At 39.7% G+C, this 139,996-nt stretch overlaps 12 protein-coding genes, 2 long non-coding RNA genes, 7 other non-coding genes and 1 pseudogene across 27 annotated transcripts in view; 13 read left to right on the top strand and 9 right to left on the bottom strand.

Moving 5' to 3' along the window:
* The first annotated feature begins 763 nt into the window (after positions 1-763).
* Positions 764-963, top strand: LOC112563414. The gene has a single exon (XR_003099047.1). It is a non-coding gene; the product is annotated as a U2 spliceosomal RNA (small nuclear RNA).
* A 1,271-nt stretch (positions 964-2,234) lies between these two features.
* On the bottom strand, positions 2,235-2,353 carry LOC112563413. Its single transcript, XR_003099046.1, has one exon. It is a non-coding gene; the product is annotated as a 5S ribosomal RNA (ribosomal RNA).
* A 604-nt stretch (positions 2,354-2,957) lies between these two features.
* LOC112563402 lies at positions 2,958-3,076 on the bottom strand. The gene has a single exon (XR_003099036.1). It is a non-coding gene; the product is annotated as a 5S ribosomal RNA (ribosomal RNA).
* A 585-nt stretch (positions 3,077-3,661) lies between these two features.
* LOC112563410 lies at positions 3,662-3,854 on the top strand. Its single transcript, XR_003099043.1, has one exon. It is a non-coding gene; the product is annotated as a U2 spliceosomal RNA (small nuclear RNA).
* Positions 3,855-5,130: 1,276 nt separating this feature from the next.
* On the bottom strand, positions 5,131-5,249 carry LOC112563407. The gene has a single exon (XR_003099040.1). It is a non-coding gene; the product is annotated as a 5S ribosomal RNA (ribosomal RNA).
* Positions 5,250-5,852: 603 nt separating this feature from the next.
* LOC112563405 lies at positions 5,853-5,969 on the bottom strand. The gene has a single exon (XR_003099039.1). It is a non-coding gene; the product is annotated as a 5S ribosomal RNA (ribosomal RNA).
* A 583-nt stretch (positions 5,970-6,552) lies between these two features.
* Positions 6,553-6,745, top strand: LOC112563409. Its single transcript, XR_003099042.1, has one exon. It is a non-coding gene; the product is annotated as a U2 spliceosomal RNA (small nuclear RNA).
* Positions 6,746-8,014: 1,269 nt separating this feature from the next.
* Positions 8,015-8,125, bottom strand: LOC112563406 (annotated as a pseudogene).
* Positions 8,126-14,292: 6,167 nt separating this feature from the next.
* On the top strand, positions 14,293-19,010 carry LOC112562763 (60S ribosomal protein L7-like). Its single transcript, XM_025236235.1, has 7 exons — positions 14,293-14,345; positions 14,581-14,680; positions 15,145-15,311; positions 16,425-16,562; positions 16,830-16,939; positions 17,377-17,545; positions 18,912-19,010. Exons 1-7 carry the CDS (start codon positions 14,335-14,337, stop codon positions 18,949-18,951), a joined length of 735 nt encoding a protein of 244 aa, XP_025092020.1. The 5' UTR covers positions 14,293-14,334; the 3' UTR covers positions 18,952-19,010.
* Positions 19,011-19,783: 773 nt separating this feature from the next.
* LOC112562764 (fatty acid-binding protein, brain-like) lies at positions 19,784-25,791 on the bottom strand. 3 transcript variants are annotated; one of them, XM_025236236.1, is made up of 5 exons: positions 25,636-25,791; positions 23,393-23,534; positions 22,508-22,680; positions 20,799-20,909; positions 19,784-19,928 (listed from the first exon to the last, which is right to left on the bottom strand). In XM_025236236.1, the coding sequence occupies exons 2-5, from the start codon at positions 23,466-23,468 to the stop codon at positions 19,866-19,868; spliced, it is 423 nt and encodes a 140-aa protein (XP_025092021.1). In that variant the 5' UTR covers positions 23,469-23,534; positions 25,636-25,791; the 3' UTR covers positions 19,784-19,865. The 3 variants fall into 3 exon arrangements, with proteins under 3 accessions (XP_025092021.1, XP_025092023.1, XP_025092024.1); XM_025236238.1 differs by lacking the exon at positions 25,636-25,791 and adding an exon at positions 25,332-25,461; XM_025236239.1 differs by lacking the exon at positions 19,784-19,928 and having other exon boundaries at positions 20,790-20,909.
* A 677-nt stretch (positions 25,792-26,468) lies between these two features.
* Positions 26,469-41,676, bottom strand: LOC112562813 (mRNA-capping enzyme-like). Of its 2 annotated transcripts, none has more exons than XM_025236328.1 (19): positions 41,451-41,676; positions 40,889-40,994; positions 39,958-40,067; positions 38,772-38,878; positions 38,180-38,268; positions 37,797-37,872; positions 37,086-37,116; positions 36,549-36,657; positions 36,189-36,319; positions 35,402-35,505; positions 35,001-35,102; positions 31,777-31,912; positions 31,438-31,509; positions 31,109-31,273; positions 30,615-30,686; positions 30,225-30,325; positions 29,626-29,695; positions 29,039-29,162; positions 26,469-28,251 (listed from the first exon to the last, which is right to left on the bottom strand). In XM_025236328.1, exons 2-19 carry the CDS (start codon positions 40,956-40,958, stop codon positions 28,097-28,099), a joined length of 1,824 nt encoding a protein of 607 aa, XP_025092113.1. In that variant the 5' UTR covers positions 40,959-40,994; positions 41,451-41,676; the 3' UTR covers positions 26,469-28,096. The 2 variants fall into 2 exon arrangements, with proteins under 2 accessions (XP_025092113.1, XP_025092114.1); XM_025236329.1 differs by having other exon boundaries at positions 41,581-41,669.
* A 2,892-nt stretch (positions 41,677-44,568) lies between these two features.
* On the top strand, positions 44,569-56,816 carry LOC112561197 (cubilin-like). Of its 2 annotated transcripts, XM_025233526.1 has the most exons (17): positions 44,569-44,842; positions 47,860-47,950; positions 48,193-48,329; positions 48,744-48,896; positions 49,239-49,338; positions 49,651-49,760; positions 50,109-50,273; positions 50,452-50,536; positions 50,681-50,802; positions 51,014-51,154; positions 51,900-52,008; positions 52,145-52,266; positions 52,738-52,893; positions 53,233-53,323; positions 53,587-53,702; positions 54,150-54,311; positions 54,581-56,816. In XM_025233526.1, the coding sequence occupies exons 1-17, from the start codon at positions 44,782-44,784 to the stop codon at positions 54,763-54,765; spliced, it is 2,106 nt and encodes a 701-aa protein (XP_025089311.1). In that variant the 5' UTR covers positions 44,569-44,781; the 3' UTR covers positions 54,766-56,816. The 2 variants fall into 2 exon arrangements, with proteins under 2 accessions (XP_025089311.1, XP_025089312.1); XM_025233527.1 differs by lacking the exon at positions 44,569-44,842 and having other exon boundaries at positions 47,865-47,950; positions 48,178-48,329.
* A 264-nt stretch (positions 56,817-57,080) lies between these two features.
* On the top strand, positions 57,081-74,872 carry LOC112561206 (alpha-N-acetylgalactosamine-specific lectin-like). Of its 2 annotated transcripts, none has more exons than XM_025233548.1 (5): positions 57,081-57,651; positions 71,360-71,432; positions 72,101-72,199; positions 73,364-73,543; positions 74,483-74,872. In XM_025233548.1, the coding sequence occupies exons 1-5, from the start codon at positions 57,649-57,651 to the stop codon at positions 74,728-74,730; spliced, it is 603 nt and encodes a 200-aa protein (XP_025089333.1). In that variant the 5' UTR covers positions 57,081-57,648; the 3' UTR covers positions 74,731-74,872. The 2 variants fall into 2 exon arrangements, with proteins under 2 accessions (XP_025089333.1, XP_025089332.1); XM_025233547.1 differs by lacking the exon at positions 57,081-57,651 and adding an exon at positions 70,886-71,011.
* Positions 57,661-61,601, top strand: LOC112561215 (neurocan core protein-like). The gene is made up of 4 exons (XM_025233557.1): positions 57,661-57,817; positions 59,552-59,623; positions 60,037-60,213; positions 61,195-61,601. Exons 2-4 carry the CDS (start codon positions 59,581-59,583, stop codon positions 61,446-61,448), a joined length of 474 nt encoding a protein of 157 aa, XP_025089342.1. The 5' UTR covers positions 57,661-57,817; positions 59,552-59,580; the 3' UTR covers positions 61,449-61,601.
* LOC112561216 lies at positions 63,646-65,848 on the bottom strand. The gene is made up of 4 exons (XM_025233558.1): positions 65,499-65,848; positions 65,033-65,101; positions 64,629-64,717; positions 63,646-64,096 (listed from the first exon to the last, which is right to left on the bottom strand). Exons 1-3 carry the CDS (start codon positions 65,737-65,739, stop codon positions 64,665-64,667), a joined length of 363 nt encoding a protein of 120 aa, XP_025089343.1. The 5' UTR covers positions 65,740-65,848; the 3' UTR covers positions 63,646-64,096; positions 64,629-64,664.
* A 5,705-nt stretch (positions 74,873-80,577) lies between the features above and the next one.
* On the top strand, positions 80,578-85,440 carry LOC112561213 (brevican core protein-like). Its single transcript, XM_025233554.1, has 5 exons — positions 80,578-80,668; positions 81,884-81,944; positions 83,305-83,409; positions 84,434-84,613; positions 85,016-85,440. The coding sequence occupies exons 2-5, from the start codon at positions 81,914-81,916 to the stop codon at positions 85,270-85,272; spliced, it is 573 nt and encodes a 190-aa protein (XP_025089339.1). The 5' UTR covers positions 80,578-80,668; positions 81,884-81,913; the 3' UTR covers positions 85,273-85,440.
* Positions 85,441-90,039: 4,599 nt separating this feature from the next.
* LOC112561219 lies at positions 90,040-94,918 on the top strand. Its single transcript, XR_003098660.1, has 3 exons — positions 90,040-90,161; positions 90,535-90,603; positions 91,460-94,918. It is a non-coding gene; the product is annotated as an uncharacterized LOC112561219 (long non-coding RNA).
* A 4,208-nt stretch (positions 94,919-99,126) lies between these two features.
* Positions 99,127-108,618, top strand: LOC112561203 (C-type Lectin CRL-like). Of its 2 annotated transcripts, none has more exons than XM_025233541.1 (5): positions 99,127-99,434; positions 105,055-105,127; positions 105,840-105,935; positions 106,248-106,427; positions 107,323-108,618. In XM_025233541.1, exons 1-5 carry the CDS (start codon positions 99,279-99,281, stop codon positions 107,574-107,576), a joined length of 759 nt encoding a protein of 252 aa, XP_025089326.1. In that variant the 5' UTR covers positions 99,127-99,278; the 3' UTR covers positions 107,577-108,618. The 2 variants fall into 2 exon arrangements, with proteins under 2 accessions (XP_025089326.1, XP_025089325.1); XM_025233540.1 differs by lacking the exons at positions 105,055-105,127; positions 105,840-105,935; positions 106,248-106,427; positions 107,323-108,618 and adding exons at positions 99,783-99,855; positions 100,615-100,713; positions 101,134-101,313; positions 102,331-102,742 and having other exon boundaries at positions 99,196-99,434.
* Positions 108,526-110,940, bottom strand: LOC112561218. The gene is made up of 3 exons (XR_003098659.1): positions 110,884-110,940; positions 109,189-109,262; positions 108,526-108,634 (listed from the first exon to the last, which is right to left on the bottom strand). It is a non-coding gene; the product is annotated as an uncharacterized LOC112561218 (long non-coding RNA).
* A 3,746-nt stretch (positions 110,941-114,686) lies between these two features.
* LOC112561211 (C-type lectin mannose-binding isoform-like) lies at positions 114,687-120,845 on the top strand. Its single transcript, XM_025233552.1, has 5 exons — positions 114,687-114,794; positions 115,582-115,654; positions 116,281-116,376; positions 117,613-117,792; positions 120,445-120,845. Exons 1-5 carry the CDS (start codon positions 114,792-114,794, stop codon positions 120,678-120,680), a joined length of 588 nt encoding a protein of 195 aa, XP_025089337.1. The 5' UTR covers positions 114,687-114,791; the 3' UTR covers positions 120,681-120,845.
* Positions 120,846-122,601: 1,756 nt separating this feature from the next.
* On the top strand, positions 122,602-125,296 carry LOC112561202 (C-type lectin domain family 4 member F-like). The gene is made up of 3 exons (XM_025233539.1): positions 122,602-123,476; positions 124,130-124,309; positions 124,641-125,296. The coding sequence occupies exons 1-3, from the start codon at positions 122,774-122,776 to the stop codon at positions 124,889-124,891; spliced, it is 1,134 nt and encodes a 377-aa protein (XP_025089324.1). The 5' UTR covers positions 122,602-122,773; the 3' UTR covers positions 124,892-125,296.
* Positions 125,297-132,219: 6,923 nt separating this feature from the next.
* LOC112561208 (brevican core protein-like) overlaps positions 132,220-139,996 on the top strand; it is an 8,169-nt gene continuing 392 nt past the window's right edge. Inside the window, exons 1-5 of the mRNA XM_025233550.1 lie at positions 132,220-132,289; positions 133,081-133,153; positions 136,911-137,009; positions 138,061-138,240; positions 139,991-139,996. The exon at positions 139,991-139,996 is cut by the window's right edge and continues 392 nt beyond it. Coding sequence (XP_025089335.1) covers positions 132,287-132,289; positions 133,081-133,153; positions 136,911-137,009; positions 138,061-138,240; positions 139,991-139,996 — 361 coding nt within the window. The 5' untranslated portion in view covers positions 132,220-132,286. The remainder of the gene's footprint in view (positions 132,290-133,080; positions 133,154-136,910; positions 137,010-138,060; positions 138,241-139,990) is intronic.

The raw sequence follows: 139,996 nt of genomic DNA, 5'->3' as shown, positions 1-139,996 counted from the left end.
CCCTTGACCCCAAGCAAGACAAGCTACAGCCAGGAGAGCCCCACCGCACGCCCCCAAGAAGCGCCATCAACGCAGCTCCCGAGGGGCTCTGTGCCTAAAAGGACTTACATCGACAACGTAACGACAGACACAGAACCCAGCAAACGCAGCAAGGAGACGCGCCACCGCCCGGATGACGACGCCTTTTTGACCGACGACGACGACACTATGTGGCAATAACATGTGTTACCTGTGCCGAAAGTGCCCCTCTTTCAGCACGAAAACAACGATGGAGATTTCATAGGATGACCTGCGCACCTGAGTGTTCCTCACCTTGGATAATGCCGCCAACGCACCTGTGGACAATAACTCTTTTTGGCCTAGACGCCAACAACGACCCCTGCCTTCGATGACTGACGCTACAACCTGTGTGTTCCTCACCTTGGATAATGCCGCCAACGCACCTGTGGACAATAACTCTTTTTGGCCTAGACGCCAACTACGACCCCTGCCTTCGATGACTGATGCTACAACCTCCAACCTCGCAGTGAGTACCCTCCACACCCATTACCAGAACACCACGCACCTCGGAGCGACCTGATGGGAACGACAGCAGCAACAGTGCGAGAGGAGGAAATCCTCCCCTCCACACCCCACGCACCTCGAAAAAAGAAATAGTTGAAAGCAACGAATGAACAATGACTTTTCGTAACTCAGATTTCGAATAAGTGAAAAGAACTCTTGTTTTTAACACTTTTACATTCTTGTTAATACTTTGTTTACCCTTGTTTTTAATGTTTGAATAAACAAACATGGAAAAAAAAAAAAAATCTGTTCTTATCAGCTTAATATCTGATACGTCCTCCATTGGGGGACTTCGATATTAAACTGATTTTTGAAACATGACGGAGTGTTAGGGGCTTGCTCCACCTCTGTCACGGGTCGGCCTGGTATTGCAGTACCTCCAGGATCGGCCCACTCTCCTCCTGGAGAGTATTCATAATCAATGTCAAACTAGGAACCTCTTTGGTGAACGATGCAGGGTGACGACTGCTAACTAGCCTGTCACCACCCATACAGTCAGGCTTGACTTCCTTCCACGGAGAAAAAGTTCATTTTCTTGATGATCAACTTCGGCACTATATATACACTGTAACAACAGGAACTGGCAACTGATATTCCGTAAATCTATACATCTGCAATGTTCTTCCACACTCTTACAAATTCTCTTCAATCACAAACAAAACACAGCTCTAGTCTCCACTTCGGGACAGACGTTATACTACTCTAAATGACGCTGTCTGTGGGCACGAGCGACCTCAACTTTCCTGGGCCACACACATGCTCCAATCAAATACCAATAAAAACGGAACAACTCACAACAAAACAAAGCATAAACTCTTCAAATATTTCATGGCATCTGCCAGGCCCATTAGTACGTGACATTAGCCAGGCCCAAACACTCAACGGCGCAGCAGACTGCGCCTATAACCACAAACATTACGCATTAATTATCCATATATTATAAAGAAAAAGAAAAGGAAAAAGTCAGCATACAATCATCCACAGATGCACAAAAATACGAATACTACACCTTTCTAGGAAAACGTACCCTCCACTCCTCCTCTGCACGTAGTGTGTCGGCACAAAATAAATAAATAAATAAATAAGTAAATAAATAAATAATAAAAACTCTGTTAGACATTCATCAGGTGGGCTCAGCCACCATCGATGATCACACGAGTTGTTAGCCTATGATGACGTATAAAGAATATATCGTGTAAAAAAAAATGTTTGGAGAGAAGCACAATAGAGGCTGAACAGTGGTATGGTCATTTTAAGACAGTACTTGAAGCTAGCGAGATAGAGAACCCATCCATTCCAAACACACTACAAGAAGATGCGAACTTGGATTAACCTGTAACTAAAATTGAGGTAGTACAAGCCTAAAAGTCATATATTTAATACTAATAAAAAAAACCCAACCCACACACACACACACACACAAAACCAAAAAGCAAACCAAAAAACTAAAAAATGGTTTATGACAATAATTATGCTTACATACAGATGGTAATGAGGCCCGCGATAGGAGATTCTTGTGGTACGGTATGCATCCTACACTTAAGGCTCTCCCTCGCATAGGACCAAACAGCAGGGCACCGCGTACTGCTGCTAAGGCCGCCTCTGAAAATATACAGAAAACTATGAATAGATGAAATCAGTAGAAATCAACGGAAGAAAAGCAAAAAGTTTGCCTACAGCACCCGGTGTTCCCAGGCGGTCACCCATCCAAGTACTAACCGGGCCCGACGTTGCTTAACTTCGGTGATCGGACGAGAACCGGTGTGTTCAACGTGGTATGGCCGTAGGCGAGGATAGCAGCATTACAAAGCTTTATAAAACAGCCGCACACTCACTGACACAGACTACATATAATCATAAATTAAACGACACGTCCAACCTACAGTGCAAAATAATTTAAGTTTCCCCCACTCTCTCTCTCACACACAAATATACACCTGGTAGTGGCTGGTAGCGTATTTAGATTATTCTGGTGTGCCTTTTGATCAATGAAAGTCCACGTGTTCTCCATCGATGTGGGTCAAATCTGGCAACATTTTGGAAATATTGATCGAAATTGTCCAATATATTTGGTCTACTTTTATTGCTTTAAATAGACCAAGAAATAGATAGCACTATCACAAATTCACTTGAAATGAAAAAAAAAGCACCCCCTCCCCCCTTACAACTTTTTTTTTTCTTTACCGCCCACCTAAGAGTTGAGAAACTCTGTTAGTCCTATATGGGACTAAATATTACAGAAAGGAGGAAGATAATAAGAAAACGGTTTGCCTACAGCACCCGAAAAATGCTTGGAAATGAAGATGGGGGCAAGGTGTAAAAGTTCACGACACTTCACAAGAAAACTATGTAGTGTATGAAAAAAAAAAAAAAAAAAAAAGCAGCAAAAGGATTGTCTACAGCACCCGGTGTTCCCAGGCGGTCACCCATCCAAGTACTAACCGGGCCCGACGTTGCTTAACTTCGGTGATCGGACGAGAACCGGTGTGTTCAACGTGGTATGGCCGTAGGCGAGGAAAGCAGCATTGCAAAGCTTTATAAAACAGCCCACGCTCACTGACAGAGACTATAGCAGCGAAGGATCAAAATTTACAAGTATACAGGAGACAACCCCAACAGCTTAAGATGCTGATCAAGGTTAGGTGAGCCAGTACGACCAACGTAGTCGACAACAACTTCGCCAGACACCTGCTCTACTCCCCGACCAACACGTACGATGACGTAAGATCAATGGAGACAGCAACCGGCGCACTTTTTGTCACGAACTAATACTATCGCTATATCCGTTCATAGTTTTTTTTTTTTTGCAAAGCTAGCGAGGGACTCACTCACTCGTGTTGTTTCCCTTGTGTCGCTCGGAGAAGACAGCTGCAGTTTTAACCCCTGAACGTTGCTCCGCTATTTCATTGTGACAACGTAGCTGCAGAAATACGGTAAATCTTTGAAGATAGTATTTGCAGTCAGAATATCATGCAATTTCTTAAAAGCATGGCGACTTTCTACATTGAAAGCTACTTAAATGGCATGCTAGTTTGCCAAACCCGAATGTGACGGAAAGCCAGACGATGCTGTCTTGAAAGTCTGGCACGTTCTGGTTATCGCTTCTCGGCCTTTTGGCTAAGATCAAAGTGTAGTATCTGTTCTTATCAGCTTAATATCTGATACGTCCTCCATTGGGGGACTTCGATATTAAACTGATTTTTGAAACATGACGGAGTGTTAGGGGCTTGCTCCACCTCTGTCACGGGTCGGCCTGGTATTGCAGTACCTCCAGGATCGGCCCACTCTCCTCCTGGAGAGTATTCATAATCAATGTCAAACTAGGAACCTCTTTGGTGAACGATGCAGGGTGACGACTGCTAACTAGCCTGTCACCACCCATACAGTCAGGCTTGACTTCCTTCCACGGAGAAAAAGTTCATTTTCTTGATGATCAACTTCGGCACTATATATACACTGTAACAACAGGAACTGGCAACTGATATTCCGTAAATCTATACATCTGCAATGTTCTTCCACACTCTTACAAATTCTCTTCAATCACAAACAAAACACAGCTCTAGTCTCCACTTCGGGACAGACGTTATACTACTCTAAATGACGCTGTCTGTGGGCACGAGCGACCTCAACTTTCCTGGGCCACACACATGCTCCAATCAAATACCAATAAAAACGGAACAACTCACAACAAAACAAAGCATAAACTCTTCAAATATTTCATGGCATCTGCCAGGCCCATTAGTACGTGACATTAGCCAGGCCCAAACACTCAACGGCGCAGCAGACTGCGCCTATAACCACAAACATTACGCATTAATTATCCATATATTATAAAGAAAAAGAAAAGGAAAAAGTCAGCATACAATCATCCACAGATGCACAAAAATACGAATACTACACCTTTCTAGGAAAACGTACCCTCCACTCCTCCTCTGCACGTAGTGTGTCGGCACAAAATAAATAAATAAATAAATAAGTAAATAAATAAATAATAAAAACTCTGTTAGACATTCATCAGGTGGGCTCAGCCACCATCGATGATCACACGAGTTGTTAGCCTATGATGACGTATAAAGAATATATCGTGTAAAAAAAAATGTTTGGAGAGAAGCACAATAGAGGCTGAACAGTGGTATGGTCATTTTAAGACAGTACTTGAAGCTAGCGAGATAGAGAACCCATCCATTCCAAACACACTACAAGAAGATGCGAACTTGGATTAACCTGTAACTAAAATTGAGGTAGTACAAGCCTAAAAGTCATATATTTAATACTAATAAAAAAAACCCAACCCACACACACACACACACACAAAACCAAAAAGCAAACCAAAAAACTAAAAAATGGTTTATGACAATAATTATGCTTACATACAGATGGTAATGGAGGCCCGCGATAGGAGATTCTTGTGGTACGGTATGCATCCTACACTTAAGGCTCTCGGCCCTCGCATAGGACCAAACAGCAGGGCACCGCGTACTGCTGCTAAGGCCGCCTCTGAAAAATATACAGAAAACTATGAATAGATGAAATCAGTAGAAATCAACGGAAGAAAAGCAAAAAGTTTGCCTACAGCACCCGGTGTTCCCAGGCGGTCACCCATCCAAGTACTAACCGGGCCCGACGTTGCTTAACTTCGGTGATCGGACGAGAACCGGTGTGTTCAACGTGGTATGGCCGTAGGCGAGGATAGCAGCATTACAAAGCTTTATAAAACAGCCGCACACTCACTGACACAGACTACATATAATCATAAATTAAACGACACGTCCAACCTACAGTGCAAAATAATTTAAGTTTCCCCCACTCTCTCTCTCACACACAAATATACACCTGGTAGTGGCTGGTAGCGTATTTAGATTATTCTGGTGTGCCTTTTGATCAATGAAAGTCCACGTGTTCTCCATCGATGTGGGTCAAATCTGGCAACATTTTGGAAATATTGATCGAAATTGTCCAATATATTTGGTCTACTTTTTATTGCTTTAAATAGACCAAGAAATAGATAGCACTATCACAAATTCACTTGAAATGAAAAAAAAAGCACCCCCTCCCCCCTTACAACTTTTTTTTTTCTTTACCGCCCACCTAAGAGTTGAGAAACTCTGTTAGTCCTATATGGGACTAAATATTACAGAAAGGAGGAAGATAATAAGAAAACGGTTTGCCTACAGCACCCGAAAAATGCTTGGAAATGAAGATGGGGCAAGGTGTAAAAGTTCACGACACTTCACAAGAAAACTATGTAGTGTATGAAAAAAAAAAAAAAAAAAAAGCAGCAAAAGGATTGTCTACAGCACCCGGTGTTCCCAGGCGGTCACCCATCCAAGTACTAACGGGCCCGACGTTGCTTAACTTCGGTGATCGGACGAGAACCGGTGTGTTCAACGTGGTATGCCGTAGGCGAGGAAAGCAGCATTGCAAAGCTTTATAAAACAGCCCACGCTCACTGACAGAGACTATAGCAGCGAAGGATCAAAATTTACAAGTATACAGGAGACAACCCCAACAGCTTAAGATGCTGATCAAGGTTAGGTGAGCCAGTACGACCAACGTAGTCGACAACAACTTCGCCAGACACCTGCTCTACTCCCCGACCAACACGTACGATGACGTAAGATCAATGGAGACAGCAACCGGCGCACTTTTTGTCACGAACTAATACTATCGCTATATCCGTTCATAGTTTTTTTTTTTTGCAAAGCTAGCGAGGACTCACTCACTCGTGTTGTTTCCCTTGTGTCGCTCGGAGAAGACAGCTGCAGTTTTAACCCCTGAACGTTGCTCCGCTATTTCATTGTGACAACGTAGCTGCAGAAATACGGTAAATCTTTGAAGATAGTATTTGCAGTCAGAATATCATGCAATTTCTTAAAAGCATGGCGACTTTCTACATTGAAAGCTACTTAAATGACATGCTAGTTTGCCAAACCCGAATGTGACGGAAAGCCAGACGATGCTGTCTTGAAAGTCTGGCACGTTCTGGTTATCGCTTCTCGGCCTTTTGGCTAAGATCAAAGTGTAGTATCTGTTCTTATCAGCTTAATATCTGATACGTCCTCCATTGGGGGACTTCGATATTAAACTGATTTTTGAAACATGACGGAGTGTTAGGGGCTTGCTCCACCTCTGTCACGGGTCGGCCTGGTATTGCAGTACCTCCAGGATCGGCCCACTCTCCTCCTGGAGAGTAATCATACTCAATGTCAAACTAGGAACCTCTTTGGTGAACGATGCAGGGTGACGACTGCTAACTAGCCTGTCACCACCCATACAGTCAGGCTTGACTTCCTTCCACAGAGAAAAAGTTCATTTTCTTGATGATCAACTTCGGCACTATATATACACTGTAACAACAGGAACTGGCAACTGATATTCCGTAAATCTATACATCTGGAATGTTCTTCCACACTTACAAATTCTCTTCAATCACAAACAAAACACAGCTCAAGTCTCCACTTCGGGACAGACGTTATACTACTCTAAATGACGCTGTCTGTGGGCACGAGCGACCTCAACTTTCCTGGGCCACACACATGCTCCAATCAAATACCAATAAAAACGGAACAACTCACAACAAAACAAAGCATAAACTCTTCAAATATTTCATGGCATCTGCCAGGCCCATTAGTACGTGACATTAGCCAGGCCCAAACACTCAACGGCGCCGCAGACTGCGCCTATAACCACAAACATTACGCATTAATTATCCATATATTATAAAGAAAAAGAAAAGGAAAATGTCAGCATACAATCATCCTCAGATGCACAAAAATACGAATACTACACCTTTCTAGGAAAACGTACCCTCCACTCCTCCTCTGCACGTAGTGTGTCGGCACAAAATAAATAAATAAATAAGTAAATAAATAAATAATAAAAACTCTGTTAGACATTCATCAGGTGGGCTCAGCCACCATCGATGATCACACGAGTTGTTAGCCTATGATGACGTATAAAGAATATATCGTGTAAAAAAAATGTTTGGAGAGAAGCACAATAGAGGCTGAACAGTGGTATGGTCATTTTAAGACAGTACTTGAAGCTAGCGAGATAGAGAACCCATCCATTCCAAACACACTACAAGAAGATGCGAACTTGGATTAACCTGTAACTAAAATTGAGGTAGTACAAGCCTAAAAGTCATATATTTAATACTAATAAAAAAAACCCAACCCACACACACACACACACACAAAACCAAAAAGCAAACCAAAAAACTAAAAAATGGTTTATGACAATAATTATGCTTACATACAGATGGTAATGGAGGCCCGCGATAGGAGATTCTTGTGGTACGGTAGGCAGCCTACACTTACGGCTTTCGGCCCTCGCATAGGACCAAACAGCAGGGCACCGCGTACTGCTGCTAAGGCCGCCTGTTCAAAATATACAGAAAACTATGAATAGATGAAATTAGTAGAAATCAACGGAAGAAAAGCAAAAAGTTTGCCTACAGCACCCGGTGTTCCCAGGCGGTCACCCATCCAAGTACTAACCGGGCCCGACGTTGCGGTGATCGGACGAGAACCGGTGTGTTCAACGTGGTATGGCCGTAGGCGAGGATAGCAGCATTACAAAGCTTTATAAAACAGCCGCACACTCACTGAGGGAGACTGATCAGAATTTCACATGCACCAAATATACAGGAGACAACCCCCAGAGCTTAAGATGCTGATTAGGGTTAGGTGAGCCGGTACCACCAACGTTGTCGAAAACAACTTCTCCAGACACCCCGACGAACACGTACGATGACGTAAGCTGAATGGAGACAACAACCCGCACGTACACTTTTTCAGCTTTGTATGCGGCAGTACACTGTCTCGGCAGTGACTTCTCACTTTAAAGAAAAAGAACAAAAAAACAAAAAAACAAACAACACATATACCTCCTTCGCACAAGTATAAACATCCAATTTCACCTCCTTTCGTCCCCCAATCTCGCATCGCTGACTCATCTCTCCCTTTCCAGTCACTCCTCTCTTTCTTTTCTTTTTTTTTAACATCTAAAAGACACGCATTCAGGAAACGTCCATCATTCACACCCTTTCTCCCTCGCACGTACTCAGTCCTATGTACTCTGACTAGGTCCCTGACAGGTATACATTTCGTCCTAGGCAGTAGAGTGTAAATGTTGCCTATTTTTTGAAAAAGACTTTCAAGAAAATGAAGGAAACTTTAGCTGCAGTTGAGATTCTGCAGTGAAAGGTGAACCAGCTGGATATATCAACTTGTTTGCATTATATACGCTTGTACACTTTTTTAGGAGGCTTGTTGTATATATGTTAATATGAAAGGCTGAACCCACCCTTAGTGGTTCATTGAAAAATAAAATGTTTAATATTTATATTTATTGTGTTGTGCATGCAAGTGAATGATGCAAGAATAGTGTGGTTGTTAGTGTGAAAAAATGCATTCTAATAAAGTTTCTGCACATAAAGAGCAACCCAAAAGTGAACAGCTAATGTTAGTCTAGTAACTCTAGTTCCAACTTGTCAACTAAAGTACAGCTTTTTAGAGAGCACATTACATGCTTGATAGCCTTAAGCGCTACAGGAAGTATAGGGTTTGGGAAGAGGGATGATGGGGACCTAATACCAAAAAGAACATGGGCCGACATTGCTCAAACCTGGGGTGTCCTTGGAATCTTGGCAGTACATGCTTGGGCCAGGATTGGCCCAATATTATATACTTTGGGCCAAGCTAGGTGTTACATTTTCACTTATGGACTGCCAAGATTTGGCCAGACTTATGCCAATCTTGGGCCAGTTTTCACCAATATTGTAATCAAGGAAATACGAACATTGGAGCCAATGAAGCAGACAGCAAACATAGACGTTGGGCCAATCTTAGTGTGATTACTTGGTATATATTAATATATATATTTTCCCTGTAACATGTGGATGATAATCTGTTTGAATGGGCCCACAAAGGCCTAATAAAATAAACCATTCATATTTACACATGATACATTTAACTCAAAGGTCTGTTATCACCTGGCTCTTATTTTGCCCTTTTTTTTATAAAAAGTAAAACTACTTCCTCAGCAGTTTTCTAGTCCTCCAGTAAAACCTCTGTTCTAATGACATTAAATAAGAAACAGCTAGGCTGGAATTGTTCATTCTTTATCGGGTTTCCTCAATCCAAACTGTTTTTATGGCAAAGAAGTCATTTGATGTGCACACCATGAGTAAATAGTTTGTGTAGCAACCAAATAATAGTGAATATTGCCTCTAGCAATGATTATGTGCAATGACAGAGAAAGGATCTGGTTGTTGAAAGATACAGACATGAAAGAGTGTTACAAACTATAGGAATTTTTACGGTACAAATGTGTTTAGTTTAGTTTATTCCTTGTTGCTTCTTTGAGGAGCATAGGGCCCCAACAACACAACGCCAGCGGACCTGGTTTTGGGGTGCCCCCTTCAGTTGGGCACAGGTGGTTCTGATGTCTTTTGCCTCGCTCTCGACTGTTCCTTTCCAAGTCTGCTTTGGTCTCCCAACTCTCTTCTTTCCCTAAGGGTTCCAGTCAAGTGCCTGCTTGGCAATGATGTCAGTTGGTTTGTGCAGAGTGTGTCCTATCCAGCCCCATTTGCACGTTTTGATGTCTTGACTAGTGGCATTCTGGTTAGTTCTTTTCCACAGGCAGCTGTTGGAGATCTTTCAGGCCATCTTATTCCCACAATATGACGTAGCCATCGGAGTACAAATGTGTGACCTAACCATATTTGCACTGAGGGATTTGGCAGTATTAAATATAACATTTTTTAAAAACACACTTTTATTTAAAATGTACTAAAAAGAGTAAACTAATTTTTTCATAGGTCTCAGGACTGTCTTTAATACATATAATTTAAAGTATAAAGGTGCACTCTTTGAAATTGGAACACTCTAGGGCCCCTCACACATCTCATATTTTAAAATGTCTAGTCTTTATGAATTTAGTTATCAATTTTTTTCACTTTATTTTATAAATTTATTCCCTTCTTTAATTCAATATGCACTATATACAAATTATGAATATTAAATTTTTAAAATGATGACACTAAATCTGTCATCATTCTAATTCTCAATATAACCTTTATCATGAGAACGTCATTTTCAGAAATGTGAAAATCTGTTTGGCTGTCCAAGGAACTATTGCATGCAAAAGTGGAATCAAGTCTGCACAATAACATATGTCTTAACATTTTACATTCTGCAGAACATTAAATTTAAAAATAATTATTCTAGTATTTGTGGACTGCTGAAAATGATTTAATGTTGCATTGTCACTGGAAATAAGTAACTGGTGAAAATTTCAGATCTCTAGGACAATGGGAAGTGGGTGAAAAATTTATTATGAAATTCCCACTGGACAAACAAGCATACATCCATAGTGAGTTAAATAAAAGTGTATAACAAGGTGCACTCAGTTAAGTTACATTGATTGATTGACATTTGTCATGATTATGATCGAGTTTACCAATTAAACTAATGATGATAATTTGACATTAGTACAAGCAGAATAAGTTTTTGTGAAACAGGAGTGTTCCATAAGATTTAAAATGATGAGCATAACTCTTTGCTGGCTGCCAACTGTTGGATCAAAGAGTGGCTCATGCGAGACATGCCACTTTTATTAAGCATTGAAGTAATCTTCAATAATTGATTATCTACATAATGCAAGTGACAGTATACATTAAACAATCCTTTTCTTTGCAGTTTTGAACTAAAACCCATCTAACACTGTAGCTTATGCATGACAGTTAATTCAGTGCTGTAATAAGATAAGAACTTATTAAGGATTAGTGTAGGCTATAAAAAGCAACTAGAAAAATAAATTGACAGAGCAGCCTATTGAGTTTAAAGTTCCAGCTACAACTACTTTTTATTTTACCTGATTTTATTATTAACAGGAGATAAAACAGTTTATTTTCAATTAAAATGTTTCAGTATGGTTTCTGTATATTAATGTCATGTCAGATAAAGAAGTGGTCTTTTTTCTATATGCATTAACTATTGATAAATCGTACAGTTTAAAAATAATACTTAAAAAAATAGTGACACCACAAATTTTTTTCCATTATTAAGGCATAGTTCAAGCAATTATAAATCTTTAAAGTATAATTACAAAAGTATATGGAATGCAAAAGTGACAACAGACATTATCTGCCCTTAACAGTGGAGATGGTTTTGCATTAACTCTACTGGACACTATTGACCCCTTTCTGCTCATTCATAGATACCAACCTCTCTATAGAATTTATGGACCTGCACTAGCATGGTTCAACTCTTATCTCACTGACAGGATGCAGACTTTGTTTATTGATGGTCACACATCTCACCCTACTCCATTTTCCCAAGGCTCAGTAACCAGCTAAGCTCTGTCCATTTCGTACATAAAACTACTTTCATCAGGAATTCAATCTCACCAAGTTTCTCATCAATCATAAGCTGATGACATGCAGCTATACAGCTCCACTTCACCCGCTGAGTCTCACTCGTGAAGGCCTGTATTAGTGATATAAAGGACTGGATGGTAGTAAACAAACTTAAACTCAATGATGATAAAACAGAAGTCTTTCTATGCTTGAGAAGAAGAAATCCGTCTAAACTCATTTATCCACCTGATCACATCAGGATGGGCAAAAGCAACATCCCCTTTGCATCATCCATCAGATATCTGGGGTTCATTGTCACTGCAGACATGACTCTTGATAAACAAGTTACAGCTGTCACATACTCTCTGCACATGCTATCAAAACTCTTGTCTGTGCATTTGTTCTTTCCTGGTCTGATTAATGCTTCTCCTTACTTGCAGGCTGCCGTGCATATCTTCTTCATAAGGTCTCCAGAAAGTACAGAATTCCTCTGAACATCTTGTGCTTAGAGCTAGGAAACGGGACCATGTCACTCTTATCCTTTGTTTTCTGCATTGGCTTCCCATCCATTCTCACATCCAGTCCATGCTGTGCTTTAATGTTTTTGCTGGCTCCTGCCCACACTTTTTCTCTGAACTTCTCTTCCCTTACATCCCAGCCAGCTGACTACACTCTTTATCTGACTATACAGTCTCCTAACTATTCCTGTCACTAGAACAACATATGTTCACAGGATTTTTAGTTACTGTGCAGCTAAACAATGGAACTCTCCCTTTCCATATCCATTACCTACCAAAAATTTAATCCTTTAAATGTGCACTGAAAACGTAACTCTTCCTTAAGCATTACTCCTAACAACAAGCCACACAATGCTAGTCCTTTTCCACACCTTTTCCTATTTTCCCACTTATTAATTGCTACTTCCCTACTTGTCTTCTTTTGCAAAATCATGCACTACAACACACTCGCACCAGACAAATAAGCGTTCTTTCAAAAAAACACTAAACGATTGCCTGAGGGTGCCCAAATCATGTTATTCAGTTGTTGAGTGGCTCAGGACTTTACAAACTACATCACATATATGCATAACTTACAGCTATAGCCTCAACACTATACTCTAAAGGCGACACACAGCTAACGATATCTACAATGTTACATCCGGGGCACTTCCCCAATCAATCACACTTAGTCAAATAATCTTAATCTCAACTCTTAATACAACTCATATCATCTATGTATGGAAAACACACGCCTCACACAGCTCTGTTTGTCAACAAACAGTTCCAATTCTATTATCTAGTTTATTTTCATTTTATGTTTTCAGTCTTTGTTACTGAGTTCTTCTTTGCCTTTTTTGTATTTTTCTTTTATTTGTCATCAGTACTGTTGTTTATCCTTCTGTTATTCATATGTTGTTCTTCTGTATCTCATATGCTGTCCATGTCGTGTTCTTTCTCGCAGATAAATGCTTTTTATGAGTGTATGTGCTTTAGAATTATATTATTATTATAGTTAGGCTTAACTACATCATCTGATGTGAAATGTAAAAACCTATTTTGCATTGTATAAGTGTGAATGTAAAGAAGAAATATGTAGGTTACAATAAAACAGTATTTAGTTCTGAATTACTATAGCTGCTTGTATCATATTAGCTTAATGAACTGATAAATTAAAGCATATTTGCAGCATAGTACATTTTACTTGGAAAGGTTACCAAGAAAACTGAAGACATGAAATTTTGTATACAACAGTCCATTAAAATCTGCTTAATGACTTCATTTCCAACTAATGGAAAATTTTAATTTTATGGTGATTGTGGAAAGTTACTTAATTTGCATTTAATATTGTCTGAATTTATCCCTAACAGACAAATTAAAAGAGGACATTAACCCCTAATCTCAAATATGGCTTCACTAAAACTTAGCATTTAGAAAGAAAAATTATCCGTTGCAGAATGTTGAAAATTATGGAGAACATGCAGCAATAAATATGATACGAAGAGAGAGGTTAAGCATGCATTCGCCCGAGACGTAGGTTACATCTGACTTAAATTCAGTATTTTCAGAGTAACTTACTTTCACGTGCACTTTCTAAAGAAGAAAAATAACTAATATCGACAACCAACGTATATATCGCGTATTTAAAATGTTTCTTACACGTTTTCTACGCTTACAACAGTGCAACGCCATGTTGTATAGGCAGTTGCCACTAACAACTTCCCTCAAGCACTTTATTTCGGTCGCAAAATTAAAATTATAAAATTATAAAAAAGACTTTTCCATAACTTTGGTCTGCATTTTCTACTAATTTCTAATAACGTAACAAACTTATTGGTCTCAATTGTTTATGAGAATGAAATCAACATTCGCCTACTTCCGGCCTGTGCTCTTCCTTTTCCTGTTCTCAAGATGGCAGACACGTTAGTAAAAGTCTTGTGTTCTACGATATCATTAGTTATCTTAAACATCCATTACTACATACGTTGGTTGTCGATTTAAAATATCATCTTTTGATCCATTGATTTTATAAAAATGTTCAGTATTAGTATTTGTTTGTACGTATACTGAATTATGCATGCCCTGAAACCTGCATGCATACCAGTCGGTTGTTTCAAGGCAAGATTTGAGAAAAAAACAATTTCACTATTTGTGCAGGAAGACACTGCCGAAGGTTCCAGAGACGCTTTTGAAAAAGCGAAAACTGCGGGCCGAGGCTAAGGCCAAAGCTGTTAAAGCTGCTGTAGCAAACACAAAGGTACGTTTTGTGTTAAAAGTAAAAAGTGGACAGCTCGCTGGTAAACATGAATGCAAACCAACCTGTTTTGTTAAAAAAAGAATTCGATTAATAGTTTGAGTAAGTGTTGCTGTGATCGGGTAATTACAATTCAGTTTTGTTTAACAAATATACTGCATTTTTTAAACTCCATTTGCAATGTTGTCTGTCGTGTGAACCAGTGTAACTAGTCCATCTCGACGCTGTTTATAGTACCTATATCCATTACATTACGTTCCACTCTTGTAGTTCATCGTTATGTTGTTCAGTATGCCAATACGTATATCACAGTTTGTTGTTACCTAATCATTTATTATTACTGGTCAGCGAGTAGAGTGCAATTTATGTCGGTAGTGATCCTTAGCGATACAAGTACACATTATTTGAAGATTCCATCTCCCTCCTTGAAACTGCCAATTAAAAGAATTTGTTTACGTTCATTTTAGAAACAAAAGCAGAAAAGAGTACTGTTCTTCAAACGTGCTGAGAAATATGTGCGGGAATACCGTGCCCGTGAAGCTGACCTGCTGCGTCTAAAGCGTCAGGCAAGGAAAGTTGGCAACTTCTATGTACCTCCAGAGCCTAAACTGGCTTTTGTGGTGAGAATTCGAGGGTAAGTTCACTTGTCACTGTTCGGAATAAGCCCTTCCATTAAGTCCGACATTACAGTCATATATTTGACCATTTAAAATATTTTTATGTAATTAGGAATTAAAGTGGACCTATTGTATGATTGAATCTGCTTACACACTTTGCTGTGAACTAAAATATTGTGCTACTTACGCAAGCAACACTCTGTGCTAGCTCTTAAAATGAGCTGGTCCAATTTCTAAGCTTGCAAAATTGTTTGTTGAAATTCTATTCCTTCCCTGTAGTTGTCAGTCTTCAGGGTTGTTTCACAATTTTCGAACATGGTCAGATTTTTTAAATTGTTTTTTGTTCTTATATGCTTCCTAACTATTGTCTTTGATTTTAAATGGAATGCATCGCAGTTGCACCAGTAAGTTATAGCCAGTGGCTCAATCACCTTGTTTTAGAAGTCACGCTGGCCACATGTACAATGTTTTGTTATTTAAAGAAAAATTCCTGAACGGTTAATGGTACAGAAAAAAATATGGCTCATTTGAAAGCTGAATTATTTCTGTACACATTACTTGGTTTTCATGACAAGGACATTCTGTCTTTTTCAAATTTAAGTTCTTTGTGATATAGTAAATAAGCAAATCGTGATAAAACATGTGAATCGATATTGCCCCTATTGTACATTTCATTGGCCAAATTGCCACATACTTTGTGATTTTCCTAATTCTGGATGATACGTATTCATGTTAGGATGAAAAAAGTTATGTGTATTAATAGCTGGAGCTTTTTACCTACATATCAAGTTGTCACTGTAGTTCTACTTCTGACATATGTATGAATGACAGTTTTGGGTATGCGGATACATGTGAATTTTTTATTAAAACACAAGGCAAACCCCAAAACATACCACTTCCTAATTCAAAATTATAGTTTGTGTTATTTTTGTATAATTTAATGAAAATTAGCCAAATTGTGTGAAAGAGTGACTCAATGAGAAGGGGATAATGAAGAATATGAGATTAAATATGCTTTCTAAAGAAAAGAGGTTAAGGTCAGATTTTTTTTTTTTTAAAGATTCTGGCTGAAATAGGTCTTAATATAAAAGAACAAAACTGTTAAGTTTGCATGATTTATGGTTTTCCAGTATAAATGGTATCCATCCACGTCCTCGCAAAGTGCTGCAACTGTTCCGTCTGCGACAAATCAACAATGGTGTCTTTGTGAAGCTCAACAAAGCAACACTAAACATGCTGAAGATTGCAGAACCTTACGTAGCATGGGGGTAATCCTTGTTATTGAATTGTTTCTAGTATGTTTTGGTTATTTGGCACTGCCATTTCTTCACAGCAAATTTTGAGGCAACGACTCATAAACTGCCCAACTGTGATGATTTTTAGTCTCGTTCGTATGAACTTCTGATTACATTTCTATTTCTGAGCTTGGGCTATACTTGAAAGTGTGTGAGATATGATCATTATTACATATATTTCGGCTATTTAAAAGATCTTCCTTTGTTCTGGTGTGTAATGTCTATGATGTATTTTGATAGTGTACCCAACTTGAAGACAGTGCGTGAACTCATCTACAAACGTGGCTATGGTAAAGTGAATCACCAGCGTATCCCGCTGACAGATAATGCGCTCATTGAGAAATATCTTGGTAAGATTTCTTTTGTACTGGCCCACTTTTTGTATCTCTTTTCAAGTTGGGAAGAAACTTCTTTCCAGGTGTAGGGAATTTAACTCTTATGTTGCTTCAAGTTACCATAATCGCAGGTGTAAAACAGAAAACATTTGTGGTGAGCAAACTGCTCCTTTTATTTTTGTGACTAAACTAAATGTTTTTCTAATACCATGCCATAATTTCATTTCTTCTTTAAAGGGAAGACCCCTATATATATGTACACAGACGCTTGCCTGATCTATTTTTTGGTCAGATTAAAGGCAATGCTTTGCTATAAAATGCTCAGCTGTGATGATTTTAGTCTCGTTGGTAATGACCTGTGATTCAGCTTTTGATTTTGAGCCTGGGCTATGCTTCAGTGTGTTATCTGTTGTTGCCTGTATAGGATTGATTGTAATTGGTAATGTGATTAGGTTCCAGAGACATCCTGTGCATGGAGGACCTGATTCACGAAATCTTCACAGTTGGTCCCAACTTCAAGGTTGCCGCTAATTTCCTCTGGCCTTTTAAACTCAACACACCGAATGGTGGATGGAGGAGAAAGTACAACCACTTCAATGATGGTGGTGATTTTGGATTCCGGTAAGAAAGATGCTCTGATAGCACAGAGTTTTTGTGCACCTGAAGAAGGAAAGCTAGATTAGGTGGTTAGTGCATTTGATTTGACGACCAACTCGTGGCTTCTGCTAAGGTTAAATTCTTTGGGGTCCCAGGGACCCCTTCAGATTTTTAAGGGGTCCTTGTTCTTCGGCCAAAATTTAAGGGGAGCCCATTGAAGGGGTCCTCCGAACTTTTAATGCGTTTTGTATGCAATTTTTTGCGTAACCAGAAGCCCTGCAACTTTGTTATGAAATTTTTAACATCTACAAAATATTGTGCATGGTAGATTCAGACATTGTTTCAACACTTTTTTATTAGATGACACGCTTGCTTGGTGGTTTCTTCCTTTAACAGGGTTCCCAGGTCCTTGCAAGGTCCTTTTAAGTCCTTTTATATTGAATTTTCGCCGAAAGGCCTTTTAAGTCCTTTTATTTGCCATGCGGTCCTTTCAAATTCTCACACAGGTCCTTACATTTTCTCTGTGACCCTTTTAAGTCCTTTTATCGATAAAATATTACCACAAATTTATTTCCGGAGTTGACTTTGGCGCAAAATACCGACAATTTTTCGCCGCATGTTTGGTCTACACATCTGTACAACACTAGTTGCCCTTCCGTATTCGCAAAAAACACTCTTTTTTCAAAAGGTCTTTAGAAACTTACTCTTTCTTGAACTTTGATCTTCTAGTACTACTGTGCATAGCTCTATTTCTCTCTCTCTTCCGTTAGAGTGTGTGTGCGAGAGAGAGACATGTGAACTGACTTTTGTATTACACCAAGAATGGCTTTCAGGTTTTGCAATTATTATTACTTAGATTTCTAGAAAACTTGGAACATTAACGGTGTATGTTATCAGCGCGCTAAGGACACTTTTTAAGTTATCTAATCTAAATATGGCAGACAGGCATCAAAATTAACTCTTTGATTATTTATTACTAGAAATACATGTATTTGAGAACATAGAGAAGACCACAGATTCATAAATAATACATCTTTCCGACCACACAAGAGAAAAACTTAAGCATTGATGACTGTCACTTAGGTCCTTACGAATGCATGAAAGGTACTTTTAAGGTCCTTTTAATGTCCTTTTTTGGCACCATCCCTGATCCCTGGGAACCCTGTTTAATTCACCAAAATCTTGCCTTTTAGAACGTCTTTTCATCGTTTTCAAATCTTGACAAAAGTCAGGATAATCCTCATTGTAAGATTCCTCTGCTTCATCAGAAAGTTTTAGCACTGAGAATTAATGTGACATCCGTTTGCTAACTTCCCGTTTACTAGAGACAGAGGCCTTAAAACAAGATCAGTGGGTGCTATTTCCTGATATAAAAATTTTCTGTTTGCAGGGATGAGAAGATAAACGCTCTACTGAGGAATATGATTTAATTCACACGTCAAGATTCTTGTGCTTTGGAGATTTGACAATAAAGTACTGGAACTGTCAACATTTTGTGTTTCTTTCTCGGCAGCTGATTACCTCCTTGTCTTGTCCAAAAAAGTAAATTCGTGATTCATAAGTGTCTTGTACCTTATTGCTGTGTTGTCTTGATGCAAATTTAAAGTTTCTACTAAGTGTCATGGATTTGACATATTGGAATAAGGCTTAGGCAGGAAATAAAAAGGCCTTGTAAGAATTTACATAATGCTGAGGGAAAGAAACAGGCATTCTTTAAATGATGGTTGAAAAATTTTGCTGCACATATTCTATTTAACAGAAGCTAAAAGAGCTCTGTTCTTCATCATAGGTTTTATCCTTGTTCTTTGTGGAACCAGCAATGTTGATAGCTGCTGTATTCCATCACGATGGGCTTGTCTGTTGTATAGTTTGTAATGTGTTCTTTTTTTCTCTCCCCCCCCCCCCCCCCCCCCCCCCCCGAGTTGCTTGGCCATTAGTCTCCTATTAAAACTTATTTAAATTGTATTTCAAGAGGCACCTATCTTGCAAGCATTATTTCTTAGTTAAGTGGGGTTGCAATTTTTTCAAAACACAATCTCGGCAAGATTTGGGTCCTCGAAGGATATGTGAAAACCATTCTAGTAGTGCGATTCATGTCTATAAACCTACATTTAGCTTGCATCAAGGGAGGTAAATGGTACAGAAATGAGGGTTGTACGTTTATATTCAGGCTACTGGCAAAGTTAAATGCGCGAACAAATGTGCATATTGAGATCCTGATAAACGACTAAGAACACCGCAGTTGCTGATAAAAATAAAAAGTGCATTTTGAATTGTTTTATTAACGTGTTACAAATTTTCAAATTGTAGTTGCTATCGACAGACCGTTTCTCGTGCATGATTATCACTTCTTGTGAGGCAAAAATGTACGAGTTGCGCTAACGTTCTTTCCCTCCGCAACGAATGTCTGCAACAAAAAATGGAGAAACGTAAAATTTTCAGAGATTAGTACGTGTACTAAAACTCCGAGGTAAACGAAAGATAAAGTTGGGCTCAGGCCTCTCCCCAGCTACTTAATAAGGTGAAGAGGACAACCTTTACCAAGAAACGGATAGCCAAGTAGTTAAATCGTTTGCATTCGAGTCGCGGTTCGATACCCGTGTAACTTCACCCGGTCGACCCAGCTGTTGGGAATGTAGAGGTAGGCAGCTATGGGCACTGACCCCGACGGAAGTGAGGTCTTTAATACCTCCCAATCTGAAAAGGTGAGGGGACAACCTTACGTCAAGATCACGTACTAGGTGATCTTGCATTTTTTAATTTTGTTGCCTAATTTCTATAAAGTAAACGAGAAGTGGGCAGAGCTGATGCCAGTTGGGCGTTACCAACGCTTTATCAGAAAAAAGTAAAGGCAGAGGAAGACGAGTGTCGGGATCCGCTGTTCACAAGCCATACACTATTCTGGGATTTGTATTAGCACTACACAATATGCACAGGTCAGCCTTAAGAGTGCAAGCATCCGTTAACGAATAATTCAAATCCCATCTTTCGAATATCGAGGATAAATGCGTTTTGGCAGGAAATTGCTTCCACTTAAAGGTGATTTCGGATTTACCTGTGAAGGGGTCGCAAGCCAAAGAAACCCCTGACAGGATGTTAGTTTGTGGTCTCTACTAGTGTGGGGTGTTCTCAACGCGGGTATGGAATCGGCTGGCGTGCATTTCTACGGCCGTGCTTGATCTAATCGGCTATCGATCCCACTCCCCAACCCCACCCCTTATAGTGCAAAAAGGTCATCTCGGCAAGCAGTGATTAAGACTCGTTCGGATCAACTTACCACATTCAAGCGTCCATCCTTCACCTCACGTATGATCAAACTGTCTATTTCACCATTTTTCAAAGCCCTCTGCTTGTGCACAAGTTTGTCTCCGTCTAACGTCATCACCGACTGAAACATCAAACAACACAACAACAGTTATCACAGCTTGTCGACAATGTAAAAGCGAAGGCAGGAGGGATGGTGTAGACAGCCGAAGCTTCTTTCAACAGTTCAAGCAGACCGTCAGTGAGGACGTACCAGAAACCCATGGGTGTATTAGTAATATAGAAAAGGATTTTTCTTACCCCCAACCTCCCCTCATTGACTCACACACAATAGAGAGTTTGAGACTCAGCGCTGGCGCGACGCGTACGGGGACGGCAACGTGTAGCGTCACGGGAACTTGCGTGTGACGTCATCACTTCTGCCACAGCCAGCCGTACAGCTACACGGCGCGACGGGTAGATTGGAGTCTAGCGGTTGTGACCAGAACGTGTAAATTGTTCGCTTTATTTCAGCTTTTTTTGCAAGGATAGTCAATATAATTTCAACTGTTTATAATATTTAAATCTTCTGCAATCATAATATATGCTGGAAATCAAACTAAGCTGCTTGTTTATAAAGTTAAAGCAGTGAAAAACGACCATGCCTGCAATCGCTGGTTTATGTCTATTCAATCGTATGTACAAGACTTGCTCAGACACTTTTCGTGTAAACAGGGCCGCCGAGAGCCAGCCCGGGCCCCGGGACAGACGACCTCTCCGGGCCCCTTGTACTTGTAATCGTAAATTATTTTCCCAGTATATAATGTAAAAACAAATCCACTGACCAAGACCGGGCCCCTTGACAGCCGCGGGCCCGGGTACACCAACCCCCCTGTCCCCTCCTCTCGTCAGGCCTGCGTGTAAAGTTATTTAATGACGAGATAAAACTGTTAAAGATAATAATTATAATTTTCTTCATCATTAGTTATCTATCCCCAAAATAACCGTTAAATATTTCTTAGTACTATTATAGAGCAATAGAAACAACTATCTATAACTCTTGAAGAAATATTTCATACCATAGGCAAAAATTATTTCTTTATGTTATTAATTTTTTATTTATTATACAGTTGTAATATTTATGTTTTTTAATTATGTATATATATTATTTTGTTATGCTGTTCTATATATACTATTACAGTTATGCCATAATTTAAGCAGTAACCATAAGCAATTTCATCTTTTGTAGCATTTTCATTTAACAAGTTTTGATTGTGTAATAGTTTATTATTCTTAGGAATTATAGTGGGTCAGGAATGAAATGCTGAGAAATTTTGAAATTAAATTGTACTGGTTATCCCTGGTCACTACTAGCATTTGCATATTTTTTTTTACTTTCAGAGGCAAAAAAATTGTCTATGCAGTTACTTCCCGTGCATTCGCGCTCCCGTCGCTTAATCGCAATCGCTTTCTCAGAACGGGTACGCTTAGAGGCGGGCCCTACCCGTTGCAGTACGCGTCTTCCCTACGCGTCATGAATCTCAAACTCTCTAATATCCCCTGTATTGTCACCTCAGAAAACCTTGAAAACATCAAAGAGGTTCGTACCATGCATTGTCTGCTTATCTACATCAGTTTGTCGGGGTAAGAGAGGGTTTAAGTGCTTAACTCTGAAAACTGATGATCGCGAGGAGTTCCTCATTCTCACGTCGAACACGCTCCCGCATGCAAAAGGGTGCGTACCGAGACTTTCCTGCCGTCCATCGTCTCTTCTGGAAATTCTTGGTCCAGCTTAAACTTGAGAAGGCTGTTTTTGAAACTCGATGTGATTGCTATTGTCCACTCGTCGCCGTCCACACTTATTTCCTCGTAGCTGGTGATGGTGTTGCCCACTTTGCGCAGGACAATACCAACTCCTGTTAATAACCGAGCAAAACGCAAATAACTTAAAAAAAAAACATCCAGCAATCAACAGAATGATTATCAATATAAAAAAAACAACAACGGTGTTTTGAGCAGTTAAAAATCTAATACTTGCAGAGGGAGGTAGGGATTACTCTAGCTGTCTAGCATATTAAGATGGTTTAACAAAAATATTTTAGTTAAGGAAAAAGAAAAAACCCCGCCAACAAAAAGAGTTCTGTTACATTTGCGCATTGTTTTGCAAACACTATGGAATCTTTCTCGGAGACAACATCTCATAAAGGAGCAAACCACTGAGCAAGAAAATTCTTCTTAACAACGTCACGTGATCGGGAAACGAGATATCCGGCTCGCAATGGTTTAAATGGAGAAAAGTTTAATATCACTGTTTAAAATGACACATCCGTTGCTACATTGTCTCTTCGTGCAGTTGTATGACAATAGGAAGTCTCCAAAAATAATAATAACAGATTATTTATAAAGGCCAACAGCTAAACAGATTTAGGACGCAGTCTAATTTTTTGGCCTTTATATATTTCAAGGCCTTCTCTTATCTTGCACTCTTGACCGTTCGCTAGTAAAGGAAACGATAAACTAGCGCTCTTTGCAGTACATGCGATCCTATACCTTCCTTTTAAAATTTTATCTTAGAACACTCCCTGGGTAACCCAAGGTTGTACGTGCACATGTGCTACTGTTAAGTACCTGCAGTCTTCAAGTACTCGTCCCAGTTGTTACCGTTGGACTCTAGCTTCCAGTAGCCAATTAGGGGCGATGTCATGGTGGTCAGTGGTACAAAATGACAAGCACTTTATGTAAACAACGTCTGTGGGCTGCTCTTTTACTTCTGCAAGAAAGGGAGAAAATGTTTCATGTAGTTGAATCTTCCTGAAGTCAATAACAATAATGATGAATATAACGCTTTTCCAATGATTTGATCAGAGCGCTTTACAGAAGTGATAGACCGACCCACCTAAACAGAATCATTAACAACCATGCATCCATATTCGCATGTAACAGATACACTCACTTCTACAAATGACACGCCTACTCATACACAAAGTAAATACAGACACGTTATGCACGCTCGCAGTGCAGTCTCCGTTCTGAAAAAAAAAAAAAAGAGCTTTACACTAACATTATTCGTCCTGCACATGTTGAAGCTTTTATGTCTTCCTTTCTTTGGGCAGACGATAGAAACGATGATTAGCATTACAACTACTTGATCACGTAGCCTTTACGGTCTGTCACGTAGTCATATTACATTACCATTAGCAGCACAGGATACGGGCCGCTGTTGTGAGTGATCTCTCACACTGTTCTTCGAAAAAAAAGCCATATAAAATCTCTGAAATTATCTGCGCCTATTAATTTAGTGAAAAAGTGTAAAACAGTCAGAGTACACAGTTTCCTCAGTCAGTCGTCCCCTTGACAGCATCTGTTTTAGAGGAAGTAAGGGCACATGGAGAGATGCAGCTGACAGGGCCGCCACTCTTGCCTATTGTGGGGCGAGTCAGCAGGTCCTGTACAGCTCGACCAGTCCAGTCTTCCTCTGGCCACCGCGGCGTCGACTACCCTCCAACGTGCCTTGATGGACAGTCTTCGACAAGGTGTCGTGCCGGGTCACATGGCCAAACAAGACCTTCCACCAATAAAAATGGAAGCATGATGGTCGTGAAGAGCTTCGAGCATGATGTTCTTCTAGAAAATATTAAATAGTACCGGTGTTAGAGGACATTCTTGACACGCCTGTTGTGGTGCGAAAGTCAGCTCCTATTTGGTTGTTCGGCAGTACTGTCCTCGCCTTCTTCGATATTAAATTTTCGCATCACATACCATAGCCCTCGTGCCAGACTCTGTCAAACTGTCTCCCGAAAGAGATTCTGCTCTGCGTGGAGAGAACCTGGGCCTGGGTAGTGACAATGATGAGCTCTAACGGAGGAGCGAGGCTACTTTCTTCAGAGTACAAATTGGTCATTGCCGACTCGAAGTGCCCGCACACACTCTTCATTTACGAAATGGCGTTCACTTACCGAATATATTGTATAAAGTGAAGCTGTTTGAATTCGCTCACAATACAATCTTAAAACCAATCTTTCCTTTGAAGGCAGCCGCCCTCGATGCTGTCTAATGTCGACATCAGACATGTCAACCGTGTTACTTGTTATCTTTGTACTTCGTCTGCGTTGGAATGTTACGGACCCCCGATTTCTAACGCTGTTGTACTTGATAAATTAAATTTACATCAAATTAACCTAGGCTGAATAAAAAAAAGTGCACTTCACATTTTGGCAGACGGGCCTCGTGCAATGGTTACTTAGAGGGTCTCAGGCAAACGCACCTTCTGTCCTGGACTATTAGCTGCTGACGAGGTATACAAGACTTAGTCATCTATGGCGGTCCGTGAGATGTGAGATGAAGTGTCGTATATTCAGGACTGGAAGTCACATCGAGCCTGTAAACTGTAACCTGTACGGGTGGGCACGCGTTGGAGTACGTAGAACCGGGGTGTCTGGCATGACCAATATAGGTTATCGGTCTTGATCGGACTGTATGTGACAAGCAGCCGTTAGTCGTAGCTTTCTTTCTTTAAAAAAAAAAAAACACCAAAAAACAAACGGTTTATCGTGTATCACAAACTTACATTGCTGCAGCACGTAGCTCCAAAGCGAAAAGATTCGACCTCGCAGCTGTTTTTTGCATTGAACTTCGCCGGCAAACGATGTCGCACGCGCCTGTTCCCACTACTGACCTCTGACCTCTTTGACCTCAAAGGGAGAGAGACACACAGACATTGGTGTGTCTGCTTCCTCCTGTACCATCTTTAGTACCGTCGGATGGATGGTCACGCAAGGAGGCCAACATTCTCCGGGAACAACACATGGGCGATTTATAAAACGAACTATTTTCTATACCAGAAGAGGGAGACAATGTACTCATGCACTTACCAGTAACTTAGTCCAGCTCAAATTTTCTTCGACCACACACGCCCAGGTGACCCACAAGAACAGCGAGCGGTGTCCTCTGACACTATTCTATCCAGTTATCTATGCTCTGAGTAGACAACCCTTGTTATCATTGTGACGTCACGGTTACCTGTGACCCACCTTCCAGTTCTTTCGTTGTCAAGGTGCAAATGATAGGGAACTCCCCCCCCCCCTTTTTTTTTTTTTTGCATGTGACGGAGAGGGGGAATGATAGTGTTTTACACCGAGCCAGCAACTAAGGCTACACCACGGCAAGGCAACCAGCCCTGTAAAAAGATGCCACATGCAGAGAAAGAACATCGTGCCCGAGACGAGAGCTGAACTCAGGACAGCCAACCCTCACTGTATTGGTGACAGACGTTAAACGTTGCGTCACCGGGCCTCCCTCTGCACGTGGCACCTACAGTCTTAGTTGCTGACTGCGCCAAACACAACTCTTCTCTGACCCGTATAATGATGACTTCTGTATGGAGATTGACAGCCACTTTCCAATAACGACGAGAATTAAACAGTCAAACGAAGAAGAAACGAGCACACACCAGTCTGTCGGGGGCCAACAGCCGCACTATCAAAAGACGTTTATGTTAAAAAAAATGCAGGTTTATGTCGACATGAAAAAAGGGACGATGTAGTTGTGACAGGAAACAAAATTTCATCACTTGTCTTTCACAAAATCTATCATTGTAACAATTATAGGCAGGAGTAAATGATATCCCCCCCCCCGAGTCCTACAGCCCCGTGTTCTCCACCTCTCACACTACTAGATTACATATAAAAGCACAGTACACTCAAGCTTGTTTTCAGCATGAAAAATTTAATTCATCCTAATGAGCACACACTTGGATAAAATTACAACACACGACATGCAGACGAACATCTCACAAAATCAGTATCACTACCCATGTTAACGATGATTACCCCGGTCTTCAGATGACACATTCAGGCACACACAACATGACATGATACAACACTCATTTTTTTGTTGCTAACTAGCCCTTTGCCACTAGTCTTTAATAGGGCTTTACATTTCAATCAGATCACCAGTGTTTTGTTTCTCCTCTATGGCTTATCATAGCAAATACACGTGGATGTGCATACATTCATGCAAGTTTTAGAGTTTTTACCTGTATGTGCACACATGTACACGTGTGTGTGGAGCGGGAGCAACTGTATGTTCATTCATTCATCAGGAGGATGCATGCTCAAGTTTCCACACCTGAATGTTTCATGGCTGAATGTAGTAAATTTTTTAAAGAGTAGGTATCATAAATGTCATTGTTTTACAATTTCTATCTGTGCCAGAAAACAGCAAACTAAACCCGTATCACCGACCCAAGAAATTTGCCATCAGACTCTGTTACGTCTCACACATTCTTTTCTATGGCCTACACCAGCCCTTTCTTTGATGTCTGTTGAAAATAAGAAGCCCTAATAGTTTGTCAAATCATATGGCATTGACTGGTACCATATAAATTCACCATTAAAACATTAAGCTGTAGATTAAATTCTTTAATAATAGAATTAAAAAAATTTAAACGTTATTCTACCACTGTCTATTTTGCTGCTAAAAAAAGACTGAACCACAAGTGAATGGATGTCTTTATCTGTTAAATGTATTAGTGCTTACAGTTTTTCTGAACTGAATGTCCACACTTTCTCATACATACAAGCACACACATGCAGTGGTACACTGATATAGGTACACACAATCTCTCAAAAATGCACTTTTTCTCACAGAAGTCTTTGTTCTCATCAACACTTATCATGGAGTTCAAGTGATGAATGGTTGCCATCTTGTTATTATTACCAACAATTCAAATACCAGCATAGTTTTCAGATTTACTGTAGTCTCTGACTGCAGATCGGTGAGGATAATCCACATTTCTCCTCCTTTACTTCATTCATACAGAAGCTTGGAAAATTTTTATGTGGCATCACAGTACACAGCTGATGACCTGTGGGTATACCGAACAGGAAAACCTGGGCATTCCTAGAGTTCCATAATGCAGACAAACATACAACCTGGCATCATTTCACAAAGAGATGACATATTCAAATATCATCTCATTCTATAGGAGGGATGCACAGTCAAAAATATAACACCTTCCATATGACTTCTGAGGTGTAAAGAAAGGTCAAAGTACATGTGTAAGATGTATTCGTCATCTATAAAAACTCAGCAGAGCTACTTGATCCCCTTTTGAACCTCTTGGCTTCTTTATGTGCCTTACTTTATTCACACAATAAATGGCTGCGTGAAAATGTTATACTTCATGTGAGCATAGAGCATCTGTGGAACTCAAGGATGGAAGAAACCAAATCAGATCAAAGAGCACAGCAGTGAATGGCAACATAGGTCTGAAGGAAGCCACAATTTTCTGATGACCATAGCCACATTCTCTAGAACTCTCCTGCGTCTGTTTCACTGCTTCAGCTTCTTCTGAGGGGGTGGCATAAGCAGGCGGTCTGTCTGACCAGGTGGATGGGGTTGTTTGTTGTGGGGTTGCCAACGACAGCGGTTGATGGTGTGAAAAAGTATCTCCTTGGTAACAGGGTGAGCAATGCTGTTGCACACACCTGTGCAGAAACAGGAAATAGACGTGACAATACAATAGGCTTATGCATGCCACCTGTGTTACTTTACAGTTCATGAGAGAGAACATGAGAATTTATATAAAAGATATTAATGACACATACACATAATGTGTACATACATGCATAATTTTCTGGTTTTCAAAGTTCTAGAATAATGCTTACCAAAAAAGTGCCTGTTTAAAGGTCCCGTGGGGAGCAATATTTCTCAATGTTTTGGTAAAGCTCGGTACAAAACATAATTTCCCCATTTCAAGGATATTATAATTATATCTCCATATTTCCCTATATCCATTCTACAAACATCACTATGCACAGAAAGAGATCAGCAACACAGATGTCAGTATGGTGCATGGATGTGCTTCTATTGTGAAGGTCTTAGCCAGTCAAAGAGTTCAGAGCTGCATGGTAATATTTGTAGATGTTAATCTCAAGAACAGAAGAGGCATATTCAGGGGTATACTCAGATTTGGGTAATAATACATTGTACCAAGATTTATTTAATCATTAGGAAAAAATTTGCAGTCTTTTAAAAGCTTTATTTACATGTAAACGGCATTTTCACATGTAAAAAAAATTATCACCTAAAGAGTTCTTTATCAGCACATAAGCATAGACAAATTATACAAACACACATTCAGATATGCATGCACACACACATTCCCACAAGCAAGAAATGACTTAAACAAGAAAAGCCACATTAAGATTATGCGCAGAAGAAAGCTTACAAAATACAAAACAGAGGAGATAATAGTGTGTAAGAGCAGTTTACCCATTGCGGTATCATAGCTGTTTGGAAAAGATTTGTCTGTGCGTTGCCGCATGAACTGCCACTGGCTGCCATTCCAGGAACACTCAATAATCTTGTTGTCAAGTTCCCTCAGCTCCTTGGTTACCTGTGATAATTTCTGAGATGCCTTCATTCGATACTAGCTTTATATTAGTCTAAGATATGTTAGTAGCAAACTCATTAAAAACTAATGAAAAGAATTTAAAAACGAAAACAGTTCTATATTGAAATGTCAGGTAGAAATTCTTTAGATGTTTCTGGATTCTTTACATTTCTGCAAAAACAAGAAGTTTATATAATTGTTCCCTACTACAGCAATAACAAAACTAGCTTTTATTCATAAGATGCATGTTCTAAGGATCTGAGTGGTCTTTTGCAATAATTTTTTCCTACTGCCACGTGTGTGTGTGTGTGTGTGCGCGCACCTGCGTGCATGTACATCATGAATTTGTAGCAAGAGTGAGTGCTTTATAAATACTTTTATAATTATATTTTTTGTTTCCCTATGTTTTGACAACAATAAATCACTTCACTGACCAAAGTGCTTATAAGGAGCTGAAAAAAGGTACCTTTGATATTTGTGAGAATGCATGCTCGTATCCTCCAACATATAAGTATCCTTTAGTTTCTGGTAACATGCTGCAGGCATGACAAAGTGCAGAAATAGAATTAATGAAAGACTTGAATATCAAATAGTCTCATATTTAGAAAACAATTTGAATCTAGAGCAGCAAGAAAAATCAGATAAAAGGCTATTAAATCAACTGTCATGACTTAGAAAGAAAGGTAAACACCTGAAGTGGGGATGTAAGCTGGAAAAAAAACGTCATACAACTATTTTTTCCTTTTTCCATTTTTCCTTTCTATATTTCTTTCTAGGTGGTCTTTTGATCAAGTATGGTATACAACCCAAACACATCAACACATCCTTTTCCTCTTGCTGATATACAGCTGACAGTATTGCCTAATCAGCAAGTCTACTGATAAAGTGAGCATGACAAAGTTGACCTTGGAATCTGACCACTATATTTTTGTTGTTACTACTGGGTAATAAATCTGGCAACTAAAGTTAAGCCACTTGTTTATTTACCTCTACCTTTATTGCTTACAGATTGTGAAGTGCAGAATGCATAAGTCGGCAAGAAAAGAAGAAAATAAATTAACTTGCCCAGGCTTTTCTTCTCGAACAATCTTTAACCGAAAATCGACAGAGTTCAGTGAAGGAGGCTTCCACTTCAGCACATCTTTACACCGTCCACAAACATAGGACTGGAAGTGAAAAACGTGCCAAACACATTTAAGACTGTAAATATAAAATTTGTCAAATGCATGCAATCAATAAATCTACAATTGTGAAGCATATCAATACACTGTTGAAACACAATTTGTCATTATGTGGTCAGTTAGGACCATTTCCTTTTCATACTCTGGTACCTTTATTACCTTTATTATTTTCATGGAAGAAAGTATTAATTTCAATTTAAGCGGCACATTTATAAACCTCAATTCATGGAAATACATTTTTAACAGGATAAACTGATATGGAGCAAACACTCACATCAGGGACTGGCTGGAAGATAAGGCCATCCACTTCATGGCTGAGATTCTTGGCAAACTCACCCTCCAGCAACTGATGAAAAAAGTGGACAGGAGAATCTAACTCCCAGAAACAATCTCTCACCAATTTGTTTACATTCTCACTGTGCTTATAAAATTTAAACATTATAAGATATGTTCAATCATTTACTAAGAAGATTCTAGACAGTGACTTTATAGAAGAATTAAAAGCAGGAAAGAAGAAGGAGGTGAAGTAACAGCTTACCTTGTCAAAGCTTTTTTGCACAACTCTTTAACCAGAAATCAACAGAGTTTGGTGAAGGAGGCACTTCAAGTGTCAGTGCAGAAAAGGTGAGAGGTGTGGGAATAACAGATCAAAATTAGAGACTCTACAAGGGAAAATATGAGGGCCAAGTGTTGCATTCATCTCCAAAATATAGAAACAAGGAGCTAAGAGCAAAGGTGAGTACTACTGAGGAACATCGCATGACTTACTTTTGGAACAGTGCTGATGTCCCAGAAAGGTTTAGCACGAACACTGAATGGCTGGCTTGCACGATCCAGCAAACCTTGCTGCATCTTGGCATTACGTGGTCCCACTATTTCTTTTTCAATGCACAACAGGCGGCGGTTAAAATCTGTATGACCTACATCTTGCCCCTGTCACAGTAAAAGTGAGATGGCTGGAACCTCATCACAATCATCAAAGGACACTTCTTATTTGCATCTGTTTATCACATACTCTACAAACAGAATATTCAAAGTCTGATTACATGTAACATTCTGGAAATGACATGTTCCACATCATAAGCTTATGCGCTCACCTCAAACTTGATTATGTCATAGATAAGAAACCTAGGAACATTCTGCTCTCCAACTTTGTCCAGGATCATCTCCTGTAATATGAGAGATATTATGAAATAAAATAACCTGCATCTCCTGCCACATAGGAGATACATTTAACAGCATCAATTACTGGAAGTGATGTTACTGACATAAAATTCCTGTAGTAAAGAGAAGTTGAATGCACATTTTCATGGATAAAGAAAAAGCTGGACACTAGACTACCTCATATGAAATTCAGAAGTTTCACAGCAATATCCAATATTACTACAGTTATGAAAAGCTTACGCAATTAACCTGCTGGACAGAAATATTCTTACCCCATCAACGAGTGTGTCAAATATGTGACTTTTCAGATCTTTTCTGCGGGGAAACTGAAGATCCCGAACGTGGAAAACTGCATTGTCTCTATCTATCATGAAGACTTGGTTTGGCCCATCAATTAACATCAAGTACCTGAAATACATACAAACAGATTTCATTCAACAGGAACATCTGGGACAGAATGCTATGCATCTTTCACACCTATAATAAAGCTCATTAAAAAATGGAATATAATAAAGATAAGATAAAACAGGGTTAAAACCATAAGACAGCATTCAGTGGTAGAACGAACTCTCATTCCATAAGGTGGAAAACTGAGAAAGTTGGTAAGAGTGGGTGGGAAAATCATCAGCTACCCCTATTCCCTAATTTTGGGCTAAGGAATTGCTGATGGTGATGTTAAGGCCAGACACCGGTCGAAAAAAATTTTTTTTTGTTTCACGGGATAGCGCGGATTTTTTTGTATCAGCTATTTAGCCCTTGAATGGAGTTTCAAAAAATGGTTTTACTGCACTCGTCGCGCTATCGGTTGCCATGGAAACAATCCAAAATGGCGCCAAAACAAACAATTTTAAAAGCTAACTCCTTCTTCAATTTTGTGAGTAGACTCAAAATTCTTTTTGAAATAGTTACCTAAAAGACAGATCTACATTTCTATGATAAATAATTTGCGAATTCCTCTTAGTTTTTTTTTTTATAATTTTTTTTGTAAAAAAGTGTGTTAAATTTTAAGAAATTTTGATGGAAAACGGTATAACTACCAAACTACTAAGTAATTTTTAAAAATCTATCATAGAAATGTTTTTATATGTATGAAGAAAAGCTCAACCAAATTGCAGATCTATATCTCTTGTCAAAAAGAAGGAGTTAGCTTTTGAAGTAAACAGTCTCTAACCAAAACAAGAAACTGAGAAATCGCGGAAAGAAAAACTGAAAGCTTAGTAACTTCTAAACTACTCAATATTTTTTTAAAAGCTCTCATAGAAATGTTTAAATATGAATAAAGAAAACTTCAACCCAATTTTAGGCCTGTATCACATGCCAATATAAAGTTATAAGCTTTTGAACTAAACAAGCTTACTAAAACAAGAAACTGAAAAGGCGAAGGAAAACAAAGTGAAAGCTTAGTAACTACTAAACCACTAAATATTTTTTAAAAAGCTCTCACTGAAATGTTTACATATGTATGAAGAAAACTTCATTCCAATTTTAGGCCTGTATCACATGTCAATATAAAGTTATAGGGATTTTAAGTAAACAAACTGTAACAAAAACAATGAACGGAAAAAGCGCGAGCAGAAATATCAAGCTTAGTAACTTTGTTTTATCTAAGCCTTTCATGTAATTTACCTGCTGAATGAAAAATATAACCATCTTTCAATGTGTTACTACATATAACTTTAACATTACTAATAAAATTAATTATTTTATTCACTTTTAGAAAAGTCAACATGGTTGTGTTGTGTACCCAACTGCTGACCAGGCTTCAGAGAAGTACACAGTAATAAAAACAATGGTGTTTGCAAACATTGAGCAACACAGTTATAGGTTTAGTTAGTTATATAGAAGTTCAGTGTCCACTAGCTTCATGGTTTTTGCCATCTTTGGTCTTTTGCTATCTAACATTTAGTGATGCGCGATGTTACATATATTGCTTCCAATTTTTGCGAGCATCTACTGAAGTAGCAGCATTAGTAGGAAACACTCTCATCTTTCTTAGCCTTCAGTTGCAGGGTGATGGGATGAACATCAATTAAAGAAATTATTTCAAAAGCTTATAGGGAAGTATAACCAATTCTTGCAGCCCTATGCTCCACTGGGGGCAAATAGGAATAAGAATAACCTATTCATGAAATCTAGAGATACATCACTGGTGCACCAGAATTTAAGCAGCTGCTCATGTTCTGTTCCTCTGTATGCTAGGATTATTTTATGAATTACCTCTGTAGTCACATGGATTAAAGATGGTTGATTTTTGTGGCTAGGGGGTATCTTATTTTCTGTCAAAGATTTCTGGGAAAAGCACTATAGCTGTCTGGCCTTTTAGGGGGCTGACAATGATGTGCTCTCTAGACACTGAATGGCTACAAACTTGACTAGATAGCAGTTTTCATTGTTTGTTAGGAATGCTATACATAATTGTCTTCACATTCTGTTTGTTACATTTGGTTGGAGTAAGACCATCCAACCCCCACCCAACCTTTGTTTTCTGTGCAAGTGATGTAAGCTCTGTTTCCCTACATTCCTGACAAAGTACATAAATAACTAGCATTGCAAGTTCACTCAAATGTGTAAATGTTCGCATCTAATCATGATTACTACCGAGATTTGCAGCAGAAATGAAAACTTCGCTTTATTTTCAGCTCGCTTACCACATGACTGATGGTGTTTTCGACAGCCGAATTCGGTTCACTAAGTTATTTTTTTTAGCTGCTACGACGGTCTAAGAATGTCCACGTGGTTTTTATTTTTTTGCACGTGGTATTGTGAGAAGAAATGAGCGTCTGACAGTCACAATAAACATTTAATATTAACGTTAATGTCTTAGAAAAGAAAATATCCCAGAACAAGCTTTGACTTGCTGTCGCCATTGTTTATACATCCGGAGGCCATGACAGTTGCCTTGTGGGATACCCGAGCACAGCCGAAGCGTGTTCGTGTGCCCTATGACCCCGTCTAGGTCGGCATTAGTGAATTCTGATTGGCTATATGCAAAGTATGTTACGCATGCGTCCATATAAGGAAGTTTCCGACCCTTTGTGTCGTCTAGAAAAGAGCTTGTATCATAGCTTGGGGCCTTCTAAGGGTTTTGACTCAGCCTTTGTTTGAAAATTTATGTCATGACCTTTCGACCGATATACGATGTGACACAGTTGCCCACGTGGCGAGGTGTGTTGCTATGTCTCAAACATTCTCTATTCTCGCTAATTCTGCGCTCGGGAAAAGTAAATAGGATAGAAGTAGATGTTTTCATTGACAAAATAGACATATTTCTAGATTATTCTATGAAAAACCACTTGGCGAGTGAATAGAACAAAATATGAACTTTGACAGTATGAAGTAATCTGAAAATGGCCAAAATGACAAATTTTTGACAATTTTTCGACCGGTGTCTGGCCTTAAACATCACTCAATTACCAGACACAAGACTGTAGTGGGTAATCATTTTAACAGAGAGACCTAAAAATAAGAACACCCTCAAAGATCCTGTGAGACAGACCTTGTACCATCTGCCTTCCAGCTGACCATGTATGGCTTGAGTTTGAGATACTCTAGATTCTTCATGTCCATCGACACAGGTTGTGAGCCAGGAAACCCAGACCTGCAACAAAGTTTGCACTTTTAATTTTGCTAAAACCCCCCAAAATATGCAGTTTCTATAACCACTAATTGCCAATGCAGTGCCTCCCTACTCCCCAAAAATAAAATCTGTAAAAAGATGGTGAGTCACCTTTCATTCTGGAACCCTTGGTGCACTTCTTTTTAACCAAAGGAACAAATGAAAAATGTGGCAGCTGAAATTAACTGTTAATGAATGTCTCATGTTTATAGATGGAAGCATTATCATGATGTGCATCCAGAACAATGGTTTACAAGCAGCAAGTTTATAAAACGCCTCACCCTTTCCAACCACACATTGTCTGAGATTTTTCTTGCACCTGAGACAAAGTAGGCTGGGCCAGTACTTGTGACACACCCGTTACGCCATCAGCAAATTTTGCATTCTAAAAAAAACAAAACAAGACAAAAAGCTGAAGAGTAATATATATTTAGGAATTTTAAAGTACTAGATAAATGCTGAAATGTGCTTACTTCGGCAAATTTAAAAATATTAAAGCCAAGAAATAAAGGCAAAGTATTTTGCATTTTTTTAATTATTTTTACTTGCATTATGTTCAACTTTGTTGTCCTGCTATTATAATAGAAAATGTGAGCCTTTTATACACTTTTATATCTTTGTGGCTGATGTGCCAAAGACATAGCTGGACAAAACACACTTAAAAGAAATGTATGAAATAAGCAGAAAACAACTGTTCCTATATCAATCCATCATAGCATTGCACTTTTTGTAAATCCAAGAGCAATGACATCTATATAAGGGAGTTTTGAAAAAGTTCTGAAAACCAAGGGTAACAAAGAATATGTCACCCTCTAACAATCTAATTGGGCAATGCAAGATATTTGTCTCTTCTTGATAAGATGAAAATATTGACACTTTATCCTCCGCAGTGTCTGGTTTGCATTTTATTTGGAACTTTAATAAAAAAACATTTGTTCTGAGGATCTTTAACATGTTTTTAGGAAAGAGATGTACTAGTTTAAGAAATGAACTTGTTTGACATACTCCCTCTGGTAGCAAAAGGGTTGATCTGAAAATCTTTAACATATGCTTAGGTAAGAGACATACACGTTTGACAAACTCCCTCTTCTTCTTGCTCTTTTCACTGTTCCCACTGCTTCTGCTGTCATCATTGACATCTGCAGAATTGGCTCCCCCATTAAAAGAATGGCCATCATCATCTACAGTGTCATCAGATTCTGAAAGGGTATCAAAAAAAAAAGTGCAGTCTGTATCTGTAAATAAGTAAAAGTCATTTCTGTTTAAACCAGAGACAGTTGTGCAGCTGCTTCTGCCCTTAGCATTTCTCAGTTCTACAATACTGCCCCTTTTAAGAAGGGAAACTTTTACTAAACAAACCACACACACACATATGAAACAAGACACAGTTGCCACAAACACATGATAACTGTAAGATGTAAGTCTCACCTGTACACCACTGTGGTAAAGGAGGAGCACCTGGTGTTTCTTCTGGGTCACCATAACGACGGAAAAGCTCATCGAGATAATCTTGCTTATATATCCCTGGTGGTCGGGCCTTTGAAAAAAGATGAAAAATAGAACGTAGAAACAACAATGCAATTTTGAACAGAAAAATATGAAAGAAAAGCACATTAAAGCAAAATATGAAGGGTTGATTAGTCAATAATCACAGAGAGTGAGGGAGAGAGGACGGCGGAATAAGTCATCAGTTATGGAGGTTAAACTGATGAAAGAAATGTTTTCAATGACTTAACACTTTTCAAGCTTTCTTTGCATACTATTTTTGGATACCATGACATTATTTGGTATTTATGTCATTACAGTCAGGATCCATTGAAGAGCAAAAATATCCCTATCATCTACTTTAAGCTCAAGATTTATAGATGTAAACAAAATACTAATAGAGCACACATTGACATCTACATATGCATTCCTCATCTTCACCTCACCACACACTCGTATTTTGAGAAAAACTTTACGTACCGCTGCAAATAAGCGCACTGCTGCTTCCACGCTAGTAAAAGGAATGAAAAAGTAAAGGAAGTCTAAGTACACACGTTGCCAAGAAATATCTCCATTAGTCAACCAACCATCCATCTGACAGTCATTCAAACAATCACATCATAAACCAAATGGAATACAGTCAGAAAGCAACATTTCCTGCAATTACAAACAAATTAAAATATGACAGAAATTACCAATATTTATTCAAATTCTTTGCAACTATTCTTTTTTACTGATTTAGAACTCCACTCTCTGAGTCTATTACTTAATAAATTTGGGTCTAATGTACCAAGTGAAAGAATGACAGGTCAAAGAATAGCCAAAAAGTGCCATGTTACTGACCGAAACAAGATACTAAGCGGCAGACACTGCATTTTCTTTTGTAACTATACTCCGAGTGAAAGGAAATCATGACGATGTCTACTTCATACTGTAGTTTTCTTTCAGTGACATGGCACTTTGTGCACAGTTCCAGACCAGCCACTCTCACACAAATACAAGTCTGCATTACATAATAAAATGGGCTTGATTTTTAGTCTTGTTCTGGAAGGCTGATTTTACACAAAACTTTTTAAAATTAACAATAAAAAATATGTGACATGTAAATTTAGCTGCCATTATATAAGGTGCAATGAAGACTTCTTTTGTGCTTGAAAGACAATGCCAGCTACTACAGTGGTGTTAACTTACCTACATGACTGCTTCTCTACTAAATAACTGACAATAAGGAAACCTGTCCGATTGAAGCCATGTGTGCAATGAACACCTGCAACAGGTATTCAGATACAACTGAGTCATACATGACTATCTACAAGTGATAAAGCACTTCTCTCTTTAGTGTAACCATTTAAAAGAAAGCAAAATAAGGCAAAGCATGTTTTTTTTTTTCTGGTCAGATATAAATATATTGCTAAAGACTAAAAAGAAAATCCGTTTGACTCTCAACTGATTAATAAATTCATGCCTAGTGTGAAAGTTCACAAAACTTATAACAAATTTTATGCAAGTTTTGCTAGACTTACTGCCGTGGATACAAAGCATGCTCTCATCTAATTGTGAAACATATATCTTACCTATAACCTCAAGAGGCTTTTGGTGAATAAAGCGTTCACACAAGTTAACAAATGCCTGTGTCTGTTCTACAGTGGGGGTCTCTGATCGTCTGCATAAAAAAGTGACCCAGAAGGCAAATTGTGAATAACTGATGAATGTATACAGCATATGATACAGTCTTGAAATACATTATACAGTGTACAGCATACAGTAATAGAAAAGAAACATAGATCAGTAGATCAGTTGACCCGCACAGGGGTGTAGCTTAAATGAAGCAACATCAGTGAACTAAACGCAACGAGTTAATTTAAAAACTAATGAAAACAAACAGCACAGCCTCTTCTTTATATGTTTCTACATCCCATGTTTTGCATCTTTACTTTTTACCTACAAATTTTAGTAAAACATCTTTTTCTGTGCATGCAGTTCATACAGACTATTTTGTAACTGCCGACCATCACAGCTACAGCACAAGATGCTCACACTAAGCAAGAAAACACAAAAGTATTCCCGATGTATGAAAGCCTATAGCAACAGCTCTGGCATACTACCCTTACATACATTATACTAAGCACTATTTTGTTAAGTCTACAATGAAGAGATGTGACTCACCCCTTACACTGCAGCTTGACATATCGGCATTCATATTTGTCTTCCACATCTTTGCTGTTGTAGAATCGTTTTGTATTTGTCAGATCAATCAGCAAACCCATTTTGAGCTAAAAAATTAACATTGAGTGTCAACAATGAACTCTTGAGTGGACCATTTTGGTGTACCTTCTCCTGAAACTAAATCTGAAGAAGCAAAGGTTGCTAAAACTTTCTACTCTAAGCAGTGCTGTACATGCACAGAGTTTTACCCCAAAATTGATGTGTATAAGATTAACAGAATTTGTCAAGTGACAAGTCCTATCTAACCAGCAATATTATAGTATTTTACCGTACAGCACATTAAAAAGATGTGTTATTGCTTCTGGCCAAATTTTAAAAATTTATTCACACTAGTAAGAATTTCTCCATCTCTTCCACTATTTGAGACCTCTGCTTTGTTACTGCTTTTTCTCCCTTTTTCTACATCAGCAGCATTGATGGCCACTTTTTGTTCTAGTATTGTCGATATTATTGATTTAATTATGCTATACTAAATGCTAATTCGAACAGGCATATGCCATTCTCATACTTGACAATACGTTTTTCCGTTTATTCCATTGTTGTTATTACTGTTTACCTCACTCATTCATTTTTAGCACTAGTTTCTTGGGTGACAAAATGATCATATGGTATATGCGTGTAAATATACATTTAAAAAAAATCCCACAAGTTTATGAACACAGACTAGAACAGGTCTTTAATGCTTGAAACTGACTCAGCAGTGTCATATGTAAGTTTGGCAACTCAAACAGGTTTTAGCATGATGTTCGAGTGCTAAATCCAACATGTCAACTAAGTTTAGCTTTGGCACAATATGCAAAACTTTTAAGTAATTTTTTTCTGAAAAGTGAAAGTGATAATAAAAAGATAAATATCTTTTAAAGATATAAGCTGAAACTAAGTCTCTTCAACCCAAATCTGCAAAACAAATTAGCATGCTTTTTACATTAAATGAACTTGTGTAGCAATCTTGCTATTTTTGCTGTTTTGAAATTACTTGACTTTTTGTTCGTTACTAGTAATGTTGTACTACTTGCAAAATTAATGTTTCATTAAATAATCAGTAAAAATGTTATTTCAAAAATGCAAATTTATGCCTGCTTACCATTAGTTAATTATGATCTATGACTATGAGTGCATCTAGTACCTTGTATGAGCGAAATGTTGAAAATAACATTTCCAGACTGAAACGACTTTCTTCAGGTATTTGATCATCATATCGACCATCCAGTGGTGTTTTGAATGGGAAAAACTTTTCTGCAAAATAATAGTACACCTCACAAAGATTATAAAAGCACAAGTTTGTTGTCAGGATGATTTATAGGAAACTATTTTTTTTCTAATGCAGAATTTGTAAACAGTAATATAGTAAAGCCTCGGCTAACAACCACAATCCGTTCAGGAAAGTTGGTCGGTACCCGAAATGTTTGGTATCTGAAACAATTTTCCCCATAAGAAATAAAGGAAAAAGATTTAATTGGTTCCTGTTTCCCAGCATGTAACCACATTCTTCTATTATTTTTTTGAATACTTGAACGAACTTCACTCGCAGCATTTGTCCCTGGGGTTTTCTTCTGCAAATCTTCTTAGATTTGCAGGTGTACTTTTAAAATAAAGCACACAAATCACTAAATAAGAAGGATGCGCACAGATAAAGATAATAAATGACTGATCGTAACTGTGTCTTGAGCGAGAATTTGGTCTGAGATGCTAGTCAGTCGCGTGTGGGTGACATGGCTGTTCGGTATCCAAATTTTGTTCAGTATCTGTGCAAATTTTTAAGTCTTTGGTTGTTATCCGAAATGTCCACTATCAAAGGCGTTCGCTAGCTGAGGTTTCACTGTACAGATAAGATAAGTCTTTCATCTGTGATGGTTTCTAATAATGGATTTCTTCTAAGCCTTCCAAGGTCTTAAGTAAAATTTCACTTGTGTTTACAGCAGCTTTTTCACCATAAATCCAAAAATGCAGTCTTAAAAATACCCCCAAATTTTTCCTTCATTATGATATGATATTAGCAGTAATGATCACGAAAATCTGTTTATCTTTATTAATCATAAACTCCACTCCAGACTAACCTTGTATGGCAGATCCCTTCCGTGGACAATGAAGCCAGCGAGGTGGGATAAGTAAGTGGTTGTTATTCATTTTTCTCTAGATTCCCCAATCTTGTCTTGCTGAGTTCTAATTTGAAAAATAAGGGTATATGCTTTTGTACATTGGTCCTTAAGACATATATATGCAATAGAGTTTTACATGGGAAAAGTTATATATGCATCTTAAATTCGTTGTCTTTATTACATAAATTATTAAATAGTCATGCTAAAATATGGGAGAATTTTTAGATTTATCAAAACTATTATGCCATATTCATATTCTGTTAATTTTATAAGGGACTGGATGGAATCAGAAAGGCAGGAATATAAATCACGTGCAAGTAGTACAACTGTAATAGGTTAAGTCTGGGAAAAAAAAGACAGCTGGAATAGCAGAAGTTCGCTTTGTTAAAATCAATCGATAATCGTCGATCAAACATTGCTTGTTTCAAAACTAAAGCCGCCAACAATAACTAAAACGTGTATCTGTTGTGGAGTGAAATACATGTTTCCCACTCTGATGAAACTGAAAGGCAAAACAAACCTCCAGTCAAAGCTTTATTTTATTGTTCTAGCATAGAAACGTCGCCGACAGTGAAATTTACTACACCATACGCAAGTCGATTCCATCACACTAAGTACTCTGAGATACTAGAATGACCCTGATGACCAACCATGGAAGAAAAACAAGCAATATGTTCCAACGTAGGTACGAACACACTGCATGGAATGGGAAAACCCTCAAGTGAATCGTTGTGCGCCGGAAGAGCAAAGCAGTTGTGTCCCTTGTTTCTATTTTTAAGGGCATTTCCTCGGGGTCAAGGCCACCCGCGCTGCCCTCAAGGTCGGGATGGCGTTGAACATTTCTGAGCCGTGAAGCTTCGTAAACATCAGAGAATAAAAGAATGTTGCAAACTGCTGCATTATTGGGTATAGTGCCACTCACGCAAAGTGTAGAGGTGAGTCGTTCACAAAGATTTCAAAAACCAACACCAGGAAAACCCTCCAGCTTACACCGGGGTTCCTGTCTGACCCATGGGTCGTGTTGATATTTTCTGCAACGTCAGTTATACATTCCCGCGCCCTTACCCTCGATTCAAATTTTTATTTCATGAAATCTTTTTCAAGTCAGATTCACGTCAATCTTTGTCACATAGGAAATATTATGTCATGACACGTTTTGAAACATTTAATATATTATGTATAGAATATTATAATATATAATCTTAGAATGCAATGTATATTATGTATATAGGACAAGTCAAGTGTGACGAACGAGCCGGGGAGAAGGATGAACCTAACTCGCCCGAGGAGAAAGGGGTCACTTCAGCTGGCTCGCTAACCCGACTTTCACCCTCTAATACCCATTTACCCGCCTGTTCGCACGTCCGCACCCGTACACACTGACAAACACACCTGCGTGTGCAAACACAACCGACAATTAGAACAGTTGTACAATATATACAATTATTATAAACTTTTAAACAAGAAAACAAAATTAGGTTGATATGAAATCAGAGTTACAGAATAAAGGATTTAGAAGATAACTAGGTCAATATCAGTACATGCGTCCGGACACACGGTCCGGTCGAGTGGCCTACAGTTCACACTCTCGGAATTTGATAAGCCCCCCGGAAGACGAACTATTCCCTTGCGCTTGGACTGCATGGTAGCACGTACCGCTCGACTACCTTGCCCTCGGTTACTAGGAGATGAGAACAACTGACGGCAAACACCTTGCCTTCTCGAAGATTTCCTGCCGCTACTCCGCAACAGTTGCCCCCGGCAGTGGACTGCAGCGACGATTCTACACAGCCGCGGTAACTTGTCTGCTGTTCTCCGAAGATGACCACAACTGTACCGGTTGCACGGCAGTGGCGTAGGAACCAGGGGGGCAGCGGGGGCAGCCGCCCCTCCAAGGAAAATACAGGGGGGGCAGGAATATCCTTTTGCCCCCCCAATATTTGAGACGTAATTCCTCACAAAGAGCAAAGAACTGAAGAAAGGTAGGGGAACGTAGAGAGGAGACGGTCATCACCGTCACAAAAGCGGGCCCTGAGGCAAGTGGAGGCTCTAACACCTCTGACGATCAGATCGTGCGTGCGTGCAGTACCCCCCCCCCCTCCATCCTTTTTTACGAACTGTGCGAGTGCGAACGCCGTTCACTGTCAGCAGGGAGTTTGCCCCCCCAACGCCGAACATCTTCCTACGCCACTGCACGGTGGGGGTCTACCAGCCGCTACCTTGCACTTCTTGCTGCCGGAGCACAGTTGACTTCTTCTCTTGTCGTTTGGGAGAACCAGTCTCTTATCTGCACCACACTCTCTCTTCTCTCTACAACCAGACCGCAAGTGCCAGCAGGTAGTGATACGTTCTAAGCGGAACAGCTTACCTGTCTCAGACCTGCTGCCTGCGACTGAAAATCACTCAGCGACGTCTTTGCTGGAACACGAGAAAAAGCCTCGACTACAGCTCTGTCCTAGCCTATACTACTGGACCACGTGACCCCTCTGAATTACATCTAACTTGCCTTGAGGCTATCGATCTTTGACTAAAGTGACCACACCCCCTGCCCTATACTGGGGATACCTATGACCTATCTACAACTCAAAGCCTGGTATCGCCCCAGGGCGAACGCTGCCCCTCTCTATTGTTTTTATTACTAGCTTTGGCCCTCTTTTTCTGGCCTTGAGGCCACTGGTTCATGACATCGAATTTGAATAATTTTGAGGTGATTGCATTTGAATCGGCTTTTTATTAAAAATTGTCTTAACATTTGTTAATTTTTATTTGAGAGAGACTAACATTATGAAACTTATCAGAAGATTCTTGTTAGGCGCTTTATTTTGCTGTCATTTTCTCCATCGGACAGGGTTACAGCATGAATGTCTGTTAAATTGTGTCATTTAATTAAGAATTTAATTTCATATGATGGTGATAATCGGGTGAATCATTTTTCAATGAGTTTTGTTATTTTGCTAAGCGTTGTTTTGTCGTTTAACACTGAAAGCAGCATGTGTTGTGATGCTACCACCGTGTAATTCCTCCTTTGTTTTGTGATTTACGAACGTTAATTGTGAGTTTGCCTTACCCGCCCACCCCATCCCAAAGCCGAACAGCTTCCTGTGCCACTTTATAATTAAAAAAGAGAACAGTTTTCACGCATCTCTTGCCTGAAGGGAAAAAGCAAAAGCTTTAGGTTTTGTTCTCTCACCTTTTATCAATTATTGTGAAGTGGATGACTGAAGGCTTACACTGAATTCAGCACAATCGGAAAGTGGAGATTCATGTAACCATTTTTCAGTAGCAAGGCTACTAAAATTTTCTATACTCCAGTAGAAGTGGTCAATTTAGAAGTGGAGTGGTTAGTGAACGCCATTTGTAGCAGAGGTTTTTTTTTTTTATGGGGGAGGTGGAGTGGGTGGTGAGGAGCAAGCATGGTTTAGGAACAACCAGTTGATTTCTAAACAGTTTTAGACAGGAAACCGATGGAGAGTCTCCACTCTTACCCTTAATTCCATCTGCATAAATACGTTTACAACTCTGGGGTAGATGATACCGAGTAATGTGTAATGTGCTCAGGAATGTGGCGATGCTCTTTGAGCCGTGACACGTGCTGAGCACTGTCGGAGGAGTACATCAAGCACGAAGCGCTAAGGTGAAGTAGGAAAGTAGGACAGCACAGAAAATAGACCGAGAGGAGAGGAGGGATAGGGGGGATAGGAGGACGGAGGAGAACATAATTGCAAGGTGGGATCAGCGGATGACGCAGTGGCAGGCAAGCATACACAGCGGTAGTCAGCATCAGTCGCCGTTGCTGTTGGTGGCTGCGCGGCGTCGGACCAGAGGCCAGGCGGCGCTGCACGGTTGCCGCGATGTACAGGCTAGCGTGCATCGTTTGCTGCATCACCTTTGTGTCGTCTGTCTTCGCCCAAGGTGAGTGTCACAGTCAGACAGTCTTTGTAGTCTGAGCACATTCTTCTTCTATTCAGTTTGCAGTTACGGTTGTAATGGTGGCGTCACTGGAGGTTTCCTATTATGGGATGAGGTGGGGATGGAACATGGGGAATATCGAATAAAGGGATGAGTGGTGGAGAGAAAAGGTCGCTGTTCGGTGACGCAGCAGATGCTAATTGCTGGTCAAGGTCCCTTCATCCCTACTTTGTCCATTTCGGTCTGGAGTCCTGGAGGGATGCCGATAGACGTTTGCACCGGTTGCTGGATCCCGATGTTGCACTGATCCTATATTCTATGCTGACAATTTTTCTTTTTGTTTGTGTTATTATAGTTATCTGTATTGTTTGTAATGTGCTTTTACTTCTATTTTACATTATTTTATTTATGTACCGACGCTCAATCCCACCAGCCACAGGGCTGTACTGACCTACCCGTTTCCATAGATACAGCCAACCTTTGGGTCAGGGGAAGCTTTCAATTTGCTTACATGGCTGTTATATTCTAAATTACTTTCACGAGTATCCACCACTAAAGAAACCGACATATCATCATGCGTCCAACGGCATCCTGTTTATAAATATGGAATAAATAAATAGAAAAAGCAGCTGACATGGTTAACACACACGCGTTCACTGGCATTGGTGAGATCAGCGATATGTAAAAATAGTGCATAATAATTACAACCGTAAAGGCAGCGCAACAGCTCGGAACTGAAAAACAGGATATCGACAAGTCTTTTTGTGCCGATCTGCTGTTGTTGCTTGATTAAAAAAAAAAAAAAAAAAAAAAAAAATCCAGCGTTTTCCCACAGGTTTGCACAGGTTTTTATTGTACGGCTTGTTAGACTTGAATTATTTGCTAAAAACTTTGCTCATGTCCCTCTTCTCGATGATTTAGCTAATGATTTGCACGCACACACTTATGCATAAAGGTGTGCTTATATTATTGCTTATAAAATATACTTAATACGAAAATGTGAAGCAGATATTTCAGGTGTTCTGCGGCCCTATGCTCCTCGAGGAGTAACAAGGAATAAACTAATTTCAGATGCTCGTAATGTTAGCACCGGCAGCGAAGCATTCTTAAAATTCGCTAACTCGCTTACCTGCCTTCTTGGCATCTCTTCCACAATTTTTTTCTCACCAGTGTGTAACATTTTAAAATCCAGCTACATTAGTCAGAGTTTAATGGTAAACAGCAGGATTATTTATACCTGTCAAAAAATATTCTACTTTAGTAGCAGTATGCACGCCGTCTTCATCCCTGTAAGAAAAAAAAAAAAGGAACACCAAACCATCAGCAAACACATTTCCCTTGTGTTTAATTTACTTTCTATGCCTAAAATCTGTTAATATTTCCGATGGGAATTATGCGTGTCCATCAGTGCATTGAGAATTTCTATGCCAAGGGGAGAGAATGCCAAGGGGAGAGTATACTATGCAAGGTGACGCGATGAAGAAAAGGTGAAGGTAATCTCCTGGCCATACCGTTGATGGGAAGTGAGATTCTTCCAACTCATCTCCCTCGATGCCCTGCTATCCTATCCCTACAGGGGCACTAGCTCCTTGGTTAACGGAAGTCACACTAGTATGCGCGGCTTTGGGTTCCATCGTCGTTGCTCTAATCACTAGGGAAACAAAACAAATGTTCCGGTGGACCGAAATAAAACTACTAATTTTAGCGGTTATCCAGCAACTGAGCCAGCCAAACTCATACTCAACTATACGGTGTAAGCAAACAAAGAAAAGAGTCAATGAGAGCAAAAAAAAAAAAAAAAAAAGTATGGAACGCGAAGAGATGAAAGGGAGATAAAAAAGCGAATCATGAACAAATGCATAATTGTCTCGATGCCAAAAGTAATTCAACGAGTAAGACTTCACGAGATTTCGAGCTGCATGTTTTCAATGTGTCCTGTCATGACACCAGAAATACTGAAAAGTTTTCGTGAAAAGTCGTGATCCCTACGCCTTCCTCCACTCCTCTTTCTTCATCGACGAACCTTTTTCAGTGAGACATTCCTGCCAGCTCAGTCCCAAAAGCACGCGTGGGGCATAACTGTTGTCCTTGGCAGAGCTCGTAAAATTTCTTGCTTGTTTTCTTTTTTGACAAGTTTTAGAAACGAGGCACTCTTCAAGTAGGCGCACGAACTGGCAGTCGACTCGATGTCATGTTTTTCTTCTCCGACAAGAAAAGAGAAAGAAATTAGTGTTCGGCTGATGCTGTTTCTCGAGGCTGGCGCAGTCATGCACGTTCCCTACTTTCGGGTCGTCTCGCTTATTTTCATTCTCTCTCTAACCAGTCTTTGCTCCATTTCATACATCTTTCTTTCTCACTCAGCCCCTCTCTCATTTTCTCAGTTTATTTATGCATCATCCAAGTATCACATTTATGCGCCACACCCAATCTCAGAGCCAAGAACACTTTGCATGAAAGTTGACTACCAGATGAACAAACGCATAAGCAAGGTGAGACGAGAATACTCAGTGAAGGAAGCGGAAATGCTTACACAGCAGAGAAATTGGGGTAGGGGGAGGGGAACATTCGGGGTGGGTCTCAGTCAGTGATGCCAGACATTCTAGCTAAAACAGATGGGCTGATGCGATGCCTTGGTGAAAACATTGTCAACTTCGTTTACTTCTTGCACACTCTGCTTGTTTTTTTCGTGTGTCTGTGCTTTGTGTTTTATGTGCTGATAACTTCTTCTAGTCGTCTAACGGAGGTTACTGCTTTGGCACAATGGTGTCTCATTTCGGTGCATATTTTTCTGCCTAACCTTTGCCAACATTCAGGGATCACAGCGATAGTGTTTCTTGCTTGTATTGTCGAAAAGTCCAAAAATAAAATCACAAAGGGAGCCTCTTCACAGGACTTTCTGTCTTTTAAATAATCGGTCCGTTCATTCCTCCGTTCGTTCATTCATTCTTAATGCTTCTGCATGTCTGTCTGTTTGTCTGATGTGAAATAAAACAGAGTTTCACTTCTTTACTCGTTTTCAGATCAGCGGTGTTCAGATCACGTGGTCGAAATCGATGTGACCTCATCTGGAGGCGTTCTTTATTCTCCGGGCTACCCAGAGGATTATCAGAAGTAAATATTACTTGTTGTGCAACCGTTACAAGTAAGCGTAATCATCTAAGTAATAAGAGCATTGAAACTTACTGTTCAACCACGCTCACCCACCCACACACAAAATTAAATTATCCGAACATGCACACAGAACGAGCAACCGAGCTCCGAGAGAAAGGAAGAGAGAGAGAGAAGGAAAGGAATGTGGAGGTAGAAAGAAAGAGAAAGTGGTGGCTAGTTTTCAACAGTCTTCACTGATGCAGCTCACAACAGTGTCGATGGCTGCTGACATCGAAACTTGCGGGCAAAGTGGTGCAGTTACTTCCCTTGGAGATGCACGTGGGCCGCAGCGCACTCAGAGATGACGGTTGCCCTGATGACGTCATTACAGCTTACGATGGTGACGTACATTTTACAGTTGAAGACCTAGCATCACATGTAGCAGGAAGGTTTAGAATTAGCATGTTTTAAGTTATTTTATTTTCTCAGATTCTTAGTGCTGGTGTTGGCATGGTTACCATTTTGATAATAATGTCACTGCGTTACTGAACTGATGAGAAAGATTCATTACAGCCGTTGATTTCACGGTTAGAAATACAGTAACTTGAACTGTAAAAGAGTGGAACGTGGTTAAGTCCCTTCTTCCCTCCCCCCCCGCCCCCGGTCACTGTGTCTTTTGACAACTGATACCTGCTGCATGTAAACAATCTAAAAATGATTTGAAATAAACAGAGTAAAAGATCTACTGGACTGTACAGTGTATATGTTTATTCTCAAAGCATGCGGGATAGAGTCACGTGATTTCCTGCCGCAGGGCCGGGGGAAGAGTCGGCTGTATTGCACACTTGGTGTGGACGGGACAAGACTGTGGGTGTGTCTACTGGAAGTCGGGTTCTGGTTGTCTTCATCGCCAACCGCCAACTGCGCTACCGGGGATTCGCCCTTAAGTACTCCCTCGTGACGCTGTGTGAGTCGGACACATGTGGTCGACTGCACGACCGTTTAGCCAACGACCCACGCAGGACACATTTTCCCTTCGCCCCACTCCCCACGCACGAGACAAATACACTCACAAATACGTGTTGTCTTTGCTTCTCATGCACGCGCGCACGCACACACAGGAAAAATTCGCGCTTTCTTCTGTACACAAACGAGCGTCACTCGAGTGTTGTTTACTAAATTTAGTTTCCAACAAACTAATTGCTAGTTCACGGTGTCATGTGTCTTCGTTATGGCTATTATAGTCCTATGAAAGTGCAAAATAAAAATATTGACAAATGATGCGTAATGAATATCTCGACATTCACAGCCAGTACAAGTTGTAGAGAAGGGAAGGTGCGAACCATCCCACTAGATAACATTCCTGTCATCCTGGACGTACAGCCGCCATCCCAAAAGCGCCTGGACAGGTGAGCAGCTACGACTGCACGTGTGCTTACATAAACATATGCGCGTGCATTGTGTTTGTGTGTTGGAACATTGGTTCAGCTTAACGTTTGACACAAACTGTGTGAAAATTCATGTTTTCTGTACGCTACATGATTGTTGACATATTTTTTTATTCTCAAAGGTATACCTATCGAATCCATCCTATTAATAGTTACTATCACTGCCAAACAAGACAAGAGTTAGCGACAGCTGCCTGCCTACATCCTGTATTATTTACAACGGCTTTGAGTAAACAATAATATTGATTCTCCCTTTCACCATATCATTACCAGCACCTGCAGCTGGCGGCTCGTGCCAGATGACTCAAAACGTCACGTGGTACTTGACCTTGAAACCTACTCCGAGTTAGATTGTTCATCCGGGAATTTTTCTATTTATGATGGTTAGTAGACTGCATATTTTAATTTTTCTTTTGAGGCAGTCTTTTTTTAGCATTTCAATTTATTAACAATATTGTGATTGATTACAACCAAAGAACATCCTCATTATTCTTTGTTCATGTGAATTAATTCCGGTGTATTGGTGATTATTATAAAGGTAACAAACTACTTACTCGACACAAATAAATAATTATATTTTCATAATTGCATACATAAAACCATGTGTATTCTAATGCTTTCAGTTTGCGTTTTTAAACCTTTTTATCTTTGGATTTTGTCGATAAATCTTGAAGTCCAATGGAATCATTATTGTTGTATATGCATTTCCTGCTTGTTGATGTTTTGCTTAGGACTTGATTCATCTAGCCCGGAACTGCTCACATGGTGTGCGCGCAGGACTCAACCGTTTTCTTCCTTCTTCCTGCCTGGCAGTCATGCGTTCCTTGTCTTCAGGTGGTTATCCGCTTCTTCATCGTCGTCCTTCAGATTCATTGTCAGAACGAGGCCCTCTTCCTGTGAGTTCCAGACGTCTATACTTCTATCTTATAAGGTGACACACATTCCTTCTATCTCTTCATGTGTGTTGATAAAATAAACATCTCAATAATAGAAGGATTGTTAAAGAACCATAGAAGGAAAACTGAAACATAAAGACCTAATTACAGTTATAATAATACTTGTCTTGGCGTGCAGTAATGTGCAACGACACTGAACCCCCACTCGTGGAGGTCAAGCACTTGCCCGTATTTCTCGGTTTACCGTTTGCAAAGAACACAAGGTATGTAAACTTAAGTGTCTTTATCATTTAAAATTTTGGAAAGATGTTCAGACTTCACCTTCCCCCGCGTGGCAAAAGTAATCTCGCTGACTGAGCAACTGAGCAACTGAGCAACTGAGCAACACGTTTCTTGATTTGTTGAAGTGGAGACAACTGTCCAGTGCGTATTGTGTCCCATCATCGTGGAGTGACCTTACGTGTAGACGTTCTCGAGACTGACGGTCAGCCTGCCGGATGTGACGTCAGCTTCTTAGACGTTGTTCATGGTGAGTTTTACAGCTACAAGAGGCATCCACTTCAGTGCTGGGGACGCACAAAGCATGTGTGATTATTTCATACCTGAATTCAATTATTGTGTTAGAAAAGTTTTCAATACAATTTGAAAGATTGAATGAAGCTCGCGCTTTCCCCGAAGGCAATGACCGAAACAAATATCCTCGAAGTGTAACAGAAACACTGACTGGTGCTCACTTTCAGAGGATGCTGATGGCAACATCACCAAAGACGACCCCAGGTGTACGGCAGACGGGCAGACAGTCTACTGGCTGAAGGCCAACTCTGTCATTCTTTCACCAGCTTGGAATCTGACCAAAGTCCTCATCAGAGTGGTTCCCTTGGGTTAGTCAATATTTCATCTTCATGATGAAGTGTTGTTCGTGCCAATGTGTTAACAAACGTGGGTCAGGGTTGTGATACTCCTCATGTAAATATGTCAGTGTTTCTGGGAATATGTCAATGCGAATGTACCTCTGCGTTCAGGTGAATGCATTCCAATGTTTGTGCACAGATATCATGTGTGTGTAAGAAATAGAGATACCAAACACAAATACTTTATTCGATAAGGCCAAGTCCTCTTGAAAGAATTATACACATAATACAATATTATTTACGGCAAATTTTACAGTTTTTTAAAGCTATGAAAATTTCCTTGTAGAGGAATGTAGAGAGATTAATCACAATTTCTTCCTGATTAAAGGACAACAGCAAAGAAAGACAGAGGAATTGAAATAATATTTGAAGCACTATAATACTTGGGAACAATGAGCCGTTTTCTTAAATTTTCAAATTATGGGCAGCTTAGCATTTTTTTTTCCGCAGTTTTACATAAAGGAAACAGATTTAGATATAAAACTGCTATAGAAGTGGGCTGACAAATTAGAAATAACGAACCTAAATGCAGTCAGTACAAATCTCAGTTGATTATCACTAAATATCTGTAAATATGTAAAGTACAGAAAAATTTCACATCTGTTAAAACGGTCCCCAACCGCGCACGTGGTTTTTGTGATCATCACGCCACCATGGGGACATCTCTTGGACACGATTAGTCTTGACATCGGTGACATTGTAACGGTGTGTGCAGAGAACCCTGAGTGCCAGGGCCGAGTGACACATGACACAGCTCCTAGCGATGAAGTGTTGGTCATCACACAGCCTCCATCGGGAGTCAGTCGCAGCCTGCAGTACGCCAAGTGAGTTCTGTCCCTTTCTTAGTCGGGAAGAGGAGAGAATCTCTTGTCACATCCTACATGCTTGCAACTTTGACTGTTTACCGCTGAAAGACGACGAAGCTAAAGTTGTTTTCATTGTGTTTTTCTAACTTCCCAGCAACGCTTGGTGTCGCTACCTTGTAAGCGGCGAGCGAGAAACAGATCACGTGACTGCGCGCGTGACAGGCGAGATGTGCGAGCAGTTTCATTTTTGTGGTGATTACGTCAGGCTGTACGATGGTGAGTAAGGTCGAAGGTAGGGGGTTAATTTATAGGTCAGCCGAGTACAACTGTTTTTAAAAGGATGGGTCTAACTTCACCAATAGCAACTAATCATCTAGTTGGCATGCGACATTTTCTTTCAGCGTGTTGAAGCAGTAAGTACGAGGGTAGAACATCAACTTTTAATTGTTTTCTACACAGTACCGGAAAACACGAAAATATTTAGCAATAAAGTGTGTGTATGTGAGAGAGAGAGATATAGAAAGTTTAACAACCACTCGGTTTTAAAGTATATGTACTTTCTATAGCTCAATAAACAGAATGACCTCCCCTTAATATTATTGATATTTGGCTTGTGCTTTGTATATTCTGCTGGTAATCGTAGCTTTTTTTTTTTTTTACTGTATGTCTTTGTGCCGTTTATTAATATTTTTGAAGTAGTTAATCTTACTTTTACAGTCTGAAATCACAAGTAGATTCTGATCGCAGGAAATTCCACGGATAGCCCACTCCTGTACGATTCAGGGGGAGACAACCATATCAGCGTCTACATCACGAGCAGGACACGATATGTGATGATGGAAATTTGGACTGACGATAGAGACAACTACGGGTTTGTCAGGGCTGAATTCAACTCAGTGCCAGGTAAGAGACATGTTTTCACTTCCACTTTTACCTTTAATTAGTCAATATTGCTCTAGAGTTGCTGATTTGCATCCCATGGTTCCATTTTTATTGTCGCGTGGTCGTATGTGCTTCCTTTTCGTCGAACGAGGTTCATTCACCCGTTCATTGGAGATGAGATACTTCATTTTACGCTGCATTATTGCTAGTCATCATATCCACACCACGAGGATGTCCACAAAGATTAATTAATATTTCGGAATCACATTGCATTGGTTATGACAATGTTTTGGTTATGCTGTATCTGACAGTATTTTAGTTATACTCTTTCTGACAATGTTTCGGTTGTGTCGTTTGTAGACAACGCTTTCTGCCAGGGTGTCATCACGTTAAAAGCGACTAGAGAAGCCAACAACTTGACATCAGTAAACTACCCGAATTACTACCCGGTGTGAGTGTCTATAGTCCTACAAATAGTTACAACGTTTAAAGTCGTTGTAGTTATCTTTGCCTAACGTGAACTGTTTTATTTGGTACAAGGTGGAAGAGAGAAAGAAATAACGAAATAATATAATGAAAGATAAAGAGAGAGAAAGAGACAGAGAGAAAGAGTGTTACGAACGTAAGAAAAGCAGGAAGGAATGGATAAAGGGAAGACAAATATTTGCGCCCATTGTTGCCCATCGGTCTTTAGAGAAACTTTCTTGTCTTCAGCAATTACTTGTGCCATTACTGCATTACATCAGACGATAACAATGACATCATCTACGCCGATGTACTGGATGCTGATTTGACTTATACTTGCTTGGACTTCGTGGAAGTTTACGATGGTGAGGACATGAACTTCCTTTTACGAAAATGTGTTATGAATATGGTGAGAACGATGAATGAGAAAACAAACAATTGTTGACATTTGCAGAGTTAATATAAAAATTCCAACTGGTTTTGTATATTATTACATTCCTAAATAAAGTGCGAGATTTAGTTAAACCATTGTCGAAGTCATCTTTCTGTAGTATCCCTATTGCCCCTCTCTCTCTCTCGCTTACATACACTCACCCCCACGCGAACGTACGCACACACACATGCATTTACGATGCTCTGTTTGATAAAGAAAGAACAAAAAGGAAAGGAGAAATAAAGTACACGGATGACCGACACACCTCATGGTCAGATTAAAAACAATGATTACACATGAATATAGAATATAGAACAACAATCATAATCACAATCATCAGGTTGACTCGCATGTGCACGGGGTCCCTTTGCGTTGGCAGGTAATGCAGATGACCCCGATCCTCACTTGTTGGGGAGGTTTTGTGCTCAAAGCAAGCCCTCCTACGTCAGTTCCGGTCCCAGCATGTGCCTTCTCTTCCGCTCAGACGCTGCGATGCACGGAAAAGGCTGGCTTCTTTCCTACAGGGCAGGACCACCCCAAGGTAGTGTTTGTTCACAGCAGGCAAAAGAAAAAAAAAAAAAGGCGAAGAGGGAAGAGAGTTTACACTTAAGGTTTCGGTGGAAGATCAACCAAGAGATTTAAAAATACAAACTGTGAAACTCCTGCAATTTTTCTTTTTCTGTGTAATTGTCTGCAGACGTAAATCCATGCACACATTTCAATTAAAGGACTCAGTTCTGTGGCTTCCATTTATTCATTTCGGATGCACTCATTTTACTTGCATTAATTGGTTTACCATATTTGTTTCAGAAAATGTGGATATCGGGACATCAGCAATGAGGGCAACGACTGTGCAGACCGCCGTTTTGGGTGTGTTGTTGGCCTTAGTGACTCTTGGCCTGATTACCACTGTTATTGTAACTTTCTGGAAAACTCGATCGAGCAAGTCTAATCACTCTTACCATCCACCAGGGCAAGGAGAAACAACAACATGAGCAGGGTGTTCAGACTAATTGTATCGACCTCTGCACTCAAGTATGTGCGTAGGTGGATGCGAGCGTGTGCTCCAAGAGCATTGTATGGTGTGTATGTGTGTATATGTATGTTTGATGAATTTATATATATAGAATATATGACATGTTTGTGGATGGTATTATGTATGGAATGTGTTATGTTTTCATTATATGTATGTCTCTTCTATTCTTCCATGTATGGTACGTAATGTGTGGTGTATATATTTACGGTGTAAATCTTTTGTATATTATAAATGTTTGTATATTTGTGTTGAATATATGGTGTGCATGTATTTTCGAGATTGCTATGAAAGAAACAAAAAGTTGAAACCACATGATCTGAAGTAGGTGACATTATTTAGTCTCCTCTGCTGGTCGTCTGCTCTGGTGTAGGACAACAGATCGTACAAAGGTTAAAGGACAGGACAGAATGATGGTGCGCTCTCTACAAGACAGAGGGTTCAAGGCCAAAGGCAGTGGAGTAGAAACCTGGGTGGGTGGGGAAGCAGCTTCTGCCCCCAAAAAAGATACTGAGGAGGCAAGAATGTGAACGTCGTTCACTGTCAGTATTAAGTGTTCCTCTTCCCGACCCTCAAAGCTGATCATCTTCCCACGCAACTGACAGGATCGAATGTCAGTCAGATAAAAAAAAAAAGTAGATCCTCGGTGTTGAACAATTTCTGGGTCGTCGGCAAGATAGAGTGTAATTAGCGCACTCCTACTTTGTTGATTGTTAGCAAGCCACAGAAGACCCCAGGCAATGCTTCGACCATTGGCAAGACGATTGGCAGATGTGACTTGGACCTGAACCTGGACACAGGGCTACCGAAAGCCAGCATGGGTCTCGAGGCAGACCTTTCCAAGTCCCTTGCATTAATTGTAATCGTTAATTTTTTTCCCAGTAGACAACTATAAGCTTATAAGCTTACTACAGTTCGTTTAGCAAGGTAATATACACAGCAAACATTAGGAAAAGTGTACAACTTTGTAGAGGTCTTTCAAAGCTAACTTTGTTTATTTGCTGTTTTTGTCTCGTGCTTCCTTTTCTTTTTGTTTTTGCGCTCACGACATGAGATGACTCATTAGTAGCAGACCAGTTGTAAGAAGTAGGAAGTAGCTGGAATGAACTAAATTTAATAGATATGTATATGTATATCTCTGTATTTATTATAATATATAATAAATATGAGAAATATGTTCCTGTCTCCAACTGTAACTACTTAGTTTATTTAAACCATAATCTTATATTAGGCTGTGCCAATCTGTCTACTGGGGCGGGGGAGAGTCTTTACTCAGGTAAGCATGCCATGCCACCGCAAAGGGGTGAACCTTAGAATAAATAAGAGCTGGCCTGCAGGATCTCGCACACTAATGACCACCTTTATGCAGGTCTCTGTGAAGATCCTCCTATTTCTTGACTACCTTTAGTGGTTGAATGAATCCTTTCCACACTATCTCTCCTACACTTTTTGATTTTGTAGTTTGCAGCCATGTTACTGTATTTATTTGTAGTGTTGCGCTGATGTTTGAACTGACTGGTGAGTGGGCAAATGCGATGTAAGTGATTTAAACTATTATTATTATTATTAGTATTAGTATTATTATTAGTATTATTATTATTGCCGAAATTTTATAAATAAATTATAAAAAATCAATATGCACAATTCACAAATATATCCATGTCTATGGCCTACCATTACTTTTCCGATCTCATGTAAACTGAACATACAATGCTGTTCATCTTTAATGATATTAGGTTTTTCACAGACTGGACAACCTTAATGAGCTGCTATAGATGGATCAAACAATCTTTTATTGGCATTAAGGCCTAATCAGAGAGAGAGAGAGAGACAAAGAAAGAGAGGGAAAAAGAGAGAAAAAATCATTGGAGGAATAAAAATCGTTCCAATCTTTGATAGCAAAAGCTTTCTTTACAGCCGCATTTGTGAAATTCATTACTTACGATAGCTATCTGATATCTGTCAATACAGTATCTGATGGCATAATTAGGAATAAAATATTTTATAGTTTAAGAAAGGATATGAGTTATTTGTTTTATCGCCGATTAATAGGAATGTGTGTTTAAACACACCGCACTGTTGATGGAACAGAGGGCTGTCTACACGATTGAATGACTAAGTTTAGAAATGTGAAATCAACAGATTTTATGTAGCTATCATTTACACGAGTCATGAACAATGACCAGGACGCAAAGGTCGTCTCTCAACTTTGTTTTCTTTTATGTGCTTGGGAGATGAGGTGTTAGAGCCATTTTCTTGGAGCCAGTTTTCTATTTTCTACTTTATTATTTTTTCATAAATTGTTTACTATGTTTTTATTTACGCAATAATAATGGGCTTCCGTAATGGCAGTCGGATGTGAATGCGATGTTGCACAGACCGACTGTAGTTTGCACAGCATTTACCGCGAATGTCCTGCTCACCAGCTGTACACAAGTACACATCGTGCACGGAGCTGTCCACAAAAATATCTGTGCGCCCTCTGGGGACCCACAGTGTAATCTTAATCGGATGCAAATCATCGGCAAAGTTTCGTGGAAGTTCATTCGTCAGTAGCCATGTCTAATCCTTGCGAACCAAGCAGCTTGGATGGACAGAGCAAGAAGCGGGGCTACTAGTGGTCACATGACATAACAAGGTAGAGATGACAGGGCGTGTTCATGACAGACCACGCCTCTCGTGACGTGGATACCTGTTTGTTACTGGCCGGCCTCCTCTCACAAAATATTTACACCCGATGTCAGGTGGGAGTGTGGACGAGAGTATATATTGCTGATGTTCAGACAGTCCGAGGTCTCTCCTCTACGAACTCCGTGAACACAGCGAGAAGTACAGACGAGTTCAGATGGTAAGAGTTTATACGGGACAACAATATTTATCTCAGTTTTGTACAGCTCTGGGCACTACACTGTAGCGCTGCAATCCTTTTAATCATATCAAAATAGAAAATAAAACTTAACCAAACTGTCGAAAACAAGTGATTGGCAAATGGCAACTAACAGAGTTTACTGTTTGTGAGTATTATTTACAAGTTTTTTTGTACTCTAGTTTTATATTCAACAGATTGTTATTGAAGCCTTACAATTTATCTTCTGCAATGTTAGTGCGATTGCAGGATTTGTTTATGTATTTATTTCACCATTTTTTATTTGTGTATTCAATCGAATGCCATCGTCTGTAAAGTTACTAATTTATTTCAGGCCACCTCACGATCACTTCTTGTGATCTACACAGCACTGACCTTTGTCATGATTGTCACATTGGGCAAGTTTTTTAATATCAAGACATTTTTAAAGTTAAAATTCTTTATTTGTGATAAATCTATTAGCAAAGGATCACTGCTGTTGTTGCCTTGACAAAACTTCGTTTACCTGACAGAATAAATAAAACTCATGTTGAAATATCTGTTATATCAAAACATGTTACACATTTAAACCAAAAGGCTACATTGAAAAGCATTGGAGCTGACAAGTAAAAAAAAAAAAAAATAAGCAGGCAGTGGATCAACGAAGACATTTAGAAATGCAGACTTACTGTTTAAGCTGAATATAAGGCCACAGGCATAAGCGGTGCGAGAGGCACGAACTGGAGGGATGACACAGCTTTTGAGATTACAGTAAGTTTTGTGAACACTTCCTCAAGCATTGATCCTGAAGATGGCTGGCAGAAGCATTAAAGGCAGACCCAGAAACAACAGCAACAATTTTACAGTCCCCTTCTACATAAGATCTGGGAACAAGAGTTACTACCAAGAGACCGGAAAGTAGGCCGCCTAGTCAAGTTACCGAAGACAGGAAACCTCTCTCAGTGCAACAATTGGCATGCTGCTGTCCATCGCCAGTAAAGTTCTATCAAGGATAATTCTAGAGAGACTGAAAAAAGCGCTAGACAAGAGACTGAGACCCGAACAAGCAGGATAGTTCATTCACTGACCACATTGCCACCCTCTGTATCATCATTGAGCAGTCTATTGAGTGGCAGTCCTTCATCTATCTAACTTTTGTAGACTTCGAGAAGGCATTTGACAGTGTAGACAGGGACGTCATCTGGAGGCTGATGATCCACTACGGGATTCTACCTAAGCTCATAAACATCATCCATGGGTTGTACGAAGACTCTACCTGCCAAGTTATTCACAATAGCAAACTCACCAAACCTTTTGTAGTGAAGACCGGCGTAAGACAGGGTTGCATATTATCACCAACAATCTTCTTGATGATCATAGACTGGATTATGTGCAAGACAACCCAAGACAGCAACATCGGTATCCAGTGGACCTTCACCAAACAGCGAGAGGACCTGGACTTTGCAGATGACATTGGTCTCATGTTTCATTGGCAACAACATGCACAAACCAAACTGAGTAAGCTAGCCAAGGAAGCAGAGAAGACTGGCTTAAAGGTCAACACAAAGAAGACCGAAGTGATGAGAATCAACAACAAGCAGGAACTCCCCATCCAACTTCAAGGAGAGAACATCCTCGAAACAGACCACCTCAGGTATCTGAGGAGCATTGTTAGCAAGGACGGTGGAGCGGATGATGATATCAAAAGCCGCATCAACAAAGCCAGGCACTTTCAACAGCCTACGCCCCATCTGGAACTCCCGAGCACTATCCTTCAGCAGTAAGACCCGCATCTTCAACACGATTGCGAAAGCAGTCCTTCGAGGTGTTGTTGCGGCCCTATACTCTTCAGAGGAGCAACAAGGAATAAACTAACTAATCGTTTGTTGTTCTGTTTATTTAGGTGTGACTGAATTGGCCTTGCTTCCAGCAATGGATCGTTTGAATCGTTCTGCGGACGCTAAGGCTCCCTACGGTAAACTAAAGTCACTAAAGTCGAAATAATATATGTTTAAAGATGTTTACATCTATGATGTACGATTACTGATTGTTACTGCACTCGACTGTGGAACAGAAAGTCGTTGACTGGTGTCTGGTGGTACCCATGATCAGATCTCACCTCGCTGTCCACCTCCCAGCAGCTGATTATTAAAGGTCAAGCGGGGGGGATTGTGGGTGGGCTTTGTTAATGATGTTAATCTGAACATTGTTCACACAGTTTAACATTGCTTTGGCTGCAGGTTTTAAACATGTGATCGTCTCGTCACAGGTCATGCCTAGTTGAACAATAAAATAAATACACAGCCCGGTTTATCTAAATGCCGAGGGTCGCTAATGTAAAGGTCAGTTCCTGACACAACATGTTGCGATGTAAACTTGTTTGTGCAGATGGCTGTCCTGTGGAGAGAGGTTACCTGCTTTTGGAATACCGTTGTCTGAAGCTGTACTTTATTAAACGAAACTACTCGGATGCCGTAACGCGCTGTGAAGGTGACAGAGGTCATCTCTTTAACCTCAAGTCACGTGACGATGGCCCGGCCCTGCTGATGCTGATGGAGACGATGGGTAAGTTGGTACACATTGTATTGCTATCTTTAACACTAATAAAGTTTAGCTCGAAGAAATGGTGAATTACTGAATCCAAGATCACAAAAGAAGTTCCGGCGTTTAGTTGTTACAAATTGTCAGGAACTCAGTATTAATTGTTTTCTCAAAAACATGCATGAACTTTCTTGAAACGAGGATGTCGATAGGAAGCGATGAAAGCGTTGTATTTTTAGAGTCAAAGACATTAAATGAAGAAAATAGTATTTTATTAGGAAAAAAATGAATGTCAAATAATTTACGAGGTCTATGGATAGTTTATCTAAAAATTTAGAAGATATTATCATGTATAACTTCCCCAAGGAACAAATACCATGAGTGGGATATTTTTAGTTATGGAATAGGCATGCAGAAATGTCGTTTATGAGCGTATCATAGTATAAAATTCCGTAATACACGACAGTTAGTTCGTGGAGGTGTGCATCAGCAAATGTGACTTAGTGATGTATTAAGTAACATGAAACAACCTTTATCTTTATTGCTTGTCAGCAAAATAACACACACACACACACACACACGCACGCATGCACAACAGAGCTGTCACACATTCAAAAATCGATTTTTCTCTTGCTAAAAATAGTTGAAAAACTAAATAAATGCTATTTAAACAAATATGCGACTATCTTCAAAAATGAATAGAATTCAGTGTAGATCACCTCACCTTTACAACATTTCCTGTCTTGTCCACATGCAGCTTTGTCGACCATCTTTCTTCTTCGTGGTTAAACTTCCATTGTGTGTCATCTCTCGTTTTTCACAAATACAGAGAATTGAAAATAGATTTTTTTTTCATTTTATGAAGCATTCGTAAATTAAATATAATGAGCACTTTGCTTTACAAACCGGTGACCTGTTTGAAAGCAGCAGTAGACATCATTAGATTGTAAGTTAATATTTTCAAAGAACGTTCATTAAAAGAAGGAAATTATTGTTTGTGCACAGGTAAAGATCTCGGGACTATGGGTAAAAGTGTGTGGGTTGGAGCGAATGACATTAAAGTGGCGAAAGTCTTCCGGTGGAGCGACAACACCACGTTGGCGGTAGACTCCGAGCTTTGGGCCGATGGGCAGCCGGACGACATGTACGACGATGTCAAGAATGTAGAGTGTGTCAGAGTCAGCTACATGAACCAAGTCGTCCTCGACGACGTTCCTTGCAGCATGAAGCTGTGGTTTGCTTGTCAGGTAGACATCTGAACGGAGTGAATGACAAATAATGTGCTGTCAACACTGTACATTAGTAATGTTCAGTCAGCTGGTGTCAGTCTCCTGTCCTTACCATGGCACACGGGCGAGGACTGTCCATGCTGATAGTTGACGAAATAAAAAATGTTCGAATCACTCCTCCCACTATTGTGTTCTTATCTCTTGTAATGTAGGAGCTGACGAGCAAGTGAATGTGAGACTGTTGTTAGTAATATCGTGTGTGTCACAGAGATATCAGTTACCGTGGCACAGGTAGATATCGTGTCTTGTACACAAATATAGCACAGGAAATGACAGATGAGACAAATTTGTAGCCAAGTTGAAAATAAACTTATTCATACCACAACTATTGCCTTACTACTACTGCTATAAAGTTTATATGGCTACGGCATGTATAGTTTATATAGTTTTTTCCTTAGTAGATTACACTTATGGTATAGATTGTGCATGATGCCAAATTGACATGTTTTAAACACATACACATATGCACTCACACCCTCACTCACACACATATTCTATTCTCTTCTATCTCTATTGCTATGTACAAATGATAAATAGACAATACCTATCATATGTTTAAAAAGAAAAAAAGGAGAGAGAAAGGGGAAGAAAAGGGAAAAAGGAGAAAGAGAAAGGAAAAGGAAAAAAAAAAATTTCTTATTTGTGAAATACAGGTGGGTGTGACATCATAGATTCAGTCAATGACGGAACCACATATACAGCACTGTAATAATAACTTTTTTCCTGTAAAAGGTATATAAATTTAAGAATTGTGTAAAACTGATGTTATTTTAATTTTTTTTTATGGTGAAATTAGTAGGGATTAGGATGTGTAGTCTCTAGGGAATGTCAGTGGTAATTGTAATAGTTGTATGCTCAATGGCATGGGAAATGTCTGTCTTGTTTAAGACCCACCTTCATTGTTATGTTTATTTTTGTTGATGTAAATCATAATAATAATAAAAAAAGAGAAAAAACAAAAAAATTTATTTAGCGCAAATTCCCACTCCTACAGACCATGGTCTTAGCGCGTACGACAGAAATGAGACATGGACAACATGGACAGAGTACGACGGACGGAAAAATAAACAACAATCCTGACGACGAATAGAAGACAAGTAGAGAAAACACACAAAGTCACCGAGTAACTAGAATTGTCAAAATCGTGATTCTGTAGAGGAAGACAAGTAGGAAAATATCAAAACCAGAAATAGGGGGAGGTGAAAAGGACTAGCATTGTGTGAGCTGTGTTAGAAGTCATGCTCAAGGAAGAGGTGAGTTTTCCTCAGACTGCAGCAACAACATGCAGTCATGTGTTTAACTCTTATGATGTCAAATAATTTCTCACTTATCTCTTAACTCATACAAGATGTCATGTCATCTTTTAGGAGACATATCTGCAAATGCCACGGCTTGCAGCAGCTTTATGTACAACCACAATTACTCAAATCCCATGTAATGCCATGATTAAATAGCCCATGTAATCCGCCAATGTTATTTTTTTGATAAAAATGTTTTTTTGTAGAGAGTCACCATTCTATGATGCCATGGAAAGCAATCAGCCACCTCTAAGGGGACATCTTCTTGGAGACAATGGGTACATGCTAACGGACTGGCTAATGACCCCTGTTTTCATCCCAGAAACTCCAGAAGAGAGAATTTATAATGAACTTCACAGACAGGCACGCTGCACAGTGGAAAGAAGCATTGGTGTTGCAAAGAGGTGGCACTGCTTACATATTGGTTTATGTGTATCTCCAGAGATAGCAAGCGAAATAATCACAGTGTGCTTCATTCTGCACAATCCTGCCAGGTTTGTGAACATTCTTTTTGTTGAATATTGTGGTATAGCGGACACAATCTGTACATCATTTTTATAAGGGGGATGGATGAGATGTTCTATTAACTTACAATTTGCTTTTGACATTTTGTTCAGGTTTCTAGCTCTGCCAGACCCAGATGATGAAGATGATACTGGTGCAGATAAAAAACCATGGTGCAGATGAAAACCTTGTAGAGAGGAGATACAATATGCAAGCACAGGAGAGAGCAAGAGTTGTTGCTGGGAAAGTTGCCCGCAGTATTAGCTGATTGCATTTCTTGCACACCAATAAAGAAAACAAGGTAAGGGTGATCCAGAATATAACACATACTATCAAGGCACAGAGAAGAAAAACCATTAAGAAACTTTGTTGCTTATGACATCTTTTATTTCTAGAAGAGATAAAAAAAAAACAAATATACAACACTTAAACAATAGATTAACAGATGCACATTCTAAGATCAAGGACATAATTAAAAAAAATTTAACTGCATACACATCCACTCTAACATACAAAAATGCATACACTGGCAGTACTGCAAGTTTAATTACCATTCATCTTTCTGTAGGTTGCTTTTTATTAGCTTCCAGCAGCCTGACTTTCAGTTTGAGTTTTTTCATTTGTAGTCCTATTTTTTGTTGGCGTAGTGTGGACTCTGCTGTTTGTTCTTTCAAATATTTTATTGCGAGTTGTTGCTCTTCATCCCCTTTGCTGGCTCTTTTTTCTTTTTTTCCATTTTAAAGGTTTCCTGGTTGTCCATGGACAGTGGTGCTGATTGGTAGAAGTTTGCCAGCGATGTGGAGGGACTTGAAAACTCTGGGGCAGAGCAAAAAGAATTATGTACTAAATGATGGTTGCAAGAGTGGCAATTAGATTTCTGCATGTACATCAATAAGATTCTAAAGAAAAGTGATGTTATCTACAAACTGAGCGGCACGGTGGCACAACGGTTAGCGCCTGTCACCAATACAGTGAAGGTTTGCTGCCCAGAGTTCGTTTCTCATCTCGGGCACGCTGTTCTTTCTCTGCATGTGGCATCTGTTTACAGGGCTGGCTGCTTGCCGTAATATAGCCTCAGTTGCTGGCACGGCGTAAAAACACCAATGCCCCCCCCCCCCCCTTATCTACAAACTGATTTAGTGTAACATGGCAAAAAATTATCAGTCTTGCAAGAATAGACTGCAAATATCATATAGATGTGTATATATATATTTGTGTGTGGATGCAATTATAGACTACAAATGTGTACCTAAGAAAATTGGATGTGACTATTGATTTTCCTGCAAATCATATAAGTTGACAAGAATAACAAAGCATTCAATATTTTACTTAAAATAAAAATAATTACCATTTTCTTTTTTGCAAGTCTTGACCAAGCTGTTGTCTAAGCAGATTCTGTTGTCAGGGGTCTTGAACTTTGAATTATTTCCTCAGTCACTGCAAAATCCAAGCAATATTTTGAAATTATGCAAATTCACATACTGCACCATTAGCATTGTCTTTCCCTTTCACACTTTTATCTCTTCTTGTAGACTGTAAATTATTCACATTTCACTTTGCTTTTGTTTTAAAATATGTGACTTAAAATTATGACTGTTTGAGTGTAAAATAAATTTCACTATGTAAATTTTAAGGTATTGTCTATTATTTGTTGAGCTGGCAGCATTGCGTACAAACTTCACAACACAGCATTCGGCACACAAACTTCACGGTAGAGCCACCATGAAACATGAATTCCTTCAGCCTGCTTACCTCCTTCACTTCCTGAGCCTGAAGGCTGGGTTACATCTAGTCCAGCCACAAATGAATCTGTACCATTAACTGGAAAAAAAAAGTTTTAAAAATTGTACTTGATTTGATTATTCATCAATAAGCATACAGCTGATGTATAGACAATAAATGAGAACGAAATAATGGTTTCATTTGAGGCAGTTACACGAACCCATTTCACCCTATGGTGCTGTGTCACCACTTACCAAGAATGTAGAGCGTGTATGATTAAAAAATATGAGTGATTTAAACATCCAATGCATAGCATATTTTTCACTGCTCCCTTCCCTATATCCAGTTGATTTGCAAACGTAATAACATTTTCTATGATAAATTCATAAAAAATAAAAATAAGTACCCAGTCCCTAAGTATCCTATAAACATAACGACAATTATTCTGTCATTTACTTTTATTTATAATTTTATTGCCAGTTAGTGTGTCACTTACCTGCAATACCATTGATCAGACTAGTGCTATTGCCAAGGATCGCAACAACAGTCTCTTCGTATTCAGGTGGTCGACATTCACTAGCTTCTTTCAGGAGACCCCATTTGTCTTTTATGTCTGGGACCGTCCGAACGGCCACTCCACATGCCGACACCTTGGACGCGATGTTTTTCCAAATTTCTTGTCTGTTTCGCAACGTCACTTTATAGTAGAAAGAGCAAGAAAGATTTTCACTTTCCATAGATATCTCCTCTAACAAAATGTTTTACTTCCATTTCACTGAAATTGGCTTTTCGTATACGTTTCGTTTCCATTTCTCTGCATCTAGGACACGGTCGGGGAGGAAAAGGAAGCACACTACTTTCAAAGCAAAGACATGCGCAGTAACGCATGAAAATCGGGCCTAACCGGAAGCTATTTATAGAACTGACATAACCCAGCCGAAAGCTAGTGGAGCTCTATCGAAGTGTCTCTGCATACCAGCTTGATGGGGAGACTATCGCTGCGATATCTTTCGGACCGAAAGGCTCTATCGCAACGATTAAAAAAAATAAAAATTAAATTTTAATGACTTAACATTTAAAGAGCCTAACGGTTTTTCGGCTAATATTTATTTACACGCTGACTGTAGGTGTTAACATTTGATCGCCTCTTCACGGGTTACGCCTACTTATCACTTTTAACAGTTTTTCTTCGTATTTCTGCATTATATACAACCATATAGTGCCAAACAAACATATTTTTTAAATTAGAATATACATTAGAATTAAAATATTACTATTTTATTGTCATTTTCTATTGTTGGAGTGCAAATCCATGACGAATTGAGAAACCGGTAAGCGTTACAAACATGGACTTTGATCAACTACAACTTTGCCTACTTTTAGATATAACAAAATACCTAATTAGTTGAATTATTCTCTCTCCCCCCCCCCCAACTACCCAGCTTTTTAAGGGAAGTAATCTATAGTCGAACAACTGAAAGCACCTGGAGTTACTTCCCTTATATGTTCATTGATTTACGCACAGCGCGATGTGTTTATGTTGACAAGAGTGGTTGCATCTCCAGCAATTTCAATAGCAGCATGAACATGCAAATTTACACTAGCTATAACAGATGCTGTACTGAGCTTTCGAAGCCGTTAAGGAAGACAGAAAAGATAGCATCTAAAAATTTATGGATGTGTGTCAAAGATAAGGTCTTTAAGTTATCTTGTTATTTTTGTCAAAAGTAAAGAGTTTAGATTTGCATCTATCTTTTGAATCGACCTCCCACCTTATCGTAGTGGTCTGCACGAAATTAAAAAAAAACTATTTTATCCTTTTTAGTACATTTCAAATAAAAGTGCTTTTTAATTTACTTATTTTATTTTAAACCTTTCAGTCTTTTTATTTTCATGTACTTTTTTTTTCAATTTATTTTTTGCTGCCGATCTTTATCATCGCGTTCTTCCAATCGTACACGCTTCTCGGCTACAGTCTCAGAGATAATTATTCATTTTTTAGCACATTTCTTGCTTGAATGAATGCAAGTGGCTGAGTGAGTGGTGTTGTAAAGCTTAACAAAATATTCCATTGCACCGTTACAGTCCATTACCACGTGACCACCATGCTTGGTGAGGTCTGTAGACTGAACAATCTTGCCTCTGCTGTTGTAATATTACAATATTTTTGTTGATAAATGATTCACATTTTGTGGAGGGGGGGGGCGCAGCATGTTGGAAAAATAGAAATTAATCTTTACTTGGTTAGTATTGCGCCGGCCATGTACATGACTAAGGAAACATGAATCAAGGACTAGTCCCTGACACTCAGTAATGCGACTAACGCAGACAGCATATTGCATGGGCTTGCACAGTTCCTCTTGTCCCATTGGTGAATGTGATCAATTTTCTTATATTTGCATACTGTATTTATGTCTAGCATTAGAACTGTAAGAATTAAAGTAGACAGCACATCCCCATTTCATTTTGACGATGTTCTTTTTTTGAGTAAAGTAAGTTTTTCAGATACGCTGCATTTTCTTTCGCCTCTTTGTCTGTCGAGAAGGATCGATGATTTATAGAAAAAATACTGTTAGCATCGATTTTCTTTCAATGATTAGGGAAAAAAAAACTAGACTTCAAAACATAAACTAATGATAATTTTATGATATCCCTTTTCTGCCTGGGCAGTAATCTAAGTATTTTGTAACTAGGGTGTTTCTTCTTTATTAGGATCACTAGATGACTTTGTGTAAACTTTAGGAGTTAGGGCCCGTGTGGTTTGGAAACCAATCAACCGAATATGCTAAACTAAAAGGAAAACTAAAAATCGCGAGAGCGGATCTCAACACAGCGCATGCGCGTTGCATGTATTCTGTTCGCGTGTAATGTGGTGGTCTCTCTGTTTCTCTGTCATTGAACGATGAAAGAGGAGAACTGCGACAGATGTCGGTAATTGCAATCGCCACTTATGTTTTGCTGGCTCATTTGTGCCGTTGAAATTAGTCACTCTTTTGAGTAGTTGATAACTGGCGTGCCAGTCTCCGTAACAACACCCCTCCCCCACGTGGTACTGCCATTTCTAAAACACGTTCTCGTATCCAGTAGGCCCCGTTATGACCAAAGTAAAACAATGATTCCATTTTGAATTTACTTGAACTGTAAACTAGATTCAACAACACTTCAGTTTATTATACATGTTTCACTCTTTCAATCAAAACACGAACTTATATCCCCTGGACAGCCGGACGTCGATCTTTTTCAATTAACTGCTAGAACGAGGCTCCATACCAACAGGCTTCCGGTTTATTCACATTTCAGATTAACTACTAAAACGAGGCATTAAACGACATAGCTTCCGTTTATTCACATTCTTTGTTACGGCTCGCCGAGACTAACAGCGGATCACTTCGCAAGAGGCCAAGAGTGAGTCTCGGCATAAATACACGTCCAGGCAGAGAGAAAACACTGAGCTCATGCTTGAGTGCCCTCCCTTACCAGCATCACACTATACCACATGACCACAGTAGGAAAGAATATTTTGAGTTGGGATGAGTTATCATGGTCCCACCGGCGTCCTCTAGGAACCCCTCTACCCCATCAAAAACATTTTCTTTCTGAAAAGATGGTGATCATCGACATCCTCGATCAACAAACACATAGAATCAACTGGAGAATATCACTGCCGAACGAGAGAACCAGATGATCAACCTTATAAGAAGTCTCATCAACAGTTCGCACGTTTTTTTCTCCTACCTATAAACATGCACACCTATGTTAACTCCGGTGGTTGTCAGCTGACGCTGTTCTGCACATCAGGTGCATTTCTCGTGGTCTGTAAATAGCATGTAACCTGAAACACGGATTGAGCATCCCTTGCCCAACATACCAGGAACTAAACTCAAACACAATCCGGGAATCCACTCTACGCCATGACCTGCCCGAACTCTGGCTAAATGAGTTTTGATCGGGGCAACCTCACACCAGGGACAGCCACAGCACCTCCATCCCCACTTCCAGCTCCCTTTGTTATACCTGAGCACAAGATCCCAGCTAGACAGCACTTAATTCTACAACTAAAATATTATTTACATGTTTAAGTTTTCTTTTTACCTCATTTAGCAAACTTTTATACAAAAAAGACTACTCTGCCTTTTTCTTTAGTTTAGTGTCCTTTGCAACTGTTTGCCCAATGAAGCTAAGTTGCATGCTGTGTATTTATACATAGTTCTAAACAAATTTATTCTGATATATTGTTAGGTTAGTTAAGCATCAAGCTTATCTTTCTTTGACAACTAATCACTACATTTACAGAAATTGTCTTTGCTCTTTTGTTTGGAACGTGTTTATTGATATTCCAATACGAAAAAGACCACAGTGCAGCAGTTGGCGTGGGATTTCACTGTTGCTCATTCCCAGCAATTTGCTGACCAGAATTATTTTGGAGAGACTAAAGAATCCCCTCGAGAAGATACTGAGGCAGGAACAGGCAGGCTTTCGGTAGGGAAAATCATCCACAGACCCAATCGCTACACTACGAAATATTATTGAGCAGTCTATCGAATGGCAGTCACCACTATATATAACTTTTGTGGATTTTGAGAATGCCTTTGACTCAGTAGACAGGGAAACCATCTGAAACTTATGCAGCACTACGGATTTCCACCAAAGTTCATTGCCATCATCCAACAGATGTATGAGGATTCGACATGCCTGGTGATACACAAAGGAAAGCTGACTGACCCCTTCTCAGTGAGGACTGGAGTGAGGCAAGGTTGTATACTCTCACCGACAATTTTCCTGATCATAATAGACTGGATCATGAGAAGAACAACCTCTAACAGCAACACAGGAGTTCAGTGGACCTTCGTCAGGCAACTTGAGGACCTCGACTTTGCGGATGACATCAGCCTGCTGTCCTACCAGCAGCAACACGCACAGACAAAGCTCACTTGGCTCGCAGAAGAAGCAGCGATGACTGGCCTGACCATCAACATAAAGAAGACGAAGGAGATGCGGGTAAACAACAAGCAAGAAGCCCCCCCTACAACTACACGGGGAATGTATTAGTCTGACCGTTTCACCTACCTTGGCAGCATAGTTAGCAAAGATGGAGGTGCAGATGAAGATGTAAGAAGTCGAATAAACAAGGCCAGGCTTGCATCCCACACCCTACGACCTATCTGGAACTCCAAGGCTTTATCTTCACACACCAAGATCCGCATCTTTAACACAAATGTAAAGTCAGTCCTTCTGTATGGATCTGAGACATGGTGAGTGACAGATGACATCACTAACAAGATTCAGACATTCGTCAACAGATGTCTGCGCCACATGCTCAACATCAGATGGCCTGAGAAGATCTCCAATACAGACCTGTGGCAGAGAACCAACCAAAAACCTGCCAGCCAAGACATCAGGAAGCGGAAGTTGGGCTGGACTGGTCACACCTCACGAAAGCCAACCGACAATTTAACAAGACAAGTTCTGGGCTGGAACCCACAGGGGAGGCACAGGGTTCGAAGACTCAGATATACGTGGAGGAAATCAGTCCACAGAGAGGTGGAGACAGCTGGCATGACATGGTCCCAACTGGAAAGGGACGCCCAGAATCGGGTCCGATAGCGGGGTGGGGTTGGAGCCCTGTGCTCCACTGGGGGCGAAAAGGAATAAGAAGAAGAATACGAAAAAGACAAGAAACTCTGTACTTAAATTATTTTTGGTAAATGCTGTCTATCTCTCTTATTACGTTTTGTGTAACGTTTTGCTATACTCGTTGAACTGTGTTCAAGATGCAAACAACACAATAGAATATTGATGACAGGGCGTGTTCATGTCAGACCACGCCTCTCGTGACGTGGATACCTGTTGTTACTGGCCGGCCTCCTCTCACAAAATATTTACACCCGATGCCAGGTGGGAGTGTGGACGAGAGTATATATTGCTGATGCCGCCCTGTGTTCAGACAGTCCGAGGTCTCTACTCTACGAACCACGTGAACACAGCGAGAAGTACTGACGTGTTCAGATGGTAAGAGTTTATGTGGATAACACTGTTTATTGAAATTTTGCATAAATCTAGGCACCATACTGTGGAGCTGCTATCCTTTTAAGAATATTAAAATAAAACTGAACACAACCATTGCAATTAAGTAATTGACAAACATAGCATCTAGCAGGTTTACTTTTTATGATTATAATATACAAGTTCTTTTTGTTTTCGATTCATGTTGTGTATTCAACAAATTTTCACCAGAGCCTAATATTTTATCCCATGTTAATGCTTGTAAAGAATGAGTTTATTTTTCTACTTCGCGACTTCCTTATTGGTTTACTCGATCGAATGCCATCGTCTGTGGTTTTTACAAATTTGTTTCAGGCCACCTCACGATCACCGCGTTTCACCTTCATAACACGAGTAGCTCTGACCTTTGTGGTGATTGTCATCTTGGGCAAGTTTTTTCTCTTTTTATAGTTAAAAAACTTCATTTGTTTATTAGTTTATTAGTTCATTGCTGTTGTTCCTTGGCAATATTACAATTACCTTTACAGAATTAAAAAAAACCTCCTTTCAAAGTATATGTTATAAATACGTGTTACATAAAATAACTGTAATCAGCAAATAAGGGATCAAAGGATGAAAGTTCCATTTTTTGCACATTAATTAAAAATCCTGTGGCCAGGAATAGTCAGGAGATGGTCGTCAGACGGGGAGTATAGTTGTCTGGGCTGGACGTTAGCGAAGAAAAATAGCAGAGAAATAGAAGCAAACAAAGAAATGAAAACACAGCATGGACAGTTTGTAAGGATGCCAGGCTTTCGTTTTATCATCGTTAAGTTTAAGATGTTTTTCTAAACTTCCAGTGCTTTATGTCGCTAATAAAGACTTCTATGGCGCTAGTAGCAGAGCGAGATTCAGCCGCTGGAGTGGAGCAGTACAGTTGTGTGTCACAAGTACACCTCCGAGGGCCGAGAGGCACGAACTGGAGGAACGATTCTGAGATTAAAGTTTTGTGAACACTTCTTCAAACGTCGATTCAACAGCATAGATACAGTTATATACCCTCAGAGACCGATACCTGTTGTAGGTGACTAATCGTTTATTGTTCTTTTCATTCAGGTGCCACTTGTCAGAAGTTGAACCCAGACGAGGCGACTACAAACGGAAAAAGCGAAGTCGGTCGTTTGAGTCGTTCAGCTATATGTCCGTGCTGCTACGGTAAAACTGAATAATTAGTGACTAAGGTAGCAATAATATATATATATCTTTATGATAAGCGATAACTGATGGTTATTTCACTTGACAGCACTCCGCTGGTCGCCCTTCATCAGAAACTCTCTTCCTCGCCTCACTGCCCATCACCCAGCAGCTAATATTTATAACATGTAGCAGGGTACGTCGTTCGTCAATCGACACTGGACTACGGCATGGTCCACAATGGTCCACAATGGTCCGAAATCGTCTACAGTGTCAGAACAGTTCAACGTATTAGTGAAATAGGCGCACAATACTGTACAGTCAAAAATAAATAATGGCAAAACGAAGAAAAGCAGACAGAAGCCGTTAGTGGAAGATGTCTGTTGTAAATAATGACACAGCACTAACAGTGAAGAACAATCCACCATAAAGGTGAACGGTGCACCAAACATCAGAGATTAGTATGAGAAAGCAAACCTCGCCGTACATCCACAGATGAGACAAACGACAGACAGCTGGTGCCCTCCAGACAGTTGGGCGAAGGGACTCGTTACCTTTATATGTTTAAAAGAAATGTGTTTTCTCATGAAGTACATTTTGACAAATTACAAAATATGGAAAGGTTCATAAGAGACCATAAGTCCTTCGTCAAGCTTTACTGTGATTCTCGTATGTCCAGATGTCATGACTATTCGTTGCGTTGCTTTTTCAACTCTCAGAGGTGTACTTCACGACTACAGCAACCGTCAGAATTTAAACTTAACTGGTTCATTTTTCTGATATACCAGGAAAAGAATGATAATAACATTTATTAGCACATCTTAGCCTAATTCTGGACAAGTCATGTCATCATCGTTGAGTCCCTGCTGTCCCTGTCGGTGTTGATGCACAGTTTAGCGAGTGACATCTCGTGGCTACACAACTCATCTAAAAGCGGTCCAAGTACCAAATGCTACAGTGCTGTTATAGCCATCATCCAGCCTTACTCACAACAGATACAACATCAACCTGTCTCTGTCTATTCTCCTCGTAGTGCCAATCCTTGTTACGTGTCGCACGGAGATCATTCAACATGCAGACAAAGACTGACAGTGACTACACCAGTACACACTACTTACACTTACAATGTCGAGGGTCGCTAATGTAAAGGTCAGTTCCTGTTGCGATGTAAACTTGTTTGTGCAGGTGGCTGTCCTGTAGAGAGAGGTTACGTGCTTTATAACAATCATTGTCTGAAGCTGTACTCTGTCAAGCGAGACTACCAGACTGCCAGGGCACGCTGTCAAACTGATGGAGCTCATCTCTTGGACTTCAAGTCACGTGAGCAGGATGGCCCGGCTTTGCTGTATTTGTTGGACACGATGGGTAAGTTGATACAAATAAAGTTATCTCAGCTGGTTTGAGAGGTCTGTGGGTCGTCTTTCTAAAAATTGAGAATTTGTTATCGTGTATAACTTTCCCAATGGACAAATGAAAAACTACATCTCGAGTATTAAAGTTCTGTTTGAGGAGAGGGCACGCAGAAAATGTCGTTGATTGACGTGTCATAATATAAAATGACCTTACACCCGGCATTTTGTTTGTGGAGTTGCGCATCAGCAAAAGTGAATGAGTACTGTATTAAGATAGTCTCAAGCTGAGGAACATAAAGCAGTTTTTCTCTTTATTGCTTGTCTGGTACATTAGTTACTATTTTAAGCTGTCAAAATGTTTATTATTATCAATGCAAAATTGATCTGAATTACCTTGGCTAATATGTCATGTGGCTGGTGGATTTGCTCGTAAAAACGCGTGTTATTGTAGTTTTTGTTCTCAATAAAAAAACAAGAAGCATTAATATTCGATCAAGTTCCGATCCAAGCAAGTTATGGTATATATATATATATTTGAATAACCTGCTTTAATCTCTCTATGTATCTGTCTCTCACACACATTCACACTCACGCAGAGTAGTCTCCTGCAAAATAGTTGATGAACTAAATGAATATGTGGTTACCTAAATAGGAATGTGTACAATTCAGGATTTCCATCACCGCACCCTTACATGTCCTTTCTTGACCACATACAGCTTTGTTGTACTTTTAGCTTATCTCTTAATGGTTAAGCTTTTAGTTTGTCTTATCTCTCGAATGCAGAGCATTGAAACTGGATTTTATTTACTGTTTGAAGCATTCGTTCATTAAATATGCATTAGTATGGAGCATTTTGCTTTTCCAACCGGTGACCTAGTTAAAAGCAGGAGTAGACTTCATTAGATTGTTATGTAGACCTTTATTGTAAAAGGAAATAATTTGTTGTGCTCAGGTCATGTGCTCCAAGGTATAACTGCAGGTTTGTGGGTTGGGGCGAATGACATTAAAGTTGAGGGACGCTTCTTTTGGAGCGACGGCACCATTTTGACCAAAGATAACGGACTTTGGGAAAGCGGGCAACCGGACGACTGGCAAAACGAGGACTGTGTCGAAGTATTGTTCCGGAACACTGTTCTGCTCAACGACTTTACCTGCACGTCGAAGCTGGGGTTTGTTTGTCAGATAGACATGAAGAAGTGAATGACAAATAATGTGCTGTCAACACTGTTCGTTAGTAATGGTCATTCAGCTGGTCTCAATCTCCTTCGCTCTTACCATGGCACACGGGAGAGGACTGGTCATGCTGATAAATAAAGTAATATTAAAATCACTCCTCCCACCATTGTGTTGTTTTCCATGGTAATGTAAGACCTGACAAGCCAGTGAATATGTTATAGTACTATTGTCACAGAGATATCAGTGTGGCTTGTAGTCAGTGGTCTCTCTCTCACTCACAGTACAGTAGCTGTCGTATCTTGGGCACAAATATTGCACACAAAATTTCAGACAAAATTTGTAACCACCTGATGAATTTATAATAATAATAAATGCAAAATTTGTAAAGCGCATACTCACACTCCTAAGAAGTATGTTCTTAGCGCTTAAAGGGATTCTAAAGGCAAAATCAAACTGCTTAGAATCGCGTAAAGAGTAGGATAAATTTGAATCTCGTCTATTTATATGTGTGTTCAAGTGGAAAACGTTGAAGGTTTTTAGCAGAATGTTGTGGTTAAAGGGATACTCAAGGCTTGTGATAAGGATCTGGCGACGGTCAAACGTTTCAAAAATATACTTAGTTACAATTACAGAGCACGAGAGCAATACAGGAGAAATAAAGGATTCGTTTTTCATTTCATTACCACTTATTAGCACTCTTTCGGTTGCTGATGTTTATAAAAATCGAAAAAATCCAGTGAAATCGACCCTTGTGTCCTTCCTTCTGGGAGTTAAACAATAAAAATTAAAATAAAGGGTTATAGAATAATTTTTATGGTTTAACAATAACAATAACAAACGACTTTATTAATCCCAACGGGTAATTTAGATGGAAGCTGTGCCCTGTTTCCAAAATATATGTATATGAAAAAAAAAAAAGCCAAAACACACACACACACACACACACACACACACACACACACACACACACACACACACACACACACACACACACACACACATGCACACCTACCCATCACACACACACACACCGCTGATAGTTCATCTGTGATTGAGTAGCTGAACTGCGGATGGCACAAAAGATTTCAGGTGCCTATTGCTTTTGTATACTGGCATGGCATAGCGTTTACCGGAGCTTAATAAAACAAATTCTCCAAATGCGAGATAAAAATAACAAAACGGGACTATAGGCCAAAAATCCAGTGACTGGTAGGTTGTGAATAATTATAACTATTAACCTAAAATAAAGACAACGAAAGTTTTCTTTTTACATTATACACAAACATATAGTGCCAAACAAACATTTTTGATTACAATATGCATCTGAATTTAATTATTACTTACTATTTTCTTGTCATTTTCGGTTGTTGGAGTACAAATCCATGTGGAATTGAGATACCGATAAGCGTTACAAACATGGACTTTGATCAACTGCATCTTTGCCTACTTTCAGATATAGCAAAATACCTATTTAGTTGACTTGTCCCTTCCCCCACTTCCCCAGCTTTTTAAGGGAAGTAATCTATACGTGAACAATTCCTGAATATACCTGAAGTTACTTCCCTTATATGTTCATTGATTTACGCACAGCGCGATGTGCTGGTGTTTATGTTGACAAGAGTGGTTGCATCTCCAGCAATTTCAATAGTAGCACGAACATGCAAATTTACACTAGCTATAATAACTGTTGTACTGAACTTTCGAAGCCGTTAAAGAAGGTAGGAAAGATAGAATTTAAGCAGTTATGGATGTGTGTCAAAGATAAGGTCTTCAAGTTTGTCAAAAGTAAAGAGTTTAGATTTGCATCTATCTTTTGAATCGACCTCCCAAATTTCAGTAGATTTTTAGGCAGTTATAATCCCTGTTGTCTGTTCAGAAAGAATGACGATAATAAACTACTAACAAGTTTCGAGGCAGACATAGCTGTAATCACACAGAAATGCAACTCATACTAAGCACGGGCATTTCCTTTTTTTTTTTTAAATTTTTTTTTTTGACATCCGAATAAATGTTTGAGATGTCAGACGATAGTGCTGTACATTTACTTAAGAAATTTATAACATATAGCAGCATTTTATTAAACCATTTGTTAGTGTTCTAAGTGTTATTGTTCCTAATGTGCTTGAAAGCCGCCATACATTTTTTTCATTTATTAGGTAGATTGACATTTTCTAATGTAACCTTGTCTAACATAGACCAAGTGTCTGAGAATGTCACGGATCAGTCAGTGCCTCTATGTTTTAAAGTTAGTTTAATCCCTTCGTTGTTTGTAAATTGCAAGGGTAAATAACACGTATAAATTAGAGAGTGTTAGCGAGGAAAGGGAGATCACTCTAGCGAAAAACAGTAGAGAAGCAGACGGCATTGGCAGACATGAGTATGGAAGGATGTTGTGTGAATGTTAATGTGAGTGTAGATGCTAGAAGTGATTCCTTGCCTAGACAAGGTTTCTTTTTTCCTCTGTGTACGGGCGATTGTGGTAGGTAGCGCACTTGTGGTCGCGGATTCGTCTAGATCTAATCTTGTCGCCTTCGGTGAAGAACCCAGCAGTGTGTAGACTGTGTAGACTGTGTGTAGACTGGGTGTACAGTGAGTTTCTTGTCGCCAAGAAAGTGTAAACGAGATAATAAAATTGGAACTATGTGTAGACGAAAAGAACTGTGAGTAAAGTTCCAAATGACACAGTAACTAAACATCCTGAGGCCATATGTTGTTATTATGGTGACAGGAATAGTTAGGATCATCAGACGAGGAGTGGCGTTGTTTAGCTGGGATGTAGGGGAAGAAAAATTCAGTAAAATCATCAGGGCGGGAGCCAGGAAAGAAATTAAAAGACACCACGGACAGTTTGTACTGGATGCGAGAACGGATGGGAAGCCAGTGTAGAAAACGAAAGAGAGGGGTTGTGTGGTCCCGTTTCCTAGCTCTAAGCACCAGAAGTGCAGCAGAGTTCTGTACTTTCTGGATTTTGTGAAGGTACACTGGGCAGTCAGCAAGCAAGGAGTTACAATAATCAAGCCGAGAAAGAACAAACAGACAAGAGTGCTTAGAGAGAATGTATGCTGGCCTTGCCTAGCTTGTAATATGTAGACTGACAAACAGCTGTAACTTGTTTATCATAATAGGCAGACTGATAGACAGCTGTAACTTGTTTATCAAGAGTCTTCTCTGCAGTGACAATGAATCTCAGATTCCTGACGGATGATGTAAAGGGAATGTTCATTTCATCCACCTTGATGTGCTTGCTCAGACTGACGAGCAAAGGTGGATTTCTTCTTCAACGGCATCCGAGGGCTTCCGATTTATCGTCGTTGATATCATCGTTTTATCTAAGTTTGTTACCATCCAGTCCATGATGTCGCTAGTACAGGCGTCTGTAGTGCAAGTAGCAGAGTGAGACAGCCAGTGGAGTGGAGCAGTACAGTTGCGTGTGGTCAGCATATGATTGATATGAAACCTTGTGAGACTGGATGCATGATGTACTTGGGTGTACACAATGAACAGAGCTGGGCCAAATACTGAACCTTGAGGGCACCCCTCATGAAGGTGAGGGTTAGATGTTTGACCATCATTTAAACACCTATTTAGCTCTCTGGTTGTCTGGTTGTAGGTATAAACTCTAGGAGCAGAGACTGGGGGGTTTCTGAACGTTGAGCCAAGGAGGCATTATATATAATGACATCCAGAATCCCAGTGGCTACCAGGCGTCAAGATTTTGTGATAGAAGATAACAGTAGGTATCCAGGTATTGGCAGCAAAAAGAGGTGAAGATAGTTTTGAGTAATACTTCGAATAAAACTTCAAGCACTGCAATATCTGGTAGCAATGAATCATTTTTACATCTTCAAAATATGGACAGCTTAACAGTTTTTTTGTGGTTTTACATAAAGGATACATTTTAATAGGTGTAACTGCTATATCGAAAGTTATTAGCCAAACCAGAGATACCTAACCTAAAAGTAATCATTAGATATTTCAGTTTTCATTAATTATCTGTTAGCATGTAAATTAAAGTTTCATATATATATATTAAATAGGTTACTGTCATACAAGTGGCTATTGTAATCATTAATCCATCAGGGGTACATCTTGGGGACATGATCAAGATTTCCGCCTCCACTCAATCATTCCTTAAACATGCCGTGTGCAGAGAACCCCGGGTGCACAGACGGAGTGGCACACCGAGTGATGAAGTGTTGGTTCTCACAAAGCCTCCATCCGGGGATCGTCGCACTCTGCAATTTGCGTACATTGTTTCTCCATTCGGTAAATGTTATGTGTTGTCATATACTCTTCTAGTTTGTTGTTATGTAGCAGGGAGTGACAAAAGTTTGTTGTTTCGCCCGCAGATCGTCTGACCGACAAGGGCTTAGTCTGTTAGTCTACACTAAGACACACCTGTTTTGTATTCTCCTATGTAAAGGGTTATTTTTGCATTTTTCTGCTTTCACAAGATCTCGGATGATTTATCATGTCATACATTGTAAATAAGTGTGTTGTGTTTGGCTTACTTTTGAATCATATCTCTTTAATGCCTGACGAATGCTTTTGTAAGCATATTTAGCAAAAGCAGTAGGTGGGGTCTTCTGGAGATCATCGAAATAATAATAAAAAAAACTGTCAGGAGTCAAATAAATAACAGGGATCTCTTGTTTATGATATCCTTTGGGAAAGCAGTTTGAAAACAAAAGAAGACACCGCTGTCCGGTCCACATGCTAGTCTTTGCGTATTATGTGGTATTTGACTGGATTATATTTGACATATGACCTTAGCTGCTGATGACCTCATTGGGGATGATAGATTGTCAACAGGTCTGTTTTGCTTTCCTGTGTAGAGATATAATATTTCATGTTTGTGCAAAAAATTTGTATAGCAGCCTGTGTAACAGCCTGAAGAGAAATGTGTCAGTGTGGGATCTTGATGTTCAAAACAAGGTGTAGTGTTTGATTAGCAAGACTGAGGAGTATATTGTAGCCGAGACAGTATGAGACGCCATTTTTGTAGCTAAAACTGAGTTGAGTAGAGAACTGTTAACTTATTCACTGTCCTGATTTCTAACGATTTCATTTAGAAATGGATTTTGGCCTCGCAAACAGGACAACCAAACAATATGTTTATTTTATGCATTGGAGAGTTGGGCTACCAACGGCGAACAATGACGTCACGACTTTTCTTTTTGGAAAATGTTGATGGCCGTGTATAGGACATAAGCCCTCACTAAAAAAAGTTGTTAAACAAAAGATGTGAGAATAAAATTATGAAAAAATTGTGCTGTACAACAGAATATTCCTTAATGAATATCATCGAGTTAAATCCCATGTTACTGGTTCGTGTTTATAGGGTTTTCTTTCTAAAAAAATAAAACGGTGACCTGCATACAAGTCTTTTCACAGCGGGACTGTATGTGTTTCAGTCAAACGCCACAAAAAGTTATGAAGCTTATCGCTTTTAAAAAATTCACTTAACCGTTACAACGAGAGACCACATTATATTGACAACAAAAACTTATCTTTTTGTGGTCGTCAGTACTAAATGGTACATTGGTTAAGAAAATACTTAAAAATAAATTATTTACAGTGCGGTGTGTAATTATACTATATTGCTTATATGTCATTCAGAAATAATTAACCTCTCCACGACTCTCACCACACCTCTCTGATATTCGAAATATACAATTGCTGTTCATTTCACTCTTTCCCTCTCTAACGAGACTGCTTGATAAATCATTGGAGCCAGTACTTTGCTCGAGATGTCAACCACATAAAATCATACAAATGACAGGCCTTCCTCTTGTCAGACCACGCCTCCTGGGGTGTGGCTACCTATTTTGACTGGCTGCCTTCTGTCAGAAAACTGGGTGTATATATATATTGCTCACTTCGTGCTACCTTCAAACACAGCTGCATCTTATCAAGTTCTACAGAGGACAGAAAATATCAGAGAGGGCTGTGAGTTTTGAAGGTAAGAGGTTGTACAGGATAACATTAATATTTATCATGGCTACGTTTGTAACTGCACTCTGCGCTGAATTGTCCTGCTTAAGTCAGAGATGGGGAACATCCGGCCATTTTTATATTTATAATATCACTCACGTGGCAGACAAAACTGTTTACCTAAAAAATTAGTCTTCTCTATTGGGTCAGTTTTGCAACATGTAAAATCCCAGCCTGCCTGGCACTGCTTTCCTCTTAGTCACCATAATCAACCTTTTCGTAGATAGATGCGGGAAAATTATATTGTTCCTATAAACAGCATAGTCAAACAACTGTTTGAAGTTTGTAAAATATGTCTTTATTATTAGAAATATAATATAAAATATATAATAAAACATTTGTTACCAAATTTGTTTGTTTCTGGTTTTGCAGTATAATAATAATAATAATAATAATAATAATAATAATAATAATAATAATAATAATAATAATAATAATAATAATAATAAAAAAAAGTTCACACACCTCGTTCTGATGAAGGAGTTCATGGTATATTCAGTATGCATACATGCTACTCACCCAGACATGATGGCACATGTGCAAATAATCTTCTGAGCCCAAACGAATTTTTACCAGCCAAAGCTTTTTCATTTTTACATTCTTCGAAAATCCATGAAAGGATTATGTTGGACACTTGTAGGCCTGAACTGTACAGTAAGTTACACAACAAGTATGCGTCCTGTCTATCCCGTAAAGAAGTTCCTTGCTTGACCCTAAAAAAAAATACGTTAATTAAAAGGCTATTTACTTAATATAAATTTGTGTTGCTATGAAAAAAGCTGATGCATTTACTGAAATTCGCAGTTATCTTGGCGGGCTTGATCAAAGGATTTCTCGGGCTGGAAATTTACCTCTCCCCCTGGCTTGAATCATTTTAAGACTATCAAAATTGATTTAAAAAATAAAAAAAAACAAAACCGAATTGCACTGAAGCAAAGATATTTTCGGCTAAATTTGAAATCGGGCAATTTTGCTTTTTAATATTTGTTTTTATGCTCTTTTTAATTTTTACCTTTCATGTTTGATTCCGGTTACCTTTGAAAATTAATAAATTGTAAACACTGTTATTTTAGAGAGCGCAGAGAAGTTGTTTTCACGTGTTTTTTGTTTGGTAAACAATGTAGTTTATTGCCTGCGTGCTCAGTCGAATTATCTTGTCTGTGTAGTTACATTATTGTTGCAGAGCACTTCAGCTGTCACCTCCACAACACAAATGGAAGTGGCTTTGGTCGTGATTGTGTTGGGTAATTTCTTTCTCATTACTTGCTTTACTTATTTCTGCCATATATTTTTCACCCAAATAAACACTGTTGTATTTGTGGCTATAATATTACTACACGATAAATATAATAAATGTAAACAAAATTCATTCTTTGGACACATTTGCATGAATTAGTTCTTACACTGACAAAGTGAAAAACTGACAAGATAATTTTCTGCTGAATGAGTAAACCTCAGTACAAGCTGTTACTTCGACACCAACAACCTCCTTTCGTTCTCGATATACACGCCTACAAACATCACAACTCACAGGAAAAAGGTCAAAATCACGATAAGCATAATAAAGATAATTATGGTCTCAGCTTTCCTATTGGCTGGGACGGTCTGGTGACGCAATGGTTAGTGCCTGTCACCTATAAGGTGAGGGTTGGCTGACCTCGGTTCAGTTCTCGTCTCGGGAACGCTGTTCTTTTTCTGCGTGTGGCACCTGTTGACAAGGGAGCCTGTTCCTTGCGATAAGATGAACAAAACAGAGCAGTCAAAATCAGAGTATCTTTCAAGAGCAACATGACGGTAACACACGCACGCACACGCACACGCACACGCACGGGCACACGTACAGATCGTGTGCGGACGTTTTGCCGACGGACGTTTCACCGACGGACGTTTCGGAGTCGGACGTTTTGCCGACCGGCGTTTCGCCGCCGGACGTTTCGCCGCATTATGTCAGAGAGAGAGAGAGAGCTTACTTACTTCTCAAAGAATGAAAGTAACTACTAGATTACACAATAATTCTTTATTTCAAACAAATTTTACACACAGACTTCACAGACAGTTCACTTTGATTGTCACAGATTATGCGCAACAGCTTTGAGAAAAAACATTGATACAATGGCGAGAGAAATGTGTGAGCTAACGGTTCACATGAGGAGGGATAGTGAGAGAGAGTTCACTGATACATTGATACAATGGCGAGAGAAATGTGTGAGCTAAGGGGCGTCCCACACTTGACTTCGGCTAAAGGTCCCGCGTGAAATGCCGAAATGAAGTGCCCCGCGCCGAAACGTCCGGCGGCGAAATTCCGGTCGGCAAAAGGTCCGACTCCGAAACGTCCGGTGGCGAAACGTCTGGTCGGCAAAACGTCCGGCTCCGAAACGTCCGGTGGCGAAACGTCCGTCGGCGAAAAGTCCGTGTACCGTACAGATAGAGACTCAAATAGACTAAGGGAAACACGAACACATCATTAACATACAAACACCATACAAACATACACAGTGTAAACAGACACAAATAAACACCGCACGAAAACAACGAAAGAAACCCAGGTATGTATGTACATATTTATGTATATATCTAATACTGATCCCTAATTTTCTTTATTAGGGGCGACTGGTGAGATCTTGCATACTGATGTAACGATTACAGATACGAACAGCACAGATCTCCATCTTTCTGCTCTTGCAAAGAAATGGAATCATCATACATACGGTAAAACAGCTAAAATATTGCCTTATACACATTTAAACTAAAGATGAAGGTGGCTGGAGGTGGGAGGTGTGTTTCGCTTTTGGTAAACGATAAACATCCCCCCCACCGACTAGGGTCACTAGTCTACAGAATTGTCTAACGTTTTATATTTAAAAGTTTCTTTTCCTAGACATTTTGCATCCAAACATTTTAAGTTTTATTCTCATGTGCCCGATGCCGAGAAAATCAATCTCAAAATTGCAGTTTTTTAGTTATTAGTATTTGTTTTGAGTTCGCAGCACTGTAGCATGAAAGGGCGATAGCAAGGCTAGTACTGAGACACCTTTTAGATAATGATATTTAATATTTACTAAATATTTCCTTGTTTTGATATTTGTTGCACGTCGACAAATCTTTTGTTCGGGGTAGAGCAGGGATGGGGGTTGGGGGCGTTGTGAACAGTGCGGAGAGATTTTAAGTGACTGAGGTGTAAACATCGTGTGTAACATTTCCACTCCAGTCCTGTCTTAATGTGGGTATTAAGCGTTAGGTCACAACAGTCACTCACGTGACCAGTTGCCACGGGTCAATGTCTAGTGTTTTGAAGAGATAAGTCAGGAACAGTGTAGCATCCTCTCATCATTGTCAAGCCATCAAACATGCTGTATACATTTTCTCACAAGAAATTCATAGCGATTAAGAAAGAATACGGTTTTGTTTGAGAAGCAGACTGAACTCTGTGATGATGGGTATCAAGACAAGTTCAAAAGTTTATCTAATTGAAAAACAACAAAAATAAAGTTTTATTAAAAATTATAAGATGAAAATTCGAGATCTGCATATGGACACAATCGAGTACATGAAAAAAAAAAAGAGACAGCAGAAGAAAGAAAGAAAGAAAGAAAAAGAAGAAGCAGAAGAGCAAATTTAGAGATTTTACCTTTTTGAATTTTGCAAAGCTGTTACATTAGCGGCATTAGAAGGATGTGCAGTGTGTTGCATGTCAAAGAATGCTTCATAATGCAATGAAACGTATTGTGTACAGGCGGCTGTCCTGTGGACAAAGGTTATGAGCTTTACCACAATCGGTGTCTGAAGCTGTACACCACCAAGCAAGACTACCAGACTGCCAAAAACCGATGTGGAGATGACGGAGCTCATCTCTTTAACTTGAAGTCACGTGAGCTGGACGTCCCGCCATTGCTGTTGCTGATGGACACGAACGGTAGGTTACACATGGCTGCTGACTCCCATTAAACGGCGTTTGTCATCAGACAAGCGTGAAGTATCATCGTGAGGTCACTCGTTTTGATTCCTTCATTTATTAGTTTTATTTATTTGTTTTTGTTTATATGTTTTTGTTTTATTTATTTGTTATCGTGCTTTTTATCGTTACCTCGAGGCGCTCGAGGTAGGACAACAAACGTGTCTCAACTGAATCTCCATCACCACCGCAACTACCACTATCGTTGCCATCAAAATTAGTCGATGACAGTCCCAGTTATGGCCCACACATCCACTCACTCACTCATCCATCCAGTAGGTATTGCTAAGTCTTGAGGTTGAATACTGACGGTGATTAACCCATTGTTTCATAATAAAAAACACATCCCTTTGTCTTGTGTAGGGCAAGTGCTTAGTTCAACGTTCGGTCAAGGCTTGTGGGTTGGAGCAGATGACATTACGACCGAGGGTCACTTCCTGTGGAGCGATGGTATCACCTTGTTGAGGGACTCCGGACTCTGGGAACGCGGCCAGCCAGACGACGGTGGGAGCAACGAGGACTGTGTTGAGGTCCTCCGCCCGAACAACGTCTCGATCAATGACTTGCCCTGCTCGAAAAAGTTGGGCTTTGTCTGTCAGGCAGACATCAAAATGCTGTGAACGAACGAACATTTGCTGTCTTGAAGACCTCGTCGGGATTCGTCCTCATGTCCTGTCCAGCTTGCCACAGTCCTAATCTTCTTTTCGTATCGTATCCGTGGCATTATATGGCTCATGATGGCATTCTCGTCTCAATGAATTAAAGAAAAGACATATCCCCAACTCCAATGTTGGTTCAGTGTAATTAAAAAAACTCGTGATGAATGCGTGAAAGTGAGGCCATCAATAGTAATCACAGCTACCAGTCTGAGTATGCTGCTTTTTTTTTTTTTTTTTTTTAATTTTAAAAAAAAAATATAAATACCATCCTCGGCATCGACAGAAAGAAATCATTTCATTTGTCTCTATGTGCAGAAGGGTTGTTTAGGTGTGCGCCGTCTGCCAAGACTACCACAATGGTAAACACCTCTCACAGGACTCAGCTCTGTCAGTTCAAATCACGGTAGCTTGACTAACCTCCCTTGTAGGTGCTACTAACCTCAAACAATGACTTGCACATACGTTTGCTGCTGTGGCCGAATTAAAATTCTCAGTATTTCAACATCCTGGCTCATTTCATTTTGTCACAGCTTAATTTTTGTCCTTTTTGTGTCTTTGCAATGCGCTTGAGACCACGTCGTGAATCTTATGTTCTGTCTGAAAAATCACTACCGCCATCATTATCACTCAATCAGTTCACAAAGAACTGTCCGTTCGTCTGTCTATCACTTATCTGTAAGTCATTTAAAACCGGTTCGAGGTATCCAATAGACCGTGAGATTTACCGATTTAGAGAGATTAACCCCATATTTAATGAAAGGATATCGTTCTTTTTTTTTCATCTGCAACCTCGTTGTAAGTCAGATTGCATGAGCGATTGCATGTGTCGTCATCATCATCATCATCTAGAGCATTTTATGAGTTCAAACATAAGTGCAGCTCTAAAAACAATTACAGTAACATTGCTGCAAAATCAAAAATGAGTGTGAGAGTAAGAGATGATGTGGAAAGGAGACAGCTGCTATAGGTGAGGGCGACAGGTGTTCTCTTACATGTTCGCCCTGACCAGCCCGCAGCTACGCCCCTCTCCACCCCTCCTTCAGTTCGCACTCCTCGCCCTACACTTTCCCGCTGATTTATTTGTCACTTCAAGTGCAGCAACTGAGCTGAGCACAGACCACACAACACTAACAAAAACAAAGGGAACGGTACAAAACAATAAATTTATTACACACACAAAATGACACTAATAAAATACCTTACACACCCATGCACACCCACAATTAGCAGAGAAAATAAAACAAAAACTGCACCGGGCACAGGCGAGACAAAGGGAAAATGAAAGCAAGAAAACAAAAATAAAACAAAAGGGGAGGGGAGACACAAGGGGACACAACACACTCAAGGACTGCACTACATTATGGTAATCAGACAGACGATGGAATTCAATAAAGGTAGCAGATAATTAGCTATGATGCTTACCACAAGAAAAAAGGAAAGAAATAAAATGTAGCGTTTCACAAGATAGCCATTTAAACATAGGACAGGAAAATTAATTGAACTTAAACAGTTTAAATCAAATCTTTCTGATGTATTTAGCAAGAGATTGAACGTTTTCTAACGTGAATTTTTTCTCGCTTGTTTTTCTATATATTTACTTCAATATTCAATACAATGGACAGGTTAGTACAAAACAACTTCTGTATTAATATTTTACTTAAGATACTCTTATACATAAAACACTTCCAAAAGTCAAGGGAGACTACTGTTTGTGTTAAAAATAACTGTGGGAGAGCAATACAGTGATACCTCGGTTCTCGAACATAATTCGTTCCGGGAGGACGGTCGAGAACCAAATTGTTCGAGAACCGAAGCAATGAAACCCATAGGAAATAATGGAAACTGGATTAATTCGTTCCAAGCCCCAGAAAATGCCTATTTACTGGCCGAATTTGTATATAATATGTAGAAAAACATGAGTCTCAACAAGAAATAAGAAATAAAAGTGTATTTATTAAAACAAAAAAAATAAATAAATAAAATGTACTGTACAGTACAGTACAGTAAATTGTGTTTCATTTACTGTACCTGTACCAAACTTTATGGCAGGAGGGAATGAATGTGGAGGGAGGAGGGAAGGGGGATGGTTATTGTTTTGAAGGGGAGTCCTCTTCAATAAAAACAGAGGGTAACTGCTCTTCGGGTGTTTCTGTTCTCTGTATCTTTTGCTGAGGAGAATCAGAATCTTGCTCTGCAGCTGCTTGTCTGATTTCTTTACGGAAGAATTTGTCAATTGTTTGCTGTTTTTTTCTCCTTTGCAAAATTTTGCGGAAAGTGGACATAACATTGTCATTAAAAATGTTAACTGCTCTATTTGCTACCACTTTATCAGGGTGATGTTGTTCAACAAAATTTGCGATTTCTGCCCATTTTGCACACATTTCATGACTCTCTCCACAAAAACGTGACTCTCTCTCTCTCTGCACTCACACTGATGACGCAAGCAAGGCGCGCTGGGCCCAATGAACGCCATTCGGCTCAACTCGGCTCATCTCGGACGTTCGGATGTTCGAGTTCCAAGTATTTGTTCGGATTCCAAGACAAAATTTTCTCGAATTTCCTGGTCGAATACCGATTTGGTCGAAAGTCAAGGCGTTCGAGAACCGAGGTATCACTGTATATACTTGCGGTCAAAGTCCTTGTAATTAGCGGATGCCAATACCTCGTGACACTTTGTAAATTACTATGTAGTCTGCAGCTGGATCACAGACGATTCGTTCTACATACAGCGACAGGGTATATGAAAATTCAAATGAGTTGAAGGGTTGAAGTCTGCACATGCGAGTGACCTCCCTTTCTTTGGTTAAACAAGGCCGCCAGTGTTTTGACAATCAAATACTATATAAACAGTGTTGTCCATAGGAATGGGAATCCCATGGGAATCCCATGGGAAACGTCCCATGGGATGGGATGGGATGGGACAACACACATTTGTATTTCCCATGGTAGTCGATACTTGATATATAGTCGATACTTGATACTTGACATTCATCAAGGATTTAAATCTTTCCTCTGAATCATCTATTGTATGTGAAGTAGCAGGAATTATAGAACAAAAGCCGAAAAGTGGTTTTCAGTGTTGTCCATAGGATTGTTAATACCATGGGAATCCCATGGGAAACGTCCCGTGGGATGGGACGGGATGGGACAGGCATAAATTGCCATGGGATGGGATGGGACGGGATAGAAAAATATGTCCCATGGACAACCCTGTATATAAAGCCAAGACATTTCTTAAGCTAGTGTTTAAAAATAAGAATAAGAATAAGGCCTCAAAATGTTTGTTTTTTAAGCTCATGATCTGTTTAAAGTCTGTTAGTATTTCTTTACTGCTAACAAACTGCCCATACATTACGTTGTTTTATCTACAGTGCACCTATCAAAACTTCATAATGATCCCCATTTAAACTACTACCCATTACTACTATGAAGACAGCTCTTACGTCAATATATCCATGTATTTCTCTTTCTCCCTCTCTCTCTCCCTCACACACACACCTTTTCCATTTGTATTCCACATTTAAACTTTGATCAAACAAAACATTAAAAAAAAAATTTATATGGACTATATAATGTTTTATTGTTAGTTACTTAAATCTGGATCGAAGTCGTTACAAAACAGCATTCCCCCAAACTATCTGCAAAGATATGAGACGGAATCGAGAGATGTTACCTATTCTGGAAGCCGTACCTTGAATTACTGGTATAGAGACAGCCGGTGACATTTTAATAACTGCTGTAAAGACTGCCAGTGACATTTAACTACTGCTATAAAGACTGCCGGTGGCATTTAACTACTGCTATAAAGACTGCCGGTGACATTTAACTACTGCTATAAAGACTGCCAGTGACACTTAACTACTGCTATAAAGACAGTCAATGTCACTGCCAGGCCTCTCAACATCAACGTTGTCCAAGTATAAGCCGCAAACTCCACATGGTGAGATACTGAAGGAATGAACTTTAACAACAGCCAGATAAAGTAAAAAAAGATTCAGCACCTCAGAAGGACATCCTCCTAGTACTTTGTGTGACTGCAACACCAAGGTCTGCTTAGAAGCCTACATGGAACGGTCGCAATAGTTGGCCTTAACGAAATCCTCGAGAAGAACAACAGACTCCTAGACCAACCTTAGTCAATACCTTGGTAGTCGCCAGATGTGTTGGTGCATCAACAAATCCATTCATCCTGCTGCCCAGACTTTCAAAAGGCCAAGAGAAGAATATGACCAGGCGCTGACTAGGACAGTGGTCACGACCTTGTCTTAAAAACTCTGAAGCTGTAGTTGAAGATAAATCGCTGCTAAAACTTTCCCGAATTCGTTTTTATCTAAAGAAGTTACAAGACCAAAGTGCTTAAGTCTCACACAGACACAACTTTTACTAAACTATCAATTGTAAGATTGGATGGCATCACCGTTTTTGTAAGTCTGTATAATACTTTACTTCTTCATAGTAAAAACAATGCCTGCAAGGTAACGAATACGGCATGTTATCAAGAGGTTGCATTACTCCAGAATTTAAACTATCATTCATTTTCGTTTCCTTCCTTGCGCTTTCACTCGGTTGTCTCGATAAAACAAGTAACGTGTACGAGTTTTGAATTGTGTTCAAGATACAAACAACACAATAGAATATTGATGACAGGGCGTGTTCATGTCAGACCACGCCTCTCGTGACGTGGATACCTGTTACTGGCCGGCCTCCTCTCACAAAATATTTACACCCGATGCCAGGTGGGAGTGTGGACGAGAGTATATATTGCTGATGCCGCCCTGTGTTCAGACAGTCCGAGGTCTCTCCTCTACGAACTCCGTGAACACAGCGAGAAGTACAGACGTCTTCAGATGGTAAAAGTTTATGTAGATTAATTATTTATATTATTTATACAATATTTATTGACATTTTGTAGTAGTCTCTGCACTTTACTGAGGTGCTGCTATACTTTTAACAATATTAAAATAGAAAATAAAGCTTTACGCAACCGTCGTAATTAAGTAATTGAGAAACATAGCATCTAGCAGGTTTAATTTTTATGATGATAGTTTACAAGTTCTTTTTGCTTTGGATTCATGCTTTGTATTCAAGAGATTGTCACTAAAACCTAATATGTTATTCTCCGTTAATGCTTGTAAAGAATGAGTTTTTTTTTCTATTTTGCGTTTTGCTTATTGGTTTACTCGATCGAATGCCACCGTCTGTGAAGTTACTAATTTGTTTCAGGCCACCTCACGATCACCTCGTCTCACCTTCATGACACGAGTAGCTCTGACATTAGCGGTGTCACCTTGGGTAAGTAGTTTTTCTTGTCACTTGGTTTTATAGTTAAAAAACTTCATTTGTGATCACTAGTTTATTAGCGAAGCATCAATGGTGTTGTTCCTTGGCAATATTAGAATTACCTTCGCAGAATTCATACAACTCATGGTTAAAATATATGTTATAACTACGTGTTATATAAAATACATGTAATAGGCAGATAAGGGATCAAAGGAAGAAAGTTCCATTGTTTTTCTGTTCAGTAACTAAAAAGAGAGCTTTAGCTTATTTATCGTAACAGACTGACAGACAGCTGTGATTTGTTTAGCAAGAGTCATGTCTGGAGTGACAATGAATCGCAGGTTGCTAGTGGATGACAGAAAGGTGATGCTGGTATCGCCCACCTTGATGTGAATTGGTGAATAAACGATATTTTGTTATCATTCAGTCCTTGATCTCGCTAATAGAGGCTTCTTTGGCGTTAGTAGTGAGTGAGGTTCAGCCGTTGAAGTGGAGCAGTACAGTTGTGTGTCATCAGCATCAGACTGATGTCAGGTACTGACAATGTAGAGTTGTACAAACTTTCCCCATCGTTAGTTGCCTTGAATTCGTCAGGTATTTTAGTATTCTCCGGTCACCAGATAGCGATAAAGAGAAACGTACGCTGTTAGTTTGATAGACATCCAGGAGCAAAACAAACTGAATATAAGGCCACAGTCACAAGCGCTCCTCGGAGGGCCGAGAGGGCCGAACTGGAGGGACGATTTTGAGATTACCGTTTTGTGAACACTTCCTCAAGCGTGGATCCCACATCACAGATACAGTTATATACCCTCAGAGACCGATACCTGTTGTAGGTGACTAATCGTTTGCTTTTCTGTTCATTCAGGTGCCGCTGGTGAGACGTTGAACCCAGACGAGGCGAGTACAAACGAAAAAAGCACAGTCGGTCATAGGAGCAACGGTAAAACTGAATTAACAGTGACTAAGGTAGAAATAACATACCTTTAAAAGAGGATCAGATCTCTGAATGATAAGCGATAACTGATGGTTACTGCACTTGACAGCACTCTGCTGGTCGCCCTTCATCAGAAATTCTCTACCTTGTCTCACTGCCCATCATTCAGCAGCTAATATTCACAACATGTAGTAGGGTACGTCGTTCGTCAATCAACACTGGACTACGGCATGGTCCACAATGGTCCACAATGGTCCACAATAGTTCACAATTGCCTACAATGGTTCACCAAGGTCTACAATTTCAGAATAGTTCAACGTATCAGCGAAGGAGTGGCTGAATCCTGTACATTCAGAAATCAAAGCAAGATGGCAAAACGAAGAAGATGAGACAGAAGCCGTTAGTGGAAGATGACTGTTGTAAGAAATGACACAGCACTAACAGTGAAGAACAATCCACAATAGAGGTGAATGGCGCACAAAACATCAGAGATTAGTAGGAAAAACCAAAACTCGCCGTACATCCACAGACGAGTCAAACGACAGACAGCTGGTGCCCTCCAGCAAGTTGGCGAAGAGACGTCACTCTCAATGGAACTCGTTATATTTCTATATTTAGAAAGAAATTTGTCTTTTCATGAAGCACGTTTTGACAAATTACAAAATATGAAAAGATTTATAAGAGACCATAAATCCTTTGTGAAGCTTTACTGTCACTCTAGTATGTCAGGACTAATAGTTGTGTTGTTTTTTCATCTCATAGGTATACTTCACGACTACAGCAAACGTCCGAATTTAAACTGTTTTATTATTCTGATATACCCGGAAAAGGATGATGATAATATTTAAAAAAATGATTCATCTGTATAGTCAACAACAATAGCAATGTTTGTTCACATAGTTTAATCTGAGTTGAGCAGAATTAACAGAAGGGAGATGGGCGTGTAGGTGTGTGGTGGTATATAAATAATCTTCAAATAACAGGGTGACTAGGATTAAGTCAGAGAGGGTAGATATAGAGAAGCTGCACTCTTTCTTTGTCCTTATTTGTTAAGAAAAGTAGTGAGTGCAGCCTCTCTACCGACCTGATGATATAAAATTTGTTGTTAGATATCTTTGTAAGGGGAAGTAATTCCCTGTCATAATCGTATATGCGGGACAACACTTCAACTTAGGATTGCAAATCGTTAAAACATCATGGATCAAGCTAGCATTAGCATCTTTAGGGTTATGCATACTTATCACTTTTAACATTGTTCCTTCGTACAGTGCTTTTAGTAGCATCCTGTTTAAGTAAACTGGTAGCAGCCTTGTACCCAGCACATCTTAGACTAATTCTAGACAAGTCATGTCACCATTGTTGGAGAAGTCGAGTCTTTGCTGCTACAATCTGTGTTGATGCACAGTTTAGCGAGTGACATCTCGTGGCTACACCGCTCATCCCAGTTTCTAGCTGCTAGATGCATCATCAGGTAAAGTCTCTTTCTTTAGATTAATGTTGCATAACTCTTTCAAAAGAAAAACGTTTCATATAATGTGGTTGTCTCCCTTAAGCCGCTAAAAATATATATATATTGTCACAGACATTAAATAACGCAGTTTTACTACGCAGGAAACGGTAATGATTCGTTGAACGATTTTGTGTCAAATGTTTAATTTATGTCTCTACTATGCGCTTTATAAATTGTTCGTTATGATGATGTGGATTATGACACGATGAGAACGATAACGATTATGTTGATATTAGTGATAATAATGATTTTTTTTTAAAATTCATTTTTACACTTCGTTACATAATTAATAAAAAAAACTGTTAGCATTTATCTCTTCCGTGTCACGGACCACGTCGCTGACCCCGTTTTTGAGTGCAAGGAGTGCACTGGACGGTGAATAGTTTTAGACAAATTACTCTTTAACCATGGCGATGACTAAAGACGATAAACCAAATGGACCTATTATGCGAATTTAGATTATTGTCGACACGCATAAGCTGGACTGAAGTATCCTCTCGTCTTTTTACGGTTTTTTTTCCTGCACACAGTGTGTCTCAGTGCTACAGTCAGTGCCCCTCCTTTTATAGTATCAGCTATGAGCATGGGTCTGTTGGGACATTCCCGGTTGTCCATGTGGACTGGGAATGTGGGATGGGAATCACAAAGTGAATCACTTGAACTGAGCACGAAGAATAATTTCAGTTTTTAATGAAGGTCTACATTACAAACTAATGATGTCTTCTGCTGCTTTTAGCTAGGTCACCTGTTGGAAAAGGAAAGGGATCAACAATAATTAATATTTAATAAACCAATGCTTCATACAATGAAGAAAATCCAGTGTCAATGCTCCGCATTCGAGAGATAAGGCAAACTGGAAGCTTAACATGAAGAGATAAGATAAAAGCTGTATGTGGACAAGACAGGAAATATAAGGGTACCGTATTTTATATTATGATACGTCCATAAAGGACATTTTTTGCGTGCCCTCTCCTGAAAGAGAACTTGACCACTCAAGATGTAGTTTTTCATTGGTCCACTGGGGAAATTATACTCGATAATAACTTCTGAATTTTGAAATAAAGGACCCACAGACCTCTGAAACCAATTGACATAACTTTATTTGTATCAACTTACCCATCGTGTCCAACAGATACTGTAAAGCTGGGCCATCCTGCCCACGTGACTTGAAGTCCAAGAGATGAGGTCCATCAGTTTGGCAGCGCATGTTGGCAGTCTGGTAGTCTTGCTTGACAGGGTACATCTTCAGACAATGATTGTCATCAAGCACGTAACCTCTCTCTTATAACGTTTTGTAAAGAGTAGGTTACGAATGTATGCGAACGTGAATATAAATCTGCATGTAAAACTCGCTCGCCGCACTCTTCTACCTTTTTCATACAAAAAGGTCCGGCCAACGGTTAACACATTTGATGTTTTAAGAAAAATGGCAATGAAATGCGAAAAAAACCCCAATAAAATAGTTCTACCGCCTACTGTCTACCGTCTGTAGAAAGTTAATAATTCTCCCGACATTTGACATGACCGGCGAATTATATCCAAGGCAGCTGTTAACACAGTGGAGTACCCGAGCTCTAGGTCGGTTATGTATCCAAATGAATTCCAAGCGGCTTATGTCCAAGGGTGTCCAAACAGACGAAACGTTAATGATGGAAATCACAATGTTCGAAGTTGAAGACAACTTTCTCCTCATGTAGATCAGCTGTGAATGTCGGGGAAACGTTAGTTCGCCTAACATAACTAGTTCCTCTACTTGTTTGACCAATCAGGCCATTAACAACTAGGTAGTCTTGTTAAATTGTCGGCTGACTTTCGCAAGGTGTGACCAGTCCAACCCCACTTCCGCTTCTTGATGTCTTGGCTGGCAGGTTTTGGGTTGGTTCTCTCCCACAGGTCTGTATTGGAGATCTTCTCAGGCCATCTGAGGTTGAGGATGTGGCGCAGACATCTGTTGACAAATGTCTGAATCTTGTTAGTGATGTCATTTGTCACACGCCATGTCTCACATCCATACAGAAGGACTGACTTTACATTTGTGTTAAAGATGCGGATCTTGGTGTGTAAAGATAAAGCCTTGGAGTTACAGATAGGTCGTATGGTGTGGAATGAAAACATAACTTTATTTATTCGGCTTCTTACATCTTCATCTGCACCTCCATCTTTGCTGACTATGCTTCCAAGGTAGGTGAAATGGTCAGACTCTGTAATACATTCCCCATGTAGTTGTAGGGGGGCTTCTTGCTTGTTGTTGACCCGCATTACCTCATTCTACTTGAAGTTAATGGTCAGGCTAGTCATCGCTGCTTCTTCTTCGAGAAGGAGTGATTTAATATATCTTTATTTCGTCAAATATCAGCATGACCAGTCCTCGCCCGTTTGCCATGGTAAGAGCAGAAGTAGCATGAGACCAGCTGACTGAATGTTACTAACGTGTGTTCACAGCACACTATTTGTCATTTATTGCCACTTGATGTCTACCTGAGAAACAAAGCCCAGTTTCCACGTGCAGGTAAGGTCGTTGAGCTGGCAAGCGTTCCAGAAGAAGACTTTTACACAGTCCTCACTGTTTTTCCAGTCGTCCGGTTGGTCGCTGGCCTAGAGTCCTGAATCTTTCGTCAAAATGGTGCCGTCGCTCAACAGGAAGCGTCCCTCCACTTCAATGTTATTCGATCCAACCCACAAACCTTAACGAATATATTGGAGGACTTGACCTGAGCACAAATGTTGATTTCCTTTTTTAATGAAGGTGTACATTACAATCTAATGATGCCTTCTGCTGCTTTTAACTAGGTCACCTGTTGGAAAAGGAAAGGGATCAACAATCACTAATATTTAATGAACCAATGCTTCATACAATGAAGAAAATCCAGTGTCAATTCTCCGCATTCGAGGGATAAGACAAACTGGAAGCTTAAACACGAAGAGAAGATAAAAGCTGTATGTGGACAAGACAGGAAATTTATGGGTGCGGTATTTTATATTATGATACGTCCATAAAGGACATTTTTTGCGTGCCCTCTCCTGAAAGATAACTTGACCACTCAAGATGTAGTTTTTCTTTGGTCCACTGGGGAAGTTATACTCGATAATAACTTCTGAATTTTGAAATAAACGACCCACAGACCTCTGAAACCAATTGACATAACTTTATTTGTATCAAGTTACCCATCGTGTCCAACAGATACTGCAAAGCCGGGCCATCCTGCTCACGTGACTTGAAGTCCAAGAGATGAGGTCCATCAGTTTGACAGCGCGCTCTGGCAGTCTGGTAGTCTCGCTTGACAGAGTACAGCTTCAGACAATGATTGTCATAAAGCACATAATTTCTCTCTACAGGACAGCCACCTGCACAAACAAGTTTACATCGCGACATGTTGTCAGGAACTGACCTTTACATTAGAGACCCTCGGCATTGTAAGTGTAAGTAGTGTGTACTGGTGTAGTCACTACGAGGAAGGCAGGTACAATAGACAGACAGGTTGATGTTGTATATTGTGTATGTGTGTAAGGATGACTGCTATAACAGCACTGTAACATTTAGAAGTACGGAAAGTACGGTTGTCATTTGACAGCTTTTAGACGAGCCGGATTATGTATATGTGTATTTTTCCTTTGAACCCCAGCTTTCCGGATGGAGTTGGTTTGGAAAATATCCTGACTGACTTACTGGAAATCTCAAACGTGAGCTCACCGTCACATGTTTCCGTATTGAGCTTACACGTTGATAGCATGGTCCACATGAAAGGAGTCAGCGGTGTATCGCGGTCACCACGCCAATTAAAATGTTAATGAAACAACTTCAGGGGAGCGTGACGACTGTGCACATTGACTAGAAACTGGGCTGAGCGGTGTAGCCATGCTAAACTGTGCATCAACACTGACAGTGACAGCAGGGACTCGACTTCTCCACAGATGGTGACATGTCTTGTCTAGAATTAACCTAAGATGTGCTTCGATGTCCTTAAAAGGACTGTACAAAGAAACAATGTTAAAAGTGGTAAGTATGCATAACCCGTGAAGAGGCGATCTCTGGTTAGACTGTATGTGGTCCTCCTGTACCAATGTTGGCATGGCTGGTGTGTATGGCACAAAATAATGCCCTGTCAAAAATAAATAATAATAATAATAAATTGGAATTTTGTTCGTTACTAAGATTACTTTGCAACAGTTGAAAGATATGTCAGCAATTTCGTTTAGAATATCGTGTCACATCTATGTCTCTGTTGTTGAAACATTTTGACATTAATAAAGTTGAAATAAAAGTTGAATAAAGTTCCTAGAATGTGTGTACAAATGTTCATCAATAATGCCATGTGTGTGCGACAGAGGAGTGTTCCGTTATAATGTCAAAATAATAATAATCATATCACATTCACACTCTTGAACATCGCTCCTTTATCTGAAGCTTTGCGCTACTCAGGCACCTGGTTATGTCCCTTTGCTTTCTGTTTCCCATGTTAGTATTTGGACTCCTAAAACAGTTGAAGTGGAAGGTGTTCTTTACCTCATTAAACGACGTTTGAAGTCTATCATGGACAGGTGACACAGTGTATGTGTGTGGCTAAGGTCAATGGTAAATGTACATATACTTTAGCTGACCTTAAATGCACCAAACTGTAAGCAGTTTACTTGATTTAATGGACAAAATACAGGTTATTATCACAACAATATTCCTGTTTCAGAATAAAGATGACTGGGAAAAATCTCTTGTTAGAGTTGATTCTAGTTCAAAACAAACCAGACATTGTCTGCACCTAACTGAAGCTTTCACACAGCAAACAAGTGATGTGTTTCATGTTTTTCTATATTTCCCTTGAGTTTTCGGATTTGCTCAGGCAGATGCTACATTCTGATCAGTTTAACGAGACTAGAATTTCCCCCGACATACCCAGTGAAATGCCCATCGACTGAAACCGTGAAAACCTTCTTTTGGTCACTCAATTCTCCGGAAACTTTTCCCTTGTTTTTCGATAAAGGAAACCATCTTGTTCGTCAAGGGACGTGATATTTGCTTAGGCTATCTACTGTTTGCAACATTATATAGTTTTAGCAATTGACTTATTGTATTGTGTAGTGTTTCATCCCTTCTTCGATAACCAAGTATAGACTGTTTACGACTTCAAATACCTTCCACTCTTCCAGCTAAACCATTGATTTTCATCTGCCTTTGTTGCTCCGTAACGATGTTGTCGAGACAAAAACTCCTTAGGGCGCGTGCTTTGTATTATCTGTGTCTGAGCGGCCTGACAGCATATTGATGTCAAAGCGTGATCAGTTTATACCACACCACCTGTTGTACAGCCCTGACGATAAATGAGAGAATAGTCTTCACAATGGAACAGAGAAGCGGAGGCAGCTGACATGGCCCTATGCTCTACTGGGGGTGAATACTAATTAGACTAATATACGCCATGTACCACATGCCTTCGTTTCCAAAATGCATTTCAGAACATTGATTAATAACAATATATAGTCATCCGTCGGATGATGAATTACTTTATGGGGTTGGGTCTGAATTCATAAAAAAATCCATTTTGAGATTTTTGTCATAGTTATCTGAAAATAACCTACTCACACAAATAATTTAAGATTTCAGGAATTTTTGCAAATTAAGGTGTCAGCCATGTATCATAAGCATTTTCCTTTCTTAATGAATAACAGTCGATGATATCTTGCCAGCATAATCTGTATAAGGTTTAGCACGGATAGTACTGGGACACGAGACGAGTCACTTTATTTTATGTATGTAATTGTATTTTTTTATAATAAATAAATCTTTTATTATTATACAATAAATTACACGTCGTTGAGTCTTGTGTTTCCCGGGTCCTGTGTTCATGTTCTGGCTTAATAAGCCAGGAATACCGAAAGAGTAATATGAGCAATAGTTATGATCTCAATAATTTTGAAAAATATTTTGACTATGATTTGGGAGTAAAGTCAGAAATTTGTTTTGCTAGTAAAAAAGTTCCAAAAGAGACAGAGAGGCCACCATGTGGCTTCGTCTAGTGACGTCACATGTTGCCGAGGGGGTAACCAGCCTACAGCCATTCAACTTCCCACACTCCTCCTCACTATTCCAGCTCAATCATTAATTATCACCTCCTTCCCTTGGGCTTTGACTGGAGTGTGACGGTAAAAAAGTCATTTGTGTGCGAGCTTTGAACGGTATTCGAGTTACAAACGACATAATAGAATATTGATGACAGGGTGTATTCATGTCAGACCACTCGTTTCGGAATGCGGATATCTGTTAATACAGTTATTTACATTCAATCCCAGGTGGAAATGTGGACGAGAGTATATATTGCTGATGCCGCCCTGTGTTCAGACAGTCCGAGGTCTCTCCTCTACGAACTCCGTGAACACAGCGAGAAGTACAGACGTCTTCAGATGGTAAGAGTTTATGTATATAACACTACTTATTGAAATTTAGTATAACTCTAGGCACTTAAACGAGGCGCTGAAATAATTTTAAGAATGTTAAAGTAAAGCATAAAACGTGACGAAACAAACAAAATTAAGTAATTGAAAAAGCTTCCAGCAGATTTTACTTTGTATGATTTTTATTAACAAGCATTTTTTGTTTTCGATTTATATTTTACAGTCAACAGATTAATACAGAATTGTAATATTTTATCCTCCGTTAGTGTACGTAAAGTGTTTATTTTTCTCTTTGCACGTGTTGCTTAATTGTTTACTCGATCGATTGTCCCCGTCTGTGTATTTATTAATTTATTTCAGGCCACCTCACGATCACCGTGTTTCACCTTCATAACACGAGTTGTGCTGACCTTTGTCGTGATTGTCACCGTGGGCAAGTTTTTTTTCTTGTTCACTTCTTTTATAGTTTGAAAAAAAACTTCGTTTGTCATCACCAGTTTGTTAGCAAAGCATAACTGGTGTTGTTGCCTTGACAGTACTACAACTACATTGACAGAATGTGCCTACAGTTTCTAAAGCCTACGATCAACCGTTTTTAATGCATGGTAAATAAAAGGTTTGCTGCTTGAATAGAAAAGGAAACATCTAAAATGTGAAAACCAATCCTTCAAAGGTCAATAAAGGAAAGAAAAGAAAAATCAAAAATAAGTAAAACATCAAAGAAGAGAATACCGATTAGGGGTTAATATTTACCGAGGTCTGAGGTGTGATTCAGTCAGAGTGGTACAGACAGAGCTTTATGTCTCCGATGTCGTCGAACCGACAATATAGAGTTGTACAAATGTTCCCCATGGTCAGTTGCCTTGAATTTTTATGACATTTTAGTATTTGCTAGTTACTAGAGTACAAGATGGGCAAACGTAGGCTGTTAGTTTGACCTAAGAACTACCGGTGGCCTCCAGATAATGACTAGAAAAGCCTGATAGACACCCAGAAGCAGACAAGCTGAACATAAGGCCACAGTCACAAGTGGAGGGCCGAGAGGCACGAACTGGAGGGATGACACAGCTTTTGAGATTGAAGTAAAGTTTTGTGAACACTTCTTCGAGCGTTGATCTCACACAGTTTTTTACCTTTACAGACAGATACCTGTAAGTGGCTAATCGCTTGTTTGTTTGTTTTGTCTATTTAGGTGCCACTGGTAAGAATTCGTCCCCAGACAAGGCGACTAAAAATGGAAACAGCTCAGTCTCTAGTGGGGTTAATTCCTCCTGCATCCAGTCTCGCTCCGGTAAAACTGCATCAACAGAAATCTAAAAGACATTTATTTTTATTATGGTAAACCTACATTAAAAGTTTCCAAAGCAGAAATAATACATGTTTAAAGAGGTCCACATCTATGATGTATAATTACGCGAGCCATTGACCCTGAGAAACTGGTCACGTGGTCACAGTAATGACGTAATTCGTACCTTCGTCATTATCAACCATACAGGAAAAACGTAAATTGTTCATACGTCACTACCACATTTTTACGTCAGAAAGGCACTTCATTCAACATTTATACAAAGATTGACACCATGACGACACTAGTCCACACTTATACTTACAATGTCAGGGGGTGGAAGTCAAAGGTCAGTACCTGACACAACGGTAGGACTAAGGTCATGGAAGATACACTGCATTCTGCGCTGTAACCTTTCACGTGCAGGTGGATGTCCTGTGGACAAAGGTTATTTCCTGTGTGACAATCGTTGTCTGAAGCTGTACGAGATATACGACTACCAGTGGCATGCCAGTATGCGATGTCAGAAGGACGCAGCTCATCTCTTTAACTTGAACTCACCTGAGAAGGATAGCTCGGTCCTGTTGATGATATTAGAAAAGATGGGTAAGTTGATATTTTGAGTTGCTACAAACATGTCAAGAATTCAGTATTACTTGTCTTCTCAACACACACACACACACGGACTTTTCTGAAATGAGGAGGTCGACAGGAAATGAAGGAAGCGTTGTATTCTTAGAAATGTCGTCGTCTGCACACAATATACATGTACCTGATTTATATATAAAGTTCCGTAAGCAAAGAAAATAAAATTTTACTAGGCAAAGGTTTTGTAAAATTGTTTGTAAGTTTTGTGAATCGCTTATCTTAAAATTTAGAAGACATTATGATATATACGTTTTCCACAAACCAAACGAAAAACGAGTGTTCCATTTCTAATTGAATTTTCCTGTTTTGGTAAAAAATGCTGCAGCACTTTTAGCCTGCAAATATTTCGTTTATGAATATATTACAGATTAGAATACCCTGATATTGGGCATTTTGTTGGTTGATGTGTCCATCAGAAAATGTGACAGCAATTTATTAAAAAAAGACTAGTGACCTACATGAACAGCTTTTGATAATTGCTTGCCAGTGAAATGAAATTACTATGTTGAGTTTTAACTTTCTGTGCTGCTCACCATAAAGTTGTTCATATTTATATGCACTTAAAAAGTCATGCTCCCTTTTTCGTGTGTTTTTTTTAAATTAAATTTTATTTTATTATTAATTTTATCCGGCTACTTTACCCTTGATTTTTTTCCCAAGGCAAACATGACTGTAGTCTTTAAAAAAGCTTCTAGTAGTTTTTTTTTTTTTTTTTAACGGGAATAAGATACATTGAAATTCTCCGTCTAATCCAAAATTAATCAAGTTGGGAGATATATTTCATTAGTTTTAAACTTAAAAAGATAAAATATAAAAACAACCTCTCCAGTCTCTCTTTCACACACACACACACAAACATTTTTCACACATGCAGACCTTTTTCTTTAGTGTATGAAATATTCGTTCATTATACATATCATGGAGCACTTTGCTTTGCAATGCCAGTGACCTAGTTAAAACATTAATATTATTCAGGTCAAAAGCTTTTAGAGCCGAATCAAGGAGTGTGGACGGGAGCGCATAAAACTGAGAATGAGGGAAACTTCATGTGGGATTACCGCAGCTTGTCCAAAAATTCCCCACTCTGGGCCAATTCCCCACTCTGGGCCAAAGGTCAACCGGACAACGCTGAAGGCAACGAGGACTGTGTGGAAGCCGCCTACCTTAATAACACTGTCGTGCTCAGTGACATTCAGTGCGAGGCAATGCTGATGCATGTTTGTGAGAGAGAGCACAAGTAATGACTGACAAATAATGTGCTGTCATCATTGTAGTAATGGTCAGTCAGCTTGTCACAGTCTCCTTCCAATATATCTATATTTATGGAACATTAGGAGGACAGTTTATGCTGATAAATGATTAAAAATAAAAGAAACCTCTACTCCCACTATTGTGTTGTTATCATTTGTATGAAGCGGTGGTAAGTTGCCGCACTTGAAGTGACAAACTAACCAGTGGGGAAAGTGTAGGGCGGGAAGTGCGAACTGGAGGGGTGGAGAGGGGCGTTGCTGCGGGCTGGTCAGGGCGAACATGTAAGAGAAGACTATGCTAAATGCCTAAACGAATGTCTTTCGTGCTTTCTGATAACCCTCCTTCTTTTCTAACACTATTACACTGCGGTTAAAAGCCCCAATCTTTACTACAATTTTTTTAAACTTGTCTGCTAAGGACAATAGACCACATCAATTATCTTTTTGTTATCAATTTACATAGCAAATGAGGTAAAGGCGCACACAAATCGAAATTCAGTAAATAATATCGACATTAATTTGTATGAAGTGAATCAAGACCGTCCTGAGATGCACAATAACACAAGCTGTCGACGACAGTTTTAATCTTATCAGGCTTTGTTGGCAGTGAAGACACTTGACAACGGCTAAATGAGCGTTAACGAGACGAGAAACGACCAGATTAAAAATCGTATCGTGTTCACAATAGAACAAGCTGTGGATTTATTGGGAATGTGATGTACACAACGTTGTCTTTATGCGCATGCGCAGACCATGCCAAACGGTCTTTCCATCCAAAACTTCGGCCTGGATTGCGGTGACTCAGAGGACAGTCAGTGCCAGACGAGGTGGGGTTGTATCCAAGTGTTAACACACTGTATCTAAACTATGACTAGAGCAATGAACAGAAACCATCACAGTGAAATGGAAATATCGATGCTAGTGATGATGTAGTAACCGTCTAATGTGACGACAGACGACCCTCTGGCGTGTTAATAATTATATATATACAAATAAATGACTTGCTTTATAAAAATAAAGAGAAAAAAATTTGTTTTCATCACAGTCTAGTACGCAGATATATTTTTACAGAACAACTCAGATCAAGTAATAGACAGGCCTGACCAGAACGGGGAGGGGTCAGGTAGAGCTGGTGTACCCGTAATTTTACGTATGTAAACAGCTGAAACAGAAATAAATATTATTTATATTTTTAGGTGCTATTTTTATCTACTTTAGATAATTTTCTAAAAAAACTAGTCATTAAAAAAAAAATTAATTCCATGTTAACTGTTTGCCCAATGAAGATAGAGCAACTTTGCATGCTGAATGTTGATACTGAGTTTTTGAAAAACTTACTGAGATATATTGTTAGGTTAGTTAAGCACCAAGCTTTGATGCTTTAGCTGTACGGTTTTTGCAGTTGTGTCACGTAGGAGTGAATAGAATCATAAGCAGGAATAATACTATGATGTGAAAACAGTGCAAGTTGTAATAAATAACAATAAACATTTCTCTGAAGTAGCATAAATATTTTTAACTGTATTGTCTTGCGGACATTTAGAATCTTTGATAACAAACCACTACATTTACAGAAAGTGTTTTTGCTTTATTATTCGGAACGAGTTTATTGATATTCGCATAAGAAGAAGACAAGAAGCACTGTACTTGAAACGTTTTCCAGTAATACTATCTACCTCCCAGCCCTTAACTGTTTTGTGTGACGTTTTGCTATACTAGATGTTTACTTTGCTTCCTGTTGAAACATGTGTTAGATACTACGGTGTGTTTCGGGAATAGCTTTTCCCTATTATTTGGATGAATGAAAACAGATTGATCTCAGGAAGTGAGGCCAGAAATGTGTTTTGCTAGTAAAATAGTGCAGTACCATGGCGAGACAGAGAGGCCGCCATATGGCTTCGTCTATAGTGACGTCACATGTTGCCGAGGGGCGGTAACCGGCTCACAACCATTTAACTTACTAATTACTATTCCAGTTAAATCATTCATTTTCGTTTCCTTCCTTGCGCTTTCACTCGGCTGTCTCGATTAAAACAAGTAACGTGTACGAGATTTGAACTGTGTTCAAGCTACAAACAACACAATAGAATATTGATGACAGGGCGTTTTCATGTCAGACCACGCCTCTCGTGACGTGGATACCTGTTGTTATTGGCCGGCCTCATCTCACAAGATATTTACACGTGATGCCAGGTGAGAGTGTGGACGAGAGTATATATTGCTAATGCCACGCTGTGTTCAGACAGTCCGAGGTCTCTCCTCTACGAACCACGTGAACACAGCGAGAAGTACAGACGTCTTCAGATGGTAAGAGTTTATGTAGATAACACTGTTTATTGAAATTTTTTTGTTGTTAATTTTTTTATAACAAACAGATCGATACTTAGTTTTGTGTGCGCTGTGTAGTCAATCAAATGCCACTGTCTGTGTATTTACTAATTTATTTCAGGCCACCTCACGATCACCACGTTTCACCTTCGTAACACGAGTAGCTCTGACCTTTGTGGTGATTGTCACCCTGGGCAAGTGATTTTTCCTGTTAATTTTTGTAAAGTTAAAAGTTTACTTTGTAATCTGCTTATTAGCGATACATCACTGCTGTTGTTGCTTTGACCATACTAGACTTACCTTGACAGAATATATTTACAGCTTCTAATGCCTACAATCACCCGTTTTAATTCATGATAAGATCAGAGCCTGCTGCTAGAGTAGAAAGGAGAAAAATAGTGCTCGCTAAATTGAAAGCACCTAAATTGACAAAAAACTACCCTGCAGATGTCAAAACAAATAAGTAGACAAAGATGTCATAAAAATGGTAAGACGGTAACAAAGAGAATACTGTCCAGGTGCTGATATTTTGGTCTCAGGTGTGCTTTAGTCAGTTAAAAGAAAGCTGCCTTCAGTTCTTATGACATTTTAACATTTGTTAGTCACTAGAGATGGAGATGGGCAAATGTAAGCTGCTAGTTTGATATAAGAAGTACAGGTGGCCTCCAGATAATGCGTATAGTGACTAGAAAAGCCTGATTGACAGCAGCAGACAAACTGAATATAAGGCCACAGACAAGCGCACTGCGTAGGGCCGAGAGGCACGAACTGGAGGGACGACACAGCTTTTGGGGTTAAAGTTTTGTGAACACTTCCTCGAACGTCGATACCAGAGGTACAGTTATATATCCTGAGGTACTGATACCTGTTGTAGGTGGCTAATTGTTTGTTGTTCTGTTTATTTAGGTGTCACAGGCCAAAACGTGACTCAAGACGAGGCGACTACCAACGGAAACAGCCAAGTCGCTCGTTCGAGTCGCGCTGCCGACTGTGCTTGCTACGGTAAACCTGAGTAACAGTGACTAAAGTAGAAATAATACATGGTGAAAGAGGCTTACATCTATGATGTACGATTACTGATGATTATTGCGCTCGACTGTGGAACAGAAAGTCGTTGACTGGGGTCTGCTGGTCCAGATGATCAGACACTTTCTCACCTTACTGTCCACCTCCCAGCAGCTGATGATCCATTCAGACAAAGACTGTCACTCTATGATAACACTAGTCCACACTGCCAAATACTTACAATGTCAAAGGTCAGTTTCTGATACAACGACAACAACTGCATTTTGTGTTGTAACATTGGATGTGCAGGTGGATGTCCCATGGAGAAGGGTTACGTGCTCTACAACAAGCGATGTCTGAAGTTGTACAATGTCAAGCGAGACTACCACACTGCCAACAAACGTTGTGCAGATGACGGAGCTCATCTCTTTTACTTCAAGTCACGTGACCAGGATGGTCCGGCTTTGACCTATCTGACAGACACGATGGGTAAGATACAAACATCAGTGTCATCTGCAGAATAATAAGTTTTAATTTAGAGATATAGTGAGCTATCGAATGCAAAATTCTAAAACACGTTCAGATTTTGAGTTGTTACAAAAGTGTCAAGAATTCAGTATTACTTGTCTTCTCAAAACACACACACGTACGTTTCTGTAACGAGGAGGTCGACAAGAAATAAAGGAAGCGTTGTCTTCTTAGAAATGTCGTCGTCGGCACGTGATATACCTGATGTAGTCAACGTCATTAAATACAGGAAATAGTATTTTATTAGACGAAATAAACTTGTGTAAAACTGTTTGTGGGGTTTGTTAAGCACTTAGCTAAAAATTTAGAAGACAATTAACGTGTATAACTTTCTCAAGAATAAAATGCAAAACTTGAAATATTACTGAGTGATTTATTAAGACTTGACTAGCGACACACATGAACAGCTTTTGTCTATTGCTTGCCAGTGAAATGAAGTTACTATGTTGAGTTCTCAAACTTTCTATTCTGATCCCCAGACAGTTGTTTTTATTTATATGTACTTGAAAAGTCATGCTGCGTTTTTTGTATTTTATTTTCAAGTTTCCAGCCTATTTGGTAGATACGTTCATGGGTAATTTTGTTTTTAAAAATCAAGAGTAAGATACATTTAAATTCTCATTCTAATCTGCAAATCGAATCCAATCAGCAAATTTTTTTTTTCATGCAGATATGTCGAAGATAAAACTCTTTGTGGCTAGACTGCCAATGTGTCCAATGCTTCATCTTTCGCACAGGCAGAACGCATTTAAACTGACATTTTCCTGTGTTGTATGTAACAATCGTTCATTAAACATATCACGGAGCACTTTACTTTGCATCTCCAGTGACATAGTTAAAATTTGTTTTTGTTCAGGTCTTGAGCTTTTACCGTCAACTCGAGGTTTTTGGGTTGGAGCGACTGACATTGTGAGTGAGGGAAGCTTCGTGTGGAGTGACCGCACCCCTTTGTCAAAAGATTTCCCCTACTGGAACAACAACCAACCGGACGACTTTAAGGGCAACGAGGACTGTGTGGAAGTCATAAGCGTTAATAACGTTATCATGCTCAACGACTTTCAGTGTCTGGCAAAGCTGGGCTTTGTTTGTCAGGTAGACATCAGGATGTAGTGAGTGACAAATAACATGCTGTCAACACCGTACGTTAGTAACGGTCAGTCAACTAGTCTCAGTCTCCTTGTGCTCTTACTGTGGCATATGCATGAGGACTGTTGATGTTGATATTTGACAAAATAAAGAAACGTTATAACTTCTCTTCCCACCATTGTGTTTTTTCTCTTCGATCTGATAAGAGATTGAGTGTGAAACTGTTGCTAGTAATATCATATACGTCACACAGAAATTAGTTACGGTGGCTCGTAGACATCGATATCGTTCTCACTTTAGGCACAACCAGTCATCGCCTTTTGCACACAAATATTGCACAATGATGATGATGATGATGATAAAATTAAGAGCATTAACACTACTACTACTAAAAAATAATGAAAATAAATAATTTGTAGCACATTTGTATAGCACCATTTTCCAGCAAGAACCAGACTGAGAGGATCTAGCAGGCCGTGCAGGTAGAGGGGGATATGGAAGACAAGCTACAGAAAGCAGAGTCTGATTTAAAACTTGACGACATGTACTGCGGTGGCTAGGCTCTGTTGAAAACACAATGGTCTGGTGTATGGACCTAGTAACCTCAGGACTCATATTCACACCAAACAAATGAAGAATTCTGTGCAACGCCGTGACAGCAGCACCTGCGCACCTGCATCCTCAAAACGATGGCCGTGACACTGAGAACTTGACCTCTGACTCTTGGTAACAACCAACCTGTTTTTTTTGGTAAACACTGCCTTCCCATCATTGGCAAATAATGTCACCTAAATCTCGATAAACTCTCTAGACACAAACACAGTCTGGAATCATGGACGATGTGAACTGTTAGCTGTGGTTGAGTAGAAAGAAGCTGGCAACTTCCATATACTGTCACTGCCTTACTCTTTGTCCTGCAGTCCTGTTTCTTGTCCTTCACACAGGTGACTGGGCCAAAGAATGAAAGGTGACATAAAAATGTCGCACATCTCTGTCCTGCCCTTTCTGTTTGGTGCCTTGTCATCCTGTGGGGCCACACTGGTGGTGATGTGTCACACTGCACAGTCCAGGTCTTCTCACAGCTGTTGGCAGACAACATCATCAACAACATCTTCAGACGAAGCGAACAGGACAACAAGTCCGAACAAGACGCAGGAGGACACACAAATCTACCTGAATTATAAGGTTATGTAATTGTTTACTCTAAAGGTAGCTAACTCTTTCCGAGTGAACTGAATATAATGAGGTTGTCTCCCTTAGGCTTAGGCAATGTGTACTTACTACGTAGAAAACGATAATATTTGTTGAACGATTTTGTATCCAGTGCTATATGTTATTCACTTATGAGCGTTACTATGCTCTGTATAAATTGTACGTTATGAAGATGAGGATTGTTACGATGACAATGATAGTGACAGGACGCGGGGGAGATAATGGTGTTTTACGCCGAGCCAGCAACAGGCTGTATCACGTTGCCTTGTGTCTAGAGCTTCTATCTTCCCTCTTAATTCCCGTTCAAAGGTTTCTTTCGAATTTCTCTCTTCCCATATTTCTTTCGTAGCTAAGTAGATTGCTAATTCTACCTTCACAAACTTCTCTAGTATGTAACCTTTTTTCTACTGTAATGTAAACGTACCTTGTACACGACACACAGGTAAATGTCCAGGTACTGTAGCTGAGAACCTCTGGCTGCCTGACTCTTTACCTTCACTGCAAAGATAAGGTCTTGGGAAGTTAATGAACTACCTTATTCTTTTCCTTTGTCAAACAATGTGTACTGCTTCAACTTTATACTTATTGACAGCGATCTCCTTCATTTAGTTTTCCTGTCATTTCTAACCTTGACTTGCTTAGAGACGGAGTTGCAAACATGAGCACATAATCAACTTACAAGCAGCCATAACTTGTATGTATACAGACAGTTTCTCGTTGGCTTTACTTCGTACGCGTATTTCATTTTCTCTACTTTCAGAACGATTGTCTAAAATAGCAGACGATAATGCTATGGTTGCTGTTGTAAGTAGCATCGTCAGGTCTTTGTTCTTTCCTTGAATACTTTTACAGTACACGGCGAGAAGCCATTTGATGTGAATTTCGCACTCAGTTTTTATTAATATCAGCCGCTTACTGCATGCCCATGAAATCCTCATCTTGAGACAAACTAAAACAGTCATGGTCACTGTGTGTGTTATCCCTTGGACATACTGAGGCCTGCTGGACATGGGTAGCCAGCTGATGATGGCGAGGAACATTTGCCTCTGTACGAGGAAGCCTACGACATGCTCGTGTCTGGCGTCTTGCTCACTGTATGAGAGTTTATGTCTACTGGTATTTAAAAAAAAAAGAAATGCGAATGATAGCATCTGCAGTTAAATGTGTGAAGTATGAGGTGAAAGATTGTTTACTGGTGTGCCTAATGGGGGTAAAAGTGAAACTTGGCACAAGGTGAAGGTTACTTAGGGTTTTAAGCGGGATTTCTGCGGGTTTGATGAAGGCTCTATGTCACGGACCAGTCTGTTAGGAACAGGGGGTTGTTGCCCCTGTCTTTTGTTTGTCAGAGATTATTGCCAAACTTATTATTATTCCACAAACTTATGGGTGTTACCATTGACAACAAATTATCGTGGTCCCAACACATCTCAACCACAAGTAAAAACATCTCCAAGAAAGTCTACCATCTGTCAAGAATCAAACATTTCCTTGACACTCACACAAGAAAACTCTTCTACACCACCCACATCCAATCAGTCATTGACTATGCATCCACCCTCTGGGACTCCGCTAGTGGAACTTCCATGAAACCTCTAGCTAGTGTTCAGAGGCGAGCAATCAAAGCCGTTCTGCTAAAACCAAAATTAGACCCGAATGACTTCACCTCTCTAGGCATCCTTCCTCTACAAGACAGGTTTAAATTTAATAAATGCATTTTCATGCATAAAATACTGACGGGCAAACTATCACCAAGACTCTCTCTACTATTTTCCTCCAATAACTCGAGAACCTTACCAAAACTTAATATCCCCTTTCCTAGACTTGATCTCTTCAAATCAAGTCTGAAATTCTCAGGAAGTGTGCTTTGGAACGGCCTCCCTCTCCATCTCAAGCAGTTGCACTCCCTGCACTGCTTTCGACGCCATTTATTCAAACATTTACAAGATGAGGCCTCTAGAGATTCCTTCAATTCCAGGTGACCTTGTAAATATATATTCTTAACCATCACCTTGTAAATATCCACCCTTCTTTATGTTTATTCAATTTTTTCTAATGCTTAATTAATTCATTTATTTAGTTAATTTCGTTCCCTGTAAATAAAGAATTGAATTGCCCTTACCAGTATCGGAGAGTGTTTTTGGTTGCGTCGTGTTTAGCGTCAGAACATGACGTCATTTTATGACGTAGTTTTAGATTGTGGGGAGAGTGAAAATTTTTGGAACAAGCAGACGACTGGAGACGAGAGATAGAAGGGACAGGAGTGAAAGTGGTCTGACTGTATGTGTGGATACAGGGACCGGTAATAAGTAAATTAGTGCCTTGCCGAGTCAAGGAAGCTACTCGAGAGAAGACACTTCAGCAGACGATAGCAGCAGCCGTGGGTATTTTGCAAACTAAGGACTAAGTACGAGATCACAGATGCCGAAAGACAATTCTAGCGCAGAACACCCAACATTTTCATTGTGGATCAGGTGTTATTTGAAGATTCAAGCTTTGTAATATGAGAGAGACGTGAAGAATCTAAAGCCAGGGATTCGGGTCAGTGTATGTGTTTCACGGACTCGCTGTTGCTGTTGTTGCTGTGGAGCCGCTGCTGCTGTGTTTGGGACTGCAACTTCAGTAGAACTGCTGCTGAAGGTTCCTCGCCGAATCCGCTACTGGGAGCGGTGGACATCGCAGAGCTGACGAGAAGTTCCAGAGAAGAACAACCCGAGCCGACGACAATAGGCGGGCAGCATCCCACCACAACTGGAGAGTGTTGAGCAAGTGGGCTCCACTCTCGTACCTGACAACGACGACAACCCACCAACTGCGGGGAGGGCCGTCGCTTTTGTCTGCTGTAAACCTGTGCAGCGAGTGGAGGAAAGACACAGGGTGTAGTGTCGAGGACTCCGAAGATTTGATGCTGGTGTCGGCAGAACGTACAGTAAGGTTTTTAATTTCTTAAGTCCCACCAGTAGAGAGAGAGGGGGGAGAGGTTTTATACCCCCATAGTTACTGTTCACCCTCATAGAGAGAAAGACTGTTGAATCGGACTTTTAGCACTTTGGTGTGCTGTTTCATTTGTATGAGCACTCGGACTTTTCTAGCGAGTAGAAAAGTGCTCTGAGAGACTGATAGTTACTAGTTACTGACATGGACATGTTTGATAGTCTTGGTAAAGTAAGTGCGGACCTGGGGATCTGCCTGCGTGCGGTCGTAGTAGTTACGTTAGTGTATACCATTGCCTTCTTGATTTCGTTGTGTATGAGTGGAAGAGTGTGAATTCACTTACTCATTTTTGGAAGTTTCTTGTATGGTTATTTATGTTTGAAGTTTTCATGATAATAATTATATGGACGTCCTAAACTGAAGTGATCTCGTGTTTGTTTTATTTGAAAGCCGATCGTGACACTCTAAGTTGGACTTTGAAACACTGTGAGATTCTTTGAAGGGTTATGTTAGTGCTTAAAACCTACCAACCCACATCGATGAGGAATACGAGGGAAAGGGAAATTTATAGGTAGTCCTCCAAAGACCAGCAAGGGGCCCATGCAGATCCCGCTGCCATCACAATTATCCAGTAATAGGGCCTTTACGTGTCCCAGGAATGTTTGCAGGGTTGGACTATAGTCAGAGCAGGAATTAGCACATAAATTAAAACACAGCACGGACAGTTTCTAATGGATGCGCGAACGGATAGGTAACTTGGCGGCTTTATAAATCTCTTTGTGGATGGTGAGTCCAGCTTCCGCTCACCGGCGAGTACACTTTTGGTCACGGAGCTAAACTCGTGAATACCAAGGTGACTATGTGGACTGGCGCATCAGATGTCGAGACACTGGGGCCTGGTCATCAACAACTCTACGCCACAGTCCAGTTGCTCAACAGAGTGTGGCTGGAGCAGTTGTGCTTGGAATGCCAGTTTATCAACATTGCAGAACACTCGTTTTTCGTATTTCGTTCAGCAGCATTTAATCTTTTTTTCCTAAAGATCACTTTTTTCACATCGAGTACAGCCTGTCCACGACACCCTCTACCCCTCCCCACTATTCTAACTTTACTGTTGATTACTCACTTTCCCTTATTGTTCTCTAGCGATATATGTCTTATGAAAGTTCGTTGGTGCGTGTACAGTTAACCGTCTTTGCTCCAGCTGTAAACACTAGGGCGTGTCTGTGACATACCACACCTCTCCCACCCTGCATACTTGTTATTGCTACCCAAGCTGTCACAAAATATTGACAGAAAAGCTAGAAGGCAAAACTATATTGCTCACATGCTGAACAGAAGTCGTAGCTGCTCCTGAAGTTCGTGCACACCACGTGACAGCAGTGAGGGCTGTGGGCTCAACATCGGGAAGATTTGATTTTTTTTGTTCATTGTATGCGTGGTTGCTATAGTCATTCAGGCTACTTCACCATAAACTGGTTTAACTTTCACAACATAAATGACACTTGTCATGATTATTACCTTGCGACATTTTTTTCCTATTATTTATTTCAGTAAAAGAACATGATCTCAGGCTTTACACTGAAATTTCAAGGTGTTAACAAAAGAAGCCGGAATCGCAAACTGCCCAGTAGTATAAAACTGCTTACCGTAGAAAATTATTTTATTTACAATACGTGTTTAGTTGGAAACTGACCATCAGACATAGACATAGGCTTTACAGGTCGGTTTGATTGGTCTGTATACATGTCTCCATTCCTCTGTCTTTTATGGGCGACTGGTTACATCTTGGACACCCAAGTTTTTCCTAAAGATGTGAATAAAGCCGTCGTCCATCTGAATCTTTCAGACCTCCATACGGTAAACTTAACACATTATTAATAATGACTAATGTTAAAACAATAAATGTTTGTATCGAGATTAAGTGCTTTCTGTTTCCCTATTAATAGAGTAGACTCCACTGACTTGGTTCCTACTTCCGCCAGGAGTTAGGGTAATCTCCCCTGAACACTCATGATTATTACTTCTACGGATAATAGGTTATGAGACTTTTTCATTTTTCATAATTAAATGAATTTCAAAATCTATTTTTTATTTACATGGAATGAACTTATGAAGTTATGTATAGAAAATATTTTTCTGCTAGTCAGGTCAGCCTGAAAATAAGCTTGAAGACCTGAAGACTACTTGAGGCGTTGAGGATCCAAACGCTTTGTTTTATTTCTTTTTACTGCAGCTGAGAAATTGAACTTTAAAGATCATCTTTCCTTGATTTTTATCTCCTACATTTGCGACTGCCAGTAGCATATACGCCTCTGATTTAAATATTTAGTGAAATTTGTTAACATATAACATATTCTTCGTTAAATTTTCTCAAACACTCCATTGTTCACTTTCTACTTGTAGCAATAAACTTTTTATCATTCCTGGCCTCATTGTTTTGTGGGACTGGATGACTGCAAAAGTTTTATCCTATACAACGATTTAAACAAAATCTGGTATCTGATGACTTTTCTGTTATGTATGATCCGTTCCAAACGACTGATTCACGACGGGATACGTTATACTACTGCCTCAGCTCAAAAGAAGAGAACAAAAAGTAATTTGAATCTGATCTGAACAAGTGAGGTCACAAATGTGTTTTGGTAGTAAAAGTGTGCTACTCCAAGGTGAGACAGAGATGCCACCATGCTGCTTCTCGCAGTGACGTCACAAGTTCACGAGGGTCATTAGCCGTTCAACTTCTCACGTTCGTCCCCGCTAGTCCAGCTCATTTATTTTCGCCTCCATCCCTTGCACTTTAACTCCGGTGCATTGATAAAAAAAGTAATTTTTTTTACAAGATTTGAACTTTGTTCGAACTACCAAGAACACAATAGAATATTGATGACAGCACGTGTTCAGGTCAGACCACGCCTCTCGTGACGTGGATACCTGTTGTTACTGGCCCGCCTTCTCTCACAAAATATTTACACGTGATGCCAGGTGGGAGTGTGGACGAGAGTATGTATTGCTGATGCCGCCCTGTGTTCAGACAGTCCGAGGTCTCTCCTCTACGAACTCCGTGAACACAGCGAGAAGTACAGACGTCTTCAGATGGTAAGAGTTTATGTAGATTAATTATTTATATTATTTATACACTATGTTTTAAAATTTTGTATAAACTTTGGTACTTTTCTGAGGCGCGCTATCCTTTAAGAATATTGAAATAAAGCTTAACCAAACCGTTACAATCAAGCGATAGTATCTATGTCACAGACCTAGTCGAAGAGAGAGGACTAAGGGCACGTGCAAGGACGAAAGAGCGTGAATGACGAAAGTTTTCGGAATGCGTGTGCCGATGATGTAAAAAAAGAGGTGTGACGACAGAGGGGAGAGGAGTTAGGGAGGACGGGAGAATAGGTAGGGAGAGGTAAGCGTGACAGGACTGGAAGCAGGACGTTTGATTAAGAGTGAAGATCATTTTCAGAAGTTTAACATGGATGCTAAATCGTCAGACGCTTAAGTCCTAATATTTGTGTGAGTTCAAGGGCCAATACTTTATTTTTTTTTGTTTACTAAAAATAGGCAGACTCCTTTAGGCAAATCATTTTATCTGTGTGAAAGCACGCGTATTTGTGTAACGCCGCAAGTGTGACGAAAGGGAGTGAGCGAGAGACACTTAGCGGTGTCGTGACAATCTAGCAGAATTTACTTTTTATGATTATTATTTGCAAATTCTTTTTGTTTGCGATTCATGTTTTATATTCTACACATTCATACTGAGGCCTTAAATTTTATCCTCCATCAGTGTATAAAAAAATGGGATTAGTTTTGTCTTTCGGGTCTTACTTATTAGTCTACTCAATCGAATACCATCGTCTGTGTACTTATTATTTTTTCTCAGGCCACCTCACGATCACCTCGTCTGACATTCGTGACACGACTAGCTGTGACCTTTGTTGTGACTGTCACCTTGGGCAAGTTCTTTTTCTTATCACTTTTTTTTTTTGCTAAAAAAACATTTATGATCAGTTTATTAGAAAAGCATCACTGGCGTTGCTGCCTTGGCAACAACTAGAATGAACATGACAAAATAAGTAAAAGGTATGATTATATGTTATAAAAACATAGTATGTAAAATATTTGTCATGAGCAGGTAAAGGATCAAAGAGAATTACAAATTCAATCTTGTTGATCGCAGCAGTAACAAGTTTATTTTTAACAAAAAATATTTAAATATATTTATATAAAATAAATAGTATGAAACCTCGTGTCTAATTTCACAGCACTATATCACTTAGCCTATCTTGATACAATCTATATTACAGTTTGTACACAATATTCGATAAACATTTAGATTCACATACTAAGTTTTACAAAATAGAAACAAAGAACGAGCAGTATGCATTAATCTAACATCTATGTAATGGATGACATGCAACCATTAAAAAAAATCTGCAATAAACAAAAACCATGGAAATTGAGAGGAACCGAAATGCAACATTAGCTTAAGTATGGGTACGAAGAAACAGAGACGTTGCAAAAGAAAATCTGCAATGTAGAGTTGTTTAGCAGCTAACAGTAAGTTATTCTGTTTACTTAGGTGTGACTGGTAAAGACTTGCCCAAAGAAGTCGCGGCTACCAAGGAAGACATGGATGTCCGTTCGCGTCGTTCAGCGGAGGTTGGAGCTCCCTACGGTAAACCTGCTTTAGCGTGACCAAAGTAGAAATAATACATGTTTAAAGAGGTTTATGTGTGTTTACGATGTACTGTAAACCTACATTAACAGTGACAAAAGTAGACATAATGCATGTTTAAAGAGGTTTATGTCTCTTCCTGATGTACGATTACTGACGGTTACTGCACTCAACTGTGGAGCAGAAAGTCTGCTCTTCTGCTTTCCTGTCATCAGAAACTCTCTCCCTCGCCTCACTGCCCATCACTCCGAAGTTTACCAGAGAAGGCCAAGGAAGCGGAGGTGGGGGAGGGCCATGCTGTGCTGAAGAGTGGTTAAGCACTAAACATTCAGCCGTAAACAAGGCTTTATATATTATATTTATATATCTTCCAAAGAAATTTGTTGAAAGTACGTGAAAATGTTAAAGTTATAATAGATTCCTACAAGACTTCGTCAAGTAATACTGTCACTCTCGTATGTCCAGAAGCCAGGAATATCGTTGTGTTGCTTTTTCAACTCTCTTAGATTTATTTTACGACTTCAGCAGCTGTCCGAATTTAAGCTTTTTGATTATTGTGATATACCAGAAGAAGGACGATGATACTATTTATAATAAGTTTTATTGGTATAGTCAACAACAATTGTTTAGTTTATTCCTTGCCTCTTCTCCCAGTGACTAGGAGAGATTAGAGTTATTCTTGTATTCTTGTTAAAACGTTACACTTCACTGAATTGCTTCACTAACGTTTTACGTGATGATGGCTATACACCAATAGCGTGGACTGCTTTTTGTGGACCATGTTATCAACCTGTAAAGTCATCTCAGAAACAGGTGACGGTGAGTTCACGCCTGAGAGCTAGGAATTTATCAGTAGGTCATTTAGGATATTTTCCAAAAAAAACTTCCATCCGGAAAGCTGGGGCTTAAAATTAAAATACATTATATACAAAATCGTGCCAGTCTCAAAGCGGTCCCAGTACCACCCGTGCTCTCCGTATTTCCAAATGCTACAGTGCTGCTATAGCCATCATCCAACCTTACACACTTACAACATATACAACATCAGCCTGTCTCTGTGTATTGTCCTCGTAGTGCCAATGCTTGTTACGTGTCGTGCGGTGATCATTCAACATCCAGACAAAGACTGACAGTGACTACATCAGTACACACTACTTGCACTTACAATGCCGAGGGTCGCTAATGTAAAGGTCAGTTCCTGACACAACTTGTTGCGATGTAAACTTGTTTGTGCAGGTGGCTGTCCTGTAGAGAGAAATTACGTGCTTTTTAACGATAGTTGTCTGAAGATGTACTCTGTGAAGCAAGACTACCAGACTGCCACCATGCGCTGTCAAACTGATGGAGCTCATCTCTTTCACTTGAAGTCACGTGTGCAGGATGTCCCGGCTTTAGTCTATTTGTTGGACACGATGGGTAAGCTGATACAAATGTTACTGTCATCTGCATTACGAATGAGGTTCAGTACGAAAAAATGGTAAATCGAATATTAAGTACGTTCTGACCTTGAGATGATGACGATGATGATGACGATGATATGGTTTGTATCGCACCTTTCCAGAAATTTGCTCAGTGCGCTTTTTACATAAATCATATACAAACTAAATCATCATCAATTATGTATCCACATTCGCATTTAAAAGACTCGCGCACTTCTGGCGTTTCCGGTTCAATTTTCCAGTATTTTCCATTGATTTCTGGTAGATACGTTCATATATAAACATGATTGTAATTTCGCGGGTAAGCGATGGTCATGGCACAGGTTGGATAGGTATGTACCTTGGTGTAAAGTAACTGAATTTATTTACTTAAAGAAAAACTAGCAAACGTTTTTAGAGCAGGTCCTGGCAGAAAAGTGGAAAATTGGAAGGAAAAGGGAGACGAAAGCGAGAGACAGCAGACAACATCAGTCAAACATGTCGATCTCATTTTTGACAAAGATAATGGAGGAAATTATATGATTGCAGTGATAAAAACATTAGAGAAAGAGCTTTTAGCTGGTAGTGTACACCAAATAAATAAGATCCAAAATTTTATTCACAGTTAGAAGAATGTAGAAGGTAGAAAATAATGTTATTGGAGAAGACTGGAATATTGTTTTAAATAGTGTTTTAAACTTTCAAGTTGATTATCATAATTGCAAACATAAAAATAATGCTAAAGGGCAAGAACAAGTTGATAAGATGATGACAAGCTTGGATCAACCTTGCCGAAATTAGAACAGGGTACAAGATTTGGCTACAACGACAGTTAACTCTATTAGGATGTGCAGCAATACTCAAGTCGTTAATCTTGTAAAAATGAATACATTTGTGGCGATTGCTGCAAAGCCCTCCAGACCATATTACTAATAACATTCAGAAATGTATAGTTCAGTTTGTGTTGGATAGAAAAAAATTGAGAAAAACATGTATAATGGTAGGGAATGACATACGTGGTCTTAGAACTTGTATGAATGCTTTAACACTATCACGTTTGTGGAACATAAAGAAACCGTAAATGGAAAAAAAATATGTCTTCACATAAAATGCCAACTTACCTAAAAAACCTCTTTTGTAAATGTGAATAGTTTCTGGACGGATGTTCTTAAAATGTACAAGATACGTGGAGAAAGTGCTGTATGTGAAAAAATTGAAGAAATTACATCAGAGCTCATCCTTTGTAACAACAAAATTAAGATTGGGAATAAACCATTTCTGTGTAGAGGTTTGGTAGACAAATGGATATATTTAATTAAACACTTACTAGATGAAAGGAAATTTCCTATCACGCCAAGATGTTAAAAGTATATATGATGTAAACATTAACTTTGTCTCTTTGAATGGTTGCATACAGGCCATAAAGGAATACCTACATCCAGACAGACAGAATATAAGTGAACCATCATCGCTTGCCTATGATAAAAGTAAAACTCTTAGTGTAATTTAATCTAGAGAAAAAAATGCAAGATTGTATTAGGACAAAATGGTCCCATTATTATGACAATACACATGTACCTAACTGCTGTCCAAACGGGATAACAGACTAAATAGAAATGTTGATTGTCACATTATCTTCGGAAAATTGGCAAATGTTAAATATATTAAATTGAAATGGCTTCAAATAACAGTACTGCATTGAATACTGGGGACAAAGATAATTTTATTTAATATGGGTCTAGAGTAGGATGACGTTTGTGACCATCCCATGGTTGCAACAATTCATTCGGATACTTCAGCATAGATATAAACTTGAAATTTTTAATTTTTCGTGCACGATCGGAAATAAAAGAAGAAAAAATTGTAAAGCAGTGGCTACCTTATATGCAACTCATTAATTAGAATTTAAACAGTGATAAGACATACATATATTTTGACATGTATTACCTCATCTGTCTGTCATATTATTATATATGTTTGTTATATTGCAACGGGTATGAATTGTTTAAGTGTGTAATGTGTTAATGGAAAATAAACGTTTAAAAAAAAACCCAACACAAAACATTATTGTAATTTTGAAAAAAGCATGTTATTGTAGTTTTCGTGTTTCTTAATGAAACACAAATAAGGGACATTAATACTCTGACTAGTCCAGACGAAAGCAAGTTATAAAATATATATAGACACACACATTTTATTGTTTCAGTTAGATAGAAAACGGGAAGAAACTGCCTTAGTCTCTCTCTCACACACACATATATAAAAAGAGAGTTGTTACTTGCAAATCAGTTGGATATCTAAATGAATTTTATTTAAATGAATATATGACCACCTAAAAATGTGTACAATTTAGGGTTTCGATCATCTCAAAGTTATAACATTTCCTTTTTTCCATCCGCAGCTTTGTCGACCACTGATCTTATTTCTTCGTGGTAAAGATTCCACTTTGTCTCATGTCTCGTTTTTCACACAGGTAGAGCATTGAAACTGGACTGTTTTCGTCGTATGAAGTATTCATTCATTAAAAATATTACAGAGCACTTTTCAAACCAGGGACCTCCTTAAAATCAACAGTAGATATCATTAGATTGTAAGGTAGACATTTAGATGAAATATTCATTAAAAGAAGGAAATCATTCTTTGTGCTCAGGTAAAGTGCTCTACGATACACCGGATGGTTTATGGATTGGAGTAAATGACATTGAAGTGGAGGGACAGTTCCTGTGGAGCGACCGCAGCCCTCTGTTGAGAGAGAACGGACTTTGGGCCCCCGGCGAGCCGAACAACAGTAACAATGAGGACTGTGTCGTAGTCTCGAACGGTATTGTGTTCAACGACCTTCCCTGCACGCGGAAGCAGGAGTATATTTGTCAGGTAGACATCTGAACAGAGTGAAGGACGAATAGTGTGCTGTCCACTCTGTACCTTAGTAATGTTCAGTCAGCTGTTCTCAGTTTTCTTTTGCTCTTACCCTGGCACAAGGGGGAGAGCTGTGTATGGTAATACTTGACGAAATAACGAAATAGAATAAAATATTAAAATCATTCAGCACACCATTGTCATGTTATTCCTTGTAATGTAAGAGCTGACGAGCCAGTAGATGTGAGACTGTTGTTAGTAATATCATGTTTGTCACAGAAATATCAGTCACGGTGGCACAGGTAGATGTCGTATATTGTATACAAATATCGCACACCAAATGACAGATCAGACAAATTTGTAACTAATGGATAAGTTAATCCTTACCATATTTTACACTTGAGAACATTTACAGGTTTATTTTTAGCATGTGAATTCGTAAACTCAGTACTATATAAAAAAACAAACAAACAGACACGGAATCTACGATCATGTTTCTGTAGACACTTGGTATACATCAGGCCGGACCATAGTAGAGAAATGCAGTGTCTCTGATAGACTAGAAAATCGACTATCGTCTGCAATATTAGTATTAATATGTAGTAGTAATAAGTTAATCCAATAATTGTGCAGCATTTCAGTCGTCCTCAAGCAGTCTCAGCGGAGAACAGCGACATATGGTGATGACAGCAATGACACAATAATCCACTGATTTGATGATGTGATAGGTCTCCCCTTCAAGACAATGACTCGTTGTGAATTGCAGGGTACAAGCAGACAGCAACATAAACATTAAATCTTGTCATATCCCTCACTTTAAGATGCTCTTCGCAGAACTTACCATGTCGGGCATCAAGAAATCATTCATCCGTAGTTCGTGTATACCACTGGATCGTTAAATTGAACATTACTGTTGATGACCCATAATGACTAGAGTCACTTCTCGTCCTTAAATGCTGAACAACATCCATCCCTACATTCACAAAGTCATACACAACACTTCCCCACGGTGAACAACAACAACAACAACAACAACAACAACAACAACAACAACAACAACAACAACAGCAGCAGCAGCAGCAGCAGCAACAACAACAACAACAACAACAACAACAACAACAACAACAACAACAACAATCCTATCTGCAATGAATAAAGAAACTTTTCTACAAGAAGGCAGTATTAAAGGAATCTACACTATACTTGTATCCTGAACTTGATAAACTACATTTTCTAGGTAGTGAATTTGTGAATGCATTAATTAATTAACAGAATACACAACCCTTTTTGGCATGATGTTTTGAAACATTTTAAAAGATTACATGTAAAATGTACACCCGCAACTATTGATGAATTTAATGCAGAATGTCTCTTCTACAACATAAACATTGTTATAGGCAACCACACAATTTACTTTAGTGATTGGCTACGAGAAGATATCTACAAAGTTAGACATTTACTTAAAGAAAATGGTGACTATCTCACATACAAGGAGTTTCAGCTAAAATTCCACAGCTTGACCACTAACTTTCTACAGTTCGCAGGAGTTCTAAATGCAATTAAACAGTTTCAAAATAAATTACAGATCAAAAACATTAAAGGAACAGAGGAAAGAACAGGAAGAACATTGATCTTGGTCTTTATTATGATGATGGTAACAGTCGTGATGCTGCTTACTGCATCACAATTTAGAATTTGAAAACATTTAACAAGTCCGAACGAATATTTGTAGAATTCTATTTCTTCTAGAATCCAACAAGAATCGTAGAGCGACCACTTCTCTTTAGTGTAAAACTTCTTATTTTTTTCTAGGATCCCGTGGGACAGCTGCTGGCGAGTACAGGATTCACCGACAACCACTTTACACTGGACCTGCCCGTGAAGGTCGCCAGACCTGGCCTCTACAGTTGTCAGCTTGACTGCCAGGACCCCAGCTACAGGACGACCAGTCTCCTCTCAGAAAATGGGCTCAGATCGAAGTGCAGATAGACAACAAGGATCTGGAGACCTCGAGGGAAGAGGGTGTATCTCTGGCGAATTTGTCCAGCCTGGCTCAGCGTGTGGAGGAGTTAGAGAGAAGCAGCAGAGCCCACGACTGCAGGGAAAGTGGTGTGGCTGCAATGGCTCACCTTGTTCATCGCCAAGCTAAGTGTGACCAGCTTGATGCTTTGATTGGTCGATTAGTCGCAACAGAGGAAAAGATTGCAGATTTGTGGAATATCAGTAGAATCCTAAAAGAAGTCCAAGACGAACTTAATTCCACGAAGAACACCCTCAGTGATTTTCAACTGCAAAGGCTAAAAGAGATGACGACGGTTAATCAAGTCTTCGAGGACTTTCGCCATCAGTTTGAGAAAGAGACGATGAACATAAATGACACGCTAAAGAATGTGTTATTGAAACAACAGCAAATGGAAGACCGGATACCGAAGGTAGATGAACGAATGTCACAGGTAGACGTCAGGATGTCGAAGGTTGATGACCGAATGTCACAGGTTGATGACCGCATGTCACAGGTTGACAACCGGATGTCCCAGGTAGATGAACGGATGTTACAGGTAGACATAGGTATATCGAAGTGGGCGGCCTCGAGGCTGACAGATTGCGACTATCGTAGTCAGTTAATAAGCAACTTGACAGCCATCGCTGAAGATGTGGCAGTTCTGAAGACAGAAACTCGTAGTGAGATGTCAACGATGAGGAGTAAAGTGACCGACATTGAGAACGCTTTAGCTACTCACGTGACCACGTCAAACGAGACTCAAGCAGCTCTACTTTCAGAAATGTCAGCTCGGAAAAGGATATCGGAGCAACCACCTTATGGTACACTTCCATTAAAAAATGGGAAATTTTTATATCAATACATATTGTAGCAGATATTACATTAAACAACACGACGATAGACATTAAGGTGTCTGCGAGTATGCTTAAAGTAGTTTTAAATTCTTGTTTGTTAGTTTATTAGGCTGCTTTTCTCCTAATTTCACGCACCAGAAGGATAAAAATACAGCTTCCGAGTACCAACTTTGGGTTGTTTTTACCTTCTGTTTTCTATTAAATATTCAGCATGTGTGACTTTTAGAGTTGTATAAAAAGTCGAGTTCTCTTTGCAGTATATTAGATTTTGTCTTTGATTGAAATATTTGTCTGTTTTCATTTCCCTAAATACAAAAATAGAGATAATAATGTGAGTACTAGAAAAGTTCTTCCTCCTCCTTTCCTGACAGAAAAGCTCGTGCTGTTTACAGAAGCCAAAAAAAAGGCTTATTTATTGACAAATGATGATTTACTTTTGAGGATTGATTGCTTTTGCGTCTTTATAACTTCTATTGTTATAAGTAACAACAGAGTATGCTGCTCTTCTGTTTTATGAATTAGACGGTTATCATTGACAGAAGAAACTTCAGAGTTCAATTGAAGTATCATTCTACTCATTAAAAGTGATCGTCTGATACAAAGTCAGTTTTTATGTGCAGGTGGCTGTCCTGTGGAGAAGGGTTATGTGCTTTACCATAAGCATTGTCTGAAGTTGTACACAATCGGTCTAGACTACCAGGCTGCTAGAAGGCGCTGTGAAAATGATGGAGCTCATCTCTTTCAACCGAAGTCAAGTGAGGAGGGTGGCTTGGCCTTGTTGTCGCTGATGGACACTAACGGTAAGTGGCACACATCTTGACTACTGTTGCCAAGTTAAAGTTGGTCACTGAAAAACATTTACGACATGGCTGTTTAACTTTTGGAAAATATTTATTTATTGTATTTTTGTTTTATACTATGCAGAATCAGCAACAGCAGAATCAATCAATCAATCAATCAATCAATCAATCAATCAATCAATCAATCAATCAATCAGTCAATCAATCAATCAGAATTACCTGTAACCCACTTAAAAACTGATGTCGATAAGTTTGGGTCATGAGGCTTAAATACTGGGAAGAAATTACTCCAAGGCTGAATAAAAGATGGAAGCCATATTGCTTTGTGCAGGACAACAGCTAAACTCGAGCGGCCGTTGGTGGGTTGGAGCAGATGACATTGTGACCGAAGGTCATTTCCTATGGACGGATGGCTCCCCCTTGCGGACCGATTTCACCCTCTGGGCCAGAGGCCAGCCGGACGATTATTTGAGTAGCGAAGACTGTGTTGAGGTCTTGTACAATAAAGTCTTGCTTCTAAACGACAACAAATGCGGAGAGACCAAGGCCTTTATTTGTCAGGCCGACCTCGAGGTCCAGTGAAACGACGGTTTGTTGTCAACAGCAACAAGGCAATAAAATTTAGATTTTTTTTATCTCTAACCCGCTGGTCGCACTGTGCACTCTGTCTATAATACCAATCACAATATTCAGGTCGAGTTGACGGTCTGCCCTTTCAATGACATCAGACATGATGGAGGGGAGTATAGATCAGGCTGACCTTTGTAGACATTTAAAAAAATGCTTTGCATGTTGTGTTATTGTCCTCTTCAAACAAGTCCTGAGAATGTCAAGTATTTGTCTAAGCAAAGCTTCTGTCGCAACTGTACACCGTGGGAAGAAAATGCCAGAAACATGATTTTCTTGGAAAATCTGTCTGTCCGTGAACCTGCGCTTTAATGCATTTGCTAAAATGGTACTGTCGAGCAATAATAAAATCTTTGAATTGATTTTGATATTGTATTGTGTGGAAATTATCATGAAAATGTTAGATGTTGTATTTAAAAGATGTGTACTGCAATAGAATTTCAAATGAAATGTGTATAACAAAAGTGTATACCAAACGTGGCACACAGAACCTGTCGAGCTTTGAAAAGCTAACACAACACATCACAAACACATTACACGATATCCTGCTTTACAACACAACTCAGAATAAATTGTCAATGTGCTGGAGAGCTTCAGTCCGGGATGGAGCTAAATCACAGTACGCACATCAACTGCCTTTTAAGACTCTTCCTAGACCAACTTTTTTTTACATTTTCACAAACCTTTGTTGTTTTTATAAGCCATTATTTGATAGATATGGTTCTGATATTGAGAAGGCGGTCTTTATGGACAAGGTTACAGTCTAGTGCACCTGATGGTAAAATCGAACATTGTACAAAACAAACTTTCTCTAAAGACCAGCCGTCTGCAGGCCTGACGAGAGGGGGGGGGGGGACAGGGGGGTCTGGTGTACCCAGGCCCGCGGCTGTCAAGGGGGCCCGGACTTAATTGGTCAGTGGATTTTTTTCTTCTTCTCCTTTTCTTTTTCTTTTAAAGAAAGGTCTAAGTACAAAACACCCAAGCATTACACATGCAGAAGTTGAGTTTGAGTGTAGATATTGAGATTCGAATTGTAAACATACATTATACACTGGGAAAATAATTTACGATTACAAGTACAAGGGGCCCGGAGAGGTCGTCTGTCCCGGGGCCCGGGCTGGCTCTCGGCGGCCCTGGCCGTCTGTACTGGAAAAACATTCATGTACTTTGTTGAAGCAATGAGACTTCAAGCTAGGAGTAAAATATGTTCTCTCTTTGAAATCGAATTCTACAGATGTGTTTAAACTCCACACCTGATACTCATATAATAAGGTACTGCTACTCGATCCCCAGATTTCGAACATGCCGATAATCTTCAGGTAGATGTGTAAATGATTAATTGATTAAGCAATGAACAATATAGCACAGCCAGTGATTATTACACATAATGCACACCTCTATATTTAGACAATAGTATAACGTTTAGTAGATACCATATCGACATCCGCACTACCTGATAAATCTGCGAATTGTGTCCGTCTACCAGTAATATTATTAAGCTGACTGTGGATTAAGGGTCCAACGCCAGTCCGCTAGTTAAGGCAGGTCTTACAGTAAACACGTATTCCAGGATACTAATCCAGGTGTCTTGCCCTCGAGCTTACAAAGGGAAGTCAGCATGTAAACTTCCTTTGATGTCCGAGGTTGCACTCACAGGTAGGTAATGCTTGAGGTCGTCTGTTCAAACCAAAAGTTCAGATAAGATTAAAACATTACAATACAACTTTATTCGAATCCACAAAGGGTAATGCCAGGTAATGCCCATTCTGTTAGCATATGAGTTCTACCTGGAATTGCCTCGTGCTGCGACCTTTACCCTTCCTCCTCGGTCGATAGTTCAAGCATTTATAACACTCAAGAATTAATTTACATGTTCTGCTCATCAAATTGAGGCTAAAAAATCTCACTGTAAAGAGAGAGTTTGATTTTTTTTCGATCTAGTGAAGTCGCCAGGTAAATGGATGTGGTGTCCAACCTAAATAATATTTCTTGCACCATTTTAACCTCCATTGATTTGAATTTGACTAATGTCAGCTTTCAGGAACTTGGAAACCCTCAGGCTACAGAAGTTGACAGAATCAGTAAGATTCTAAAAGCACAGCACACGTAGCAGTCAATTGATTTACTATCTATCTATCTATTCCTCTTTGTGCATCAGGTTGCACATAAGGCCTCAACCAGAGTCCGCCACCGATGTCGATCGGCTGAAACCCGCTCTAGGTGACCCCATGTCCAGCCCTTTCCTTTCATCTCCCTTTCCACTGTTCTTCTCCAAGTTTCCTTTGGGCGGCCTCGTTTTCTTCGGCCGTCTGGAGTCCATCGTAGGGCGACTCTGGAAAGGTCTGCTGTCTGCTGGCGGAGCACATGTCCAATCCATCGCCAACGCCTTCGTTGAACCTGCGTGGTGATGGACTCGGTTTCACTTCTTCGGTGGAGTTCTTCGTTGGTGATGGTGTTTGGCCAAAAGATGTTAAGTATGCGCCTGAGGCATCTGTTTTGGAAGACGTCAAGCTTGTTACTGATGGTTTTGGTCATCTTCCAAGATTCTGATCCGTAAAGGAGGGTGCTGATCACATTTGACTTGAAGATTCTCAGCTTGATCTTCTGGCTGATGTTTTTTGCCTTCCATGTGCTCCTGAGTGAGGCAAAGGCCTGACTGGCTTTCGCCAGTCGGGCTCGAATCTCCACCTCCGCATCCCCAGTGTTCGACATTTTGGACCCAAGATAGGTGAAACTGTCAACTTCCTCAATCTCTTCTCCATTTAGTTTGATGCTGTCTTGGACTCTGGCGTTCACTCTCATACTGTTAGTCTTTTTTGTGCTGACCTTCAAGCCAAGGTTTCCAGCTGTTTCTGAGAAGGCCTTTGTTTTTTCCTGCATGTCTTGGTGGCGGTGTGACAGCAGGGCAATGTCATCAGCAAAGTCCAAGTCTTCCAGCGTTGTTGTTGCTGTCATAGTCATGGTCCATCTGAGCCCTCTCCTCTCGCTGTCGGTGGAAGTCTTCATGATCCAGTCCATGGCCAGGATGAAGAGGAACGGCGACAGAATGCAGCCCTGCTTCACCCCGGTACTGACGTTGAAGGGGTCTGTGAGCTCCGTGTCACAGACAACCTGGGATTTGAAATCGCTGTACAGCATTGCAATGACCTGAACAAGTTTTGCAGGGACTCCGTAATGCCTCAGGATCTTCCATAAGGACTCGCGGTGGATGCTGTCAAAAGCCTTCTCCAGGTCGATGAAATTGATGTACAGCGGTGTGTTCCATTCGTTGCTCTGCTCCAGAATCTGTCGCAGAATGAAGATGTGTTCGGAGCAGGATCGCCCAGGGCGAAATCCTGCTTGCTGTGGTCGGAGGTCTTTCTCAAGAGTTGCCGTCAGTCTTGACAAAACAATCTTGCTGAAGACCTTGCTGGTGAGGGAAAGAAGTGTTATGCCCCTCCAATTATTGCAGTCTCCAAGATCTCCTTTCTTGGGTAACTTGAAGATGAGCCCTGTCTTCCACGCAACAGGGACCTGCCCTGATTCCCAAATTTGCCTGAAGATTTCAGTCAGCTTGGGAGCTGTCACATTCACGTCTGCTTTCAACATCTCTGCTGTTATTCCATCTGCCCCTGGTGCTTTGCCGCTCTTCATTGTCTTGACTGCTGCTGTCACTTCTTCCAGGCTTGGTGGGTCTGTGCAGATGTCAAGGTCTATAGCTGCTGGCTGGATGTCTGCAAGCTGAGGGGGATCTGGTCTGTTCAGAACCGACTCAAAATGTTCCCTCCAGCGCTGTAGTTTTCCTGCCTCTCCCTCGACGACATTACCGTTCACGTCTTTCACTGGCACATCACTGTTCTTAAACCCGTTGTTTAGCTGTTTGTTTATCTTGTACAGTGTCTTCAGGTCATTTTTACTTGCTGCATTTTCTGCTTCATCTGCCAGTTTCTCTATGTGATATCTTTTGTCGGTTCTTGTCATCCTCTTTACCTCTTTGTTCAGTTTTGCATATCTTTGTCTGTGTTGTTCCTTCAGGCGTTCAGATCTGGTGCTGTTGATTCTTTGTTTGGCTGACTTTCTCTCTTCTATCTTCCTCCATGTCTCTTCTCTAATCCACTGTTCTTTCTTTTTCCGTTGGAAGCCCAGTATTTTCTCTCCTGATTCCTGTAAGACTCGATTGAAGTCGTCTAAGGTCATCTCTTGTTGGTCTCCTAGTGCCTGGAACCTGTTCTTTACTTCCATAGCAAAGGCCCTTTCGGTGGCTGGATTTTTCAGTTTGCCGGAGTCCACTCTCTGCTGACGTGCCTGTTTTCCTCGTGATCAACGCAGCTTCAGAGAAACTGTGGCTATCACAAGAGTGTGGTCACTGGCAATGTCTGCTCCTCTGTAGGCTCTAACATCTTGAAGTGAGCTCCTCCATTTTCGGTTGATGATGACATGGTCTATCTGGTTCTTTGTGATCCCATCTGGTGATGTCCATGTTGCCTTGTGGATGTCTTTGTGTGGGAAGAGTGTGCCTCCAATCAGTAGGTTGTTTTCTTCACAAAAGTCTGCCAGTCTCTCTCCGTTGTCATTGATGGTTCCGATTCCATGTTTGCCCATGACATGCTCCCTGCAGGTGTTGTCACTTCCCACCTTGGCATTGAGATCGCCGATGATGAGCAACATGTCGTGGGCTGGAACGCTTTCTGAGGCTGCCTGGAGCTGATCGTAAAAAGCATCCTTGTCTTCTGCCTCAGAGTCATTTGTTGGTGCATAGCAGGCTAGCACTGTCAGCTTGGTGTACTTGGAATGGAATCTTGCTCTCAAAAGCCTGGGTCCATAAGGCTTCCATTCCAGCAGTGCCTTTTCCGTTTTCTTGTTGAGGAGTAGAGCTACTCCTTCAGAGTGCTGAGCGTCTGATCTTCCTGAGAACAAGATGGTATGTCCTGACGCTAGTCTCCTCTTTCCCGTGCCGGTCCATCTGCCCTCACTGACTCCCAGGATGTCCAAGTTGTAGTTGTCAAACTCCTTGAGTAATTGGAGCATCCTGCCAGTCTGGTACAAGGTCTGGACGTTCCAGCACCCCACCCTCAACTTCTGCCTCGGCTTCAGTAAATCCGCTGTCGGGGCGCCAGCTCCCTTTCGGGTTTGGCTGTCGTCCGTCATTAGTCCAGTCTCCTGGTGTGCTTCATTACCTCCGCCATCTGTGACGAGTTCTCTGGTTTTAGTTTCTGTAACAGGATTTTTTTTACATGGTGGGGTTGTTAGCCCTACCACAACCTATTTTACCTCTAGGTGAGGTGTCCACCTTAGTCGCCTCTTACGACATGCCTGGCTGGATGGCAGGGACCCTATTCTTGCAATGCTTGCTAGGCAAGCATTCCCCGGGGTCCCACAGGGGCAATTGATTTACATTGGATGGTAAAGATTTAAACTTTTTCTAATATTTTTTTTAATGACAATTTTTGTTTAGCTTGAACGCAGTCTGAACTCCAGTTAAGACCGTCAATGCGACGCAGCCAAGGTGTTCCCATCTTGATGGACCGTCTTTACAACATCGTTCAAGAAACAGCTTGCCAAATAAATCACACCTGTCGCTCTCGTTTCTTAAGATATCTTTCTTTTACCTTTACAGAAGGTATTTAAATGACGAATGCAACAATAAAAGATGCTATAGTTGAAGAAAAGATTTTAAAAAATGCAGTTGATAAAAACACAAATAGAAAGTCGAGAAAGAAAAGACAAGAAAATATAAAAACAGGAGTTCCTATCTGTAATGGCGCCTGCTGCCTCGATAACAGTAGTTGACATGTCACTGACTGTATTGATAGAAGTAGTTGACACGTCACTAACTGTATTTATAAAAGTAGTTGACATGTCATTGACTGTATTTATAGAAGTAGCTGACATGTCACTGTATTTATAAAAGTAGTTGACACGTCACTGACTGTATTTATAGAAGTAGTTGACACGTCACTGACTGTGTGTATGGCTCTGTTTGTTGGTGACGGCGTTCTTTATACCACAGCTACATTGCCTAACGCCCCCTATCTCTTGTAAAACCCACAAAGGGCCTTTGCAAGGGAAAAGGGCTATACAAATCCGACGACGATGACGATTATTATTATATTATTATTATTATTATTATTATTATTATTATTATTATTATTATTATTATTATTATTATTATTATTATTATTATTATTATTATTATATTATTATTATTATTATTATTATTATTATTATTAGGCAATGACAAAGAGAGAGAGAGAGATCAAAGGATGAAATAAGTGAAGTAAAGTTTTCCCTTCTTTTCTGACAACAGCTGTCTTGATATCAATCGTTCAAAGCACAACTTCTATAATAACCATATACCGCGATCATAATTATTCCTTGTGATACCCATCTGAATTCTGTCCAGATGATGTCTGATTGATTGCTAGACGACAGCAGTCATGGGTGTGTTAGCAAAAGAAAAAGGACAAACTTTATTATCGTTTTAGTGGAGCTGCAAAAACACAGCGAGAATGCACGGTGTTCAATGCAACAGTACGCATGCGTGCTTCTCCTTCTCTCTCTCTCTCACACACACACGCACACGTACCTACCTGTCGATCGCCTTCTTAGACCACTTGTCCTCCTCTTTATTTCACACTCTTTTACAAATCTTTATCGTTTGTATAGGCTAATTGTTGACCTGACACGTTTCTAACATGGTGGTGATAGAAATATTTCTATTTGTCAAACATCACCTAGATTTATTTAGTTTGCAACGAATTTAAAAGTATTTTCATAATGATTTTAGATGCTGCTGCTGATGATGATGTGTGGATTGAGAGAGAGAGCGGGAGAGAGCTGAACTTAGTGTAGTTCTAATATTCATCTGTTGATTAGGACTCCAACGCCGCTCCTCTAATTAAAGTATTTAGTAAACAAGCCCATATTCTAACATACAACTCCACGTGACGTACCCTAGCTAATACAAAGGGAAGTCTGCACATAAAATTTCACTCAAGCAGATGACATGTCAGGTAACGATCACCTGAGAAGGATGTGCCGGCCTTACAGTCACTACTGAGAACCGTCTAGCTAACCATGTAGGTATTGCGAAAAATGCATATTCTTCCTCCGTGACATAAATTTGAACTGTGTTCAAGCTACAAACGACACAATAAAATATTGATGACAGGGCGTGTTCATGTCAGACCACGCCTCTCGTGACGTGGATACCTGTTACTGGCCGGCCTCCTCTCACAAAATATTTACACGTGATGCCATGTGGGAGTGTGGACGAGAGTATATATTGCTGATGCCGCCCTGTGTTCAGACAGTCCGAGGTCTCTCCTCTACGAACTCCGTGAACACAACGAGAAGTACAGACGTCTTCAGATGGTAAGAGTTTATGTAGATTAATTATTTATATTATGTATACACTATTTTTTAAATTTTTTTTATAAATCTTGGTACTTTTCTGAGGCGCGCTATCCTTTAAGAATATTAAAATAAAGTTTAACCAAACCGTTACAATCAAGTGATAGTATCTATGTCACAGACCTAGTCGAAGTGAGAGGACTAAGGGCACGTGCAAGGACGAAAGAGCGTGAATGACGAAAGTTTTCGGAATGCGTGTGCCGATGATGTAAAAAAGAGGTGTGACGACAGAGGGGAGAGGAGTTAGGGAGGACGGGAGAATAGGTAGGGAGAGGTAAGCGTGACAGGACTGGAAGCAGGACGTTTGATTAAGAGTGAAGATCATTTTCAGAACTTTAACATGGATGCTAAATACTCAGACGCTTAAGTCCTAATATTTGTGTGAGTTCAAGGGCCAATACTTTATTTTTTTTTGTTTACTAAAAATAGGCAGACTCCTTTAGGCAAATCATTATATGTGTGTGAAAGCACGCGTATTTGTGTAACGCCGCAAGTGTGACGAAAGGGAGTGAGCGAGAGACACTTAGCGGTGTCGTGACAATCTAGCAGAATTTACTTTTTATGATTATTATTTGCAAATTCTTTTAGTTTGCGATTCATGTTTTATATTCTACATGTTCATACTGAAGCCTTAAATTTTATCCTCCATCAGTATATAGAAAAATGGGATTAGTTTTTTCTTTCGAGTCTTGCTTATTAGTCTACTCAATCGAATGCCATCGTCTGTGTATTTATTATTTTTTTTTTCTCAGGCCGCCTCACGATCACCTCGTCTCACATTCGTGACACGACTAGCTGTGACCTTTGCTGTGATTGTCACCTTAGGCAAGTTCTTTTTCTTATCAATTGTATTTTACTAAAAAAAAACATTTATGATCAGTTTATTAGAAAAGCATCACTGGCGTTGCTGCCTTGGCAACAACTAGAATAAACATGACAAAATAAGTAAAAGGTATGATTATGATATATGTTATAAGTACATAGTATGTTAAATATTTGTCATGAGCAGGTAAAGGATCAAAGAGAATTAAAAATTCAATCTTGCTGATCACAGCAGTAACAAGTTTATTTTTAACAAAAAATGTATAAATATATTCATATAAAATAAATAGTATGAAACCTCATGTCTTATTTCACAGCACTGTTCACTTAGCCTTTCTTGAAACAATCTATATTACAGTTTGTACACAATATTCGATAAACATTTAGATTCACAGACTAAGATTTACAAAATAGAAACAAAGAACGAGCAGCATGAATTAATCTAACATCTATGTAATGCAGCGGTTCTCAACCTGTGGGGCGCGACCCCCTGGGGGGTCGCGACGTGCCTACAAGGGGGTCGCGAAGGTGGTCATTTTTTAAAAAGTTTCTTATACTGGTATTAGTGAAATTAGTTTACATTGTGTAACCGAGTGGTGGGGGGCTCAAACTCCAAATCTCTTCTCCCTATTCAAGTACACTGTCTCTGCAATGCAGTGACTTTTCACTTCCAAAACTCAAAACACAATCCCCCTCTAAACAATTAAGCCTCCAATCTCCCTCCTCTCACCTTTTGCCCTCTCTCTTCCCCAATCTCTCATCGCTGACTCCCCTCTCCCTCTCCAGTCACACCTCTCTTTTTTTTTTTAAAAGATCTAAAAGGCACGCATTCAGGAAACGTCCATCATTCACACCCTTTCATTCGCACGTGCTCAGTCCTAGTACTCTATAGCAGTGGTTCTCAAAGTATTTCGGACCGCGGACCACTTTACTTAGGTAAAAAATATGGCGGACCACCAAGGCCTAAAAATCCCTTTGTACTATGAATTTCAAATTTAAATTGCCGAATTTGTTTCATTACAATTCAAAACTAAATGTCCTTTTGTGACAGTAGTATAGTAATAAGTTGACATAAAACTACATACCTCGTTCTTTGTAATTAAAATGTTAATGCGAGGAATGCATCACTTTAAACATCACTTTGCTGACATGACGACTGCAGCCGCGGACCACCTGACTTCTGCCAGCGGACCACTAGTGCTCCACGGACCACACTTTGAGAACCACTGCTCTATAGGTCCCTGACAGAAGGCCATGACCAGACAATGCGCTGCGACTGGATAAAGACAGCAGTTTTAATCCAAATTTTGGATGCAAGTACACGTGTTTGTCCTGAAGAAGATAGCCATGGATAAATTTGTGCTGCGAAAAGGAACTGATTGCGGTGGTTTTTTGAAAAGAAAAAGTGAAGAAACGAGCGATGTGCAAGTTTTGGGTGCTGAAGCCGATGAAAAACCAGAAAGGCCTGCTACGAAAGTAAGAAAGTATGACAATGAATACTTGAAAACTGGTTTTACAAACATTATTGTTGATGGTAAAGAACGGCCACATTGTGTTGTTTGCCTCGCAATATTAGCTCCAGAGAGTATGAAGCCAAACAAACTACGGCGCCATTTGGAAACTCGGCATGCGGAGTTAGCTTGCAAACCTCTCGAATTTTTTGAACGAAAATTGCAAGAATACAAAAGAGACAAAAAAACATTTGTCTCACATACATCAATTCATAAGAAAGCTTTGATGGCTTCGTATCAAGTTTCCTATCGCATTGCTCAAAACAAAAAAGCACATACGATCGGAGAGTCATTAATACTGCCTGCAGCAATGGACATTGTACGGACAATGATAGGAGAAGATGCTGCTAGGCAACTGCAAGCCATTCCTTTGTCAAATGACACAGTTCGCCGAAGAATAACTGAGATATCTGAAGACGTGTCTGACCAGTTGATCAGTCGTATAAAAAGCCAAAATTTTGCTTTGCAGTTAGATGAAGCTACTGACACTGCAGGTGACTCACATTTGATTGCTTACATTCGTTACGTGTGGGAAAATAATCTTCTGGAAGACTTTTTATTTTGCAAGAAAATTGAACGCAGAGCAACAGCCCAAGATTTTTTTGGAATTGTCGATGACTTCCTTAAGGACCAAGGCATTTCCTGGAGTTCCTGCGTCGGCTTGTGCACAGATGGCGCCCCTGCAATGGCTGGAAAGAAACAAGGGTTGCAATCTCTTATTAAAAAGGTTGCTCCAGACGTAGTTTGGACTCACTGCATGATCCACCGTGAAGTTCTAGCTTCCAAAGATTTGAGTGTTGAGTTGAACACAGTGCTAACAGATGTCATTAAAATGGTGAACTTTGTGAAGAACAGTTCTGCCAGATCTCGCCTGTTTTCTCTGATATGTCAAGACATGGGAGCCGACTATGACACCTTGCTCTAGTACTGCGACTCAAGGTGGTTGTCGCGTGGAAAAGCTCTCGCAAGAGTCTTTGAATTGCGGGAAGAATTGTGGGTGTTTCTGAAGGAGAACTCTTTCAACAAGGCTGACCTGCTTAAGAACGACCGATGGCTGCTGCTAATGGCATATTTATCGGACATATTTGAGAAGCTGAACGTTGTGAATACTTCTATGCAAGGGAAGGACACCACCATATTACAAACAACTGACAAGATGAATGCTTTCGTCCGAAAAATTTCGTTGTGGACGCAAAAGATACGCCAAGAAAATATTTTTGATATGTTTCCGTGCTTGTGTAAGTGCAAGGCTGACAACTTGAATCTTGATCAGGTGAAGAATGTAATTATTGCCCATCTAAACGGACTGCAAGAAAGGTTTCAGCATTACTTCGCTGAAATTGATGTGACTAAATACGATTGGATTCGTAATCCATTTCTGGCTGATCCTAGCACAAGCGGGTTGTCCACGCAAGAAGAAGAGCAGCTCATCGACCTTTCGAGTGACCAATCCCTGAAAATGGTCTTCCAAACAACACCAGTGCCAACATTCTGGATTAGCATCAACGGTGAATATCCTCTCCTTTCTGAGAAAGCAATGAAAGTTCTGCTGCCATTTTCAACTTCATATATGTGTGAGCAAGGATTTTCAGCAGTGGCAGCACTGAAGTCGAAATACAGAAATCGTGTGGACGCAGAGGCTGAGCTGCGAATAGCAGTGGGTACGAACATCGCACACAGGTTCGCTTCTCTATGCAACAGCTAGCAGGCTCAACCTTCTCATTAATCAAAGTGAGTGTCCAATAAAATAATATTTATTAGCTTTAGTAAAATTTCATTAACAGTTATACTTCTTGCAGATACGAACTTTGTTCTTCCGTTGTTGAATTGCATTGATTTCCTCGACGCGGCGTTCGAGGTTAGCTAAAGCTCCCCCCCCCCGCTCTTCCACCGACCTAGCTGGCTAAGGGGGGTCGCGGACGTACCGGTGTTCGTCAGGGGGGTCGCCACATGTAAAAGGTTGAGAACCGCTGATGTAATGGATGAGATGCAACCATTAAAAAAAATCTGCAATAAACAAAAACCACGGAAATTGAGAGGAACCGAAATGCAACTTTAGCTTAAGTATGGGTACGAAGAAACAGAGACGTTGCAAAAGAAAATAGAAAAGTCGCAGGAGAAGAAAGCAACTCGGCCTGTCAGGCGCAGCCTCGTTTCCAGATGGTGAAAGGAAAAGCTTCATGTCTTTGATGAACATCTACAATGTAGAGTTGTTTAGCAGGTAACAGTAAGTTATTCTGTTTACTTAGGTGTGACTGGTAAAAGCTTGCCAAAAGAGGTTGCGGCTACCAAGGAAGACAGGGCTGTCGTCCGTTCGAGTCGTTCAGCGGAGGTTGGAGCTCCCTACGGTAAACCTGCTTTAAAGTGACCAAATAGAAATAATATGTGTTTAAAGAGGTTTATGTGTGTTTACCATGTACTGTAAACCTCCATTAACAGTGACTACAGAAGAAATAATACATGTCTGTCCTCCCAAGCCGTGCTGAAGAGTGGTTAAGCAGTAAACACTCAGCTGTAAACAAGGCTTTGGAACTATATTTATATATCTCTTACAAAGAAATTTTTTGAATGTACGTGAAAATGTTAAAGTTTTAAGAGATTCCTACAAGACTTCGTCAAGTAATACTGTCACTCTCGTATGTCCAGAAGCCAGGAATGTCGTTGTGTTGCTTTTTCAACTCTCTTAGATTTATTTTATGACTTCAGCAGCCGTCCGAATTTAAGATGTTCGATTATTGTGATATACAAGAAGAAGGATGATGATACTATTTATAATAAGTTTTATTGGTATAGTCAACAACAATTGTTTAGTTTATTCCTTGCCCCTTCCCCCAGTGACTAGGATAGATTAGAGTTATTCTTGTATTCTTGTTAAAACGTCACACTTCACTGAATTGTTTCACTAACGTTTTACGTGACGTTGGCTATACACCAATAGCGTGGACTGCTTTTTGTGGACCATGCTATCAACCTGTAAAGTCATCTCAGAAACAGGTGACGGTGAGTCACGCCTGGGACCTAGGGGTTTATGAGTAGGTCATTTAGGATATTTTCGAAACAACTTCCATCCAGAAAGCTGGGGCTTAAAATTAAAATACATTAGATACAAAATCGGGCTCGTCTAAAAGCGGTCCCAGTAACACCCGTACTATCCGTATTTCCAAATGCTACAGTGTTGTTATATAAATCCTTCAGCCTTACACACATACACATGGGCAACATCAGTCTGTATCTGTGTATTGTCCTCGTTGTGTCCATCCTTATTACGTGTCGCACGGAGATCACCATCCAGACAATGATTGACAGTGACTACACCAGTACACACTACTTACACTTACAATGCCGAGGGTCGCTAATGTAAAGGTCAGTTCCTGTTGCGATGTAAACTTGTTTGTACAGGTGGCTGTCCTGTGGAGAGAGGTTACGTGCTTTTTGACGATCATTGTCTGAAGCTGTACTCTGTTAAGCAAGACTACCAGACTGCCAACATGCGCTGTCAAACTGATGGAGCTCATCTCTTGGACTTCAAGTCACGTGAGGCTGATGGCCCGGCTTTCGCGTATTTGTTGGACACGATGGGTAAGTTGATACAAATGTTACTGTCATCTACGGAACGAATGAGGTGTAGTACGAAAAACTGGTAAATCGAATATTAAGTATGTTCTGACCTTGAGATGATGATGATGATGATGATGATTAGAGAAAGAGCTTTTAGCTGGAAGTGTACAGCAACCAAATAAGGAAGATCCAAAATGTTATTCACAGTTAGAAGAATATAGAAGGTAGAAAATAATGTTATTGGAGAAGACTGGAATATTGTTTTAAATATTGTTTCAAATTTTCAAGTTGATTATCATACTTGCAAAGAGAATAATACTGGGCAAGAAGAAGTTGATAAGATGATGACAAGCTTGGATCTAGTAGAGATATGGCGTGAACTAACCCACGAGCACTGAGATATACTTGGTGTAGGAAAAGACCATTTTAACAAAGTAGATTAAACTTTTTCTTAGTTCAATTTTACTCTCAAATATGCTCATGGATGCAAATATTACTCCCGGCTACCGAACGGTCTGGAGGTTGTTAGAGGAATCAACGAATACATTAAAAATCGTTTGAAAAAATATTTGGTTTAGTTGTGAAAACTGAAAAATCAAGTGCGATATGGCTGGGAAGTAGAGCAAATTCATCAGCTTAGTACGCACCCCACTTAAAGATACTCAAGGCTTGTGATAAGGCTCTGGCGATTTTCAAACGTTTTAAAAATATATTTAGTTACAATTACAGAGCACGAGAGCAACACAGGAGAAATAAAGGATTCGTTTCTCATTTAACTACCACTTATTAGCACTATTTCGGTTGCCGATGTTTTCAAAAATTGAAAAAAATCCAGGGAAATCGACCTTGTGTCCTTCCTGTCGAGCAACCACGATAGCTTCCCGAGATGATCAAGCAGAGGAGTCTTCTTGTGATGTCAGAGTCTTCTTTTGACGTCAGTCTCCTTATGACGTCACACACGCAGGAAGTGTCTGTGGTCATTGCGAAGATTTGACGTCGTCTGTTTATTCGTATGACGCAGTCTGTTTGTAAGGCTCTGTCTGTCGGAAACTGATGAAAAGAAAATTTTGAATCTTTTCCATCTTTTCGTGGCAGTCGGGTGCAGCACATTCTCGAGGCATGGTTCTCACTATGGAAACCACACGTCATAGGGTCACGTGACGGAGAATGAGACTTCGTGGAAGAAAAAAAAAAGAGTCCCGTGTAATTTCTCTTATTAAACACAACATTCTACTATAAACCTTCAACGTTTTCCACATGAACACACATATAAATAGACGAGATTCAAATTTATTCTACTCTTTACGCGATTCTAAGCAGTTTTATTTTGCCTTAAGAATCCCTTTAAAGATGCAACGTGAACACCTTGTTTTATTTGGATAAAAAGAGAGTTGTCGCTGCAAAACAGTTGGATAGCTAAATGAATTTTATTTAAATGAATATGTAACCACCTAAAAATGTGTACAATTTAGGGTTTCGATCATCTCAAAGTTATAACATTTCCTTTTTTTCCATCTGCAGCTTTGTCGACCACTGATATTATTTCTTCGTGGTAAAGATTCCACTTTGTCTCATGTCTCGTTCTTCACACAGGCAGAGCATTGAAACTGGTTTTTTTCTCGTCGTATGAAGTATTCGTTCATTAAATATATTACAGAGCACTTTTCAAACCGGGGACCTCCTTAAAATCATCAGTAGATACCATTAGATTGTAAGGTAGACTTTTAGATGAAATATTCATTAAAAGAAGGAAATCATTCTTTGTGCTCAGGTAAAG

This window comes from Pomacea canaliculata, linkage group LG4, assembly GCF_003073045.1.
Source record: "Pomacea canaliculata isolate SZHN2017 linkage group LG4, ASM307304v1, whole genome shotgun sequence".
Classification (NCBI taxonomy): domain Eukaryota; kingdom Metazoa; phylum Mollusca; class Gastropoda; order Architaenioglossa; family Ampullariidae; genus Pomacea; species Pomacea canaliculata.
Note: the sequence above shows the minus strand (reverse complement) of the source record. Positions and strands in the feature narration are given on the sequence as shown.

Bases quoted from the DNA above. Each gene is read 5' to 3' on its own strand.
- LOC112561202 (XM_025233539.1), top strand. From the start codon at position 122,774: ATGGCTCACCTTGTTCATCGCCAAGCTAAGTGTGACCAGCTTGATGCT. The intron at 123,477-124,129 runs GTACACTTCCAT...TTTTATGTGCAG, and splicing joins ATCGGAGCAACCACCTTATG to GTGGCTGTCCTGTGGAGAAG. The intron at 124,310-124,640 runs GTAAGTGGCACA...TGCTTTGTGCAG, and splicing joins GTCGCTGATGGACACTAACG to GACAACAGCTAAACTCGAGC.
- LOC112562813 (XM_025236328.1), bottom strand. From the start codon at position 40,958: ATGAATAACAACCACTTACTTATCCCACCTCGCTGGCTTCATTGTCCA. The intron at 36,658-37,085 runs GTACGTAAAGTT...CTTTTTTCAAAG, and splicing joins CAGTGCGCTTATTTGCAGCG to GCCCGACCACCAGGGATATA. The intron at 31,510-31,776 runs GTAAGAATATTT...CTCATATTACAG, and splicing joins TTGACACACTCGTTGATGGG to GAGATGATCCTGGACAAAGT.
- LOC112561213 (XM_025233554.1), top strand. From the start codon at position 81,914: ATGGAAGTGGCTTTGGTCGTGATTGTGTTGG. The intron at 81,945-83,304 runs GTAATTTCTTTC...TTTCTTTATTAG, and splicing joins TTTGGTCGTGATTGTGTTGG to GGGCGACTGGTGAGATCTTG. The intron at 83,410-84,433 runs GTAAAACAGCTA...TATTGTGTACAG, and splicing joins ATGGAATCATCATACATACG to GCGGCTGTCCTGTGGACAAA.
- LOC112561216 (XM_025233558.1), bottom strand. From the start codon at position 65,739: ATGGAAAGTGAAAATCTTTCTTGCTCTTTCTACTATAAAGTGACGTTG. The intron at 65,102-65,498 runs GTAAGTGACACA...TTTTTTTTCCAG, and splicing joins TCTGATCAATGGTATTGCAG to TTAATGGTACAGATTCATTT. The intron at 64,718-65,032 runs GTAAGCAGGCTG...TGGATTTTGCAG, and splicing joins AGGCTCAGGAAGTGAAGGAG to TGACTGAGGAAATAATTCAA.
- LOC112561206 (XM_025233548.1), top strand. The intron at 71,433-72,100 runs GCAAGTTTTTTC...CTTTTCATTCAG, and splicing joins TGTGGTGATTGTCATCTTGG to GTGCCACTTGTCAGAAGTTG. The intron at 73,544-74,482 runs GTAAGTTGATAC...TGTTGTGCTCAG, and splicing joins GTATTTGTTGGACACGATGG to GTCATGTGCTCCAAGGTATA.
- LOC112561197 (XM_025233526.1), top strand. From the start codon at position 44,782: ATGTACAGGCTAGCGTGCATCGTTTGCTGCATCACCTTTGTGTCGTCT. The intron at 44,843-47,859 runs GTGAGTGTCACA...ACTCGTTTTCAG, and splicing joins GTCGTCTGTCTTCGCCCAAG to ATCAGCGGTGTTCAGATCAC. The intron at 51,155-51,899 runs GTTAGTCAATAT...CGGTGTGTGCAG, and splicing joins CATCAGAGTGGTTCCCTTGG to AGAACCCTGAGTGCCAGGGC.
- LOC112561215 (XM_025233557.1), top strand. From the start codon at position 59,581: ATGGATCGTTTGAATCGTTCTGCGGACGCTAAGGCTCCCTACG. The intron at 59,624-60,036 runs GTAAACTAAAGT...TTGTTTGTGCAG, and splicing joins GGACGCTAAGGCTCCCTACG to ATGGCTGTCCTGTGGAGAGA. The intron at 60,214-61,194 runs GTAAGTTGGTAC...GTTTGTGCACAG, and splicing joins GATGCTGATGGAGACGATGG to GTAAAGATCTCGGGACTATG.
- LOC112561211 (XM_025233552.1), top strand. The intron at 115,655-116,280 runs GCAAGTTCTTTT...CTGTTTACTTAG, and splicing joins TGTTGTGACTGTCACCTTGG to GTGTGACTGGTAAAGACTTG. The intron at 116,377-117,612 runs GTAAACCTGCTT...TTGTTTGTGCAG, and splicing joins GGAGGTTGGAGCTCCCTACG to GTGGCTGTCCTGTAGAGAGA.
- LOC112561203 (XM_025233540.1), top strand. From the start codon at position 99,279: ATGCGGATATCTGTTAATACAGTTATTTACATTCAATCCCAGGTGGAA. The intron at 99,856-100,614 runs GCAAGTTTTTTT...TTGTCTATTTAG, and splicing joins TGTCGTGATTGTCACCGTGG to GTGCCACTGGTAAGAATTCG. The intron at 100,714-101,133 runs GTAAAACTGCAT...TTTCACGTGCAG, and splicing joins CTGCATCCAGTCTCGCTCCG to GTGGATGTCCTGTGGACAAA.
- LOC112562763 (XM_025236235.1), top strand. The intron at 16,940-17,376 runs GTAAGATTTCTT...TAATGTGATTAG, and splicing joins GCTCATTGAGAAATATCTTG to GTTCCAGAGACATCCTGTGC. The intron at 17,546-18,911 runs GTAAGAAAGATG...TTCTGTTTGCAG, and splicing joins GGTGGTGATTTTGGATTCCG to GGATGAGAAGATAAACGCTC.
- LOC112562764 (XM_025236236.1), bottom strand. From the start codon at position 23,468: ATGACATCGCCCCTAATTGGCTACTGGAAGCTAGAGTCCAACGGTAAC. The intron at 20,910-22,507 runs GTACGCACCCTT...TTGATGTTTCAG, and splicing joins TGGACGGCAGGAAAGTCTCG to TCGGTGATGACGTTAGACGG. The intron at 19,929-20,798 runs GTAAGTTGATCC...TTTTTGTTGCAG, and splicing joins AGGATGGACGCTTGAATGTG to ACATTCGTTGCGGAGGGAAA.